Source organism: Pithys albifrons, chromosome 14 (genome assembly GCF_047495875.1).
Source record: "Pithys albifrons albifrons isolate INPA30051 chromosome 14, PitAlb_v1, whole genome shotgun sequence".
NCBI lineage: Eukaryota > Metazoa > Chordata > Aves > Passeriformes > Thamnophilidae > Pithys > Pithys albifrons.
In genome coordinates this window covers 8535640-8657535 of record NC_092471.1, presented here as the reverse complement: position 1 = coordinate 8657535, position 121896 = coordinate 8535640, and the positions used below count along the sequence as shown (strand labels likewise).

The window sequence follows — 121896 nt, the reverse complement described above, 5'->3', positions numbered from 1 at the left end:
AGAAACACTGCCCCAAATACACATGTGGGTGCTCACTGCATGTGAACTGCAGCTCCTCACAGGCTCAAATTAAGTTCACCAGTAACTATCTGCAAAACTACAAATAGTGACTCAACATTGTCACAAGCAATCGAAACTTAATAGAGCTTAGTTCCTCCTCTACCCAAGTTCTGTGTTCTGCTCTGTAACAGATTGTGTTACAATTTATGACAAATGCTCAGAGTGAATTGTTTTGAGCTCAAGTGGTGGTGGGAATGTGTTTTCTTTCCAGATTAAATCAAGTTGTAAAAATCCTGAATAGGAAATATTGTTGTTTAATGGATATTGTTTTCTCTTTCTGATCTGTAATATCAATGCAAAATGATTATGAGGTGGATATAAATCCGCTCTGTCAGAACTGGTAACTGTTCTTTCTTTATACTGCTCTTAGATGAAGGAAACATATTGCCACACCAAATGATGTTCAGTATAATTATCAAATGTCAGATTTGTCAGTGTAAATGTTCTTTTGAAAGGAACTATTCTCTAAGTAGACTTTAATAAGAAATGTTTGTGAATGCAGCCTTGCTGTAAAGTTATGTATAAAAACTTACTTTGTAAATGGCTTTGTATTAGTAATTTTGTGTATTTGTGCTGTGTTTATACTTTGAGATGCCTGACAGAGAGATTACAGCAAATTTCAGGTGGATTTCTTGCAGAGAAATACATAACAGACATCAAAGCTTTGTAGAAAAATATTCTTAGAACAATTTTATTAGTGATAAATAACATTTGAGCATCTCTAGTACATGTATTTTCAATGAGAAATCCTTAATGACAAAGCCTAGGTCTGCTGAACAGAGTTCGGCAGCCTTTCCTTGCACAGCTGGATGTATCTCCTGGGGGATTCCAGAGGCACCCTGTGGGCTTTGGGGCTGACAGCTCCCAGGTAAAGCCTGGGAAAACTTACCTGGTTTTCAAAGTGGAAGCATTGGAAGAACACCAGAGAACTATGAGCACTTGATTTGTTTGCCAAGTCCTCAATAACAAAGTGGGGATATTCAACTGTGAATGTCATGAAACCTGGGCTATAAAAAATCACTTTCTGCCATGTAAATAAGCAAAAAGAATCAGAAAGTTTCTGTGTAGCTTGAAGTGTGAGTTTGAATCTTGGGTAAGAACTCATGTTAAATGTGCTTTGGAGACATTACCCTGCCTTGGGAGAACAAGGAGCAATGTCTGGAGGGTCATATGCTTTATAGCTGCAGTCTATTTAAATGGCAACTTTCACTTCTTTTCTAATGGAAAGAAAGAAACAAAAAGATGAAAAACTCACTGTTGTGACCTGCCTTTTGTAAAACATTGTGACTGAACCCATTCCAATCCTGCAGAAATTCTATTTGGGAACATTTGTGAAATATCCAGCGTGTCACTATGTCTATATCTCGTCTCAGTGGAGGTGTGTTCCTTCCAAAGTTTTGTAAAGATAAGTCGAGACTGGTGCTGGTTTATGCAAGAGGTCACTTTCAAGGACAGACACAGGAAAAATACACAAAAAATGCTTTCTTTGCAAGCAAGATGTTGATTTTCTTGTCAGCTTGAGTGTAGAGGTGAGTTGGTTCCCTGAGTCTGAATTTGCTTCTTTTGCTGTTAATGATGTGAAGAGAACAGAAGTGAACCCAAAACTGCCCATAGCAAAATCTGTTAGAGTTACTCCAGCCAGGATATTTCACTCTGAGATAGATGCTGCACTGGCTTTGGTAAGCAGTGTAAAAAAATATCCAGATAGAAGCAAGCAACTCTAACAGTGTGGTATGGTCTCAAAGGTTGTTCAACCTTTCCTTTAGGGTTAAAGCTGGAATCCTTCAAGCCAAGGATGCTTACCAAGCTGAAGTTACAGGGCTGTGATGAGAAGCTGGTTGCAGTCTTGTCTGGAAGGCTACCTGTGGCTTCATAATTAGTTTTGCATCAAGATCTGCCCTCAATTGCATTGCTGGAATTCCTATAATTTCATTAGGGTTGACTGGGTTTAACTAAGGCATTATTTACCCTAAGATTACCTACAGTCAAAAATTTGCTGAATGTTGGGGGTTCAGTGATTAAAGATGTGTTGAAGGAAACAATACAGGCAGAACGGCAGAAGAACAGCAGTTCCCAAATCAAAGGTGCTGCCACATGAAAGAGACTGTGAAGAAACTTCAGGGTTACCATCCAACAGCATTATGGGAGCAGGTGAAACTAATCTGAGCTTTCCAGCAGCAAACACTGTGGTCAGGAGAGCAGCTTGGGCTCACCTTTCACTTGGTCATACTGCTGATCCCAAAGGATGTAGCAGTGGAGAACACAAGATGTTTATGTACACCTATCACTTGCATTCTCCAAGTCGCCAAGGACTTAGATAGCAGCTTTCCAGTATCTGGAGGGGGACTACAAGGAAGCTGGAGAGGGGCTCTTCATCAGGAACTGTAGTGATAGGACAATAGAGAATGGCTTCAAAGACAGTAAGTTTAGATTAGATGTTAAAAAATTCTCCCCTGAGAGGGTGGGAAGACCTTGGCATGGGTTGCTCAGAGAAGCTGTGGCTGCTGCATCCCTGGAAGTGTTCAAGGCCAGGCTGGACAAGGGGTCTAGTGGGGGGTGTCTCTGCACATGGCAGGGGCGTTCGAGAGATCATCCTTATGGTCCTTCCAACCCAAACCATTCCTTACTTCTGTGACTCAGTGACTGTTGCTGCCCTTTGCTTTCCCCACTGCTCTTCCGGCTGCTCTCCTGAAGCACCGCGCTGCACTGCCAGAGCTCCTGTCCCAGAGCACCACGACCCCTCCAGCCTTTCTCCATCTCCATCCATCCCTGCGTCTCTCCCTCCATCCAGGCGCGCTCAGACCACGCCCCCTTCCCACGCGGCCCCGCCCCCTCGCCCCCGCCGCCCCGCCCCCGCCGCGCGCGCACGCGCAGTGCACGCGCGCGGCCGCGGCGGTGACGCGGGTCCGGGCGGGGCGGGCGCGGGTCGCGGGGCCGCGCGCGGCTCTTCGGGGACGCTCCGGAGCGGGGCCCGCGCCGGGCCGGGCCGTGCGGCCGCTGCCCGCAGGTGAGGGCGGCCCGCGGGGACCCGCGCCCGGGTCTGCCCCGCCAGGGGGCCCGGCGGGGCCGGGGGGCGCCGCGTCCTGCGGGGCCTGTGCGGCCGCGCTCGGCGGGTTTTGCTGGGTGGGCGCGTTCGGCCGCGGGGGCTGCCCCGGCGGGATGGAGGGGCGGGCGGCGCGGGGTCCCTGGTGCGGGACGGGAGCGGGGCGTTACCGCGGCACTCCGTGGGGTGAGCTCCGTGCGGGACACTCCGCTCGTGGGGAGGCAGCGGCGCTGCCCCCGCGGCCGTCGGGGCGCCCCGGGGCTGCGCTGGCCGGGGCAGAGCGGGAGGGCTCGGGGTGCCCCGCTGGGGCAGGGGAGGCTGGCGAGGCAGGGACGGGGGTCCGGCAAGACGGGACTCCGGGTGGGAATGGCTGGGAGCGCAGCGGGGCTGCCCTGGCCGGCCGGACCGCGCTGCTCGGTTTGTGCCGCGCTGCCAAAGTGTCTGTAACTCTCCTTTTCCAGGCTTTGTTGTGCAGCCATTGTAAGCGTTCTCTTTCTTCCCCCGGCCCGTTCTGCTCGTCAGAGCTCATTGTTCCCGTGGTCTTTAAATAGGCTGGATGAGCTCTGGCTGCGGGAGGGAGTTTTGGGGGTTAGTTCTGAGATGCGGCCATTAGACATGGGGATGTAGCTGTGGCTTGTAATTAACTGGCTGGTTTCCTCTTCTCCCTGTTCGCGTAAAATATAGGCCAAGCTCTGTTTTTAGTAGGTACTGTTCGGGACATTTCGCCTCCGTATGAAAAGTGCAATGTTAACTTGAGAACCCTCGGAGCCCTGGCTCGGGTCCTTTGTATAATTCAGGAGATGGAAGGTGCACATCGCTCTCAGTTTTGTGTGGCAAAGGGCTCTTCAGCTTGGATGTTCTGAGTGTTAATGAAACTGATGCTGACTTGGACCAGCTGTGAAGTCTGCATGAGAAATATCTCCCTTACCCATTTTAAATATGCCTCATACATTTGAATAGAATGCCACGGAGAAGTCTTCCTTATTCTTTCCCCAGTGAGCTACACATAGAGATAATGCTAATGAGTAACCTTCAGGGCACTCTTCCCACTTCTCTGATTTCATGGTAAAGCCTGTTCTGCAGTCCTGTTTAATACTAGAATATGCTGCGGAGTGTTGATAGTAAAAGAAGTTTGGGTAGTAACTAGGATTAAGTGCTATCTTGAATGCATTTCTTGTGATCTCTTTGATTCTGTGATTTTCAAAATTGTGCTTCTAAACATTTCCCTTCACTTCTGAAGTTCAAAAAATTGTAGTGAGCTGCCAGCACAAATTAGCATGCTGCTCTGCTTCAAAGAAGCCAGACTGCTTCTAGTGAGCCTTGGCTTGACACTAGGTGTCAAAAATGAATTAAAGTGACTTTGCCTCTGCCAGCTTTTCTTTTATTATTGCTTTAAAGAATTTCTTCTGCTCTTCTGTAAAAGATTCACTAAACTGAAAGTCATCTGAGGCCGTAGTTCAACTGTACCTAATCTGTAGCAGTAGTAGTGGCTTGGAGACTTCTGCAATTTATGTTATCATTGACACAACTTCTGGTGATGCATGAAGCAGATCAGCAAACGTACCCAGCCAGAAAAAAAGGGTCATGCCCAGATTCCCTGATCTAGTTTGTACTGGAGTCCTACAAATTACAGCAAAGCTTGTCTGTGGAGTTGTGATGAGCACTGGGATCGCCTCAAAAAGCCTGTGAGGATTTGGGTTGCTCAAGACAGGACTGAGTGGAAGCAAAGGGAGTATATTCAGCTGGTATCGGTACCGAGGCAGCGTGTGGGGCTCAAGGGGGAAGTGAGATGGAGCTGCTGCAGGAAGGGTTCTTGTACTGGCACGTGAACTGTCCAGAAGCAGAGTGGGATTGAGCATACAAAGTAAAGCCTTGCTGTTTCCCCCCTGAATTTGAAGCCAGGTTGGATGGGGCATTAGGCAACCTGATCTTCAGGGAGGTGCCCCTGCCCATGCCAGATGATCTTTAAGGTCCCTTTGAACCCAAATCATTCTATGAGGTCTAGTAACAAGTGTAGTTTTTAATTTATTTTGTTTTCCAACAGACTGAGAAAAATGTTGGAGTTCTTGAAAAAAGAAATCAAAAAGCTACCTCATGTTGAGTGTATCTCAGTATAATATGATACTTGTATATGTTTCTTTGACAGGGGTGATCAGGCCCAGAATGTCTGGATCTTAAAGTGTCTGTTGGCTGAAATAAGAGATAAATGATCTTACCTCCAGGGCTGTATGTTCTTAGTGTGGTCCAGCTGTTAGAAAGGCATAATTAGTGCACACTACAGAGAAATGTGTTGGTAGAGACTCCAAAGGAATCTGCAATGTGTTGTGCTGAAGTGTTTCTGCTCGCACTACTCTTTAACCTCCACAAATACCACAAGCAAAGCTGTCAAGCATGCTTGGCTTTTTCATGGTTGTTACATTGCTGAAGTAGCTGTGATGCTTAGTATCAGTTTGGGTTTGGTTTTTTTTCTTTACACTCTTAGATGATATGTCTGTTGCTGGCCAAACTTTCTGTGAAACTGCTGTGGCAAAAGTTGAACGATTATGAAGCATTTAAGAGCTGCATCCTCAGAACGTATTTTGTGTTTGGCTGTTTCACTGTATCAGTAGTGCAAAACTTTTCTAATTACTCTTAATAGCTTATCAAAGTTTATTTTGGCAGCCTGGGGCTGGGTTCACAGGGATAGATGCCTTTATCACAGATCTGGCATAGTGTGTATGGATGTCAGTGTGAGTGGGAGGTAAAAGCTTAAATAGATGGGGCAACGTATGTTCTGCTTGCCTTTCAGGGTTCTCTCAGATTTTTTTTTAATTCTCACAGATGTATTGCATTATCAGAATACTGACTGGAAACTTTTTTATGGTTTTCTTTTTAAGTATTTGGGATGAAACAGGTTAATTAAAATTGGGAGATTAGAGCTTCATGGATAAATCAAACCCGCTACAGTGGAAGAAATTTTTCTGGGTACATTTCCTATCCCTAAGCAAAGTGTCTTTGAAAAACTATGAAGCAGTTAAGCAGTGTTAGACTGTAATCCCTGGAAGCAAAGGCAGGCTTTCAGTGGGCATTCAAGAGAATTGATAAATTTTCCAGTTTCATCTGAATTATTTTTGTAAAGCTTTGCCTCTGAGGGCTTTACAGAGTAGTAGATGTTTCGTGGGAAAAGCGTGGCTGTGTCATGTAGTGTGGACAGCCTGTATCCTGTGTCAGGAGGTTGTGACAAGGGAACTGGGCTGGAAGTGTGTTGGGATGGGAGATACAGGGAGTTGGAATGTGTGACTTGGTGTTGGTGACAGGAGTGTTTCAGAAGTGGATTTCCTGAAGATACTTTTTGGATTGTGGGGTAGTAGGGGATCTGTTTGAACCCAAAAGGAGCTTGCAAGCTGGGACAAGATTTAGATCTGGCTCCTCTAATTGGCCTATGTATTTCAGAAGACTAACAGTAAGAAAATTTGAGTGATTTTTCCATGTTCATTGTCCTGTAATGAATTTGCTGTCTTCAATGCCTGCTTTGAGAAGCTGTTCTAAAGTGAATCTGCTGTACTGCTTTTTGAAGAATGCACCAGCTACTGATTTGTGTTATCAATGTTTTTGTTTTAAACTTGCAGTAGGAAATATGTAATTTTGTTTCCTTTTGTGGACACGGTGCTTTGTTAATGTTAATGACAGTGGTCATATGATTCCTTTGGGCTTTTGTTTTACCTTCTTTGTGATTGATGCAGCTGCTTGATGGTGTATTCTGTAGTTGTGAAATGTGAGATTTGTTTGGCAATGCCCACACACTCTCCTTTTTTTAACCTATTCTGCTTAGTTACTTTAATGTGAAATATTTTAAAATATGAGAAAGCTTCTGCACAGGTGAAAGTAGAAATGAAAATAGATTGTCAACAGAAGTTTTACTTTCAAAGAAGTTCTCAGACCTTTTGCCCTGACTTCTGGTTGCTTAAATTTTGGGGAAAACTTAAAACCTTCTCCATTTCCGTATTTAAAGCATCAGTCTTACCAGGTGCCCCATGGCTGCTTGGACTGCCAAGTTGTGCATTTTGCTCTCCCTTTCCAAGGGCCCCTGCTCTGGAGGTTGCCCAGACAGTGATGCACGTGGAAGGCTCTCAACAGGGCAAAACTGCTGGTGTTTTTTGTGCAGCTCCGTTTCTGTCATACATGATTAGTGTATGTTTTATACATATTTAAATAATTCTATAAGAAATAAATGTTAAACTTCTTCATAAACTTGTCATGGATTGAAAATTAACCAAAAGATTCACACTTGGAGGGCAAACTGTGGTGCTGGAGGCTTTGGAGACAGTTTGGTGCTGCAGGTACCTCATCAGAGACACCTCTGGTGGTCCTGCCTTGTCCCCTCATCTGCTGCAGCTCTGTTGGCAGAGCTAATGGTTGTGTGATTGCAGGGTGATTTCTTTTATGCTGCTTATCTCATGGGAAATTTACCCACTCAGTGATGTTTTTATCAGTTTGCTAACTCACCCCTTGGCTACACCTTGCTCTGACAGGTAGAAGCAGGAACGAAGGACAGGCAGTACAGCTTCTCCCAGCACACACCGGGGATGGAGCATCACTGAACTCAGCAAGGGCAGTGCTCCCACTTCAAACCTGTCACGTTTCCAGATACCTTTAAAGAGCTGTTCCTGGGACTGCTGTTTTCCAACCTGTTTTTCATCTGTGAGGGAGCTGAATGATTCACATAACGTATAAAGTAATGTTTTCAGGTAAATGTTTACATTAAAGTGTGCATTATGCACTACATTAGGGCAGGGGGAAAACTTTTGTCTCCGCTCTGGAGTATTCAAACACTGCCCTGCATCCTGCTCACAGATGTTATCTGGTTCTTGAAGGAAGCAGAGAGAAATAAATGGGGTTGCTCTTCTGCCTTGTCAAATTCTGGCTTCTCAGTGCCTGGCTCTCCAGCAGCCTTAGTGTTACGAAACACACATGATTCTGGGCAATTTTATGGCTGCCCACAGATTGTGAATAGAACAGAGGAAGTGAGTGGTACATCCGTTATTTAAAGACAGCCGTGAATGGCACTAGGATCCTACAGATGCTGGCATGTATTCTATGTATATATATGTTTTTTTAGAAGCTGATTTTTTATCATGGTGCCAGAGTTGTAGAAGGCTTCTGTTAATAGTTATCCCTACCACTCACATTCCTGGTCGTCTTTCATCTGGGAGAAACTTTTTAAGTAGTAGCAACTAGAAGTTACAAAATGTGTGTGAGGTTGACTCTTATTAACACCTATAGTCCATTGCCTGTTTATGTTGGAAGCTTTTAACAGGAGCAGAATGTTACCAGCTTGATTTTCATTAATGTTGAATTTATAATATAGCAATGATTTTACAGCTAGAAATTTAATCTGGGCTCTTTTTTGGGGGGGATTGCTGTTCTAAGCTTGTTTTTATATAGTGAAGTTAAAGTATTTCCATCAGGGTGTATGTCCTATGAGAGATATAAACTAAAGAGTTTGCAAGCTTACACATTCAAACTGGAAATTAGGACAAAAGAACTGAAGGAGAAATATAGATAATTCAGCAATATTGCATTTACTGGATTGCTTGAGCTGCCTTACACTGATTCCTTGGTGGTTGTAGGACCAGTCTCTTATGGTTGCTCACATTTGTAGTGAGGGAGTAACAGTAACTGTGACAGCATTCAATGTTGCTGTTCTTCATCAGGCTTGGACAGTATCAAACACTGACATCTTTAATGGCAGAAGGACCAGTGTGAGGGGTTCTGTGATCCAAGTGAGACTTTGTACCATGTTTTACCCTTGAGTCTGAAAAATCTTGCCTTTAATGTCCAAAAGGGGGGTTTATATTGTTATATAAAGAGTTGGTGGAAGTGTCAGTAACTCAATCACTTATCTCAGTGATGCTGGTGGTGGCACTTTCTACAAGAGAGCCTGGCCTCTGTCTTTGCTGATCTTTCTTAGGAATGGTTTAGTAGCTTATCTTAATGTAAAAATCAGTGTTTGGAGGAGTTTGCCATGAGGCTCTAAATGGACCATGTTACAACTCCCCTGGCATCTGTTTTTAGCAAGAAGATAGTAACCCTGACCTTTTGTGTTCCTACCACAATTCCTTATTTAATTTTTTTAAAATGTTCTAGCTTATGTGTATACCTGATGGTATTTAGGAGCCACAGTGATGCACCAAGACTTTGGTATGATAGTGCCTCACAAGTGCAGAATGAAAAGGCAGTTTCTGTTCCCAAATCATGCTGTGGTACTGTAGACTTTCTGGGGTTTGTGGTGGCGACGGGTGGGGTGGGTACAACTGAATAAAAGAACTGTTAATGTTGTTGGTAACTTCTTAGTAAGCTGTAGTCTAACTCTAGCCTGTGGTGGTAGCATTTTTCTCTTTCAAAAGTTGTAGCCCTAAGGCAACTTTATGGACTTTACCAGCATCTTCCTTCCTTTACCAGCCTTCCTGCAAGGGCAGAGGCTTCTGTGCAGTGTTATTATAGGTGCTCCCATGGCTGTACTGGCTCATGGAGCTCAGAGTTCTGTGTCCTCTGAGAGCTGGGTGAAATTACTTCCCTGGAAAGGGCTGAGCAGATGTAAGACTTTCCTTCCTCTTAAAATTGATTTCTTGGGTGAAGATGAGTGTGCCAGCAGCCCTAGTTTCTTTTGGGATGACAGCAAGGATTTCTTGTCTGCTGTTGGCTTTCTTTGCTGTTGGCTATCATTCCCAGTTTGTAGAAGTAGAAAATATTTCAGTAAGGGGGTTGGTTGTAAACCTTACCTCTGGCAGCTTAGACATTTATGTGAGCTCTTCTGCAGAATGCCAGCCAAAATAAGCTGGAGTGGTTTAAACAGCCTAAATAATCACTCTTTGTATCAGTTGATCCTGAGTAAATAGGTTAGAAAGTACTTAAGAGCAGCTCAGCTGGAGCCTCCTGGTAGAGAGCAGTGACAGCAGCTGAGGGTGCTGAGCACTTCCCTGGCACAGCTGTACCCAGAGGAGGAGATCCAGAGCAGAGGTTCATGAGTTAAAGGGCTGCTCGGTGGGCAGGAATGTGGCTTCTCCCTGCAAATAACCCCATGACTACAACGGAAGTAAGAAAATCCAATTCATCATCCTCGTAGGGAATGAGTGTATTTTCTGGTTAATCTGCAGTGATCTGCTGGTGTGGAGTAAAAGAAGTGATTAAATCTAGACATGTTTTGTGGGGATGCAGGGGATGGCAGAGCTGCCAGGTGCTGTACAGCACTGTCCTGTCTTCCCCACGTGCTTACGGAAAAGTCCATGTTGTGGTTGTAACCAGCTCCCCCTACTAGTTCAGACTGTTTATTCATTAGTAAAATTAATGGTAGGATGGAGTTGGGCCGGAAAACGCGAATGTGCAAGATAAAGAGGTTGCATGGCAACGCTTTACAGTCCTGAACAAGGAGTCAAGCATAAATAATGGTGGAAAAAGAAATGGGAGGAGGAAAAAATGAGTGGGTTGGAGGAAAAAAACGCTATCTTTGTGTTGGCTTTATTGTTTCAGTGCCATCCCAGATGTGTGTAACAAGTCTGACATTGTTTGAGATATTCATTACTGAGAGCCTTTCATAAGGCCCTCCACTGTAATGCCCGTGTGTGTCACTGGGGCAGCCTGACACGGCTTTGCCGAGATGCAGGTTATGCAAAATGCTCTCAGGGGATGGTGGGAAGCCTGGATCTTAGTCCAGTTTTAGGGGGCTTCTTGTCACCAGAAAGTACTTTTCTAACTTCTTGTCTTTCTGGCTTTCTTCACCAAACCAACCTGTGTAAGAGGCTTCCTGATGAATTGTGTGTGTCATTCCTGACACAGTGATATTTTAATTCTGGAACATGGATATTTCTGATTGCTGCCATGCATAGATGTGCATATATAAAAAGTGAAGTAATTTGACACATTTTAAGGAGGAGTATCAAAAAGAATGAAATCTTCATGACATAAGCCTTGCAATAGCCCCTAATGTTCAGATAAACCTTTTGTTTTGGTTAAGAAGTTTGAATGTCTCATAGTGCTTCTAATGTGTTACTATTGGTTAACCTGTGCTTTCCTATGTGATTTTGTTGTTAGTATTATTTTATTGTTTTAACTGGGTGAATAATTTCAGGTTGGCAAAAACCTTTAATGGAAAAAATACTGTTTGTTCATTGAATGAGAGAAGTGACCCTCACTTATTGGTAATGACTGAATGTGAGAATGAGTTGCCAAGTGTAATGCTTCAGTTTTTTTCTTTTCTGAGGGGAAATGCAGAGGAAACAAGAGCTCACAGCATTATTGCCAGTGTTTCCTCAGCTTTATGTTAGAATGAATTAAAACAACTGCCATTGCAAATGGCTCCTTGTGTTTTGGGGTAGCTGCTTGCTGTTTTCCTTTGCAATTGGACATGATGTCTTTTCAGCTTTAAAAACAAATGCAGTGTCTCCTCCTAAATCCCTCTGTCCCATTGTTCTATGGTTGTTAAGATGACTTTTCACTGTGACTTTGTGCTCTTTCAACTCCACTGTGACTGGTGCTCCCTTTGCAAGTCCAGCCAGAGCTTCCTGCTGTGGTAGCAGCAGTGGGGGGAATTTATGAAAAGCATGCTTGGCTTAGGATCATGATGCAAGGTATGAATTCTGTACCTTCTGTAACTTGTTTGCATTTACTGATTTACATAAAATGGTGGCTGTACTTCTGAGAGAGTGACTGACTGCCTGAGTAGCTTCAAAGCAAAAATTAACTCAGACTTACTTTCTTATGCAGTTGTTGAAATTGGTTTTATGTTGATCTGTGATCTTGTGGAATTCTGTATGAAATACTCCATATATGTGGAAAAAAGCAGGATGCCACAGATTTTTAGTGAGTTATGTGAACTTTTCCTTCAGGCAAGAAGTGGGGCTATCCAATTTTCCACTCACGCTGGAGACAGAGCTCAAAGAGCTTCAGAATGCAGTGGTTAACTCTGTTGGGGATGCTCTACCCTGCAGTTCTTAAAAGTAACATCTACAGTGAATAATAGTGTGCAAATGTGTGTGACTATATTTTTTTCTTTTCCCAAACTTTGTTCTAGATGTCAAAATTTACCTGGACTCCTTGGGAATGGCGAAACATAGCCCTGGGATCCTGCCATGAACAGTAAGAAAGTTGAGATGCTTTATGTATGCAAATAATAATTTTCTTTTAATGACTAAACCTCAATGAAACTGTTCCTGTTCAATTAACACAACTAGGCAACACATTGTGTAGCTTTTCATGCAGTACAGAAGGTCGGAGGGGTGGATCAGCAGGGGAGCTTTCTTGGGAAACAGTAGTGGGGAAGTCTCTGAAGTCCCAAAGCCGCTGGAGTTGAGAGCTGCTGTGGGTGGTGCCTTAGGAAATGATGGAGGTGGTAGCTGAGGGATGCTTTCCTGCAATGTGTAATTATATTGTGAGACTCCACTGTTACCTCGTGTATAATTATATTGAGATTCCATTATCGTGGGATATCTTGAATGGAAATTAGATTGAAATGTGATTAGACAAATTAGTGGAAGAAAAAAGTGAATTGTGAAGTGCTAAAGCCTGAATTCTGGATGCAGTTTGTGGGAAGAAGTCCCTAAAATGCTGTCTGAGGGAAGCTGCCAGAGTGCAGTGTGGTTTCACTCTCACTGCTCCTGAATGGTCTGCTGGTAGACAGGGAGCTTGGCTAATTAGGGCTTCAGTCCGAGCCTTCATGTCTGACTTGTGTGGTGCTTTTTTTTATATGAAACTTAGTGTTCAATAGATGTTGATCAAACAGTTCGTGTAGCCAAGAAAGCAGACAGCTTCAAAGATATTCTTGAGTATTGATCAAAACATTCAGATGTTTTTGTGTTGTTGGTAGCCTGAGGTTTTCTAGTTTGAAGGATACATAAATATTTATATATGTACATGTGCTGTATTCTTTATAAAGCCTTTTCCAGATGTTGCAGTAGACATCCTTAAATTGATGTATTGAAAATTATTCTGATTAATTTTCCCATTACAAAACAGATGACTTATGAGAGACTGTGTGGGTGAGTAACATGTTTGTAACGTGTCAACAGTGTCTGCTGAAAATTTACACTATTTGTCAGCATTCATTGGGACAGAAATTAGAAGGCTTTTGTATTGTTACACATAATGATTTGGATATAGACAATTGGAAATGTACATCTCTTGAAGACTCTTGTATCTAAACTCTTCACAGCAATTTAAATACTTAATGTGTAAATGTTCAGAGGAAAAAACATTTTGTTTTCTTTTGTAAAACTCTGACCGTGTCATGTTTAATTCTACCATGGAAGGAGTGTTTTTCTTAGGGCTTTCCAAAGTTGTTTATATACTTGAGATGTTAAGCACTGCTAATATCTTGAAAATCTCAGCACTCTCCTTTTGTGAAAATACTGTAATTGTTAAATTGTTGTAGATCAAATTAGATAGCCTTATGTAATTTATTAGAACAGCTGATAAAGACATAGGAAGCTTAGTTCTTTGTACAGAGTAGTACAAGGAGACTCTGGCAAGACTGATTGCCTTTGACTTTTTGAGAAGTTTGTTCAGCTTACCTGAGAAAGATAAATGTATATATTTGTAGATTATTAAGTAGTGTTGAAATCTTACCAGAATGCAGCTAAAGCTTCAGTTTACTTTTTCTGATCATGGATTGACTGAGCTAACAATTTAAGCTGTGCTACTCGAAGGTAAAACATTCCTTTTCTTTTGAACCTAATGTCCTATTTAGCAAATTCACAGTTTGAAAGGTAAGACAAAGAACTTTGCTTTTCACAGGTTTGCTCTGACAAAACCTTGTAATTTCTTGTGGAGTTGAGAACAAATGTATGCAGTGTCAGAGAATAATCACTTATTAGAGGTTATTAAGAAAGGGAAATTTTAAGGGTGGAAATGATTCTTGGTACAAGCTGGGACATCTAGAATGATCCTGTTTTTTTGTTCCCTGACAATGTTATCTGAAAGTTGTGTGACTTCTCTTGTTTTTCTTTTGATGTGATTATTGGAGCCAAAAAAGCTGGACTGTTGCTGTACTGGTGTTTAAGATCTTGTCTTTGTGAGGTTCTTAATGTCCATTTCTAGGACAAGTAGCATCAGAAATCCAAATCTCATTTTGCTATTAAAGCTGTCATGTTAGAAAACATCCACTTGCCACTACCTAAAGCTAAATGTGAAATGAATCATGTTCAGCTGTCACGTCATTTGCGTGGCTTATAATAGGGCAGTGAGTGATGGGAGCTGTGCTGTGCTCTGGATACATTTCTGTCCTACAGTGTCCTGAATTGTCAGTTCAGTGGTTGTGTCTTTGTAGGGTCTCCTCAAAATACCCTCAGAAAATAAAGGAAAACTAATGCCTTTAAGTTGATCTGCAGTCTGGTGTTCCCTTAGCTTCAACTTTCACCCATAAAAGCACCCCAAAATTAGTAAGCTTGCTGATGGTGTTTGGTGTTTGAGATCATGCTGACTAACTTGATCTAGGAGCATTTTTCCCAGGTCTTTATTTGCATATGTAGATTTTTGTTCTCCCAATGATGTAGTTTAGGTGAAGCCTGCAGGTAAAGGATGTTTTTGATGATGAGAATCACGGCAGGTGGGAAGGCATGGAATTTAGTGGAAAGTGATTCCAAAGTAGCTTGTCACATGGATCTGTGAACCGTAGCAATAAGGAAATACTAAGGATTCAATTTCTCAGTGACACAGGCGATTCTGATACCCTGTTGGTGTGTGATATTGGAGAGGGTATCAAAAGGTTTCCCAGCAGAAAATGAGAAAGTGGGCTTTAACATTTTGGGCTTTTTTGCTTTTATTGTCAGACAACATTTGCTGGAATAATCCAGGAGTCACTTCTGAAGAGTGGAAAATTTCAGTCTGCAGAAGTGGACATTGTTTTATTAGGAAGCTTCATGAGATTTTGCCTCCTGTTTTTATCACTTTTCAATCTGATGCCAACTGGCCTTCTCATTAACTCTTCCAGAGCAGTTTGGTTGATGCCTCTGGATCTGTGTCATCACTGCCCAGAATGGAGCTTCTGGCAAATGGAAGCAGTCTGTGTAGGCTGAGTGTCCTAACTTTGTACTTCCAGTGCTCTTGAGAGAAAGTGATTAAAAACCTTCCTCCAGTCAAAACCACAGAGGCTGAACCCACATTGCCTTTAGCAGAGGAGTAGCAAGGAATATACTGTGTTCTCTGGACACAGACAAACAGGAGTCTGGGCGTTGTCATTGGTGGGGCCTGTCATTGTGGGTGGAGGAGTGGCATAGGATGACAACAGCATTTTGGACAGCTGCCACTGCCAGACCATCTGGGTGCTCTGCACATTTCTGAATGATGTTTGGAGCTGCAGCTGGGAATGATGAGATAGTGCAGATGTTTGAGCCAGGGGAAGAAGAGACAGAGCAGTGCTGCTGTCCAAGGAGCTGAGCTGATGTGAACTGGGGGGAGTAATTAACCTGTCAGGTCTTTGTGGCTCTGACAGGGAGCTGACTTGCCTTGCTTGTGCTTTCCTGTGTTTTGGGACACTGATCCCTTCTGTATCCTTGTCCCCTCCCCGTGCTGACATCTTAAACTCTCTGTCACTGTGGTGTGTCATCTGCAGCCTCTTCCTTGTCCCCATCTCCTTTGGTCCCTGGCTGGGATCGCTGTGTGTGCAGATGATTTTTTAGGGGTCAGCCTAATGGGACAGAACTCCATTTATTCCTTGTGGTTGAAATATGCTATGCTGTAATTGCTGAAGCTCCTAAAGTTGAGAGCATAATATAGGACCATTGTTAGGTTTAGCATAGCTATCCAATATAGCATTTTCCTCTTGCCTGTGATACCATTTTAAACTGCAGGTGTTTTACTTGGGTGTGATTTATTAGTGGTGTATTAGTGGCTCCATCTGCTTCAGGGAGCTGTTTTCTTTTGCTGTGTGAGTGAAATAATATACTAAGAACTTGATTTTTTTTTTATACATGAAATATTCCTGAAGACTTCTAAGGTTGTGTGAACATGCTCAGCTTGTTTTATTTTGTGTTCCTAGAACAAATCGATTAAAATTTTTATTGAACGTATTTTTAAAGTACATTAACAAAGGCCATTCTGTAATTGCAGTTAGCAAGCACTGCTTTGGGTGTGTAACAGTTCTTTACTTAATACAGTTACTAAATTTCCTTTAGGATAAGATCTGTTCTGCTACCTAGAATATCATTTCAACAGTTCGTTGGCTTTGTTGTGACACTGAGTTTTTCAAAATGCAATGCCTTGGCTGACTGAAGCAAATTGTAGCGTAAGTTGTATTTTCTATAGTCTATAATATGGGGTTTCTTTTGTGTCTGAATTTGATTTTTATTGAAAATGTTTAAATACTTATATACTTTTCATTTATGTGTGGAAATTTCTGCTTGTTAATTATTGATTATCAGGTGATATTTGATACAGGTTAATGCTTCTCTTGGGTAGTGCAACTCTGATGCCTGTTATAAAAACTGGGAGGCTGTGCTGGCCTCCAGAAATGTGTACAAAGTACACCTGAAAAGTGCCTGCACAGACTGGTCTACATCTGACTTTTAAGATGATAATGCTTTTTTAGGCATATACTTCTCAGTATTTAGAGGGAGATTTTCTTATAATTACTTATTTGGAGATTAAAGCAGTTCTTTAAGAGTGTAGTTTAATGTCAGATTTAACCAGTGCTGCTTTCTCTGCCCTTTGCAGAGCAGGTGCTGGGGATGTGTGGCCGCACCAGGACAGGAATCTCGGTGCTCCTGGGATGGAGTCAGTGCTGGCTGTGCTGGGCTCTGCCTGCTCTCCGACAGCTGTTTGCTGCTGGAATGTGCAGCTGGGTGGTTGGTGGGCTTCATTCAGCACAATGTAGGCAAGTGACAGGTCAAACCAGGTGTAACATGGGACTGTGTCCTTCACTGGTGTTCCCAGGCTAGAATTTCACTTCTTGCTCCCTGTGGATTTAGTGACCAGTCTGTTTTTCAGCAGTTGTCTTCTGTTATGTTTTTAATTCACGTTGACTGCTGTGCTGGAGGAAGGACCGTGTTACCATTGTAGTTTGGGCTTGATCCCAGCATCTGCCAGCTTTGTGATTTCTGGGCATCATTTGGAAACAACTTCCCTGCTGTAGGAAGGACGTGTTTGCTGAGGTCTGTCCTCTGACGTGACGAGTGTTTCTCATGTTCCCTGTGTGTTCACGTTTGCCCCTGAGGATGAGTGGGTTTATTCATTTGATGGCTTCCTAGACTGTGCCCTGCACACTTTATTCTGCACTCCTCAGCATGTCTTGTGTCACTAATTTGCTGGTGTTTCTCAAGAGCTGAGTGTAACTGATACAAGTAACCTACATAGGCTGTGTGCGCTTTCAAGCCTAAATAATCCAGAACTTTCTGACTGATGAAACATAGACAAAAAAAACCCCAAACGTTTCCACAGGGTATCCACTATGTGAGTTGTGTTCAGTGGCATATGACCAACGGATGTAGTGTTGTTATTTTATGGAGCTGGAATCAGAAGTAGTTTAGCTTCTCTGAAATGCTCAACAATTTTATTTGGGTTTTAACCACAATTCTTTTAAACTATCTTCCTGAATTCAGGCTGAAGATTGTTAAAACAAATGTGGTGGTTTATATAGGAAATGAATCATTATTCATAAATACTTGTATTTCTTTTGGCATTTCTGAAAGAATGATGGCAAAATATAACAGCAGCAGCAGCTACAAGAGCAAACACTGCAAACCAGATATCTGAGGAACTTGCACAGCAGTGTGAAATTCAGCCCGCAGCTCCTGGCAGGGGGATGCAAGGTCCTGCCAGTGATCAGATTTGTCCTTTTTGTGGCCATAGTGAGCAGGTGTAGAGTTGGAAGTGGAGATGATGATTTCTCATGTTTGTATGCTGGGAGTGTAGAATCAGTGGTGAGGTGATAGAAGCTCTGTTGTTAAAGGTGAATGTTAATTAAAACTTTCCCAAGTATGAAAAATTCTATTTTAACATGGAATTTTTTGATCCCTTTATACTGTTGTGTAATATATTAGAGAAGCCTCTGCAATGCTTACAGGATGGTAAATCAAGGACTGAGACTGCAGTGTCCATCCTAACTGCATTAACCACACTGCACATCCTGTAGGACTTCACAAATTACTGAGTATGATGATAGGAAAGCAATTCAGGTGTATGTGGTACTATTTGAGTGTGTTGGTTTTATGATTGAGGATAGATAAAACATACTCTGTTTACTGAGCAGACTTCTTTAACAGAGGAAAACCTGAAGTTTATTTGAAAGAAGGATGTTCTGAGGTGCCACACCAGGAGTTCAGAAACCACTTTATTCTACCAGCTGCTGTAGCACCAGTGGGAGGGAGTGGGCAAGTTGGATGCTGTTAAACAATTCTGTTTGATGCTGTCTCAGTTGTGGCATGTTTAAAGTATTGCAAAGCATGCAGTGAATTTATAATTCATGCTTACAAATACTGTGTGTGATTTCTTTCCACTAAATGTCTAAATTTGCTTTAGTGAAATAAGATTTTAGACAGACTCTTAAATTAGGGGTACTTTTTTCTTACTCTCAAGTCAAAATTTCATTTTTCATGGTACAGAGCAATTGAAGGGGAGAGGATGATTTGCAGAAGCTTCTGGGTTTTGTTATATATAAACTGACCTGTTATTTCAAGTCTCTTACATAGATTTACTCTTTTGTGACAGTATCTAAAAATACAAGTTTTCCTTCATATGTTCAAATTATTGAGTAAGAAATAGGAATTTCTGCTTTGGGCTGTGAATTAATAGCAAATTGCTTTAAAGAAATATCAAATTCACACAGCTACTAAGTTTTCATCATTCACTTATGTTTATAAATGTAATATATATAAAAGACTAAAAATCTGAAGTGTGGCTCTCTTCATGAGTATTGCATAACTTATATTTTTAAATGCTTGCTGATAAATAATATCAGCAAATTGAAATGTTGCAACTTTTTCACTGTCCCTCCAAGTGGAAGTAGGAGTGTACAAACCAGAATATAGTCTGTAATCTTTCATTTTGGTCAAAGGCTGTAAGATATACTCTTGAGACAGAAAAAATGAACAAGAAGTTTGTTTATCAACGTTACTGGATCTTAAAAATGGAACTCATTAAGATTTTGGCCTCTTCTGTGCAAATTAATGTCATTACATCTTGCACATAAATAGTTTGAGCTGTTTTTCTCCCTCTTAAAAGGTGGCTTTAATGAGTCACGGCATCCATTTTAGTAAATTGTTCATGGGTTAGGCAGGCTCAGGAATAACTGGGTTAAACCATGAGATTATTTGAAAAATCTAGGGCATGTGCTCTCTCTGTTCACTTGATTAGTTTTCATAATTCATCCTTGTTTCCACAGCAAAGAACAGCGTAAGGCGTGTTAACAAGAAGCAGTTTTCTTGCTTTTGTGCTCCTTTATCTCTGTAATTTTACCAGAGCAAGTTAATGAAATGTGGAGAAAGAAATATTGTGTGTGAATATTTGGAACAAATCCTGGTTTGTTTTGTGAAAACCCACAGGATCTGAGAGGCAGGTGCTATTGGGGATGTCTGTCTGTGACTTTGCTTCAGTTCTTTTCTGTTTGACTACAGGTGCATGAAGAACAGAGGAGGTATTTCCGCTTATCAGAGATGATGTGGAGAGACACTTTGTGAGTAACTGACATGTGTTTTTTAAAAAGCCCAAAATGCTAATGTGGAATTGTTTTATTTTTTTTTAAATTCTGTAACTTAGAATAACTGTGCCATTTGTCTAACAGTTTCTTTTGGGTCTGGAAAGCTGTGAATGTAGAACCCTTCATGGAACCCATGAACAAAGCTGATTGTTGAAATAAAGAGCTGGAAGACACAGCAACAGAGTTTGTTTGGTTTCATGAGTGATGTCTGTAATGGTCAGTCTACTAAAGACTTTTACTGTTCACTGCTGGAAGTGTTCTAGATAGCAGTAAAACCCCCTGATATTGTGCATATGGGGAACCCTCAGTAGGGTTTACTTGGTACTTACAGAGGCTTATTCTGCATGTGAGGTTATTAACACTGTATTTTCCAATTTTGATTGCAAGTCTGATATGTTTGCCATAAAGATGATGGGAATAGTAGTTGTGAGTAGAAGCTTTCCTGGAAGTTTTCAGTTCTTGTCTTATGGAACACAACAATATCCTGGGATCATAAAGATGAACTAGGCTCCCAAATTATTGCAGGAAAGGAACAACCTCTATGATGAAATATAACTGTACCTAAATAAGTACCTAAAGGATTTGCTTTTGTGGAAACCGGATCATTTTTGGAGATCACAGTTAGGTAATGCAATGTCTTACTTTTCAAATGGATTCCATAAATACGCTGTTTTTCTAGTGTTGGACACTGACCAGTCAGCTCATTCCTTCAAGGTAATTAGTCCTAGTGCTTCCTTTTTTTTTTGCCACTTTTCCAGTAAGAGTTGTGAATTAAAACATGTTATTTTATGATTTTCCATGATAGTCTTTGTGCTTCTGTTTTTTTTGTTTATTTGTGTAAGTAAAATACGAGTTTTGTGCTCTTGAATGCTTTCTTTTAAATCATAAGCTTTGATATTCTGGAGCTACTGCTTTGTTCTAATGATAATTATTTTAGGAGAATGGTGCCTTTGTGGGCAACATCAGTGCTTTTCTTGGCACAGAAGAGCTCAAGACAGAAGAACTGCTCTTACCTCAGGCACCTTGATTTCTAAGTTTTTCTACATTTGTAGCATTAAAGCTACACAATAAAATTTTTTTTCTTAAATTAGAAAAAAATCCTCTTATTATAACAGTCTAGTGATTGCCTAAAGTCCTAGGTAGGAACCAATTTGAGTTTTCACCTGGGATTTGCCTTTTTTATAACTTCTATCTAAGAAAAAGATTTTTAAATGGTTTTGAGGCTTTTCTCCTTCTGGAGCCCTATGCAAATTTTTATAGATATGGTTTTGTGATTTGTTTAGTAACTACTTTAAAAAAAGAAAATGTCATTAATTCTTTATTTGCTCATTCTGGTTTGGTGTGTGCAAGAAGTGCCTAATTTAAAAGTCTGTCCTGCTTTCAGTCGAGAAAATCTACTCCAAGATAATGTTGGCTTGTTGTCATCTTTCCTTTGGCTTCTTTCAGGCTCTGCTTGCCAGTTCAGGAAGGCTGCGTGAGGATTTCTTGCTAACAGTCCCCTGGCCAGATGCTGGATTCTTTATGAAGAATCCTGGTGCTGATCCAGCTGCCTCACCCAGGAGATAGTGTTGATTTGATTTACTCTCTGACGTTGAGATCACTTTTTTTTTGTGGATAAAGTCCATGAAGGCTTTGCTGCAGCTGGCTGAGTAGCAACAATAATATGGAATATTATTTAGTTAATTATTTTTTAAAATAAGAAATCTACATTATTATCCGCTTAATAAAATTGGAAATTGATTGGTTTTTTCTTTGTTTTAAGCAAGAAGCACATTCAGATATAAATGTTCCAAGTATCAATCTACATACCTTGAAATATTCTCCTAGTGATGCCACAGTTAGTGATTATGCATACATTTTTGTTTGAGCTTATTTACAGATGTTGACATTATTTTAGTGTGGTGATTTTCAGAAAAGGCTCTGTGTAAAACAGCAGTTACTTTGTAGGGCTAGCAGTGAATTTGTACAGATGGTTGCTGTTAAGGCCTTTTAGTTGCATAGCAGTCAGCTTTTCAATCTTCATCTGGGTCAGGTTGTGCTCTGACACTTCAGAGAAGGGATAAGGCTCTCAGCCAGTGACACCCACTGGGAACAGTGTTTTGGAATTTGCCTGCATTGAGGCTCCTCTGTGTCAGCATCAGTAGCTGCAATAACAGGTAGTTTCTCTGGGCAGTTCCACTAGTTCCCATGGGATATTGCAAGGCTGAATGTGTGCAAGATGTAATGGGGTGAGGTGTGAGCAGAATAGCGTTTAGTGCTTCTTTCAGGGTGCATGTGCAGGAACTGATTCTTTTTCCCAGTTCTACTTGATCATAAGCTTGACTTTAACCTGCTGCAATATATTTCTCTTTGAGGTGTATTTATGTAGTTTGTGGGGTGTATAAAGGAAATTGCTATTTGCTTGTTGCTGTTCTTTTTGTGGTTATTACTGTGCACTTGATGTGTAATATTTCTGGTGGAAAATGGAAAATATTTCACCTTCTGAATGCTCAAGCAGCAAGCTTTGAAGGGCTTAAAACACACAATGCAACTTGGTCCATTAAGTTATAAAGTAGCTTTGCTAATAAAGAGCAATTGTGCAATAAAAGCTTCTTAATTTTTATGTAGTATTGAGTCCTACATTGATAAACTTCAGAAATATTAATTTCTAAGTATACTGGATAAATTTAACTTCAACCAAAACAGATTCATGCACACTCATTCCCAATGATGATTTTTTTCCAGACAGGCTGAATGAGGGTGCCTTGTTCTACTTGACATCTGCCCATATCTGACTAAGTCTAATTTGTACTATAGTAATAGTACTTGAGCTGTGCCCTTGGTAGTCAGTAGATTAGGGGTGTGTGTGACAAGTTGGACACTGAAGGGACATGCTGTATCTGAGCTATTCAGTTTCCTCATGAATGGACTAATGTGTTCCATTGGCTGTCCCTGATCTCAGTAACCACATAAAGCTTTATGCTCTTAAAGTAACTGACAGTCAGCAGCTGTTTTTTTATCAGGATTTTTTTTTTCACTTAATAGTGAGCAGAAATTGGGATCCAAATGTCATTCATGAGTCCTGTTGTCTTTGTGGAAACAATAGAGGTTTTGCATTTACTTGTATTGGCTGCATTGCTTCTGTGTGCCTTTTTCCTTACGTGCAGTGCTTATATAATCAACCCTGTCTCAGCGGAGTATTTCACCAGTGTGGGTTTATGAAGTATAGGTGGTGATGAATGAGCTTTAATGTGCTGAAGTTGTAGTCACAGGTGACTTACATTGGTGAAAGGCTTTATGAGGGATGGAAACTGCAGGTGAAATGCAAACCTTTCACAGAACACTGAAGAGATGGTAGATCTGGAAGGACACGAACTTTATAAGAACTTCTAACATCAACTTGTTTAGAGGCTTTTGGGCCAATTAATAAGCTTCAGAGTACTTTGGTTTTTCTCACTGTAGATGTGAGTTTGCATTTGGTTCATTATGCAAATCCAGGTGTGAAAGTTGATCATCTGACTTAAAATTCAGAAGAATATTTTATTTAAAACAATGTTTTGATACACACACCTAAGCATTGTAAAAATTCTGCTTTCTGCTACTTTTTGTTCAATAAAATAAGGGCATTGAAGAATGGAAGGGAAGGGGGCAAGGGAGGACCTTTTTGCCACCTGTAAGGCATGTGAGGTGCATGGGACTCACTGGCCTGGTTCTTCCCACCCCTCAGTCTGGAGGGTCATGTCTCTGGGGTTGACTGCAGGTGAGGTGTTAGAGGGGAGGAGGTCACTGTCCCTGCCCTGGGTGAAGCTGTTGGCTACAAACTGCAGCAGGCAGGCTGAGCTGTTCAGGCACGAGGTACAGATTGGAGGCAGTGTCCTCTTCAAGGTCATTGATATGGACAGAGGGGCCCATTTGGAACAGATAAACTTCAGAAATAAGGTACAAAGAGAGGAGGGACCTCTGATGGCTTGTGGCAGACACAGACTAGTGGATTAGAGCTTCAGTAAAAGTCTGCTCCAGCTGTGTACTGTCCTACCTCTCCCTTAATAAGTGTGTTCTCAGACAGGTCTGTTTTTAAACCTTAATTACGTAAATCTTTGTGTGAAATGCCACTCTAGTTGCTTTGAAATTTAACCATGACTGTGGTATTGTCAGACTTGTCACTCTGGAGTTCAGGTGAGGAAGCCCAAAACTGCCAACACACATATTGACTTGAGAGCCAAGATCTCTTAGGGCACAGTTGCTGGTGTACTTGGGAAACAAAATAATCCCATTTTAGCTTGGGAACACAGAAGCACAATTGTGTTCCTGCAAATGTTATGCAGAGGTTGAAATTGCTGAGTGATTTTAAGATCATAGGTTTGGTTGCATTAAGACTGTATAAAGGTTTTCCTTTCTCCATGTAACAGCATAAGAGGTTTATTTTGCTGCTGTACAAAGCCTTATTAAAGGTTGCAGTGGCTATGCAGTGAAGCAGTTTGTATTCTGCTTTGGTACAGACATCCTTCTGGGCCCTTTTGGGACATGTTTTGGGGTGATGAGGGCAAAGCAATAGGTCTTTTGGAGCTTTATGCTCTGCATGTTGATAATGTGTCCATTATGAGGTTGCATTCTGCATGTTAAGAGTGTTTTTTTCACAAGCCAAATGTGTACACTGCTTTAGTAGTGCTCTGTGTGCTATAGAAGCTAGCTTTGCAATTGAAGGGTTTGCATAAAACAAGAATTACTTGCACTGATTTTAAATACAGTTTTATATTATGGAGTTTAATGTAGTGAATCCTGTTCTATTAAATAGTCTCACTTCCTTTTCAGTGTATGTGGCTTACCTGAAATTGCACTGCTTGTAAATGGCATTTCAGGAAGTCTGAACTGATGTGTGTTGGTTTTTTATTAACAAAGCTTCCTGAAAATGTTGTCTTTTGACTGGTTTCACACACCTTATGTTTTTAACAATTGCTTTTTCTTCAAGGCGCCAAACTGAATAGTTTGTTGCTGATTGGTTGTTTTTTTTTTTGTAATAAGGAACTGTTGTAAGCTTTTCAGTTAAAGAGACAAACTCATGAAGAATATTTTTTAAAGACATTATCTGATGCCCTCTTTAATCCTTGATCCTAAGCAGCCCTAGCTCAAGAGATGTTGCATGTGGGTGTTTGCAGCTGGATCAGGAGAGCCTCTGGTGGGAAGGCTGAGTCTGCTGTTCCTGTGCCTGCAGAGGGCTCTGCAGTCAGCTTGCACCTCTTGCCGTGTTAGTTTTGGTGGCTTTTGATCAGAGAGAACCAACTCTTTGTGTTGGGATTGCAGGAGGCGAAATGATACCTTAACAATTGCAGCTTATTTGCACTTGTAATGCTTAAGCTGTGCTGTGCCAGCCTTGAACTCCCAGTTCCTGCTGTAAGAGCTCATGGATAGTCTGAGGATCTGTGGGAAACCAAATGAGTATGTAGGAGGCCATAGTTGCTGTCTATCATCACTCTGACTGCTGAGTGCCAGTGCCATTTCTGACTTGGTGTTTTTATTTTAAGAAATTGCTGCTTCTTTTCAAGGCACCTTTGCGCATAAGGGGTCACATGGAAGACAACACAGAGGTGCTTGTTGGATGGTTTGACAAAGGTTGATCTGGTCAAGGAGAACAAATGTTGCAAAGACAGCAAAGCTGAACCCTGAAGGGCATTAGAAAGCAACTTTTCATGCTTGATGTGGTGAGAGAATCAGGAGTATTGGATGGATGCACCATAAATTAAATGTGTAAACTAATGTGACTGAAGGGACACAGCGGGAAGATATTTTGGGAATTCCAAAGGTTAAGAAATGTGGAGCTTGTCTGAAGCCAGAATAATTTAATTTTGTGAAAGATGGATTTTACCTGAGTAGATGAGAAGGGAGAAAAAGTTGCATCTTGCAGATACTGTAGAATATTCTTGGAAAACAGTTCAACAGTAACTGTTCATACAGGGAGCATGTACTTGTGGGAGATGGCTTTTTCCCAATTTATCCTAATTGATGGAATAAATTTATAAAAGTCATTTAGCAGCATAACTACGTGTTTTTAAGGCTCTTGCTGGTCTGAATGTGCAAGTTTTTAGAGAAACAGCACCCTTCATCTTTCCTATGTCTTTACTCTCTTGCCAAAGGAAAAGATCCTGCAAACAAAATGCTCTTTCTTCACTCCTCCTGGAAAACAAATTACCAGTCACTAATGATGTTTTACTGCAGGCAAGATGAAAAGCATAAATATTGATCTGTCCAAAACTCAAAGTAGTATGTAGGTAGAAAAGAAGAAATGAAAAGATTATTTTGATATAAATACTGTCACGTTCACACAAGGCTTTATAATATTAAAATACTCAAGACATTGTTCAACTTTGAATTTCGTTTTAATTCTTGATGCTTTGTTGTTGAAAAGAACAACTATTAAAGGTCAATAGGTTTGGGGTTTTTTAAACTCTTTTGTGTAATACAGATTATTTTCATTGTCTGGAATGCTTTGTGGTGACAACAGTCACTTAGTATTGATCTTCACTTGAAAGTAATTCAGTTTTTAACACATTTTCAAGAGAGATTTTTGTTGAAAAAGAATACAGGTGTATCCTAGTGTAAAGGGCAATGCCCATCTTCTCTACAACTACATTTTAGATATTGGAAACATGATTCGATCCCTCTGAACCTTTTCTTCAACGATAAGTAATTAAGAGAACAATTCAGTTTTCTCATTTCATTTATTTTTTGTGCTTCAAGTTAGACCTGGTTCTGCTGTCATTCCTGTTCAGTCTTTTAACAGATAAGCAGCAGAACTTTGGTGCACTGAGGCTTTAGTCCTTGTGTTGAAATGGAATACAATCATTATATTTCCTTGTGGGTAGAGGATAAATCAGCTCCCCCATGGACCTCCCTGGACTGCAGGGGCACAGCTGCCTCACTGTGGGCTGCACCTCGGGCTGCAGGGGAATCTCTGCTCCAGCACCTGGAGAACCTCCTCGCCCTCCTGCTGCACTGACCTGGGTGTCTGTGGAGTTGTTTCTCTCACACATTCTCACTTCTCTGTTGGCTACAGGTTTTTTCTCCTCCCCTCCCCTCCCTCCTTGTTAAATACATTGTCCCAGCAGTGCTGACATTGTTGCTGATGGGCTCAGTTGGCCCCCGGTGGGTCTGTCTTGGTGCCAACTGGCATTGGCTCTGTCAGGCATGGGGGAAGCCCCCCTGTTACCTAAACCTTGCCATGCAAATACAATACAAGTTAATTAGAAATTACCATCCTGGTTTAGCTCCTGCATTTGCAAGCTGAAAGAAGACTAATTGAAGTTTATGGTAGCCAAGGGAGTAGCAGCAACAGGCAACACAGCTGAGCAGTAGGGAGGAAATTAATGCAGAAAGAGTTTGTGTACACCAACTGTGGGGAAGATTTGGATAAAGGCTTTTCATTGAGACTGGTACTTCTTATAATGTCACAATTTTTGTCCTTTTTTGACTTCAGACTTTTCAGTTGATGAGATTTATTCCTGAGTCGATTTTCTTTCTGCCGCTGTTAATGGTCTTGGCATATTTCTGTGAAAACCCCACGAGTCAGTTTGGAGATGGATAGCACGTTTCCTTTGTCCTGCCATGCTGAGCAGAGTTCAGTGTGGCCACTGTCATCTAAAATGACAGATTGTTTTACCTCCTTTGGTCAACAGCAAAGTTACTAAGCCAGGTGGCGTTGGATCATTCTGTGCTCAGAGTGGAGGTGGCAGCAGCGCTGCTTGACAGGTGTGTTGCCAGTGCCTGAACTCCTGCAGAGATCTCGGTGGGATTTTTCAGGCTGGCAGCCTGGAAACCCATTTTTTCCCATCTGGAAAACCGAGAAATTCTGCACCAGCTAATTAAGAAGTAACTTCAGAACTGAAAGTTAGTTAGTTAGTTGTTAGCTAATTTGTTCCTCACATAATGGACTACATGATTTTTAAAATCAAGCATGAAGAACACCCAGGCTTAGTCTTGAACAGTTCTCTAATCCAAGGTTTCTGTGTGTTTTTCTGCTTTTGTTGATCCAGCTGCCCTTGCATCTGCTTTTAGGTATCCGAAGGCCAATTTTAGAACAAGGAGGCAGTAACAGTTGCTTATCTTCTGATAGAGCTGAAAAGGGATTTGTGTCCTAAACTATACTGAAGTTAACGATTCTGTCTCGGTTGTGCTATGCCTGCTGTTTAATGTTTTTGTGCTTATTCTTTTTTTTATAAAGAGAAAAGATAGATTTAAAACATAATGTTTCTTTCTTAATGTGAACATGGAAACTATAAAACTTTTACTATTGTTTTGTGCTGTACTTTGCACACCTGTAATGGTAGTTTGGTTGATCTGGTTAATTTATGTTGGAGTGCCTGGGCTTGTTTTTCAAAGAAATTAGAAAAATCATTATTTTTGTAGTGCAGTATGTTTCTGCAGAAGGTATTTGAACTACATGCTCTATCTTGATTAGTTTTCATACTTTTTGCAATTGAGTAGGGACATAATTGGAAAAAATAATGTAAGATTAGGTGTCTTAGGTTTGTAATGAAATAGCTGTTGGCACAAAAGTTTCTGACACTCTTTGTAACAGCTTCACCCTGCCAGGAATGATAGTTTTGATTTGATGTTTGTCTGAGAAAGTGACAGGGATGTACCATGTGTGTTTCTTCAGCCCTAGATGAAACACAGCAGCCTGACTATGAGTGTCTCAGTATGTTGGTAGGATTTATTTTCCTTTATAGGTGGTTGAAAATATTAGCGCATTAATTAACATAGTTCATAACTAGGATTTTCTGTTAATGCCATTTAAGAATTCCACATTTTTAATTTTGATTGCTAATGCCACTTAAACCTTTACTTTGATTGAATTAGTATATTTAAAGAACTGTTTTTGAGCATTCGTTTTAAGAATAAATAATCAATTATTTCTGTTCCAAGGCTTATATTGACATTAAACAACCTTCTTTTAGCAAGTTTAGACTAAAGAAATCTAATAAAGTAGTTTCTGTAGTTTCATTGACTGATTTTGTGTACTTTTGTTTCAGTCTAAACAGATAATTCATGGAACAAAAGTTTAAGTTATTGAAGTTATGTCTTGGCAGTAGCTAAATCATTCTTTAGGAATGACCAAACTCTTCAGTATGCTGCTCTCTGCTTCCGGGGGGGATTTTTCCCTACATGTTTGATCCTGGATTAGAAGCAACAGATTTTCTGCCTTTTTTTTTTTCTAAACAGATGCACAAGTGCCTCTTGTCTGCTGGATGCACTTATGGTGACTTGAGCATATTTAGTCTCAAGTTTCACTTTTCAGACTTGTGCCTGGGTGGAATTCCTGCATCCTTCTGTCACTCCTCTGTTGTGTGCACACAACCTCTTACCAGTGTTTTGGTCAGTCACATTCCTGCTTAGCATAAAAAATGGCTCTTTAATTAATAATGCTCTGAAACTTTGAAGAAAAAATTATAAAAGCTTTCCTTAGAGCAGAGTTACTATGTATATATTCTCTCCATCTTTAAAAGCTTCCAGTCTCCAGTGATCTCAAACAGTACTTCCTCAGTCCTATTTCCCTCTAGTTATTCTTTTGTACTTCACTTTATTTAGCAGTTGTGCATCTCTCTGTCCGTAGCAGTGACATTACAAGTGTTTTCTCTCCTTTTCATTAGGTCCATGAATTTATGTCCTTCATTTCCAGACATGTGCACTTGAATACATTGAGGTACGTTTCCATTCAAAATGGGAATGTTGACACTGTCATGTGAAGCCTTTTGAATATATTCATGTAAGTGTTAAAATTGGAAGATGAAGAACTAGAAAAAAAATTCAGTGCATTTTTTTTTGTGTGATGCAGGCTAGGCTGGCTGGAAGGTCTGGCTGGTTTGTAGGATGTTCAGTACTGTGTAAGCAGTTTATTTTCTGAAATAACTGTAAAGTTCTCCACCTGGTGACATTGTTAGGTGTGCAATGTTGTCTCATGCTGATTGTCACTTTCCCTTTTGTGATGGGTGTAGGGTTATGAGTTATTGTTTCCCTGCTCCGTTTGCTGTTTATTTGAATGCATCAAGTTAAAACGAGGAGCTTTAACCAAAGCTGCTTTGTGCTTATGGTAAGATGCTGTAAAGTCTTAAATCTAAAATAGTCTACTCACATAGTGTGTACGGCACTGTCCCGTTGAGGGAGTATGGCACTTGTTTTTCTGCATGGAATTTATCCACTGTGACCCTGTATTTTAACTGGATGTATGACTTTGGGGTACAGACTGGCATAGTTCTTAAATTGATAATGCACAAAACATTCAAAAACTTGAACTCCTGTTGTTTGAAAAAAATGGATAATTTTAATACGCGATTTCATCTAGTTTAGCCAGTAGCTAATCATTTAAATGAACACTTTTGACATAGAAGTTGTAATCTTGAAAAGCAACAATGCTTTTTTTAAATTCCTTACTCCCAGAAAATTCTTTTGGTGCTAATATTCAGCTAGAATCAATGATCAGTGTCCTTCCATATAGTCAGATGTGGAGGGATTAAACCTGCAATTCATAAAGGGAAGGGGAAAATAAATAGAACATTTTTTGTGGGCGTGTTTGATCTGTTTTATTCAATTTTTCTGTTAAGAGGTGACCTAATTTTGAAAAGGGAACTGTCCCTTTCTTCATGGGTGCTAAGTAGTTTGGTACTTCCTACATTTAAAAAAAAAGTTACATGCCCACCTCCTCACCTCAAAACAACTGAAGGATGCGTATTTTTGTGCCTTATTTGAACAGAAAAAAAAACCTGGACACCAAAAAAACTTGCATTATAAAATCCAACGAATCAACCCTCCCTAAAACTTGTGTATTCAATTTTTTTTAATGCTGGAGGTGTTCTGCCTGTGTATGTTCCTATGTGCAGCTTGGTAATACACTTTTGATTATTCTATTGCATTGGATATCTGGGATGTGTCTGAATCAGTTTTAGTTCACCTGGATGCAAAATCAGGCATATCTTGGAAAGCAATTGCACAGTGGTGGAGCCTGCTGGAAAAACAGGATACTGAGTCTTGCTTGGGTGTTTGCTGTATGGGGAGATCAGCAGGGGTTTTGCATCTAAATCTGATTTGTTTTAAAAGCTGCACTTCGAGCTTGCTAATGTTGTTAATGTCATCTTGTAAAGGTGAGAGGCCTTGGGTTGTATTTTCATTAATGTCCTGCCCTGGACAGTGAAAGTTGAAGCAACTGTTAAGTTTTCACGTCATCTTCAGAGGTGTTACACAAGTATCCTTTGGGGCCGTGAATGCTGTTCGGGGAAACAGCTCAGCTTTTCAAACAGTGTGTGCTCCTACAACCTGGTGACTACCAATCCCACAAACAGATGCACTCTGAAATCCAAACTCAGTATGGTTCCCACAGATAACAGCAGCGAACTTAAGAACTGAAGATAAGTGCAGTGTTACAATGGAGAAGTCTGTCACAGGAAACCTTCAGCTGTAACTACTGCTGTTCTGCTGTGTCACAATATTGCATGTTTGTGCCTGACCTTCCTGTGACATTTCTGAAACTTGAGCTTCTTGCTAATCTCCTTCCATCTTCCCAAGCTGTGTTACCACATCCAGTTCTATCATGTTGGATTCCAAATGTTTTCTGCATGCAATTGCCCTGTTCCCAATTCCAGACTTCTGGTTTCATTCTTCTACTCCAGCTCACATGTTACAGGGTAGTTGAATCCAAGCTGACAGCTAGGTAGTGGAGGTGCATCAACCAAGGGTCTGGGAGGAAAATTAATTTGAAGTGAGTGTATTTAATCTTCAGACAGTCTTGATTTGCTCTGTTGCACAGAGGACATGTGTGAACAAATCAGCAAGTCCCTCAGAACCCCAGCTGGACTAGGAGAGCAAAGCCATGTTTGCAGTTGCTTAAATGTGAATTGATGTGATTTGAATGAGTAAGAACAATGTGGGAGTGAAGCAGAACATGAGAACGGAAGCAGAGGAATTCACCGGCTTTGTAAAGCTGTTCTCTCCTGCCTAGAGGAGCATCTTTGACTGTTGTCTGGGTTCCTCTTTGCTCTCACAGCGAGGTTTTGTCCTCTCTTGTTCTGTCCTCTCAGTAATTAGAGAACCAATGTGACTGTGTTCAGTTCTGTTTTCAGATAATTAGAGCTGGGCTCATATAGCAAAATACATGGTTGTCTGTCTCGGGTTTTGCTCAGGGCCTTTGCCAGGACATCACTGGTCTGTCATTGGGAACCGGAAATCCTTCTCATTGCTGCTCTTCAGTGGGCTGTGACAAAGACTTTGGCTGATGAGGAGTAATTACATGGTGCCTGCTGGCTTGGTGTGCAGTTGGGCCAGCCATCCATCTGCTCTGCATGCTTCAGGAGTAATGAGGAGTGATGCTGGAGAACAGGAATGGCCTTGTTCTCTGGACAGTTAAGGTACTGGGTTAGAAGACCAGTGCAGAACTTCGGGACCAAAGGGTGGAAGGAAGGTAAATTAACTGAATCACATTGGTGGAATTTGCTTTTAAAAAGAATTTATGCATTCAACACCGGAAAGCTAAAGCTCAGTAATTTTAGTTAATTTTACTTTTGCCCTTTGGTTTCTGAGTACTGTCATCAGATTAGAGCAATGAAGTAAAAGCTTAGTCATACTGTGCCTTGTGCGTTGTTCTGGGGTGTTGATTAAAGATAATCATAAATAGGCTGCTTATCTACACAAACTATATTTAGTTATTTTACATCAAGGTCCCTGATACAATGACTGGGAATCCTGGACAACTTCTTAAGTGTTTATTGAATGTCATTATTTAAAGTACTTGGGAGTCTTCATATAGATTTTTCTGTTTAATAAATCAGTCTTTGGTGTTCATATTGCTTATTTGCCATCTGCCCAACCTCCCCCCCAAATAAAAAAAAAGTCCCTGAATGCATATTTCAGGATCCAGCAAAATGTTGTCATGTTTTAGAAGTTTCTCCCCAGAGGCTGTTTTTTGTGCAGCAATGTTGGTAGTTTGCTTATGTTTTGACTTCAGTGAAAGAATAGAACAGAAGAAGATGTTATGTTTGTGCATGTTGTTGCTTGACTCGGGATATGAGCCAGAACATAAGTTTGCAGAAATCTGATGAGCAGCACTCAAGAAAGAACAACCTTCTGTAACAGTGTTTATGTAAAACTCCTGTGGTCCAGTAGTGGCTGTAACTGTTGGTTTCCCTGTGTAAGTTTATTGTTCATTGGACAGTTTTTATTTCAGTGTGTACAGAGACTCTTGTGGCACACATTTATCTTATCTTGAGCTACCAACTGCATTTTGCTTTGAGTTCCGTACTGACCCTATTGAATAAATATCTGGCTTACTGCCCTGCCTTCCTCCCTTCCTAATCTGAGTTCTGTATCCTGTGCTTTTGGATTTGGAATAAAATATGGCTGGCTCAGCAGAGATTTCCCAGGTGTCCTCAGAATTAATCTTGCCTTCTTTTCATGTTCCCAGGATATGCTGCTCAAAGGCCCAAAAGCTTCAGCCTTCAAGGATTTTAGTGTCATGGAAGTACTGAGTTTCTTTGAGATTGCCTTTGAATTGCAAGACACCAACACTGCTTTCAGTCTAAGGTTTGAAATTTAGAATCAGTGTTCCATGTGAGTGAAGAAATGCTTTGCTGAACTGCAGAAATCTATTCAGTTCCACTTCTAAATGTCTGTAAACACATGGGCAGGCAGGAGCAGTTCAGGCATGACTGATGTCAGTGCACGACTTTTTTTTATTTTTTTAAACAGTTGGTTATGTGGGGTTATAGCATTGCATTTTCCAGGCAATGCTTTGTGCATTATGCAGCAAGACTTTGTTCAGCTGGTCACAGTCACATTCTGTCTGATCTGAGTTGCTATCATGAATCTCCTGAAGTAGTATTGTTCAACTTTGCTGTTGTATTTGTTATTTCTGAGGTTCTTGGAAAATCCTTCAGGCAAATTAGGTGGTGTTGCAGCACGACTTATGGTGTTGCTTGTGAATGAAAGTAATATCTTGTATTTATTGTAATGTGTGTATACCCTCCTGCATATTATCATTCTGCCTTAAGTAGGGAAAGTCATAATTACAGCATCTCCAGAAAACAAACTGCTGAACGAGTGAAATATACCTTAATTGTAAGAATAAAGGCTTTGTTTGACAGAAGTTTTGATTTGTTTAGAGATTCAGAAAATGATTATATATATATATATAATATATATATAATGTGTATATATATATATATACACACACTGCAGAGAGTTGAGTATCCATAGCTGAATGAATATGCAAAGGCTTGTGGGAAGGTGTGATGAGCAGGTGGGGATACATATGGATGTCCTTGTATTTCAGCTGTCTTATGTTGGTTCTGCTACTTGTACACAAGTACCTTGGCATGGTCTTGGGTTTGTCTGATACCTACGCCAAACTTCCTAATTGCATTTTAAATTCATATAGTTAAACTTTGTAGTTCAAAGTTACAGTGGAAAATTATAGCCATAAATACCTACTTTCTCCATCATAGATTGTCTATGATTGGAGAATCACTGGATATATGTCTTGGGAGGAATAGTGAAGCATCAGAGTTGACACACTTTGGAGTTAGTTATTCACATAATTTGTTAATGTTAGTTCGTACCTAATTTTGTGTCTTCTTCCTTCAGTGAAGCTTCTTGTGTGTGAGAAATTGTCAGTGGAAATTTGACATCTAGAAACAGTTTTATATTGAAGGTTTGGGTTGGAAAAGATAAAAAATTCTTGAAGTGTAAGTTTAAATTCATCCTTCCTTGTGTGCTGAGCAGTACATATTATATTGCATAGGTCCAGGCATAATACAGAGGGAAGGGGCTTTATAGTTGTTCTTACATATTCACGTGTGTGTCTCACAACAATATTAAGGATGCTTTTATAGTGAGAGGTAGGGTGAAGTTTGTTTGCTGGCCTTGTATGTGACTGCTGGAGTCACCTTATGGAGCCTCCCTGTGCAAAGCACTTTTTTTTTAAACTGTTTTTCTCAGTTGCTTCTGTGAATCTGTGTCATAATAAGAAATGGTTACTGAAAAGCTGAGAGCGGGAGAGCGGAAACATGTTATGTGAGTAAGGTTCCTCTGGGGCTTTTTTAGTGTGTGGTATTTTTGTTTTGGTTTTTTAGTTTTCCACCAAACATCTGCTAGTTCTGTGTGAAACTTTCTCTTTGCTGTGTTGAACAGCTGGTGAATAATGAACCCACCTTTACAGTGCTTTTTGTGACACCATGGACTCTTAATGTGTTTTGTCTCCCTGTCTGCCTTCCCTGCTAAGTGCTCTGTGAAAGCTGATCCTTGTACAGAAGCCATTTCATAAGTTTTGTCATCCTTTTCACTCTCTGCCTTTCCCAGTTCCTTTGCTGTACCTGGTGACATGGAGCAGAGCCCCAGGGTATCTCAAAACAGGGAATGTGGGGAAATGGTGCTAATTTGTCAGCAGGTATCAGAATATCCTGAGCTGAAAGTGATCCCCAAGGATCATGAAGTCCAACTCCTGGGCTTAGGAACTTTGAGGCTGGCACAAGCTGGTCCAACCAGCTAGTCCTGGCTATGATGTTGCACAGATCAACAAAAGTTTAAGAAAGTAATTTTTTGCATCCATTTCATATATGAACTAATGTTTCTGTTTGTATGTTGGGGGTTTTTCCCATTTAAAATGGGAGTGTATTAAAATATTTATCTTGTAGAGTAGTTCTTGTGAATACCAGAAGGTGGCACAACAGATTTTCCTAAAAGTGTTTCGATTGCAAGAAATGCACAGGATGCTCCTACACTTACTTAAAGCTGTTGGTGAAATTTTGATCTAAGGGAAATTGCATCAGCTTGGACCTTAACATTTAAAGGTATATCCATTCTGCTTTTTTTTCAAAATATGAAACCTCTGCTGGGATTCATGCTGGCTATTATAGGTTAAGTTTTTGAAGTTGGAAATAGTTTACTTGAGAGTGCAGGGAGGGAAGGAAGGGGTTGTCCATCACGTGTGTCAGTGCAATTCTTTCCTGAGGTGTTTTACAGAATCCCAGTTTCCCACTGTTTGGATATTTTGCTTTACCAATTTGCCAAATGACACCAATTCCTGTTTTTTTTAAGCTCTTCATTTTAACTGGTACTAGAAAGAATAAATTATGAGTATATTAATTTATAAATTACAGTTTTGTGCTGTAGCAACTAACCAAATGCAGATTTGTAGGTGTACCAATGTTGTGTTAGAAGCAGTAGGTAAAAAAATTGTGCAAAAAAACCCAGTATGCCTTTGTCACAGTCTATTTTCAGATAATATGTATTTTGTTCTGACAAACTGGAAACTTAGTCTTTGTGCAGTGTTGCCTGCATTTCATGACAAGCTGAGGTAATAAGGTATTAGATCTCATCTCATGTGATGCTTTTCTTATTGAGCTGTCTCTGGGACAGTCATGTCCACTGTAGTCTTGATCAAAAAGTACTTAAATGTACTTTAAAAGTAAGTATTGTTTTCATTCCAGGGTCTAGAGGTACTTACTCAGATAGAGAGTGCATTGGGTGTGGTTGGCAAGGGTTTGGCAGTGTCTGTGCAGGGGTGCCCTGTGAGGGACGAGGCTGTGACTGACCCGTGCCAGACACTGCTGGGGTTCATTTTGCATTAAAATAGTGGGTTTTTTCCAAGTAGTTAAATTAATTGGTGTAGGACAACCCTGAAACTTTGGAAGGAATGAGATACATGGGATTGTTTTCTCTTTCCTTCAGCTCCCTCTGGCAGACAAACACCTGAATTACAACTGCTTTACTTCCAACTCTTTCAGACAAAGGCTTGTCCCAGCTCGAAGTTATCCCAGGTGCCTGATGTTCTGTCTGACTGTTGTGCTGCTTCTCTGCCTGTCCCAGCTGTGCAATGCTGTTTCACCCCAAGGACTTCTACACCACACTCATATTTTTGATTTTTTTCTATTTTTTTCCTTCCTCTTATGTGGTCTACCCTAAGCCTGCTGTGATTCATTAGAGCAGCACAGATGAGAAGGATATGACTGTTTTGCATGGGAGCCTTGAGTTTTTGCAGCATTTCGAGCCTTTCCTTTGCTGACCAAGGCCCTGGGAGGTGGGTGGGAGGAAGTGGTCCAGCTCCAGTGGCTGTGGCTGTCGCTGGGCTGAGCCTCTCACCCACCTCTGCAGAGCTCTCTTCCTTTGTGCTTCAACGATTGGTTTTCAGTTCTGTGTTTCTGGAGGGGGCTTACCTGGGTGAAGGGATGTGGTCACATGTACAACGCTGTGAAAAGGTAGAAAACTGCCAGGAGTCTGTGGAGTTCTGTGGTTCAATTTCTCAGCAGCGAGACCTTCAGTAGCTGCTGCGTGGCCATTGCTGAAAGCACAGAACTTCTGCTTTGTGTTCAAAGTGTTATGAAATAAAGGTTTATAATCAGGAGACTTTATTTGATTTAAATATTTCATAGTTGTTAAAAATGCAAATAACGTTGCTTTTCTTTCAGTGGGCCTTTCTAAAAACATCTTGCACTTAGACTTTTCTAGGTATGTACAATTATTTTATGCAAAGCAGCATGTCCTGATTTGATCCTAAATTATCCAGATAGTTACATTGTCACTAAATAGGGGTATGCAATTGCCAAGTTCTTCCAATCTGCTAAGTGAATATCTTAAAACTGTCACTTTAAATCTGCTTTTGGAAATGAATTAATAGCTTGCCCACCATAGCAAAATTGAAATAACTTGCATCGTTTGAAACTTGGCCTAGGAAATGCAGAGTTTGCTTTAAATTTATGTTCTCATAACTGCTAGAGATGAAAGTACTTTGTAATTTTCTTTCTATAATTTAATTATTACACAGGAATTTTGGCATTTGTTGATTTAGAATTAGAATATAGTGGTTTTTGATCATGATTTTTTTTTCTTTTGTGAAAATCTACATGTAACCAAGGTATGCATTTTGAAAGTCTCATGTATTATTTTAAATGTTGATGACCACTAATATTGTGCTAATTCTGTGGCATGAACACACTCATGGGTTGAACACCCTCCATTCAGCTCCATGTGAAAGGCTGTGACCTTGGATCATTCTAATAACAACACTCACCCATGGGAACTTGCAGAAAACCTCTTTTTGCCATGGAAGATGACAAGATGTTTTCTGAAGAGGTGGTATCCAGTTCTGCAGAAATCCTGAAATTAAAGCTGTTCCTCACACTCAGGACTGCAGTGGTGGTTACAGATATCCATGAGGTGTCAGTCATCACTGAGCTGCAAACACGCATCTTCCTGGCCCCTGCCAAGAGAAACAAGCTGTGAAAACTGTTCATTTTTGTCAGTTTGCACTGCTGCTGTTGGGTGTGGAAGTCCACCCAAACAAGAGATCTGGCTACTTGATTTTGCTTTCTTTTTGGGAACAGGTGCTGTGGAGGTTATCAGAGGCTTGATTTGCTGAGGAAGGGAGGATCCTGAGTAAACAAACCAGGGAGTTCTCCCATGTTGTCATTTGAGAAAGAGTCTTTGGACTACACCTGCCTTTGTCAGATGGTAGGAGTTGATTCCTATTTGGCTCTGGCTCATGGGCAAAAGAAAAAATTTAAAGAATGGGGGTTTAGTATGCATGGCCTCTTCTTTGGTTCTAACTCTGCCTACTCTCACAGCATTTAGTTGGAATGATCTGTGGACTTGAAACTCCTTTTCTAGTGTAGAGAAACAACTTTTTTTTTCCTTACACTGCATGTGGGAAATTAACACTAGGGATAAACAATTAACATTAGTGATAAATTTGCAATGGAAATTTTTGCTGTGTAAGCCTTTTCCACATATCCCTGGTGTGAAGGCAAGCTGACCTCTAAGGTTGAGTTGCTATTTCATAAAAATTTGTATCCAACATGCTGATGGCAGATAATTAAATTGAGTGCATCTATCTAAGTGTCTGTTGTGATTCCTGTAAGGAATGCAGCTGCATTGCAGTGGCCATGGGGACAAGGTGCAGCAGCTTCAAGTCTTCCAGGAGAAGATGCATTCCTGCTGGTTTTTTTGTCTCCTAGGTGGCACACAGTGATTTCTGACAACGTGGACCTGAAGTATCAGCATCTTTCTCAAAACCTTTTCAATTTCATTCTCTGTCAGTCTTCCCAAGAGACTCTGCCCTGAGTGCCCACAGTGGAGATTCTGTGGATTTGGGTTAGCAGAGATCAAGTGACAGTTCAGTGAGAATTCCTGTGCTCAGGAAAAGTTAACTTTTTTGTCTTTCAATTAAATGGAGTCAGTACAGAAGCACACAAGAGCTTTAGTCTTGCTTTCCTGTGCCTGCTCTTTTCATCAGGGACACTTGGTGTAGATGTGAAGGAACACAAAAACTCACTCCAGTGGATAAAGACAGTAAGGCTTAGAGAATGCAAAATGATTGTGTGTAAATAATGGAAGGATGAAAGAAAAAGCCCACAGACTTTCATTTTAAGAATATTTTCAAAAAACTTTACCCAACTCATGACTCAGGTCATGTGTTTGCTGTCTGTGGTGTGGGAAATACTGAAGTTGTTAGTGTCTGGTGCTCAATCCTAGCTTCTGTTTAATTACTAAATTGTTTAATATGTTTACATCATTTGAGTCAGATATGTAAATGTGTTTAGGCATACTTTACTAAAATAAATCGTGCAGCCAACAGACCATAACAGCTGTGGAGAACCTGTTTAGAAATAAATTCTTTGTAGTTTGCAGTTTGACCTAATAAAAATAACTGTTGTTTCAGACAATTATCTTCAGCAGGGTCAGTCTGGCTGCTGTGACTGTGCACTCAGCTTTCTGTGTTGATTTATTAAATATAATCACCTAGGGAAGATGAGCAAAGTTCTCTGAATAAATTGGTGTTAATTCAAAAGCATTTCTTCTTAGGAGTGTGTTGTCAGCAGAGTACATTGGCTTAGATCAAAATTGGAAATCTTCATTAACTCACTTTGGTTTTACCTCCTACTAAGTGTTTTAAGACCTTATTTTACCTAATACCTTTTATGTAGGAGTAATTTGCCCAAGCAAAGCTGGGGGGTTTTGTTGTTGTTTGGGGGGGGGGGGGGGGGGGGTTCTGTGGGTTTTTGTTTGGTTTGAGGTTTTTTGCATATTATAACCTGTAGCTTGTAATTAAGTTAGCAGTGCATCTTGACTCTTGAAAGTGGTTTCTTGCTAGAAATCTTAACTCAATTTTAGAAAAATCCCTTTTCAAGAATACACACAAGAAAATGCAGGGCATCCATAAGTTGTGTAAAATAATGGTGTGGGGTTTTTTTAACTGTTTGATGTTGCTGAATAATTTCAGAAATTTCATACTCAGACTATCAAGTGGTTTTTTTCTTATTATTAATAAATGATGCAAAGACCAGGGTTGTGGGGTTTTGAAGAATTTATGAAATGGAGAAACTAATTTCTCAGCATGATTCCTTCTCAAGCAGCTGCTGCCTCTCTGGTTTGTTGAAGAACATACATTTTGCTGGTCTCAAAATCATGTGAGAATTTGAATCTTTACTGACTGAAGTGTCTGGGAGGGAAGGGGAAGTGGCTGTATCAGATGCAGGGTAATATGTATGTGTCAAATATAGATAGAAATAATGTGTGTATATATATATAGAATGTGTATATATACACATGCTATATACACAATCACATATATATATAGTATGCATATGTATACTTATGTATAAAAATAATTTTCACTGAAATGATGCATCCTAAAACGTTACTGCAGCAATTTCCTCATTTATATAGGAAAAAATGCTGAGTGGGTGGATGGAAAACTGCAGCACTTTTTGTTAAACACATGGTACATGCCCTGACTGCTTAATATTTAAAGATTTGGGGATTTTTTCTTCTGTTTTAGAATGGCCCTACAAATAGCACTATAGAGATGGGAACCTGCACTGCTTGCAGCATTTTGGCAGCAGCAGGGGTTGGCTGCAAACAGAGTTTATCTCACTTCTTTATGTTTTGTGATTATTCCTTGTTCCTTGAGCTGTCAAACCAGTTTAAAAGAAGTAAATATATTCGATAGTAACTACTTTGTGAGCATCTCTGCTTCATTTATGACGCCATGTGCATCTTGAAGTCTACAGTACAACTACAGTAGATCAAAAGATGCTGTATTTATATCTGGTGTCTGAGGGCTTTTTAACCTCCGTTTGTAAAAAGAATTTCTTCGGGACACCATAGTGGACAGTAAGTCAAAGTACATGTGTCATTCTCAGAACTGTCTTCAGCTGTTTTAAAGCTTATTTCTTAATGAAATTTAAAAAGAAATAATTGAAAGAGTGTTTTGTAGCAAGACAGATCTTTGTCACTTCTACAAAAGTGGCAGTTTCAGTGAAAGAATTGGCAGGTGCATATTGCCAAATTTTTTCTGTACTTCAATATTTGTGGAATCTTATGGTGTCACTGTGAGGGGACTGCAACAGTGATTACACTGGTTTCCTTTAGATTCCTTCTTAGGCAGAGATTTGTTTTCCTTTCATACAAATTTTGGTGTGAATATTTTGACAATATATTGCCAAAGAAATGGTATTAATTAACTGACTCATATATGGGGCAGTACTGTCAACACCATCTTTTAATTATTCTCTTCCAGTAATTGGAACAGCTGCAGTTTAATAGACTGAAAATCCAGAGATAGAGGCATGAGAAGCATCCATGTGATGGGTAAGAGCAGAATAAGGAACCCAATTAAACTCACACGGTCAGTGTTTTAGGGAACCTGAAGGGAAATTTTATGCATCCTTATTTGTTCAGTTTCTGGACTTGTGCCTTTACAGCCATATTTAAACTGTTGAAACGATTTGATATTGAAATTAATTATTGAAATTTATTGTAGTTTTGGTGTTCTTTATTTTATTCTGTATCAAAAGGGTCTTGTGTAGTAGGATGCATCAACTCATCAGGCTGTTAGTTTGAAGATATGGAAAAGGTGAGAGCAGTTCCTCCCAATGTGAAACTGATTTTCTGCCTTCAGTCTGAAGTGAGCTTTGCTAATGCTAATAACAAATATCTGTTTTACAATGGAAACATGGCTTTGTATCAATGAATATAGGTTTGGGGAAAAGAATCTCAAAAGTTGTTTACTGGCCTTACCACCATATTAAGGTATTTTTTCTGTATGTCTGGGTCTGGTGCCTTGTTATACAAGCACTTTATTAATAGGAAATAGTCAAATATTAGAAAACGTAATATTTGTGATGCAAATACTTTGACCTTTCTGTTGTCTAAATTTCTAAATGAAAATGGGAGTTGTAAATCACACTGTCACTGTAACTTAGACTATTTTTCTTTCTGTAAAGCTAAAAGAAGCTTGAGGTTCTGGAAGTGAGAAGACTTTTCAGGTCATGCTTGAAAGGGTTTGCAAGACTTGAGAAAATTTCTATATAGCATAACCCTATTTTCATCTAGTGCTTTCAGTTTCTCTGATACTTAATAGATGAATAAAAGGAGAGAAATAAGTATCTTGTTAGAGTGGAACAGTGAATTTTTTAAACTGCAACAAAACACTTGACTGAGCAAATTTTATTTTGTTTTGTTTTTAACAGACTGAGGAGAGAAAGTTAAACTCAATCTGTGCAAACTGATGAAAATCCAGCTGCATTTCCAGAAGTTGACTTCCATTATGCATAGTTTTCCTACAAAAAATCCTGTGGCATTCCAAGGCTAAGAATACTTATTTTCACACCTGTATAGTTTTATGTTGCCTGGGCTCTGATATGTCTTTCTGCCTGTGCCTTTTTCTTCTTTGAACAACTATGAAGGGAAGTCTTGTGGGAAATGCAGAGATGGTTTAAAAGTTTTCTTGGAAGTACACATGCTCCAGAAATGTAAATGTGGTGGGTTGTAAGAGGACAGTGTTTATTTTACAATGCTGGTAAAAAGCAGCAAAGGTGCACATGTTGACAGTCAGTACGTACAAAGCACTGTGGTGGCAGCTTAGCCTTCGAGTTGCACAAAGAAAGGAAGAGGATATCCCAAGGAAAGGGGGAGTCACAGGGTCATGGTTTTAGCTCTGTTCCTGCCCTGATGGTCAGGGAGGGCTTGCAGAAGGAAAGGTGCTGAGATCAGCCTGGCAGGGAGTGGGTCTGTGTGTGACTTGGTCATGTGCTTGCTGAGTGTGGTGCTGAGCGCCTGCTCCTCTCATTTGGGGCCAAATCTTGGTTCTTGGGCAATAGTGAAGCAGGATTTGGGGTGTGGGGGTGGAGAAAGAGGGTTAAGAAATGCTTTGTTCATTAATATCAGCACTCTCCAGTGTTCCTTCTCATGTGGGATCAGAACTTCACTGCTGTGCCGCCCAAATCAGCAGCTTCTGGCCTTGCTTGACATCTCAGGTCTGTAAAATGACATCTTGGGATCTTACCTTTGGTGGTCTTTTTTGTTTATTTATTTTTCTTCTTATGCACCTGTTCCTTAACGGAGGAATTTTCTGCAGAAGTGCTTGACACTGTCAGTTACTTTGCTGTCTGTCTGTCAGTGCAGCTGTGGATACAAAAGCATGGAAATGGTTGCTTAAAACCCAAAGGCTTTCTCATCTTTTGTACACCGACTGAAGGATAGATAACAGATTCAGATAATAAGTATGTTACTTGAAGCAAGATATAAATGCTTTTGAGTGTGAACTTGCTTGTGAGAAAACCACAGAAAACAAGTCCCTTGTATGGTCCCAAATGCTGTGTAATCTCTGCCATTATCATCATGGGACTTCAACATTTAAGGGTTTTAAACGTAAAGCGAATCTCTAATTTGTGTGTCAGTTTGGTGTGTTTTCAGAGCAGTTGTCTGGAAATAACTGTTTTCTCAGCCAGTAGGATTCTGTCCAGGGCTGTGATGCTGCTTTTGGCCCTCAGAACCAGTTCATTTGAGGATGAGTGGCAGAGCAATGTAACATGAGAACAGAAAATTTCTATTCAGTGGGTGCAATGCACACCAGGAGATTGGATTACTTTTCCTGTATTTTTACATGTGTAACTAAACTCTTATTCTCAAGTCTTAATTAAAATATCAGAATAATATGCTGTGATTTTCTGTTGTTGCAGGAATACTTTATGTAAAGCGTAAAATATGTTATAATAGTATTTTCCCTGTGAATACACAACTGTTCTCTGACTGTCAGGAAGAAAATGAGATTTATGGTTTTTCTCCTTATGTGAAGATAGGTGATTCATTTCTCACATGGTTGTTCTTCAGCAAGTGGAAAGCATTTCCCTATTTTTAGAGTACCAAGTTTTGCTACTTTCTTCAATTCTGCATTTTGTACCTGGTCTGTTTGAGTAGTGTGTACTGGACATTGGGAGGAGATTTGGTTGGGCAGTGCTTGGGATTCATGTGTTTTCAAAAAATTGTTTACAGCTAGTGGATTTTCCTGTAAAGTTTTGGGGGTTTTTTGTTACTTGTTGATTAATTGGAAAAATAAATGGGACCAGAAGCACCCAAAGGGGAGAGCAGGTTTTTGAGGACTCATTTTGCCTTGTAGGGTGAATGATCTTGTTGGGGTCAAAAATGAGAGGTAACTGATTTCTGGATGTGCTTTGGTTGACTTAAATGCCAGTCAATGCTTGACAGTGACTTTGTGTCTTGAGTTGGCTTTTATTTTACTGGTCAAAAGGGTACTTAAAGAGTTACTTTTGGAGAAACAGTCCATTGATTGTCTTTAGCCTCATTCTTTTATATTAGTAATGTCGCCGTATAAATAAAATGTGGTCATCTCCTTGGGGTTGGCTGAGCAGAGAGACAGAGACTTCACAGGCAGTTCCCAGTTGGTTGCACTGGCTGCACTCAGTGTAACGACGGGAGTAACAGCACTTGCTTATTTTATTTTAAGACAATTTCTCCATGATGGTGAATGCAAAATTGGGATTTTTTTCTTTATAATAGCTGCTGTCTATCATCTTTCAACTTGACTTCCAGGCCTTCTGGCATTATCTGGTATGAGACTGCACGCAGTGTTTACCATGTGTGCAGCCAAGTGTGCCTGTTGGCATGTAAATGCATGAATTCTTTTGCTAAAAGTATGACTTTTTATGCTAATACTTCATACTCATTCTCTGCAGGACTAGTGTTTCTTAAGAGTTACAGCATATGAGCACTGTTATCCTCCACAGTAATGTCTGTTCAGCATCCCAGGTACCAGTTCCTGTGAAATTTGTTGTCTGGGTTAATGCTGCTCATTTGTAATTTAGAACTTCTTCAAAGAAGTGTGAGAGAGTTCCTCAATTGTTTGTCCAAGAGCTGCATCTGCTTTTGAATGAGTCCTTGACTCTGGGCATTCTGGGTTGTTTTAGTTCTTTGCCTGTGGTTGTGGTAACAGTTTCAAATGCCCCAAGCTATTTTGGGCAAATGTTTTCAATAATGGTGCTCAGGAGCAGCAATTGTTCCCTGGTGATTTCATCCCAAAATTAAACGTAATGCTGTAGGCTTCACTGTTACGACAAAGTGATCAGGGTGTTATTAAATGTTATTAGAATGATTAAATTTATAGAAATTTATAAAAATAGCTCCTGGTTTGATTCTTTATTACTAAGTAGCGTGACAGGGTATTGGCTTTTTAGTGACAGGATTGAGCTGTGCTGATGAACAGAAAAATTGTCATGCTGTACAAAGACTATTCTGAAATCTGTAGATTAAACATCTTAGTGCTGATTTGGTTGACTGTGGCAATACATTAAAAGTAATTTTTTTTTCTTGTAATCAATATAGCTGTAGCTTTACCTTCTTTTCCCTAGAAACCTGTTCTGCTTATGCGTAATACGCTATTAAATCTACATTCCCTTTTTAATAGTTTCCCTTCTCTGCTCCCTGCTGTCATCAGCCCCGGGAGGTCAGCAGGCAGAGCCCTGAGTTGCAGAGTGGTCCCTGATGGGGACCTGCGTGACCATCTGCTTTGTCAGTTCTTCAGGCAATTTGTGAGCTGCTGGGGGGGGCGTTGAGAATTAGATTGTTGATAGCGTTCCTACAAGGACTGCTATTAACAGCCTGCTAGTCTCTGCTTCTCTGCTGCAGAAGACAGAGTGGTATTTGTGTTCTCATAGCATGTTGTAAAATGCATGAGATATTGCTCATCCTCCTTGGAAATGAGAATAGGAAAATGAGAGCATCCTGAACCAGAAGCTATTAGAAGAACATGCAGAAACCTGCAGCGATTTGTGCTTTATTTTGTCTTCCTAGCTATGGATTAGAAGGACTGATTTTTGCAATGGGCTTTTTCCATAATGGCATTCTTGTATTGTTTGGTCAGAGCTTGCACAGGAGGAAAACAGGCTGCTGAATTTAGTCACTGATCTCTATTAGCCGTGGCCTAAGGCTATGCTGAGATTTATATCCCATTTGTATTGTTGCAGCTCAAAAGAAGAATGTTCAGAGGATGACAAGTGTATTCTGAGTAGGTATGTTGTTTCATTTTCATATGAAACCCGTTTTTTTTTCTGCTTCCATTGGTCAGAAATGAGGTTAATAGGAAGAGAATATAGTACAGTGATGCAGTGTCCCTGTTAAGGTAGAACAATAGCATCAGAAACAGCTCTTTAAAAATTAGCTTCTTTTATTAAATAAAGCTGCATTGTGCTGGTGTGCACAGTGCAGTCTTTCTTTTTTTTCTAAAGCATATACTGCAGTCAGTGCTTCCCTAACGAGGTGGCACTATTGTTGAGTTAGAAGGATAGAATCATCATATTGCTTTAGGGGACAGCAGGATTTAAAAGGAGATGCCTTGCAGCCCTATTTTACAGATTGGAAGCATCGGTTTAAGGGCATTGGCAGAATCATTTCCTTGTTCTTAGCAGCAGCCACTGCTGTGTCAGTAGTGTGTGGAATGGAAGTCCTAGTTGGTAGTCTGTTATGGAAACGCTGTTTACTGTTATTGTAGTACCGTGGTGACAACATGCCATTGAAATGGAAAACGAGCTCTCCTGCTATCTGGAAATTCCCAGTTCCTGTGCTTAAAACATCCAGGTCATCGCCACTTTCTCCAGCATACATGTAAGTGAGAGAAATGAGGATAATAAGGTGGGAATTTTTTTCGTGAGACTACCCTGTGGCAAAATACCCTGTTATATATTAAATGACATTGGCACTCAGAATTTTATCTTGTTTGCTGTGTAGACCCCCCAGAGTTTATCCTGGATGTTTCATGATGGATGTTGTGTCGAGTCTTTCCCTTTTTGTTGAAACGTAGAGAAATTGTGCAGATTAAGCCATATTCATAATAATATTGTATATGTTCATTTGAAAAGTTTGTGTTCCTGTTAATTTGTAGAGCTGATGTTGAATTGACAAGTTCAGCTTTGAGGCTGGCAGGATTTCTTTATAGTGTATGTGCTAACATTTCCTCCTCCTGACTATTACACTTGGAAATTGAGCTTGAAATCACCTGCTGTATTGTACTGCACTTTTGTTTGTGTGAGCTCTTGTATAGAAGAAATCATCTTGTTTGGTCTTGTTTTATTCTTTAAAGTCTTAGCCTTAATACAAATTGCAAGTTGCAATAAAAGCTTAAAATCATAAATATATGTCATTCATATCTGAATCCTTTTACAGTTTACACAGGTCATCCATGTAAAGTAGCTTCACATAAAGGAGTATTTTAATACTCAGGGCAACAATCTGCCTTTGTCTTGCCAGATCTTGATGCAGCTTTTGTTCACCTTTTGTTGCTGCGAGTTCTGTGTTAGCATATACAGGTGGCTTTTTTTTTTCCTTCTGTGAAATAAAACTACTAAGCACAGGGTACTGAATTGCTTCTGCTTTTATTTAAGGAAGCATCTGTTTCAAAATGAGGAAGAGTTGCTATAAATTGCACAAATAGCAGTATAGGTGACTTTCCTATCTGGAAATTAAATTAATGTAAAGGTTAGTATTTTCCAATAGTATTCCAATCTAATACTTACAATATTAGTACTTTTAAGCCTGTATCTGCTTGCAGATAGGCTTTTGCTTCAGGGACATGCTGTAAGAGAGAGGTACACAGGTCCTCTAAGTGTCTTTTTTCATTGTTGCTGAGACCTGCATTGATAACAGTGGGGCTGAAACAATCCAGTGCCGTGTGTGTGGTCACTATTGTTCTCAGTCAGAAAGGCTGAGGCTGAGGGAGATAACCTGTCTGTGGAGAACCTGTGCTGTGCCCGCTCCAATTTAAGAATAATTTTCATGGAAGTGCTTTAGCCTTTTTACTGGAAGCATCAAATATGTTTAAGGCCACCAGAAGACAAGCTATTTCCATTAAACTGCTACCTGCTCAGAGTATTTTAAAAATATGACTTACATGCAAAGACAGTCACGGTGTTAGAAGAGTTGTGAGGCATTTGAACCTCTTTAATGGAAAGACTGCCTTTAGTGTTGTATGTTATGATTTTGGTGTTTAAACTGTAGTACTTTTAAATGCAAGAAAAATCAGAAATAGCCCAACCTGATCTATCTGCTGCTGAAACTGAGTGTTCCTTTTGTGCCTTGCCTTTAAATTGCTAATCTTAGCTCTGTGCATGCTCCAGCTTTTGTGATGGGAACATGTAGCTGATTATCTCAGTGTGTTGCAAGTATGAACAGGTTTAGTGATCATGCTTAGCTATATGATACTGAGTTTATCTGGAGCATGAGAAATATGTGATCAGCAGCCCTAATCATCTCTTTATAATGAGTTAATGTATCTCAATATTTATAAAGACATTTCTTTACTGGCACACAGACCTGACATTAGCAGGACTTGTAAATCTAATGTTAAAATTATTCATATACTTTATTATAAAGAATGAGAAACATTACCAAATGGCATCTATTTGATTAGGCAATATATCAAGTGATTAAATAACCCCTTATAATATAGGTTGACCAGTAAAATAGATGATAGAATAAATTGCCTTACTTGCAGAGACTACAGTAAATTTTCTACTGTTTTATGATCCGGTATTTTTCACATTCATATTTATAAGTTTTCTGTCATAAGTACTATTCTGCACACTGGCAAAGAGCTTATGTTTTGAGTGAGAGATTGAGGAATAAGTGGCATGTGAAACGGTATGTGTATTGATGTAAAATAAATGACCATAAAACTCTAGAATTCACAGGTGAACAGGTGTATATTTGGTATTTTGGTTCTAGGGTACACAAAGGTATGATTGAGCTTTTAATCCCTTTAATACTTGACATCTTAATCTTACAAAATAGGGGGTTTGGTGTGGTTTGGAATGTAAAGTAGGGAGGTCTCAAAGGTGATGGTTTTTTCCCTGTGTTTAAAATGAAATTCCAATTTTTCAGGTTTCTGTGGTAAAGCTGACCTGAACTTTAAAAACTTCATCCTGCCAATGAGTTACAAGTAACTTATCTAGAGGTTAAACTTATGATCAGGACACATTACTAGTTTTACCTGGTCTGGGTACCCAGTACCTGAACCCTGCCTTAGTTTCTGTGTCCACTTGCCGAGACTGGTGGTTGTGAGCATGTTTGGTTTCTTGGATGAAGTGTGTTCTTAGATGAAGCAGCATCTGTGTACAAAGTACCACTGAAACATTTGCTGTCCTGCACAGTCTGTGCAGCTGGAGAGGTTTAGCTCAGTGTCTGCCTGAAAAGTTTGTGCCAGTTCCTGAGGTGGTGAATAAGTATGAGGGGCTTGTCTTGGAGAGTTCTGTGCTGCAGGAAACTTGTGGATGGGCAGTACATGACATGAAGGACCTGCAGAACTGGAGCTGATGAGTTTGTGGACAAGGATGTGGTTCTGTTACTTGGAAGTCTGTTGGTTTTGCTGGGTCTGGCATTGCTTTCCTGGCAATGGGAAGGAGCAGCAGTGACTCGCTGCCTCTTGGCTGGGGGCTTTGTTTACCACCAGTCATTTATTAGGGATGTTTTCAGGACATCCTGACTGCAAAAGGTAACTCCTGACATTATACAAAGCACAAAGGGGTCCCTCTGATGGGGAATGCAGACATTCCCTGTCTTCTGGTGGAACGGGTCCAGAATTGCTTGAACTTTATGCCAAGGTACAGAGATCCAGTGACATTGCATATGGAAAATCAGGGACTATCAGTATTGGAGTGCTGGAATATGCCAGTATATGTAGGTGTAGTGCAGCTGGTTTAGTGCACGAGGTAGGAATGAGCAGCTATGGGTGCCTGCACATATTTTTGTCAGGCTGCTTTGCATTTTCTTTCATGACACTTACATTGCTGGGATTTAGAATACAGATTCCTTTTGTAAAAGTGTGGAAGCTGTTAGAGCAAGTTTATGCACCACTACTCAAATCATATTCATATTTGTGGTTGTGTTGAACTACGTGGGCAGAGACCTGGGTGACTTAATGTATTATGTGGGCAGTTTCAGCAAGTGAATCAGAGGAAAGGACAAAATGAATAATACAGAGTTGAAAAAGTGGCATTCTGTAGCATCTTAGCTGTCATTTAACATGACTGCCACGTGTTAAAAGAAATAAACCCAATGACTGACCTAAGTAGAGGTTAAGGATTAAAGCACTACTACAGAGAGGGTGAGGAGCAGTTCTGCACTTGGTTGTTTAGAACAGCTTTGAGGTATAAAGGAACATGAATCCCAATTATTGTTCGTGGGTCCCATCATCTCATACCTTAAGAACCAAGAGAACTCTTTCTTATTTACACTAGCAATGTTAGATTGTTTTTCAAAGTTGTGCACATCTTCCATTAGCATGAATGGAAGAAATGTTTGTGGAAACTCAGGAATTTAAAGTACTATTATGGAAAACTGCAAAGAATTCAATAATGCAAAAATACTATTTCAATAATAGTATTGCAGAGGATTGTTCGATAAGGCTGTGCCATGTGAGAATATTCTCTGCTGTTTTCTGAAAAGTAAAATGCTCAGTTAATTGTTTTTAGTTGCCTACATGCCATTTTCAAAAATAAATAAAATGAAAAAGTTCTTAGTTCAGAATAAGCCGTTTGTAATCTTAATGCCTTCTATCCTTTTACATGGAATAGTATGTTGATATTTGAAATTACAACTATCCTTTGCGTGTATTTTCATAAGTAACTGACTGATGTTAGGAGAAATAAGCAAATGTGGTATTCCAAATATATTACTATCAAAAGATTTGCAACACAGTCTGTCTGTCCTGAGTCATGTGGCTGTGAAATTTGTCTGATAGGAAATGTTTTGCAGTAATGGAAATCAGTTACTGTGCAGAAAAGTAGAATAAATTCTTAATACTCTGGAGTAAGCAGCGCTGGGTTTAGCTGCTTATATTGGTTATATAGGTTATATAGGTTAATGCTTTTGTGTTGTCTTTCAAATATCTGATTTGCACTACAATAAGCTGTTTGAATTTATGTTATAGAGGGATATATACTTAAATGGGGAAAGCTGTGTGTGCATAATTCATCAGACCACCTGTATTAGTTCTCTTTTGTGAGACCACCCCATGTGTGTCTGATTCCTTTGTTGGTCATTTTTAGTAAATGAACTTTTTATTGAGCTCCTGAGCTTTGACAGACTACACGATCTTCACACGGAGAGACACTCACCTGCCTTTTCCATTTTAAGACACTGCTTCCTAGATATTTCAAATTTCAATTCTTTTGAAATGTGAGATTTCATTGCAGTAATAAACTGGTAAAAACGAGGGGAAAAACCCCAACCTGTTTGCCATGAAGTTCCCTGGCACTGATGTTTTTTTCAGGGGAAACCTTTATAGATGATGCTGTGGCTTACAAGTCCTCAAAATTCCATATGTCTCCTTATATAGCACATTGACATTCTGTTGTGACAGGCTAAAGCATCTTTATTGAATTATCTAGAATATGTTACTCAGCCTGCTCTCTGTTCTGCCAGCATGTCAGTTCTGCCAGTTTGTCATTTTTGCCATTATTTCCTTGTTAATGTGGAAAAATCTTGTTGTCCAATCACATTCTACTCACTGACTTTTCTAGTGTTGGTGAATATTTGGTGTTTAAAATAATAGTCCCTTGTTCTAAATGGTAATAGTGAGAATTGTAGTGTAATACTGTGGAGCTATAACACTTAAGTGCAAATACACATCTATATTATTGCTGTAATATTTTGTCCAGCAATGACTGAGATTGTTTCAGTGTCTAAATGGCAAAAATGTTTTTTTCCCATGGGATGAATAAGTCACCCATATCTTTTATCTGGCATGCTTAGATCTAAATGCTTTATCATGTAGGCAGACAAATATTTTACAATTTAAAATTTAAATGTCCCTCTGCATTCTCACCAGGAGGTTGTAATGAAGGCAAAACAAAACAACTGGGAGAAGTGACAGAGCAAGAGGAATGGTAGAGAAAAACCCAAATCCTAATATCAGAATCTTACTTAGTTTTTTTGCTGGCTTTTAAGGTATCAGAATTATTCTGTACAGTATATAGGGGAAAAAAACCCCATCACTCTGGAAAGGAGTTGTTCCTGATTCTGTTACAGGAATACAGTGGGATGTGTGTTCTATGACTAAATCTTGAAGGTGTAGGTGCCACCTTAGACTTTGAGGAACAATTTATTCTGCAAGTGTACCAATTTCTATGTATGAGAACTAAAGACACATCAGGTGGAACTGTAATCTGGTGGTGCATGCAGAATGGTTGTCTGAAGTGTTTTGTAGTGCACAGGAGGTATTAAGCTGCCTTGCCAAAATTATGACTTAACTTTTGAACACTTAACACCAAATGTAAAAGGCAGGAAGTAAGTGCAGTGTTAGTCCAGCATAAACTGTGACACCTCTGACTGTTGAATTTTACCTATTTCAACACAGAGGGAATAAAATAGCTCTGATTCTGTAGAAAAGCCACAAAGTTATGTGTATTTGCCTTGCTTTTTCAGTTTCTAATAGTAGTAATCAATAGCAAACACCAACTGTCCAAAAAGTCATTAGAGAACTGTTTCTAATTTAGAATCATTAAACAATCTGAGTCTGCAAATTTAAGCTACAAATGGCTCAATGAATGTAAACCTTTTGTCAAATAGATAAATGTGGATGTGATACTAAGGCTCCCAGAGAGACTAAATGCTGTAAGGAACAAAAGCTTTATAGCACCGACTGAGCCAAATATTGCTTTGTTTCTGTGGAAAACAAATTTGAATTAACCAGCAGGCTGTAATTATGCTGCAAACAGCTTGAGACTTGTGATCGTTTAGTTGTTTTAGAAGGAATTTTTGAAGAGAATATTTTCTGTGTACACATCCTTGGGAAGTCTATTGAAGCAGTGGATGATGTTGCTCAGTTCTCCTCTGCTGGCTTTGCAGGAACTGGTTTTGTGCTGGCTTTGGTCACAGTGTGGCCTTGCTAAGAAGTGATACAGAAATGTTCAAGTGATGTTGGGAGTATCTTTGTTTCTGTGTTGTCCTACTTTCCATCCTTAGCTATTGGTGTTGGGAACAGTGATATCTTCAATCACCTGAATATTTCTAGCAGCCATCATAATTTTTAGTGATGTCCTGAGCTTGTGTGCTCAGGCAGAAACTTTCTCTTGATATGGTTGTTGTATGTTGAAGTCCAAAGAGACTTGACTATATTAAAAAAATAATAAAAAGAAAGGTTAAGACTTGACATTTAAGTACTAATTTCCAAAACTTTGCTTCTAGCATGGCTTGAGTCGGTTACCTGGAGCCTGACTTGATATGAACATGGTTCAGTGTCCTACCCTTCAAGTGAGGTGGTATTTGTTGTTCCCCTCATGGCCTTTGCTGCCTTGGGGATCATCCTTGCAGATCAGACTGTGTTACTTCTCTGCTGGATTTCCCTTTTCAGCTGGTCACTGCAAGGAGCATCTCGTGCTGTAGCTGTGTCTGAACAGCAGGTAAAGGTGCACTCCCTGCCTGTTACCAGGTCCCCAAAAATGACCTTTGTCCTTCTCTGCTGATGGGATGTGGAAGTCCTGTCTCCTCATCTCCTCCTGCCCTTGGCCAGAGCCTTGTAAAAATATAAAGCCACTTCTCACTGCTTTGCTCTACTGTATAGAGCCTGATTTTCTGTTCTCCTTTAACAGAACACTTTTAGTTTAGAGGAAAGGTGGAAAATGGAACATCAATTTGCTTTTCAATTTAAGAAACAGGAAGCTTTACTTTATGCATTTCTCCTGGCGTGGAGATTTAGAAGATCTCTGTATGAAGTACTAAACAAACGTTTAAATGTTCTGCTGTTACTGCTGCCCTTCTAATCTATAAACAAAGTCAGGCGTAAAAAGTGAGATATTCAAATATAAACATCAGAGCATTGCCCAAGGTGAGCAGTATTCAGCAAGAGCTGCTGTAGTTATTTTAGAAAATTGCATTCACAGTAGTTATGGTGCAGTTAATTCACTTGAAGTAAAAGGTTTGTAAACTTCTGGTTGTGATGGCCCCTTTCAAGTGAACAGCATTAAATGACATTTTTAAGGAATTCAGTAACCTGATAAATGCAAAGTGTTTTTAATTACATTTGCAACCTCCAGTTCATCTATTAAAAATATGGTCTTTAAACTGTCCAGTAAAAACAGTGACATCTGAAGCTGATAGCATGGGTCAGCTGGTCATAATAATAAAGGGGGGAAAAAAGGCTTGATTCCCACTCCTGGTGTGCTGTGTGTGGGATCCCATAGAGGGGATCCATGCTGAGAGGTTTAGGTCCTGCCTTCCAGTGCTGTTCTATTTCATCCTGCACTCAGATCTGGGGCGTCAGTCTGTGTTGGTACCTGTGTGACCCCACAGCAAGAACTGGAGTTTGAACGTACTGGTTGGACTGTTGGGAGGAATTAACTTGCTCTGTCAACCTATTGGAACAAAAATGACCTTTTCTCTTTGTTTTCTCTTCTAACTGGCGTTATGTATCTCTTATAAAATTTAAAATTGCTTTACCTATAGACCTTTCTGCTGTATTTTTGTAATAAGTCATTAACAAATGATAAAACTGGTTTAGTTTTACTGGGTTGATGATACCATAGAAGAATTAAGTTAGAAACTTCTGTTAAAAGATAGTAATAAAAGGAAGAGATGTTATTTCAGGGGAGGACAAGTGTAAAAGTAACTTCCTTGCCAGAATAAAGGATTTCCTGAAATTTTATAAGTAGAAGATACAGAATGGAAGAAATTTGAAATACTGCAATAGTGTAATTTGTTTATATACATTATATTAATATTTGAATTTCTTAATAGAACTATAATGAGATTTTCTTTTTTAAAGTGCTGCCATATCAGTTGTGCTTATTGAGCTCCAAGGTGGCTCCAGTGTAATTTGTTGGGGAATTCCTAAATTCATTACTCACAAAGTTGGAACATCTGTTCATAATTGGAAGACAGTAAAATAGTCAATACTTACTTTTTGGCAGACTAAACTTACTAACATACTCTTTGGCAGATTATGCATACAAATAAAAAATTATCCTATATTTAAGAGTAAATGAAAGGGGTTTTGTATTTTACTGGCCTTTTCATTAATAGGTTCATTAGCAAATTACATGCATAGCTGCATGTAAGGGAAAGCCCTGTAATGTACCAGATATTTTGGATAAGTCATAAAATCATAAAGATTTGGCTTGTAATAAGAATATCTTAATATAAAATTGAAATCTTGTTCTTTGTTACCTGATAAATACCAGAGTCCTGGTGCATGCCAGGGGTAATTGCTGAAGAAGCCCTTTACCAGTGACCAGAACACTTGTGGTCATGGTTCATTGAACAGTAATTTGAGAGGAAAAATAAGGTTATAGTTCTTTCAAAAATGAGCTGTTGAGGTTCCTCAAATTAAGAATTCACTGTCTGGCCAATATGGCTTTGGCAAGCTTTTACTGAGTTATGTAAAGACTGTGGGTTTTAAATAAATGGAGAACATGCACTCTAAAATATCTGTAGCTGTAGGCTGATCTCCTTACTTTATTTTCAAAGACCCTGTGTAACAGTTGAATACTTTACTAATGTAAATGAACAAATCCTTAATAATATTCTTAGTTGCCTTCTTTCTGCTGCATCAGAATAAGCTCAACTACTTCTGAACAAAACATCGTAACAGAATATTGTTTTATTTCATTTATGCCACTGAGCTCTATATAAAATGGCAACTCCATAATATGAATATTCTAGTTGAGAATAACATTTGTCACAGTTTCCACAGATTTTTTCTTATCATGGGTCACCTGGATGCCTCTGAACGGTTTTAACAGGTTAATATTTGCTAAATGCTTTAGAAAGCAATTTGCCATTTTGAATCATGTTGTAACTCCAGACAGTTAAATTTATCAGTATTTGCTGGAAAGTTAAAGCATAATAATATCCATATAATGCACACTCCATATTTCATTGCTGCAAAAGTACTAGTTGGAAGTACTTGGAGGATTAACTTAGAGTTGTGTGAAGAGCACGTTGGTTACAGCCTTAAGGGAAAAACTGTGCTGTTCTTGAAAGAATCAACATAAGGTTAGAAAGAAAATTCTGATTCAACTTACTTGTGATGGCAAGTAATTAACCTCTGGTGCCTTTCTCTGAACTGTGAGCTGCTGCTTCCCAGAGGTTGCAGCTCCTCTGCCCTCCTGTTGCTGTGTTAATATTCATTTCACACTCAACTCCAACATGCCCTTGTTCCTACCACTATAATGTTCAACCTCTCCAGACCAAGCCTGTCTGTTGAAGGTGGTGATAATTTCCACATTCAGAGCAGCTCGTTGCGAATTCCCACTACATGTTACTGTAGTTTTAACTTAGTTTTTTTTTTTTTAACTCTGGTTACTGCTGCACTTCTTGTTTAATGATTCCTATTGATCAGAACAATAGAATTAATTAGAAAGTGAATTAACTTTAGGTAGTATGCTTAATTGTGATACACTATACCTACAATAAAGTAAAAAATCAATATGTTTACATTAATTATTATTGAGTTAATTATCGTGCTTGGCAGACCTATGTTAATGAATGTAAATAATGCCTTTGGTAAGTGTCCAAAGAAGATAGATGTACTTACTGTGGTTTTGTTGGGAATTTGGTTGGACATTAGGTGTGTTTCCTGGCTGTTCTGGCTATGAATGGCAGAGTTATTTCTGAATATTCACTTTATAGACCATCCCCCAGCAGAAATTATTTTCTGAATACTTTGAAATTTTTTTGCAGGGTAATTTTAAATTATAGTGTATCATACAGTGCTTGGGTTCTACTCTCCATGTGTTTCTGTTAGTATAGAGTCTAAGAGCTGTTGCAGTTGCACTTTGTAAGACAAAGAAAGGAAAGTTCCTCTTGTTGTGTAAAGATAAATGCTGCAGCTGGTGCAGAGCCAGTGATAAAGTCATAATTGCTGGTTGCTCTGGGAGTGCTCTGTCCCTCTTGGTGAATGCCACAGAACTGCAGTTCAGGGGATCAGGGCGCTGTCACCAGGTCTTGTTGCTGATTTGTGTTGGAACTTCTGCCAGACGCAGCTCCTGAATGTCACTTTCTGCAAAAGGGGAGAAGGTACTTGACCCTCCAAAACTGTTAAGCTGTAGGTAAAAAAGTGGGTTTTTTAGCAACGACAAAACAAACAAATATACTCAAAGCCCCACAAACAAACACATCACAATTTTTTTGTCAGTTTTTTAGATATTAAGCCAAAAAACAGTATAGGATTAATATAATCTGCTGATCTGCTGGTTTTTTCTCGCAGAGTCATACAAAGCCAAGTTAATGCTTGAGACTAGAACTGTAACATTTATACTCTGGTGGATTTTTATAGAGTGGAATTTTCAGTCTAATTCATATCTGCAAGTTCCTGTCCATGTGTAACAGGAAATGTGGAAAAGAAATAGTGAATATCTCTTCTACAGAATAGCTCCAAGTTGTGAGCTGCTGGGCTGATATACATGATTTAGGTATTACACAACTAGTTGTTATCTATTGCAAATCAGGTAGGGGAATTAATTGCTTAGAGCCACCCCTGGCATGTCCAATGTGTACTTTAAAGTATTGTGAGTATTTTAAAATATATTATATCCTCTCTGTTGGCTGTGCAGTTGTAACAAGGCATTGTCTGCTGTAGAGACCAACCTCTTATGGCAGAGCTTGGGATGTTGTGTGTAATGTGCCCTGTTCAGAAGAATGTTTCCATGATCCCTGCCATTCCTGGAATAAATGGATCATGGTCAAGGTCTTTGCCTTCATTTGTAAAACTTGTGAATTATGCTGGCTGTCAGGAAATCAAGTAGTGTTGTGGCAAACATGGTAAAAATCCCACTGCAAGCAGCCAAGAAGGTTGGCTTATTTGTGTATGTATTTTCCTAATGATTTTAACTGATGTGTACATCTTCTGTTTTCTTTTGAGTTTAGGGGAAGTCTTTTAAAAGCTCCTTCATGTGACATCTATCTGATCTGACAGTTCGGGAAGATGCTTCAAGAGCAAATAGTCAGATTGGAGCTTGTTGAATCTGTTGTTCCTTCCCACCCACGCTTACAAGTCTCCCCACATTATTTTATATTTCTTCTTAGAAAGACATGTACAAATTTGGAGACTGGGTGTCCTTTGAAATTATGTAAGGCTCTTGCCTTGATGTGAATGTATTAAAACGAAAACAAACAAAACCCACCAAACCTAAAACACCCTAGAACAAAGAGAACAGAAATATTTTGGGTCATGAGCTACAAACTCCTTTGCTGCCGTGTTACAGTGTTGTGTTTGTTGGATGCCAAAGATAGTTTGGAGAGCACTTTTCTGAAGTACACCTGTAAACTTATTTTAATGATTCTGGATTTGTTTTATAAAATAGAGATAATTCTGTTTCAAAAATAGCACAAATCTTGCATGCTGCACTTTATTAGTTTATTCAGCTGTCTGAATACATTAGAAGTCACAGCTATTTTAGACATACCCTTGTTCCTACAATGTTATGTCTGTGTGCATAAAATCTCACTGTTTCAAACCCATGTACTCTGTTGAATGGTGAATTTGTTCTGAATATGTTTTCGTAGCTGACCTTTTGTACTCATGGGTTTGAACAAGGCACAGCAGTAGGGTAACGTGTGAGTTTCAGAAACTGCTCTACATGGTCTTTGTACCCAAAGAAGGTGGGGAAAATATTTTTTTAAACAAGGAAATAATGAAAATTACTTCTCTTTCAGAAATTCCAAATTTGTCCTTACACAGTGAACATAATCAAAATTGGGGAAGATGAGGGGAATTCAAGCACATTCTTGTCGCTTATTTAAAGTAATTTCTGAAACTAGCTTGGAGGCCAATGTTTTAACTTGCACATTTGGAATACTTCTTCTGTCTGAGTTTGGCAGCAATTATGACAAATGAGTCTTTTGTGAGATGTGGGATCTTTATTAATAATGAAGATGCCTTCATCTGTAGATTAATAGATTATGTTTGCTAATTAAAATCATTTATATATGCATTATACTGCAGTGCATGCTCATAGGTAGCACATTAGATCATGGAAATTACAGGAGCTAGTTATTGTTAATATTTCTGGAGATGAAATTAATTTGCATTGTATAATAATTACAGGTTAGGATAGTTAGACTCTCATATGTATGTCTCTTTATGTAAACCTAATTTACATCTGAAGATTAAAATAGAGGGCTAATAATAGAGCAGTAATTCTTTAACAGTTCTACCTAAAATTAGCCTTCCTATCTAGATTTGGACAGTAATTGCTGGGAATCAAATCTGAAATTAAAATTATGAAGTGGTTGCCTGCAGTAGCAAAATACTGGATTATCATGTCCTCAAGAAGTTCTAGTTGTGTGTTTCTAAAGGCAACTTAAAGTTACAGCTTGAAACTCTACACTGTATATTTTCTATTATGATTTTCATGCATGGGCAAGAAAATGCAGGCCATAAGAATGAAAATGCTTAATTTATTATTACACTCAGAGTTTCAATATTTCACCAGTTTGCCAAGGAAAAGCAAAGATACTTGATTTTGGAAACCAGATGAAACCCCTGCAAGCATCCTACAACTGGAAGCCCACATAGAAATAACACAGTGTCCAAGTGTCTGACTCAGGGAGAGTAGAAGGAAAAACTTACTAGCCAAAATTAGCTGAGGGGAATCACTAAGGGCTGATTCTGTTGCCTGCTGATTTTTTTTTCCCTCTAGCCTCTGTGCTGTTACATTTCATCCCAGAAGACTTTGGGTTTAGAACAAAAGATCACTGAGTGGAAATGAGTTTGGTCTTAAGGTTTCTCTCTTCCAATTTTCTTAGATCTCTGGTGGAAGAGGAGGATCCTCATATGAAAGTATCTCTTGGTAGCAGCGATATGGGCGTCTCTGCCCATCTACAGTCTTCGAAGACAGGAACCACAAGATTTTTCACCAGCAATACTCACAGTTCTGTGGTATTACAGGTAATTTAATATTCTGATGTCTGTATTGATCTGTACTGACAATTTTGGCTGCTCTAAACAATGCTTCCACTCAATGCCCTTTTTAAGTCTAGTACTTCCTAAAAAAGCCTCAACCCCCCCATGTTACTGTGCTGTCCTGGCACTGCCCACAAGCAGGTGGAGCTTGTGACTTTATCTCCTCTGAGTTAAAGATCTGACTTTTAGCAACAGCATGTGAAAAAATACCTGGCCTTTTCCTTGGGTCGTATCCCTGCCCACTCTCAATTTCTAAGAGGTTACATTGTTTAAATTATGAAGTGACAGCAATATCAAAGAATCTCATTTAAATATAATCACGATTATGTTAGGCAAACACTTGTATTATGTCCTGTGTGAAAGCTGCTGTGGGATGTGACGAGGAGAGCTCTGTGCTCCGTGTTCACATCCCTAAGCTGGCAGAGCCCTGCCAAGTTTGGTGTAACACCCTGTGCTGGGTCTGACTCTGGCACTGCTGGTGGTAGAACATTCCTCTAATGGATAAAAATGATCCTTGCTGAAGCTTTAAGAATTTAGGAGTATAGTAGTTTTATCTTCTTGTTTCTTCTGGAGCTTTTACATGCCATACAGTCAATCCAGCAGCTTTGTAGCTTTTGGTTTGCAATGAGGTCTTTCTCAGGAGTGCAGATGAGTTTTGTATGGTGTGACTCCTTTGAGAGCTGTCATTTTTTTTATTTGCTGCCTAAATAGATTGCATAAGTTTGGGGACAAAAATTTGATTTTTAGTTCCCAGAAACTGGTGATTTCTTTTGTTTAGCTTCTAAGACTTCCATGTCTGTGCACAGTTCTCTCTTGTTTGAACACTGGGCAGAGTGTTTAGAGCTCATTTTCTCCTCATTAATCTTTTTTTCTTCCAAATTTGAGCAGTTGGTGAACTGCTAGTTGTAAAGCCTTGTTTGTAGGAACTACAGGCAAATTGTTTGACTAACTGAACTACATTGGTTTTATATAATTCTGTCTTTGGCTTCCAATTTATTGAAGCCCATACTCATTTTTTCATTTGCACTCTGTTCTTTTCTGTGTAACAAATTTGAATGCTCATTTCTACTTACTTTTGAAGTTTTAAACATACAACCTTGCTTTAAGATACCTCAAATTTTAAAGTACGAGGGCTGATGCCAAGACTTCTTTAAGTGTTAAAACGCTAAAGACAATATTTGTGTTCTTGCCAGTATTAGAAAAACACCAGGTTGAAGGAAAATGTTTTATGTTTGAGCTTCTGTTCTGCAGTACGTAAAGGAGACTATTTCACCTATTGTCCAGTATCCTCAACTTTAGAGGAAAATCTTACTTTGGGATGGTTTAGATGACTTTATTTTTTATTACAGTTAGCCATTATATGTAATTCAGAGAAGAGCAGATGTATAATGGAACCTTATTTTGCAGTTCTTGCCATGCCACCTTTGGTAACAAATTTGATGATCATGGAACCATGTGACAGCTTTCCTTTCAGGCTGCAGACTTTTGCAGCCACTTAGGCTGTGGAACAGAATTATATCTAGAGTGCATATGTGTCCAGAAAAGGTAGGTCCAAAAAAGGCATCAATCCCTGCCTGAAAAAACTGCTTTTGTGAAAGCTTACCAAAGAAATGCCTTCCTGAAAATAACAATCTGAATAAAGCTACTTTCTAAGGCGCAGTGTACTTTGCATTCTTCAGCCATATCTGGAAAATAGTGATTATTCTCCTTGTTTTTTATGAACAATAATAATTGAATATATTAGAGATAATGGTTTTAAGATGACAAATTATTTCTTTGTCACTTTTTGGAACTACAGGACATATGTACATAAAAGTAAATAAGTATTTACATGAGGGAAGTTAAAGATTCCTCCTGTCCTCTCAGACCAACTGGATGCTTTGCACTGTGCTGTTCTTGCAGGGTTTTGACCAGCTGCGAGTGGAAGGTTTGCTCTGTGATGTGACGCTTGTTCCCGGAGATGGTGACGAGGTGTTTCCTGTTCACAGAGCCATGATGGCTTCTGCCAGTGATTACTTCAAGGCAATGTTCACAGGTGGGGGTTTTTTAGAGCTGCTGTCTCCAAACTGCTGCCATTTAGACACTCAGACACAGGTTCACTGCTGTGTGTGATTCAGCCCAGGACTGCAAACAACATTTGGGACTAAACAACTCTCTCTACTGTTGTAAATGGATTTTTAAATTAAAATTTAAAATTATGTTTTCATTTTGTACAAGTTTGTGAAATTATTTCAACCCCGTCAAAATGATCGCATAAATTTACCTGCATATTTTTTTCAGGAGGAATGAAGGAACAAGATTTAATGTGCATTAAGCTTCATGGTGTGAACAAAATAGGCCTGAAGAAGATCATTGATTTCATCTATACTGCAAAACTTTCCCTTAATATGGACAACCTTCAGGACACTCTGGAAGCTGCCAGTTTTTTGCAGATTTTACCTGTTTTGGACTTCTGTAAAGTGTTTCTTATCTCTGGGGTAAGACTACTTGTTTCCCATTTACAATGATTAATGCCTTGGTATGTGTTGTTTTTTTTTATAATGACAATGACTATTTTAACAGTCAAAGTTAAGTCTCAAACTTGCCATTCTTGATAATTTGGATTCAGAGAGAACAAGTTTGGTGTGTATTTTTCTTGAAAATCTTTTTTCTTCTGAGTGTTATGTATAGTGTGAGTTTTACCACATTAAAATTTTTTACTTACATCTCCTATATTAGATGTTTCAGGATCAGACTGCATGACTACACTCATTCTGGGGTTGGTCTGCTTGCTGCATTCATTAGGTAATGCTTCAGTTACATTCACTTTATTCCTGTAGATAGAAGAGTTCCATCTCAGAATGTGGGTGCAATTACCTTTTTTCTAACTTAGACACAACATATGAGCAGTACCCACATATGATCCTGCAGTACCTTTCCTAGTTCTTGCCATCCTGTCCTGCAATCCATAAGGAGCATCTACTCCGTGGGTTGTACAACCACAACACTGCGAGAGTTGTGCTGTCAAAGCAGTTCTGTCTGGAGACACACTTTGGTGTTATTTTTAATGTTTCCTGGAGCCTTTCTAATGTCAACGTTGATTGCTTATGTACCTTACTAGAAATCTCACTTTACCTGTAGCAGAGAGATTGGTGTGTTCCACATGAATTAATATTATTTGGAATTCAGCTTTCTCATAGTCTGCAATGAGAAATAACGAGGTATTCCTACTGTTCTGCAGAGTACAGGCTTAGAAATGTGGTTTACCTAATCAACATGTATCAGGATTTATGCAAACAAGAGGACTCCAAGCTGGTAATAACAGCAATCTGTTTCATAAAGGAAGAGCTAGACACATTCAGCTCTGTAATACATTGTTTTACTTGTAATTTGAGAATATTTTCTAACTGGCCACTTCTCTGAGATTGTTGCAATAATGTTTCATTAATCTTAATACTCTTCAATCGTACACCACCTGTTTTATGTTGCTCATTGGTTTTTAACCTTCCAGAATGATGCAGTGTGCATTTCCAGGCTTGACATTATTATAAATACCAAGCTGGAAAAAGGTCTTATTGGTGTTTTGACTCAGGGATTTGGAGCAGCCTCTTTTTGATGGGAGATGTGCCCCAGGGACATCATGTTGCCCTTTCCCCTTTCTGGGTAGGGCAGCTGCTTGTTTATTTTGCTTTCTTGGGGAAAGAGCTTTTTATCATATTAAAAATTGTTATTTGGAATAATTTTTTTCATTGTTTAAAATGCTTGTTCTATGAAGGTGCCTTCACTTCTGATATTCTGTTCTTGTTCCGAGTAAGAATTGGTAAGACTATTAATTCTCCTTATTTTTTGTTTCTTTTTCTGGAATGCTTTCATTTACAGCAATGTCTGAGGGGATGTAATTTCACTCATGGTGTAGCTCTAGAGGAATTACAGAGTTGAAGTTGTGCTGTTGGCCTCGTTATGTCCTCAGCATCCTTGTATGAAGAATTTTTAAATAAACTTTTGAGTTTGTTGGAACAACAGTTGGTTCACATTTTTTGCGTTTTTAATTTTCTTATCTTAGCTTTACAAAGATTACTCCCCAGTTTCACACCATTTCTTGAAGGAGCATTTCTGTAATTTTAATGAATATTCTGAGCAAGTCTTGAGCTGATTTCTATTGAAGGTGTCTGATTTGAGAGCAGCATCCAAGAGCTGATGTAGCCATTCACAGACAAATGCTTATTTGTCTTGGAATTGTCTAGGGAGTCCATTATTAAAGAGATTATAGAAGTCAGTTTATGTAAGGCATAATGTAATTGTCTTAATTCATAAGAGGGTTTTGGAAATATTTACATAGAAAAACAGAAGCTTAAGGTAACAGCTTAATTTATGTAACAAAAACAGTGAGACCTTCAAAGTATGGTCTCTGTTGTAGCTGACTTGAAAGTGTTCTTTTATTTGCTCTGCTCTTACACCCCTCCTGTCAAGTAGCCCATTGTTCTGAAAATCTTTGCTCTGGAGCCAAACAGACTCTAAGAAACACTGAAATAGTTCCTAAGATGTTTTCAGTCTTACTGTTACTCTTGGTTTTAAATATTTATAGCTGTACAGTAAACTGGGACTACTCACATATTCACATCTAAATGAGCCATTAAAATTAATAAAAAAGCCATGGAAATGTTTTCAAAGTAGTGAGTGCTAGAGAACACACAGCAGTGATTTTGCAAAAGTAAGAGCAGTGTAAAAGTGGAGAAAGATGAGAAACCTGTCCAAGTAAATTACAGAGCTCAGGGGAAAATCACTGGGAAATGGGAGAGGGGGTGTTATGCTGTAATTAAAGACAACATTCCAAAACATTGAAAATTAATGTTTTGGCTGTATTTGCATAAGTGAATGTTATTCCTTTCATAATTCTGTGCTTTACAGTTGTGCAACAACTAGCAAACTGTGCAGTATTGGGGGCTTAATATTTGGAAGTCCTTTCTTGTCAAAAGAACTTGGTTATCTGAGAATGGAGCAAGTTAATCTGTTTTGCGGGAGCATGGGACTTAACACTGGGACCAGCTCTGCCAGCCACCAGAAATTTGCTTATGTTATGTAGGGGTGGTCAAATTTCTGTTTTTTCTGGGCTTTTCTGTATGGGAGCCCACAGAAAAATTGAGGGTTTCAGGGATAAGTGAGCTCTTTTAAACTTCAACCTCTGAAACACTGTGTTAAGTGCTTCAATGTCCAGCAGTCACTGAAACAAAACAAGATTCGGAACCTAAATGCTTTGTGGTACTGGGCTTCAGGGCTGCTATTCTGTGCATGTTATTTCTCCTGAGTTGTTCTCCAAGGTTCTTATGCTTGCAATCATTTTGCTGTGTCCAGTTCTGTAGTATTTTATAGTCCATTAAGTTTTTATGGGAGCTTGGATAGTCATTGCTTCAAAATTCCAAAGAATTAACTGAACTACTTTCTCAAGAAAGTACTTTGGCTTTTGCATTGGGATTTTCAGGCTGTAGTAAGTGCTGTACTTGACCTTCCTTTTTTGAAAAGCTTTTTAGTGTTTTCTGCAACTTCTGCTTTGTAATGAACAATTGCAATGAGTTTTATGAATGAAATTCTCAGCTCCTTTTGGAGCTGCTTAGCTGTTGGACTGTTTATGGCTTTTAGCTCTTTCCATGTGAGTATTTTTGCTAGTTACTGAATACACTGTACACCCAGTCTTATATCTTCATCTGGTATTTCCATTCCTCAGTTTGCTTCAGTGGGATTTCCAGAAGTTACAGTTCCTTCTGTTTATTGATGAGCTCCTGACTGACTACTTCCATATAGAACCATTTCCATGCCTCTCCTAAGTACCATAGCATAAGTCAAACTTTTTTTTTTAAATCAACATTGGAGTAACTTAAATACTTATATGTTTAAATCGCATTATTGTACTTACACGCTGTCCAGTTTTGCATATTTAGGTAAAAGTAGCTATTGCATTTCATTCTGTTGAAGGATATTATTTTATTTTTTTGGCTCAGGATATAAGAATATCTAGAATATATATTTTTTATGACTGTTAATTCTTTGCAATATAATTTAGCTTGGTATACCGATTATTATCCTAGGTCATGGTATAGAGGTTAAGAGTAATATTGCCAAAGAAAGTAACCTTTAAGAAAATATTTAATATTACAGCCTAATATGAGGTGAGTGGTGGAATTTGTTGGTGAGCCAAATTCAGTGCACAATTTCGTAAGCATAATGGGAAGTTCTTGCAATCATATATGAAAAAACTCAACCCTGAGTGCAGTGCAGTTCCAGTGGATTAATGAAGGCAGTATAAGGTAAATTTTCCGAGAATTAGGGGGTGACTGGAAACTGCTGGTGTCACATTCCTCGGTCATTAACAGTGTGTAAGGTCAATGCATTTCTCAGATGTAAGAATTCCAGGAATATCATCAATTGCACAGATTTACAGTGTTACATAATTATGACAGTATATTATTCCATGCACGTTGGGCACTTGGTAAGTGGCAGAGTGTCTGCAATGACTCCAAATACTTAATTGCAACCTGAGCATCATGTACCAATGGTACAGAACCTGTGTGGGTTTTGCTTTGATCTTTTAACTTCAGGCATGCCTTTTCTGTGTGCAGCATCTGCCTGCTTACCTTGGTATTGAGGAAGTGCTGCATCTCTGTATTTTGATGCCAGTAAATGTATTCCGAAGGGATTTTTAAGTACAGTAACTGTATACCCAGAATTAAGATTTGTGCTATGCTGCCAGTAAGCTGTTTGTGATTTTTTCCATTGCTTTATTTTTTTATATGACTTGAAAAAATTTTAGAAGTAAGAATGTTCTGTTTGATTTACTTAATTTATGATGTGCTGTTACTTCCATTGTGCTATTAATTTATGTAAATTAAACATCTAGGATTCATCCTTAAGAAATATTCAGAAATTAGAATCATAGAATAGCCTGGGTTGGAAGGGAGCTTAAAGATTATCTAGTTCCAACCCCCTTGCTATGAGCAGGGACACCTTCCACTGAACCAGGTTGCTCAGAGCCCCATCCAGCCTGGCCTTGAACACTTCCAGGGATGGAGAATCCACACCTTCTCTGGACAACCTATTTCATACTGACTCAAAAAAACAGTCAGAGAATGTTTTATACGTCATTACTAGTTGGTGTGATTATATTTTGCTGTGAACAATGTGGTCTGTCTTGTAATAAAAAAAATATTTTCCAGGTATACATTGCACAGACAGTTTCATAATAGAACTCCTGGCAGTCTGCTGCACATTCATCTTATAGATAGGACTTGATTACAGGATTAGTGTTCCTGGACATAAAGAGTAAGGTTTGGAACTTGTGAGGCATTTCAAGATGTGTGAATGAAGACTTTGGATGAGCACAGATCTTAACTCTAGGGCAAGTTAGATCATTTTCTAGTGAATTAAGAAGATCTCCTGTTTCAGTACTCATTAGACATTTGAATTGTCTGGTATTAAAGGGCAATGATCAGATTGAGTTATTCAGCATTAAAATCTTGTAATCTCTCTCATGACCAGAAGGTCATTTGAAGCATTTTGAATTCTTAGGTTGCAGTCAGGTCATAGTCCTCAATCTTTATAATCTTTTTCAAAATAACCATGAGATTCAGAAGCTTAAATTCTTTTGGCATTACAAGTATAATGAGAATCACAAAGTCATGGAAATGGTTGGCATTGAGTAGGACTGACAGGCACAGAGACTAGAAAGCATGTGTAAATAAAGCTTGGATTGCAATAAGGTTAGAATGCCATAAAAGCTGCAATTCTCAGCAAGAAACATTTGATTGACTTGCTTTGCATACGTTCCACAGAGCTTTCTGAAATTAATTGTCTGGGTTCACTGAAACCCCACTTTGTTACGCTCCATACTTGACGTATTTCTTCCTCCCTCTGGTTTGGATCCCAAGTGACATCAAATATAGTAGAAAGGTAGATGCAGGAAAAGTGTGAAATGGATGTTTACCAAGATAGGGTCACTGAAGTATTGAATTGAATTTGGCAGTGATCCGTAATGCTGAAGCATTTAATGTGTTGTGTAATTTTGGGGCCAATCCTACTAGGGTCATTCTTTTTTTAAAAAAAGAAAAGTAAAAATAAAATCATTTCCTTTGTCTTATTTTTGATGTGTGTTTAATTTTGAACATAGTCTGTACAAGCACAGCCTGGATTTATTAAAGATCCATTTTTGTTTGTTTTGAAGGAATGTATTAATGGGATTGAACACTGTAAATAAATTGTCTGAAATGTGTGGCATGAGAGGAGTAGCTGTGCTGTTCTCTTTGGTTTGCCAGTACAATTTTAATTCTGTTAAAAAATGTCTAATGGTGAGGCTTCTGCATTGCTCTCTGTAGCCTTGGTCTGATCACCTCTCCATTGACTGTATTTTCCACATGTCTTTCTTACAAAGATGTTTTCAGAGTTTCTCAAGGATGAAATGCTGTATAATTGCTATGCATTGTCATTGTATAATGCATTTGACATAAAATATGCCATCTGCTTGTTACTTGTCTCATTTCTTTCTTCAAAATAAGAAATAAATTGGGTTTCCCCTTGCAGTCATGAATATATACATCACATTGAATATTTATATGCTCATCTGTAAATCACCCTGAGCATTGTGAAACGAAATATTGCTGATTCTACAGTATTCATTAAATTTTACATTATCATTTAGACACCAAATTAAGAAATTGTTTTGATTCCTTTTTCTGTTTATTTAATAGGTTTCGTTGGAAAACTGTGTTGAGGTTGGGCGAATTGCCAACACATACAATCTCACAGAAGTGGATAAATATGTTAATAATTTCATCCTGAAGAACTTCCCTGCATTATTAAGTACTGGTGAATTTGTGAAACTCCCCTTTGAACGTCTTGCCTTTGTGCTTTCAAGTAATAGCCTTAAGCACTGCACTGAACTTGAACTCTTCAAGGCGGCGTGTCGCTGGCTGCGCTACGAGGAGCCCCGGATGGAGTACGCTGCAAAGCTAATGAAGAACATCAGGTTCCCACTTATGACACCCAATGATCTCATTAACTATGTTCAAACAGTGGACTTCATGAGAACTGACAACACCTGTGTCAACTTGCTTTTGGAAGCCAGCAATTACCAGATGATGCCGTACATGCAGCCGGTCATGCAGTCGGAGCGAACGGCCATCCGGTCGGACAGCACACACCTGGTGACCCTGGGGGGAGTGCTGAGGCAGCAGCTGGTTGTCAGCAAGGAATTACGGATGTACGACGAGAAGGCCCACGAGTGGAAGTCCTTGGCTCCCATGGATGCACCGAGGTACCAGCACGGCATCGCCGTCATCGGAAACTTCCTTTACGTGGTTGGGGGCCAGAGCAATTACGACACGAAAGGAAAGACAGCGGTTGACACGGTGTTTAGGTTTGATCCTCGCTACAACAAGTGGATGCAAGTCGCATCTTTAAATGAGAAGCGAACCTTCTTCCACCTAAGTGCCCTCAAAGGACATTTGTATGCGGTTGGTGGTCGAAATGCAGCTGGTGAATTAGGTGAGTTTTGGAGCCTCTTGCTCTGTGTTTTAGGCTTTGAAATACTGTACTGCCCTGGGAATGGGTGGAGAGGAAGCAAGTTGAAGTCACTGGCTTGCTGCTTCTTTCTGGAAATGCTGCAAATGCAGTGGGAAATTTGTCTGGATAGTATTAGAAGTTAAGTTGAGAAGGGATTCCAACAAAAAATCCAAATTGCATTTATCTTGTGTACTGGTGCATCACATCCAATGTCTTTGCCCTTACCGTCAGATGTGCAGTAAGCACATATGTGTGTGTGGGGATATGTAAATGCAAGTACAAAAAAAAAAATCATGATTACTTCAGCTGATAAACAAAAGCCGTCGTTAAGGGATACATGACTAACTGAAACTCGGTATTGAATGAAGATTACATTTTAAAAGACACAAATTTGCTGCAATAGTATTGAAATGTTAACAGGTTTTTTGCTGCTGTTTTTTTTAAGTGAACTAATGGTAGTGATTTATTTCACTCACAGATCAATAAGATTCATTTATTCTGACGTTCTGGGCTTTTTAATTATTCAATATCTTATATTTTCTGAGTACATAGTTAACTTACTTGTATGAATGGCTCTCCTGTGCCTTCTCTTTTTCTTTCCCCTTGCAAATGATAATTCATTTAACTTGACTTAGAAAAAAACCAATTTACAGGAAATGAGATGGTTGCAAACAAAGAACAAATACATGGTAACTTTTAATTTAGTGAAAGTCTGCAGAGGGTGACCTGTATTAATCCACTGCATTGTGCAAAGCCATAGTGGTTAGTTAGCCAAGTCTGGGGGAGAACACTCAATTGTACATTTGTCTGTGCTTTAAAATTGAAATGTTGCAGTGATTATGCTTGGAATAATTTAGCATAATATGTATCTCAACCAGATATAACATTTCATTATTTTGTTTGCTGCTTTCAGTCCAATATTCTGTGTCTTGTCAAGTCTTTCTGGCAGTATCTCTTGCTGATAAGATTTGCTTTTTGGAAATGCAGAGATATCTTTATGTTCAATAAGAAACATTTTTAATTTAAACAATACCAAACCTAATTTCTACTGCAGGATCTGTGATTTTTTTTTAATTAATGCATCTCAGTTATTTACATACACACATTTTTTTTATGATAATATTGCAAGCTTTCTTAGGAAACGTTTAGTGCATTGCTTCCACCATATAAAACTGGGCTGGCTTCACTAGAAGTTTAAAATCCATTCTATTATTTGATGAAACGGAACATTCAAAAATGCCTCCTTTTTCCAGAAAAGATGGGAAACTGTTTTGCAGTAACTTGTTTTCCCTAGACAGCCATTTTCTGATGCAGATCCTGAGGCTCTCAGAGTTTTGCCTACAAGTCACTCTGTTTATCTGAAAATACATTCTAAACAAGCTTAATGTCCTATAAAAGACCAAACGTACAAACTAACATGTATTGACATTTATCTTGAGTATCAGAAAAACTGATAAATAGCTTTGATGAGCTATTTTCTAGTGGTGTGAATTAATAGCAGATAATCAGATTGCTGACCTTGTGCACTGTACCGTCTCAACAGAGCAGGGTTATAAGAAAGTCAGGGTAAAAGTTGCAAGTCAAACCAAATCAATATGAAATAATGCTGTCACTAAGCCAGTGCAACCTGTGTGTGCAGCTACCTTTAAGTGCAGCGTTCCCTTAAATTAGATCAAGCAGTACCATTCTGCTGACCTCAACTCTTCCACAGCTTTAATTAAAATACAAAATTTATCATCTATCTAAAATTCTTCTGTAAAGATATCATTAAAATGCTGCAGTGATTTCTACACAGACCTGAAAAATGTCATTGGATCATTCTGGAGGAAGAGCACTCTAAATGCTAAATATTATAGCTGTCTGATGCTTTGATTTGGGGCTTCAGTTTCTTTTCTTGTTAATTGTGAGGCAAGTCACTTTTCATTTTCATGTTTCTTTCATGACAGCTGAAAGATGAAATCCAGCTTAAACTTCCCATTCTCTTCAGATGAGAAAAACTCTCAGGCATTTCATAGAAGAAGGTCAAACGTGTGTTGGACAGGTATTAAAGGAGTTGCCCCTGGGTTCAAACTAATTTCAATCTGTTGTTAGAGACGAAAAATTCCAAAAACCAGAATTCAGCTTTCTGGAGGATCAGCTCTTATGGAAAAAGGCCAAAGGATTAAAGTTGCTAAAATGAATTTCTTTTTTTTTTCCCTGACATTCACTGGAATAAAAAGTCTACTTTTTGAGGCTTTCTCTCAAGCCTTGTCAAAACAGTTTTCAGATGTTTCATCTTCCTAGAACCTTGTAAATGCCACTTTTTACCTCAACAGTACACACCTCAGTGTTTGACCAGTGCATGTCACTGAGAAAGGTTTGGTTCATTGGTAAGGACAATTGAATGTCCATGTATGTGGTATGTGCTTTGGAATGGGGTAAATGTATCCTTGAAACTTCCTGAATGACAATTCCTATTTTTCAGCCCTGTGACAACTTAGGGCTGTGCAGAAGCGTGCACTGCTCCTGGCAGGATTGTATGTAATTCTGGATGGTTCTCCTTAAATGGCCAAGCAGGCACCTGCTAAAGGTACTCCCAGAAGGGAGGGAGAACAACACTCTGGCAGGAGGGGGAGCCCAGCCTGGAGAAGGCAGGTGTGCAAAAGACAAGACCTTTTGGAAAAGGAGACAAAGGGAAAGCCAGGTGTGGCTCACTGAGGTACTCATGAATCAGAGCACATTGGTAATTTCCAGCTGGGCTGTTGTGTAGAGCAGTGGAGACTGTTTTCTCAGACAGTAGATTTTTGTAGCTCATTTTAAGAGTTCAGTTGTGGTGCTTGATGGCAGAAGCTATGCCTGTAAGGACTAGAAAACTTCAGTCATTTAGGTATTTTCCAGATGTTTCAAGCTCTGCTGTTGATAGGCTTGAATGGAGTCTGAGATTTTTATGTATCGGCTTTGACTAAGCACCTTTAGGGGATGTTGAATTGTGACTAATCCACAAATTCATTGATACTGTCATCATCATGCTGCAGTGAAGACAGAAAGAGAAGACTTTTAGTCCAGGGCAGGATAGTTACATGTTCTTCTGACCCTCTGCCCGTCAAGTTGGAAGGCATTTATTTTCTAGGTGCCCTCTGTGATACTGAACCCTCTTTGTTTATGTAAAAACTTCTCCTGTAAATCTATATTTTATATATATAAATATATTTTAAATGTTATTGATTAAGAATATGTGAATCATTACCCAGTTGGGCTGTTACTGAGTAGTACTGTGAATACCAGACCAAAAGGTAAACTGGAGGACCTCTCATTCAGGGGCTTATATTGAAGTGGTTCCTTTCTATATTGGGGAAAAAATTAGTCAGGACTCTTTAACCAAATCAGCTTTGAGTTGTACAGAAACCAGCTGTATTATAGAAATTATGTAACAAAATTAAGATCCTGGGTTTTGGGACATCACACAGTTGCTAAGTGCTGCTGTAATAAACCTCAAGACACGTTAGAAGCTACTGACAGAGAAGTGCTAAATATCTGTATACTTCTCAAATAGCATCACAGATGGCACTATAAAATGAGTGCGGGCTGAGCATCCCTTGGGACTGCCAAAGCTTTGTGTCTTCTTGAGATTGCTTAATTCTATTAAAACGAGGCCTGTCTTGCCTGGATTATGGTAATGAACACATCAGAACTTCTACTGTTAAACATAAATAAAGCCTAGTTTGAATCATTCATGGTGTTGAAAGAATGAATCCATCAGTCTCATGCTTTATAGGATATATACTTAGGTTCAGTAAAGTAGCAGCTTTTTAGTGTTTTGTGAACTGTGCTCTGTCTGGAGACTTTGTAGAGAACATCCTGATGCCTCTCTTAAATTGATGGACACCTTTAATAGCTGGAATTTTGAATGCTTTTTCTTTTCAGCACAGAGAGGTATCTTTTCAGTGCAGAGAAATGGAATGACCTTGCAAGGTGACAGGGAAACAACTACACCAATCAATCAAACAAGAGTAGGGTTTTTCAGCTGGAAAGTGATTAACTTTGTTCTAGAGCACAGTAAATGTGAGATTTGAGTTGGAGTAGTTTGTCTGAAATACCATCAAACAGTTCTTTTAGCTGTACTGGGAATGTTTGAGAGAATTTTGAAGCCACATCAGGAAGTGAGGGATCTTGGACTGAACATCATCCCTTTTCAGGTAATTAATAACTTTACAATGTGGTGATAGTGATGGCAGTAATGTGTACCAATTTCTGCATGTTTTATCTTCTCTTGCTAACGTGATCTTTTGGCTTTGGCTTCTCTCTTAAATGCAGTCCATAGTGCAGAGTGAGGTAAAACTGTCCAGTGCTGAATGTCACATTCATCTGAGTGCCACTTGCTTTGTGATTCCCTTGCACATACTCTGCTCTCCCTGTCCTTGTGTGTTAGAAATACAAGTTCCTCACCTCAGCACAGAGTGGAAGTGCTGTAGAAAAAAGGATGCCTTTGTTTTTCCTGTGAAAGCAAATAGGATGATGAACAGCAGGTCGGGTCTACTGTCAAGGTGGAACTGGGACAACCGTAATTACTTGCACATCAAATCTGTTTTTTTCTGGTTTTGAAATTTCCACACATCTTTCCTTCTGATTGCTAAATAGAGCAGAGTAGAAAGGAGCTTTCCTTTTTAGAAAAGAATATTGGAATGGGTGAATATGTTTTTACTAGAGCAAGGATGGATTTATTTGGAGATTGGGCAAATACTGCAAGTGGTGTCAAGGTGGCAGTAGACTTATCTTTTACAGTAGAACTTCTGATATGTTCATTATCATAATCCAGGCAAAGGATCTTTTTAGGACAGCTTGGAGTTAGGGTGAGGTGCCTTTTAATCGTTGTGTAAGTGCTCCTGTTTGGTGCTCTTTACTGGCCTGGCCAGTACTGCTAATTCTGCAGGCTCAGACTAACAGTAACTGGATTCTGCCTTTAAAATGGTAAGTTTCTCAGGTTCTAAATTTTTTTTGTTTCTTTCAGTTGATGTGTAATCCTAAACTATTAAATTACCATCACTGATTCCATAGGGCTGGCTCAGATTTTCTACCCTTGATTCAATAAAAGCCATGTTCTAGAGCAAATAAAAAGCCACATTTGAAGACAGATTGAATTTTTGTGTGAATTGTTCATTAAAATCTCTCTTAAATCTCTGAAAATCTTTCAGAGATTAAGCATTCTGAAACAAGCATTAGAATCTCTTAATTTTAATTATTTAAAATGAGATTTAATTTGTCTTTAAGATAACTTAGTTATTGAGAATTGCTCTGTGCATCATAAGGTCATTATATTACAGAACTTTTGAGGATCTCATGCCCCTCCTGATCATACTGTACTATTCAAGCTGCCAATCCCTACAGCTTGCCCGTATCCATTATTGAATCTGTTTTCTATTTGTATTCTCTGTTCTTATTGCACAGCCTTCTTCCTGCAGCCTGCATCTCTCCCATCCTACTTGGAAAAGAGGATTCCTTCTCAGCAATGCATTCTGCAAGGACTCCTGGGCACTGGGTTTCTTTTTAACTTAGTACTGTCCTCTGTAATTTCTGGTCTGATAATTCCTTTGATCATTTGAACATTCCAATTCACAAAGAAAACTGCATAAACAGAGCTGTGTATTGACATAGGCATTGCTTCTTTCCTTTCCAGATTCAGGGATGTTTCATCTTGTGATTTTTTAAAGCTTGGCTTTTGTAAATTGTTTGATTTAGTGACTTCCATATGCTGTGCTGTATGTTGCTGTGCAAGTACTCAATAAAACATTGCAAGACAATAGAAAATTAGTCAACAAGGGACAGAGTGTACTCTCAGCAAGTTTGCTGATGGTACAAACCTGAGGAGTGACTGGTACACTTACGGAATGTGCTGACATTCAGCAAGGCCAGCACAGGCTGTAGAGGAGCCTAATGAAGTTCAGCAAAAGCAACTACAGGGTCCTGCAGCTGGAAAGGAATAACCCCAGACACCAGCACAGACTGGGGACTGATCTGCTGGAAAACAGGTCTCTGGAGAAGGACCTGAGGGTCCCTGATGGACAAAAAGGTGTCCATGAGCCAGCAGTGTGCCCTGGGGGACAAGAATGCCATTGGTATCCTGGAGTGGATTAAGAAGGGTGTGAATTCTTCATCAGGTTGAGGGAGGTGATCCTGCTCCTCTACTCAGCCCCGGTGAGGCCACACCTGGAGTGCTGTGTCCATTTCTGGGCCCTGCAGTACAAGAATGACAAGGAACTCCAGGAGAGGGTCTGTCAGAGGGCTGTAAAGTTGAGTGGACTGGAACATCTCTCTTACAAGGAAAGGCTGAGAGAGCTGGGCCTGTTCAGCCCAGAGGAGAGAAGACTGAAAGGGATCTTACTAATGCACATAAATACCTGAAGGACACGTATCAAGAGAATGGGAGCAGATTCTTTTCAATGGTGCACAATGACAGGACAAGGGGCAGTGGGCACGAACTGTTACACAGAAAGTTCCATCTGAATAGAAGGCAAAAGTTCTTTACTGTGAGGGTGACAGAGCACTGGAAAAGGCTGCCCAGAGATGATGTGGAATCTCCTTCTCTGGAAATGTTCAAAGCCCAGCTGGGCACGATCTTGTGCAGCCTGGTCTGAGTGACCCTGTTTTAGCAGGGGGTTGGACTGGATGTTCTCCAGAGATCCCTTCCAACCCCAACCATTCTGTGATTCTCTGATAAAGCTCAATAATTCCCTTGAGACTTTCTCAGCTGGACAGTGTTTCTTGTTGGTTTAGACTTTCTGCCACTGCACTGTACTCAACACCAAAATACCACGCTGGCCTCAACACTTTTATGTTCTCGTTTGTTTCCAACAGCCACTGTGGAATGTTACAATCCCAGAATGAATGAATGGAGCTATGTCGCAAAAATGAATGAACCCCACTATGGTCATGCTGGAACCGTGTATGGGGGATTAATGTATATTTCAGGTAAATAATTCCTATGATATCTCTGATAAAATTGTGTATCTAACTTTTTCTGTTTCAGTGGGAGACAGTAAAAATTAGTCTGTGGTTGCAGTAGGTTTGCTGTGGTATAAGAGAGTCAAATAACATGTATTGCAGGCTGTGACAAAATCAGTGTAGATGATAATATGCATTTACTTAGTAACTGACAGTTCTGAATTCCAAACCATTTATGCACTTTAATTATCAGAATACAGTTTTTCATAGCAACACCACATATACACTTTTATTTAGTAAAATAATTAAATACGATATTATTGTAATATTATATCTATTATATATAATAATCCTATAATGCAGCAATGTAATTGAACACATCCTCTGTACACTTTGGAAAGCATTGAAAATTTTACTACTTTAAAGAAGAACATTTACTTCATAGAGCTAATGGAAAATAATTTCTCATGTTAATCACAGTATGTGGATGATGCCTGTGCTTTCACTGATCTTTGATTTGGAATATGCTCAGTCCTATATGTCAGGTTATGGTTTCATTCCATTTTTTCCCAAACTGGGGCAATAGGTTGTCTGATGATATGGTACCTGCTCAATTTCTAAAGAAGAATCTATCAGTCAGTGATCACTACAGAGACCACAGACTTATGTATATTGTCCTACTGAAATTTTAGGGTATATTCTCATAAGAGCAAAGCTGAAATTCAAGGCAGGAGGTGGGACAAGGTTGCTTAGCTGACAAGAACTGTTGGGGGAATGTGTTGTGGAATGTATTGGAGCAGCTTGGTCCTTTGGATATCTTGAATTAGGGGGCCTTGTGCCTGTAGACTGGGAGGGATTTATTGTAAAATTTACTGTAAAGTACAACTTCTTCTTTTCTATGAGCACTCCAATTAAGCCTCTAATTGCAGTGCTGCTATCAGTACTTCTTCACCTGTTTTGCTTGTTTTACTGAAGGTGACACATGTATATGTTCTCTGCTGTGTATTTCTCACAGATCTTTCTTTTCTTTTTGTTGTCTACAAACACTTGGGGTTGAAAATGTGAAGATTGCTTTCCTTGTCATTAGAGCCTGTTCTTTTTGACAAACTCCCACTGCTAAAGGTGTCATTAGGGATCAGGGCTGGATAGTCTTATTTTTTCTGTATTTAGTTCTTACCATCCAGCTGAATAATTAAGTACTGTAGACACCATACCATCTCTGTCTGCTAATAATCCAGGTGTGATAACTCCATGTGATATGGTTAGCCCAGCAAAAGGTTGCTCAGTAGCATTGTGTTCTCTGTGTATTTTTTAGACATCATATACAGTTGCATTATGGTTTTAAACCATATCTAATACACCTACAGTGTCTGAAATTGGTGTGACTGCTTTGTGACCTGGCTAATGACCTTGTGGAAAGGTGAGATGTTTCATCCAGTAACAGGAAATTATCTTGTGACTCTCCCTGAAGTTTTTCTCCACATGCTTTTGCAGAGAACTGTGGAGGATGTAAATGTAGAGGGAATCACAGACATCTGTTAACAGAAAGCATATTTGAAATCTACATCCTCTTTCTCTTTGCTTGATGTTGATGAAAAAGATATTTTCTGATGAAATTTCTGCTAAAATTACTAAAATTTGAAAGGGAAATGATTTGCTGTTTTCTTGATGATGAGAAACGGCAAACTGAATGAATGTAAGCAAAGATAATTTTGCCAAACAGAAGCATAGGTAACAATTTTTTGTTCTTTAATCTGCCAGTATCAATCATGTGTAAGAAAGTGCTGAGACTTGGCTTCTGCCTGTGTTCACTTTTAAAGGAACAAATGTCATTTGGAATGGAGTAAATCTGTGATAGTAATTAAGCTAGAGTGAAGAAGTGTTAAGGAAGATGGAATTATTTCAGTAATTTTTTGTTATTTAATGCTTATTAAGGTGAGCACTATTCTAACATGTGTTTTGTTTCTCTAGGGGGAATTACCCATGATACTTTCCAAAAGGAACTTATGTGTTTTGACCCTGACACAGACAAATGGACTCAGAAAGCTCCAATGACGACAGTCAGAGGTCTGCATTGCATGTGTACTGTAGGAGACAAGCTGTATGTTATTGGTGGAAATCACTTTAGAGGAACAAGTGATTATGACGATGTTCTAAGCTGTGAATATTACTCACCAACTCTAGACCAGTGGACTCCAATTGCCGCCATGTTACGTGGGCAAAGTGATGTTGGGGTTGCTGTCTTTGAAAATAAAATCTATGTTGTTGGAGGATATTCTTGGAATAATCGGTGCATGGTGGAAATAGTTCAGAAATATGATCCAGAAAAAGATGAGTGGCATAAAGTATTTGACCTTCCAGAATCCCTTGGTGGCATTCGAGCCTGCACTCTCACTGTTTTCCCACCGGAGGACAATACGGGGTCACCGTCTAGAGAATCTCCTCTTTCAGCACCTTAGAACCATCCCTTGACTTATGATGTTGTAGTAACACCTTTGCACTGCATCATGGAGTCTGTTATTTTTCCTCAGTAGTTTCTGTTAGGCTTAGCCTACAGCATTTCATACAATTACTGGAAAAAATGACATTATTTGTGCTGTTTGTTTGGCCTAGAATGTTTGTCAAGTGGTTAACAAAAAAGATGTACTCGCCCGAGCCAAATGTTTAACAAATGAGAGGGTATTGTCTATAAAATGTATGAACTAGGTACGTTATTAATGTTGTGTATTGGGTGTGAGGTACCTTATAGCTTACATTTGGGAGCCCAATGAGTCAAATTTGAAGATTTTTGTATTGAACATCTCCTTTCACTAAATTTCATAGTTGAAATCCTTTTTCTGTTCATTTTTGACTGCAGATTACCACGGGAGGTAGACCACATCAATGTGAACTGTCTGAAGGCTGCCAAGGGGCCTGAGCTACCTCCCTCTTTTCACAGAGTATTTCTGACATATCTGGTTACCCACCTGACTTTGTGGGTGCTTTCAGAGCATATGAAGTTTCTTAGGCAGAGGGGAAAAATAAAATAATTTAAAAATATTAAGCACTGTACAAGAAGCAGACCTTGTAGAGGCTGGGAGTTTTTTATAACATATATCGAGTGTTTTTCCTGAGTCAGTTGAATGATGCTTCAAATAAAACATTTTAAATATCTTTGCATTTTTTAATTTGGGTTTTTTTCAGGAATTGGCTTCCGCTTGCATGGAAGCAAACACTATTAACAAACGGGAGTTCAGTGCAGTTGTGTACTCTGTTGTATTCCTGTACTGAATATAGCTGGTTAAGGGCTAGAAACAGTAACATAAGCCACTGAATTTGACCAAATTGTTCCATCAGATCAAGTTTATTCTACCTTTTCTCCTTTGCTGTTGAGATAACTTGCATAATGTGTCCTCTGTATAGTCTCAGTTAATAAGGTTATTTAGCACAAAATGCAGCTTCAGCGAGACAGCTGCTTTTGCTCAGTGAACTTGGACTACCACGTTTGACCTTCTTTTGTTCAATAAAACTTTTAACTGCAGTTACCCAGTCTAAGCTACCTCATTAATGTATTTGGTTTTCTTCCTCTGCCTCACTGTCTCCAGGATACGCATTACGTATATCCGTGTGGGTAGATGAATTTGCTAGGAAACCAATGCAGAAGTGATCATGAATGGGTATTTTTGACCTACTTTTAAGAAACTATTTTGGTCTGATGTGTTCATTTTATTGTTAAGGACTGATGAAAAACCAGTCTTAATGTTTTTTTCCTTGGAGAACTACTGCTTATGTGTGCAGCTGTGCAAATATACAGAAATCTTTATCTGCTCCAAAATACAATGCACTGCTCACAAATTGCAGCTCTGATTATACCATCCTGCTTGTTCTGAGCTTCCCATCATATGTTACAAGTGGTTTTGCTAATGAACACAGTCACAGGGATATTCTCTCGGGAAAACTGTTTAAATCAGCTTATTCTATTGTGTTACCTATTAACAATAAGAAAGTAAAGCTTAATAAACTTCTGTTGGGAGTTTGCCATTTGTATTTTGTCCCTGCTTGATGCATCAAGCAGCAGCATTACTATGGTGTCAGTTTTGGAGGTACTGATATTTATTCTTCATGCAGTTTACTAGTTATGATTACTGCAAAAATCTACATGTAAGCTTTAGGTTTCATAATTGTTTCGGTTAAAATCAAAATAAATTCTTTTTAAAATAATAAAATCTTAATTCTATGTGGCTGTGCAAGGTTGTACAGGTAGAATAGTGGCACTAGTAGATACTCTTGGAAAGTAGCCAGTGAAGATGAATTGGCTCCACCTAAAGAATACTCTTCTAATGCTGTGCAAAGCACTAGATAGGAAAATGTTGCTCTGTTGTTTGAGTATGTCAGTCATTTAAGTGTCATGTGCTACTAATTTTTTTCCCATCGGAGAGACCAGATTTTAAACCCTGCTTGAGCTTAAATCCTCTGAAATCCATATTCAGTTTCTCTTTTATTAATTAAACTGAAAAGTACTTGAAGGAGTTGCAATTCCTTTTGGATAATGTAAATATATCCTGCTGTTTGTATGCTGGGGATAAGGAGACACACTTTAGAAGTGGGTATCTTCCTTGGTATTCCCTCTTTGGAAGAAGCTTAGGGTGTGTTCTCACCATTCTGAGATGGTCTGAAGTCAGGATGTCAGTTTTGTGTCTGAGCCTTGAATAGCCAGGAGCTGGTATATGGCCACAGTGCAGAGAGACTTTTTTTTCAAGAGACCCCTTATCTGTTCCATGTAAAGTGGAAGAATTATTTTTGAACATCATTTTGTCATCAGTGTTGGACACGGCACAGTGGATTAAATGTAGTGCTTCAGTCAAATTAATCTTTGAAGGGTTTTTTTAATATCTCCCTCTGGATTAAAGTGTTCATAATGATATTAGTTAACATTTACTCACCAGGACTGCAAAGCAAACATCAAAGATTTGCCAAATGCTGCAAGCTGGTTTTTTCTGTACTGTAGTATAAAATGGCCTGATGCTCATTACATCTTTCTTAACCACAGCATAAGAAACCCTTTCCATCTCTGAATCCACAGTTGTAGGCGTTCCTATGGATACAGCAGATATTCCATATCTATTATCAGTAAGGCTGTCTGTACCAAGAGTGAGCCCATTGTGGTGACTAGAGCCAACAGAGTCCACATAGTGACCAGCTGCCTCTCTTTTCATAAATCTTGAATTCTTTCATTTTGCATTTGTAGTACCTAAGTGAGAAAAGCATCTGGATAAAAAGCAATTAGTAGATATTTGACTTGAATGCAATTAAGACTACATTGTGTGCCAGTTGGGAGAGCCACAGGAGCTGTCTGCCCTCCCCTGATGATGGCACTGCAATCAAAAAATTTGTTCAGACTTTGCCTTTTTGGTGCCCAATTAGCACCAAATGCCAAAAGTGCTTACTTCCATATACGACTCAGCAAAAGGCCCTGGAAAACACAACACTCTCACTTGAGACATCTGCAGCGAACCTTCACTTGTGCTGTGTTTTGAGATAGGACAAGAGTGATGGGGAAGAAGACCTGGGAAAATGCAGGTTGTGTTTCTTTGTCCTGTTCATATCAAAGAGTTGACCATGTGCAGATACCCAGTTTTCTGTTGTTCGCCTTCTCTTAGAAAGTTGTAGACCCCAAGCACCTGGCCCAGGGAAAGCAGTTCATGGCAGGACTCAGCCTATCTTGGGGCTTTTGCAATCTTTGCATTCTTGGGATAGTGGAGTTGTGCTGAAGGAGTGAGCACATAGCAGAAGGTGCCTGTCTCATGGGCTGGCTGTAACTTTAGAGGTCCCTTGTGGAGAAGAATCACTTTACCTGTTCTCAGGAGAAAAGTGAGTTGTTTGCTCTTAAACAGTGCTCTTTTTAAATTACCAATTCTGTTTCTGAGGGGTGGAATCTTCAAGGAGTAGCATTTTAGTAACAGCTCAAACCAATAGTCTGATTCTTTAATGGAATAATGGAAATCTTGGACTAGGGCAGTTTGCATACAGATAAATAGCATTTTCCCAGAAGGCTTACAGAGTTAATCTGATTGGCTGGCTGGATGTAAAAAAATAATTTGATGCCACAGTAATAAGTGCAATAAAAATGTCTGGAGAAGTTTATTACCAAATGTAATGGAGTTGAGGATTATCTGATCTGGAAAGATCATAACTTTTGGGTTTGGTTTGTTTGTTGGGTTTTTTTGCAAAGTTTACTCTGCCTACTGGAATTGTTGTTCCTTCTTAATTCCCCTTCAGCTAGTAATTACCTTTACACTGATGTCTGACTCTGCTGGTCACTAGTTTTTTAATCCCTCAGTTTTGTAGCTGACATCTCTGTTAATTCCTCTGCTCCGAGTCAGAATCGATAAAGCTGAAGCTTTTCTAGTGGCACAGTCCTTATGTCAAGGGAGAAAATCGCCCACAGCTGGTATGTAATGTACTTTTGATAAAGATATTCATAATTCAGCTTGTGGTGACCTGGAAATGTAGAGGTAGTTTTAACGCAGTAAAAGGTCTGTGCGTGTTGGAGTAACACATGTCCTGTTTCCTCCTGGCTTGCACCTTACCTGGTGTGTTGGGCTGTGCATAGTGACAGGTTGCCCAGAGATCTGGAGGGTGAGTCAAGCTCTCATGTAGCACTTTATGCTTTCCATGCTCTGTGAAAGTCTTCTGTACTTGCACACCGTAAGTAGCTTATTAGGTGGTTCTTTTTCTTTTGTATTTTGGTTTACATGCAAATAATAGTTCTTTGTGAACAAATGTGGTCAGAAGAAAAGAAGTCTTAAAGTGCAGAGTTATGTATGCTTTGCTTAATGATAATGGTTTTGGTCCTGTGAGTATTGCAGGACCCATTCAGCTGTGAAGAAGTGATTGCAGTGTTGAGAGCAAGCTAGGAAATTAAGACGGATTTTCTGCCTGTCACCAGTTCATATGTTCTTGTTGCCAGTCTTTTGCCTGTCATTAAATGAACTTCTTTTCTCGGTCCATAGGCTCCATATTTTGATGTCCAGCTCTGTTGGACCTGTTGATTACCCACTCTGGGGAAGATGTGGTGGAATTTGTTCCACCCACCACATCTTCCCCTGAAGATAGTTCTAGTCAGGAATTCCATCATCAGTGACACACAGGAGTCTTCCAGAGTTATTTAATGACCAGGTGATTTGTATAGAAGATGTAGCCCAGATAATCTGGGAGTGGTGCTATAGTGGAAGCCATGAGTGGTTGACATTCTGGAAAGGATGGTCTCCTCCTCTGTGTATTATTTTGGCTCAAGTGCTTGTTTTTTCCCCTTCTTTGGGAGTATTTATTGCTGCTGTTTGAGTTTTTAACTTTTTATTCATGAAACAAGTAATGCCTCTCTCAGTCTGTCGTGGGAGCGAAAGGTTCACATGGTTCTTCCAGAGCTTTGTGCTATCAGGCTATCCACATAGTTGAAAAAAATTCTATTTGGAGCTCTGTTTCCTAAGTATTTAGAAAGAGTCAGTTTGCAGTGTGAAAATGTCTCAGATGAAAATGTGTTTGGACTGGAAGAGTTTGTTGGCATGATTCAGAGGTTAGTTTGGATATTGAGTCCCACAGACTGTGTAGAGTGATTGGGGTTTTTTTTATTTTTTTAAAGTTATTTATAGTTGGCTTAGGTGAAGCAAAGCTAAGTTGTTTGTACTTGCTTGCACTCTTGGCTCCTGTTGTTGTGTTCTCCCCTAGACTGCAGCATTCTGTGCTGTCTGGCATTTGTTTCCTCTGTGTAAGAGCATCTCCCGTCTTCCATGCTGCCTGTTGATTGAGTTCCAAAATAAATCTGAGCTTGGATTGTTATATCTGAAGTACCTGTGGAGCTAAAGATCATGTGGAGTTGTGGAATGAGGGCCATGGCTTTGACATTTAATTCCCCACCAGCCTCTTGCTGCTTTGCAAGATGTTCCCAAACCCAGCTCAAATCTGTGTGCAGGAGGCAAATCTCTCAGGCTGAAAATTTTAGTAACCTTGGCATCTGAAGACCACCAGAGTCTCCTTGTTCTCTTCTTTAAGGAGTGTTGTGTACCTAAGCTGCTGAGTCCTCTGGAAGGGAACAGATGCAGTAACTCTTTGGTTAACCATTCATTTTCTTGGCCTCTGATTCTGCCTTTTCTTTTGTGCCCAGATGGAGATTGTGGGAGGGAAGGTCAGGGCTTGGTCACGCTTTCCAGCTCTCAGTAGAGAGTAAGATTGTTTACTCTCATCTGTCTGCACAGCAGTGCAGAAAAAAGAACTGTAGGAACATTTCAGATTTTAAACATTATCTCACAAAACAGTATCAATTAATAAAGGAAAACAATTAAAATTCATCTTTTTTAACCTGTGTTCCTCATAACCAGGATTGTTCCAAAATACTTGGTTTCTGTTGTATTAACAACTTTGCCTTTACCTCCCTTGTTCAACGTTACTGTAAAACAATTGCTTGGTTTCTCTTCCATTTGGTTTTCACTGCTTGTAACCTTCTCTTAGAAATGTGGAAATAATTTTCCTTATGTGTTTTATGCACCGAAATAAACACACCAATGATCACCTGAGTCCCCTCCCCATGTTTCTTACTTAGTTCCTGCCAGTGTATCTTCCCGTATTTTTACCCAAATGCCTGACAGCTGTCAGTAAATGCTATTGCAGAGCCCTGTAACTCCTGCTGATGGGGGCAGGCTCCTCTGCTGCATTGTTAGTTGTGGTAAAGGGGTCCATCTTTTAAATACTTCTGGATAAAACTTGCTTTGAAGAACAGGCCTGCTCTGTATTGTACATTTAAATGCAGATTGTTTTGGCCTGTGGTTGTTAACTTTAGTTTTGAGTATATGACTCTTTCAGATAACATGATTTCAAGTAGTGCCTACGTATGTGTTACTGAGAGTGTGTATTCCCTGCTGGTAGGCAGGTGAAGCACTGGCTTCTGAAATTTCCTTGGCCACTCCCTGTGAGGTTCCTGTTCTACCCAGAAGGACTCGTTGAGAACAATCAGAGGAGCAACCCCTTGTGTAACTAAAGAACCTGCACCAGGGACAGCAGAAGTGAACTTGGATGGAAAAATCAAAGCAGCTTCTTAATTGCAGTTGAAGAACAGTCAATGACCAAGGTTCTAGAAAGAGGAGGGAGAGCTGCTGTCCCTTAGGCATGTTTTGTCAGGAGTTGAGGGTATTAGCAATGAAAGGATTGTTGCTGAAATGAAGACGATTAAATAAATCCCCAAGTCTGTCTCTGAAACAGAGAAAGATTGTTGATAAGCCACACTATTAACATATGACTTTGTGTATGTCTGGATGTCTCAAGTGCTCATATCACATGAGTTGTTCCCATGAGTCAGTGTTTTCTATATAGTCAATTCTGAATAATGTTTTAAAATTATATAGAATAACTTTTGGGGTGGGTTTTTTTTCATAACCCCTTTTTAAATCCAGTTTATGTATCGAGATGTTTTAGCATTATTACATTTAGCCAAATTCAGCTAACATGAAATGTCAGATTTTTGTTCATCATTCGGTTGGTTTGGAATTGCTGCTGCTGCTTTTCACTGTACAGAATTTTAAGGAGGGGATGTTTCTTCCTGTGGAAAGAAGAAACAAAGAAAAGGAAACATCAGATGCCAACTGGTCTGTAGTGAGTGTATGCTGTCAGCAACTCTGCCATTTGGGACAATTTTATGATTTACAGTCCTGTCAAATTTATCTTGTGTAATAACCCAGGGGAATTTCATTCGGCCTGCAGTGACACAGTGCTGGGAAAGGAAAAAATCAAACATCTTTACATTATCCCCCAATCTGTGGCTTTTGTCAGGCTCACCTGCTTGGAGACACTGAGCCTCAACTCCCATCTCTGTGCCTGCCTGAGGGACAGGTCACTCCCTGCTGTGAGAGCAGCTGCCCAGAGCCAGGGGCCATCACGGGGCCACCTCTGGCCCAGCTGGGCTCCAGGCTCTGGTGCTGGGAAGCTGATGGTTGGGAAGTGAGCATGAGTTTGGGAACGAAGTCACATTCTGCTCTGCCTGTCTGACCACAAGGCTCATAGCAGGGCTCCTCTGTGGACAGCGGGACCATGAAAATGCAGCATGGAGGAAAGATATTTTTTTTTATCCTTGATTGTTCATCAGAATGCTTTGAATCTTGGCTCTCCAAAGCATAGGGCAAATTTGAGTTGCAATCATTGCATGTAAAGGTCACTAAGAGTATGTCTAGGTGAGATCACTCACTTTTAACACTCATCAGTGACTGATTTTGAAGAGGGTCAGGATTTTTTCCTGCCCTAATTTTCGGCCAAGTCCTTAAATATTTCTGACATTTTGTTTGTCTGATTCCAGGCAGGTTAGCCATGCAGAGGGTAAGCAGTTAGGGGTGTGACTCTGACCTCTTCATGTCACCAAGCAAATGTCCTGTACTTAGGGATGCTGATCAAAAAGCTGTGACCCTGTTTGCTTTCCCCCTCTTTACTTCCTTTCCAAAGAAAACCCATCCTAGCTATAAACTAACATTTCATTAGACCAGGCATTAGATTTGGAGTTTTAAAAAGTTGCCTCACATTCTCCATCTCACTCCTCATTTTTGCTGTCTATTCCGAATTAAGACGATTTTTTTTGTTTTCTGTTAGCACCATATGGAATGATATTTGATAAACATCTGATAAACAGCTGCAGCTTTAGGGTTCCTCCAGAAAATACAGTTCTTAAGGAATCACATTTCATTTTCCTCTTTCATATTTATACATTTATAAGTGTGGACTTTCTGGAATTTAGATAACTTGATAGAGATGACATGTACCATATGGTCTTCAGTACAAATTTCAGCTTTGTTAACAGTTCACTGGCTGAAGAAAATAGAGATGCTCTTTTGAGTAGTATAAAATTAGCTTATCAATTAGAAAACAAATGAAAAATTGAAGGAGTTACATAGATCTGACTTTGCAGTATCAAACCATTAGACCTTGTGTTCATCATTACTGCTTGGCCACTTGGAAATGGGTTAGGGTTAAGCAGAGGAATGATCAATGTCTGTGATGCAAATACGAAAGCCAATAGCCAAGTGAAGCCTCTGTATTGCTAAATCTTAAGGCACAAAGTTTGCTGAGAGTGGAGGGAGGGACTTGCTGGAAAAAGCCTTGAATGTTGTAACTGGTGAGCAAAACCAGTGCCCTGAGAGCAGGAGCATCACAAACCTCCAGTGAGAGGTGATCTCCAGCTCTGTGGCTCCTCAGCTTCACAGTAACCAGCACTGCTGTTTGTCCAGATTCTGTGAGCAAGTTCTGGATGGAGATCTGGGAGGGGCACGCTTGGGCTGACCTGTTCAGGAGCAGGATCTTAGTCAGAGGATGTGATACGTCTTTATTTTCCTAATTTTGTTTGCTGAAGGAAGACCCTTCTCTTTCCTATTTCTTTTTTAAGTCACGTGGAAAGCCCATATTCCCTTGTATGTGCTCCTCAGTTTTTTCTCCTTCCTCCCAGTCCTGACCCCTTTGCTTGGAAAATACACAGATGACTTCATGTCTGACAGCTCTGAATACTGGAGGGGAGGGCTTCCCCATAGGCACCTCTGCTTCTGCAGGTCAGAGCAGGTGTGGTGCTCTGCAGTGCCTGTCCTGCAGCCTCCTGTTACCATAGCACTGCAGAGGTGACACCAAGGAGGTCACCAGCACAAAGCTGAACTGCAGTAACTATTTCAGTAACTCTGCTAATGATAGTGGAACTGAGCTGGAAATCCTCCTGTCTGAAGGAGTTGAGCCAGAGAAAACCACTTACTTTTTCTATGTAATTCAACAGAAACTCTGTTTGCTCCTAAATGCAGCAAATTTTGAAACCAAACCTTGTCTGGAGTTGCAGGGGTTAATGCCCATCTCTCCTTCCAAGGCTGGTAGGTATGTTGGAGAATGCAAAGGAGCTCGCAGTCCCTTGCGTGTTGTCTGCTGTGCTGTCTGCTCTGTATTTAGGCTGTCTTGTCTTTCTAATCACATCACATCTGTCAGCTCTCTGTAGCTAGAAACTAATTGTAAACAACATGTCAAGGTGGAGTGGGATGAATTGTTTAAAAAAAGAAGGGGCAAAAAAGCAAACCACCTTGAATGGCTAAATAAAAAATCTGAGTAGGTAATTAGCAGCTGAACATTCTTTCAATTTTAGTGATTGTTTCATCATAGCTAATGGATGATGAAACTCATGGATGAAGCTTCTCAGGGCTTGTGCTGCATCCTGCAGGATGATGGTACAGCATGGAGAAATTCAACAAGCAACTGCCTGTAATTTGGGGCCAACTTCTTGTAATGAAGAGGCATTGGAAAACTGTGACTTAAGAAACTAAACTGAGCCTGACATGGGTGTAGAGCTCTGCAGTGAGGGGGTGTTTCCAGCTGGCACAACCCTGCCAGGTTGGTATGGCTCATATCAAGGACCTCCAAGAGGTGCCATAAGGGAAGGAAGGCGCATGGCAGTGGGTACAATGCGTGGTCTGACCACAGGGGCCTAATTTATACGTGAATGAGATTATTGTTAACTTTTGCATGTAGTGGTCTGGTGGGTTTTTATATTCTCACAAGAAAATAACTGATTGCTTTGACTATTTTTACCCCTGAGAAAGGCATAAAGCCATCATTTAGTTTCTTTGATGTATTTTTCATGTATATTAGTTTGTGCTGTTGTATTAGATAAGAGTAACCATGATTTGCTAATGAGAATCACTGCATTCCCAGAGACAATCCAAGTGTATTTTTAGCCAGGGGATAGACTAATGAGGTCACTGAGAGGATACATGGTCACACTCAATATTGCTGTTTAATATACAGACATTTTGAAAAGGATTAGACATTGTAAATCCAGTGGCCTTCCCAAGTAGGATAACTATCACTTTGAAATTATATTTAATTGTCTACTCTTGACTTTTATGTCATTTAATGTGTCTAGCCATGCTATTAGTGCCTTACGTTAGGGAAAACCTGCTGTGACCTTACAATACACAAACCTCTAGACAGTTCCTCTTCATCCTTCTCTCAGGGCAGTCTGTTGTTCAGGAATAAAAGCTTGGCATAAAGGAAAATAAAATTCAGCTTTACCAACAGAGGGAGGGGGAAAAAAAGAAGGCTATTTTTATGTGTGAAAGAGCTCTTGAGGCTGATGGTCTTGGGAAACTTGGATGTGTTTGATGGCTTGGAGCCCCTTGAGCTCCAGGTCCAACCTACCTCAGAGAAGATTCTGAAGTTGCCATTGTAGAAATGAACCTGCTTTAAAGCCAAGAGATCTCTGGGAAAAGAAAAACAGGAGTGGGGATTAAAATACTTTCTTAAAAATAATTAAACCCAGAGGTTTAGCAGTAACTGCAAAATGGGTTAATTCCCAATTGGAGTTGCTTCTCACTAAGCATCTGATGGCGTGAGAGCCGACATGCAGCACTCCCGTTGAACTACACTAAATGAACTCTCCTTGTAGCTTTTCTCCTCCAGCAGGATTAAAGCTGCCTTTCCCAAATTAAAGCTGCCTTTTCCATGTAAGGAGTGCAGCAGCAAAACTTGCAAGCTGATCAGATGACTAATCGCCCTCGTTGATGGAATTGATCCTTGAGGGCTGGTTGCAAATGCTCAGCAATGACAAGTGGATCCACCTGAAGTAAAATGACCACTGAAGCCTTGCAGCTCTGTTGCCCAGCATTCCAGAGAGTGAGCCCTCAGGATCACAGCTGGGCCCTGGGGAAGAACAGCTTTGCCCTCTGAGGCCCCTTTCTGAGGGAAGATGCTGCAATTAAAGCTGACTGCTAAGGCAGGTAGGTTTTGCAGCTCTCAACACTTATCTGGGTGCATAACACCTATCAGTGAGCAAGGGAGTTGCTGGTGGCCAGCACAGTGCCACTGCCTCTGGCTCAGTAACTGGTCTCTCAGACAGCAGCACCTGCCCACCTGGCATTTGCTGCTACCTGGGCTCTGTGTGCAGGGGCACAGCCTGCACCTGCCTGTACACGGGTGTCTCCAGCCTTGGCCCTGTGTCACTGAGTTTGCATGTGCAGTGAGGTCTTCATGCACAGTGACCCCTCTGTGTGTGTGTCCCTGATGATGGCAGGACTGAACCAATGTGTGAGCAGAAATCCCCTCCCTTGTGTGCAGGGGAAAAGCCCACGTTGGTTCTCCATAGAGAGTTTTAGCTTCTCAAGATGGGATACCTGCCTCTGTGGTCTTTAGGCTGCTCATCTTCCCCTGTGCCCCATGTCACAGCTGCCAACCTCTCTGGCTGTGGCAAAGTTTCCCATCCTGAGACAGCAGCTGGCAGGAAATCCAAGGGCCATTTACCCACACTGGGGCTGTGAGGGCATTGCTTTTGTGGTTGCTGGCAGAGCAGTCCCTCATGGCTCCCTCCTGCTCTACAGAACATGGGTGTGGGGCAGGCACCTGGCCAAAGGAGGTGTTTCCAGTAGGATCAGTGCCCAGCACAGCCCAGCAGGTTATGCCATATGGGAGAAAGCAGCTGCTCTTGAGGGTTTAGAACTGAGTGACAGTGCAGAAGTTGTTTCAGGAGCTGCAGACCTAAAGGGTGGAGAGCGGAGCACCCAGCCCTGTCCATGGGGAGCAAGATCCCAGCTCTGGGAGCAAGGAGAGTGAAAATCACTGGCCTGGCAGACTCCAGGCAGTGATTCACTGCAGCCTTCATTGTGATGGCCATGAGTAAAGGGAGCAAAGTCATTGGGAACACAAGTTTTAAATAATGTCAATATGTTCTCAAGATGAGAGTTTGCTTTACATAATTGCTGGTAAATACCAGCATTGTGATGTTTCTTTGTGTCTACACAGGCACAGGCTGCTCCTCTGCAGCTGGTGACTTGGATGGAGCCTGGGGTGTCAGAAGGAAAATTAATGAAAGGATCTGCACTGCCCAAACTGCTCTTTGGGAAGCTCATGGGTACACATTAAAACATGAAAAGCCAAGCAAGCTGCCAGCTCAAGCAATGCCTGTGGGATCTCTAGGGGAAAGTGCAGTGGTCAGTCATCCATTGTTGGGTAGGGGATTGCTAAAATAATTTGAATTCCCCTCCCTCAGGTGAGAAGACCAGAGTTTGTGGGAGGGACAGTGTGAGCAGGGTCACTTCCTGCCTGTAGCGGGGAGAGCTGACCCAGCTGCACAGCTCAGCAGTGGGAGGGAAGACTGAGGCTAGTTTGTTGGGAAGACAAAAACAATATGGGAGAGATCTAAAAAAATGAAGAAAAAAAGGAGAGCAGTAACAGGAGAAAGGGAGCATTTGACAAAAGGGAAGGATGTGCAGGAGAAAAGGTTCTGTTGTATCTTTCCAGGAATATATCAGGTATCTGACACAACAAATGCCATGCCCTCTGCCCCTATGGCATGAGACCAGCTCCCAGATCATGTTTTGTGGAGTCTCAATGGCCTAGGATTTCTGATCTGTGTGTTGCCAATGCTTGGTAGGACAAGTACGGTCAGCACACAGTGGGCAAGCTGCATCTTCCAAGTGGTGGAACTGAGAGCAGAGCTGAACCCTCTGATTTTCTCTGGTCTCTGCACTTGGTGTAGTTGTGAATCTCAAACTTCAGGTCATAAGGACATTGTCATGTACAACAAAAAGTGTTATTAAAGAAAATTAATCTATGTCAAAATCCATGTAAAAACCCCATGGTTTTCGTTACCCATATGCAGCATGACACCCCAGAATCGTAATTTCCAATTACACCTTCTCTGGCTGACCACAGATATGAACAGATTCAAATAGCAAGGAAGGAATTGTTAATTTAATAAAAAGGAAAGACTACTAAGGATTTAAATTAGATTCTTAAATTAAATATAAACCTGTAAAAAGACTTTCTGAGTGTTCCCAGCCTCTCTCCTTGATAATTCTCTGCAGCAATAAAACAAAATGGTATTGAGTGTCTGGCAAAGTGCCAAGGCACTACCCCCATACAGCAGGACAGGAGATGGCCCGAGCTGGGAAAAGCTGAAACTGGCAGGACTTGGTGGGTTCAAGGCATGGCCTGGGCTGAGCATCATCCTTCATCATCCACGAGGGCTGTACTTGGCAGGAAGGGATCGAGGCTGGCGTATCGAATTTTAAATAGGGCTTTAAAAGCCCTTTCTCTAATGGAGTATCCGATTGTGCTCCGTAATTAAAGATCGCGGTCCCGGCGGCTCTGCCCGTGGAGAGGGAGCAGACCCTGCGCCGCTGCTTGCTGCTCTCTTATCTGCCTGGCGTGGCTGAGGAGCCTTCAGAGACCTGTCACAGCAGAGATAAGGACAGAAGCAAATTAAGATTTAGGAATTTCTTCTGGGACTTTTCTAGGCAAAAAGAGGTTTTTAATTGGTTTTCAATTCTGCGGCAGCCAAAGGTCTTTAATTAGGTTTTACATCATCCTCTGTTATCGCTCTTCTTTTCTGTGTTCAGCCCACCGTGATTTGGGCTTATTTAAACAGATAAAAATTCACTATTTGTCTTTGTTTACAAAAATCAAGGTGCTGAGTGATTTCATGTAAATGCTAAAGAGCAAATGAATTGTTGAAACTTAAGCCTGCTAAAGGCAATGCTTTAGTCTGATGCTGGTATATTTAGCTTGTCTGATAAATGTAGTATTAAAGACCTGATAACTTTATTTTTAGTTATGCTCCTTTTCTTTGCACTATTTGGCTGGTGAACTGGCTTTAAAGTTTTTACCTGAAACTCCCCTTTTTTAAAACTCACTTTCACAATTTTTTAAAAAAATCTTTAAAACAGCCTTCAAATATCCTGCCTTGCAGACTTCTGCTGTGGCATTGATGGTTTACAGAGTTAATTCCAGCAAACATAAGAAAAAAGAAATATATGTTTGCATAATCATTAATCAATTGGGGTTTTTAAGTGGAGCTCCTGCTCTACAGAGTGATAGCTGGGACTGGTGGGGGCTGACATTCCCCCAGGCTGCTGTGTGGACCAGCTCCAAATCCCCTTCCCTCCACCTGCTGCCTGGGGCAGTGCAGCCTCCAGGAGGGAAACTCTGACCAACACCTTCCAAAGGCAGTAAAAATGGTACTTCTGTCCTAAGCAGATTTAGGATTGGACCAAAAATCCATCAATTCTCTGCTAAGAATCCAGGTGGTGGATTATTAATCAACTCCAGACAATATATTTGTTAAAATCCAACAAACCTGCAAAGTGCAGAACCACACTGTCACTGATCCTGTCTGGCTAAATATGAATTAACTCTAGGGACTAAATTATATTCTGGCTGTTTCCATTGATTTAACTGGAACTACTAAGACTGAATGCTGCTTTGCTGTACTGCATGTTGTCAGGAAAGAAACTTAATAATAGATGGTGAGGTTTGTCTCTGTATACTTATTTACTCTATCCCCAAAAATGTCTTTATGCCTAAAATCTGCAGTGGTTTTGGAAGTTGCTCTCTCCCCTATGTTCAAATCTGCATCTGAATAATAAGGTGATGTGTTTTAGTGGTGCAGTTTTTCTCAATCATGGAACAGGCCAAAAGCATGGATAAATGTGTGGGTGGTGACAAGCCTGGGACTGCTCCAAGGGACAAATGCAAGCTGATCCCAGTGTATCATGCCCTGCTCAGGGGAGCATCTTGTCTTCAGTCAGAAGGTGCAGCACCAACCTGGGGTGAAACTGCAGCTGCCAGCACCTCTTCAGCACCCTCCATGGACACTGTTGATGCTGTTTTTCTCCCCGTGACCAGCACTGCCATTTTGATAACACTTCCAGTGCCCACAGCTTACACAAAACCCTGAATACTTTGGGAATGGGTCCCCTGCGCTGCACCTATGTCCCCTGTGTCCAATTCCCCACAGTGCAAAGCAGGAGGTTAATCCCAGTTACAATAAGGGCTTATGTTAATAAATAAATGATAATATAAGAGCTTTATCCAGGAGAGGAAAAAATCCAAACCTGTGGTCAAATCACATTAGTTCCACTATTTAAAAAATATTACTTTTATTAATACTCTGTTGCATGGGAGAGGATGCTGTTCTTGCTGGTAATTCCCATGAAGAAAAACCTTTTCATGTGTTCCTGGATGCTGCAGGATCTGAAGGGAGACACTGTTGCCACTGGCTTGTGGAATGGCCTTCTACTTTAACACTAGATCATTATTAGTTAGATAATAAGCCTCTGTTCATTAGTCAGCAGAGACGACCATTAGTTTGTTCTACCTTCTCTCAAGGGTGTTGCTCTCCATGCTCTCTGCTGGATTTTCATTCAGGGTAGCCCTAGTTCAGTGCAGCTGCCTGCAATACTGAACACCTCTGGGCAACAGGAAAAAGTTCTCCAAACTTCTGCCACTCTGTTTGACTCCTGTCTCTTGTTTCAAGGAGGAGTTCAGCTCCCATCAGGGGTCTCAGAGAGGGTCCAGTGCTCCCCAACACCTTGCGAGTGGCTTCATTGCTGCCTCCCTCCTTTGCCTATATTTCAGCCCCACATTACTGCTTAGGGACTGCAGGGAGGCTCAACATTAAAATGGCTAAAAAAATGTGCATTTGCCAAAGAAAAGGCTCTGGCAGGCCCTGGGCACTCTATTGTACACACACTGTGTTGCATGTACACCGTGTTGTATGTACACTCTAATGCAGCCCAAGCAAGGACTGATCAGCTACCAAAGTGTCCACAGAGCTGCTGGTCTTCCTTAGGACTGCTCTGTCTGAACCATGAAGGGATCAGTTTGGAGGGTAGATTTCCTTGAACAAAATTAGCAAATTGAGTGTGCTGAGAAGTCTGGGAGTTTTGCTTTCTATCCTGGGAAATGTTTCCAGAGGAGCGGATGCTCAGCAAAATCTGTTGCTTGATGCTGACTCCACAGCTGATCCAAAATAGCAGTAATCTTTTTACAGATATTTATAAAGGGGTTTTTATGTTTAGAAATCCTGTGGAAATACTTCTATTAATTTCTGTTTATGCTCTGTCTTGTAATTTTTTTGTTCTTTTTGGCCTTCTTTGAAAATCATGGTTTTCTCAGTTTAAAAATTCAGTGGTAAAGAGTGAAATATGCCACCTGCTTTGCTTTTTTTCCCCCCCAGTGAAAACTGCAGTTTCTGATGAGCAGATGTTCTCTACTAGATGAGAGAGGCTGGGTGGCTCTGCTGGCCCATGGAAGAGCCCAGGACTGTGCCTGTGCCCAGCCCCAGCATGCTGCAGCTTGGGATCCTGCTCAGATCCATCAGACCCCTTGAAGCTGAAGAAGGATTGAGGTGGTTTTGAATGAAAAATCATCAACTCCCCTGAGATGAGCGTTAACCCTGCCTTGGCGAAGTTCAACAGTGAGCAAGGTGCCTGCCCACCCTTCCCTGCATCCCCCATGCTGTCCCTGGGTCGCAGTGAGCTCCTGTCTGAGCTTTGGTCCCTCAGCCTGGGGCTTCTGGGAGTGTAGAGATGCTGCTGCTTTAGGAATAAGCTGCTGTTTGTCTCAGCAGACACTGTCAGGTAAATGGAGTGCAAAAGCATAATGACTCTGGCATAAATGGGAGAGTGTTAAAATTCATGCAGTTTGTTCATGTAATTGGTAGCTCATTAGGGCGAGTGCTCAGCTTGCTTCACCATGATACTCTGGTCCAGAAGCTGCTCAAGCCAAGTCTGCCTGTGCTTGGGCAGGACTATCAGCCTCGGCCCCAGGTGCCTGTCCTGTCAGCTGGCTATGCCACTGTTCCTGCTCGCCACTGTCCCTTCAGGTCCTGACTGAGCTGAGGAAATCCTGCAAACTTCCAAAGGTTTGGTGACCACAGGCAGGTCACTGCAAGGCCTCTTGGTTTGGTGCAGGAATTGCTGTCACCCCTATGTGGATTAAACCCTTTACACCAGCTGAGCCTTTGCTGGTGTGCCCTGTAGGGCAGAGCTCTTGCAGACATAGGCTTCAGTATATGGCATTATAAAGCCTCTTCTTCTTCCACTGCTTGAATATTTAGACATGAAGTTTTTCTGGGAGGTAAATGAGATCATCTCATACTTCATGTCCTGCACATCTCCTTGCATAGAGAAACCCGAATGTCACCTGGTCCCCAGGCTCAGTGCAGCAGCAGTGGCAGCAGCAATGCACAGACTGTGTGAGGCTGGTTAGTCTGGCACCAGCCTGGGCAACGAATGAATGCTAAGTCAAATGTGCTGATGACACTTTAGCAGCTATTCTGATGGCTGTTCAAGAGGGATGGTTCTCGTGGAAAGGCTTTTGATTTCCTGGCCCATATGTCTGTCTTCTTCAACATGGTGGAAGAAATTGCTTCATTATAAACTATTTCACAGCAGCAGACCCCAAAAGTTTCTGTGTTAGAATCAAATTGCATTGTTGATTACTTTTTTCCCCCTGGATCTTTATTCTTCAGGAACTCTGATTCCTTCCTTCCCAGGGACCTGGGTCAGTGATTACCCCTGCAATGTGGGGCAGAGCTGAGCTGTGTCTCTTTGCAGTACATTCTGCTTTTTATCTGTATCAGTCCCTCTGATGTCACCACCTTTTCTCTGACTCTCAACCTGACCCTTTCAAGGTTTTCGAATAAGGAAAAGCCTGGCAATACAGAGCAGTTTTACACAGGCTTGATGTTACGTCTTCCTCTGTAAGACAACTTGAACATGGGCCTGGCATTTCCTTAATGACCACCATAAATAGGATTGTCATAACTGATAATGTCCTTGCTCTGAGAAGTTCCCTTTCAGCACAGCCTGCTGGTAATCCCAATGGGTCTGATTCCTGCTGTTAATTCCCAGCAACTCCACCTTCAAGCAGTAACTCATCCAGGTAGATTTCATTGACTGCTGTGCTCTGGATAGATGAGGACAAATGTGTTTCCCCAGTCCAATATGGAAGTTTTCTTATAAGGAATGATGTACTGTCGGTCAGGCATGATTTCCCATGGATGAAAACACATAGCATTTTATTCTGTTTTCTACTTGTTTTTATCCTGTTGTCTTACAGCTGATCATTGCATTCTGCTGGAACAACAGAAGTGCTATTCTTAATCAGATTTATCACAAATGTCCAGCCTTCCCAGTATTGACAATTAACAGGTGTTCTTTAGAGGAGGGTGGTTGTCCAATATGGGAGCATCAATAAAACAGCAAAAATGTATGGATAACTCTGAATCTGTCTTACCTGGGTCTTCACAGAGCAAGTAAGCAAATAAGGAGGTTAGCCAGAGGACAGATTCATCACCACCATGAAACCAAATTGGCTTTTATAGGATCGTGCGTTGAAAAGATTCTTGTGGGCTGGTCTGGCTGGAGGCCAATGAGATGTGACTGAAGGTATTGAGAACTGCATCTGCCTCCCTGTAGCCTTCAATAATCACTTGGAGCAGAAGGCTAGTCAATACTTGCACACACCTGATGTTCATGTTGTCTGCAATTCATCTAATCTCATAAAGTACATCTTTTCAAGACTATTTTTCAGTTCTCTGCACTGTGGTGGAAGAAAAACAGGAAAAAAAAGTATGCCTTAATAGGAGTTTGCATTCATTCTTGCACTAGAGAACTGCTGAGGTAACGGCAGGCTGTGCTGTGCAAGCACTGCTGTCTATGAAGAGCAGTCTGAACTGTTTGGGGCATGGGATATTGGTCAGCAATAGGAAAAGGATCACAAGTAGGCCTGGATTAATACTTCTCCCCAGATAAAGCTAAGAACTGTACTTAACCATTGTGAAATTTCACAGTCAGTCTTGCAATTTTGCCTTGTTATTGGTTACTTTGTGTGATACTGTACCAGGTATCCTTGTCCTCCAGAGAGCTGGGCATTTTCCCTTAGAACCTGTCACTTATCTGCACCTCCCTGTTTCAAATGTGTTTCTGGATCTGACCACCTATCTCTGACCATTTTGTGTATTTCAGTCCATAAGATTTCCTAGATAACTTCCTGGCACAAATGAGAAGTCTGAAGACCAGACTATGTGATCTGTCTGATCCAAATCTTTCTCACTCTGAAAATCAGAGAGGTGATTTCTGGTATCAGCTAATTGTTGCTGTTGTCTGTGTCTTGTTTTGTTTCTTGACAAATGCTGGAAAGTGGGTTGCTATTGTCTTAGGCTGTTTTTGGGAAATATCAGTTCCATAACTAATTATGTATGAAATCAGACTGGTTTTTTAGATACTTTGAAGTTTTTACAAGCGTGACATAGAGTAAGAATAGCACGGAAATAGACCAGTATTTCCCCTTACTTTGAAGTTATTAAACACACATCTAATTACAAAATGATTAAGACTGAGTCACCACAATGAGCCCCTTCTGAACATAGTTTTCAAGCTGTATAAATACTCTTAAATATATTTTTTTAAAATCACAAATAGGAGTGCAGGAGTTGTGAAGTTATGCTCTTTGTGCAGCCTGAATTCTGTACTGAACTTCAAGTTGCCTTTCAGTGAGAGACAGCATTACATAAAACATCAAAGCCATTCTGTGTGCTGAGTGGAAAAAAGACCTACCTGCTTTAAAAAGCAAAATCAATGATGGAAGACATTGCTTAGTTGTCTGTTTCTACAACTTTTCCTAGTCTTTTTTGAATAATCATTTATTTATAAATTGTAGGATTAATGCCTGAGCTGCTTTAAAATGAAGACCCGGGGATACTCCAAGGTTAACAATCATACTTTTTTGATTTTTGTGGTGTTCTATTTCAGTTATTAAAAGTTATTGCACCCAGTGATAACAGTTACCCAGAACAACAGATAATTGAATAGGTTTAATGGAGCTTTGATTTCAAAATAGTTGCTTTGAATGACAATATGCAAAGTTAAATAAATGATGGATGAGCAAGATTAAATGGAACAGAACTCTAATCTGCCTTACATAATATAGGAGACATTAGTATAAGTCTGAAATACCTGTAGCTAAAGGCTATGAATGTCACAGTCAAGGTGAACAGGGATGCTGCTAGCAAATGTTATACTCATGGTCTGGGCACAGTTTTCCATGATCATGAGCCCCTGAGCAAGCTGTACTTGAAAGCTGAATGCCTAAATGCATCCATAGGAAAGCAGACTTGTTCTGACTTGATGGTAGTGGCAGCTCATGGAGCTGTGGATGAGTTTTTGGTTAACACCCAGGATTCATTGGGTTGCTCTGGATTTCTCTGCCCTCCAGTCCACTGGGCACTCTGTGTTACAGAATTTGTGTCCTTCCAGTTTTGAAAGATGGATGAGATTTCTGAAGAAATCCTTAAACTACCTTTTTAAAGCCCTTCAGGTGTGAAGAGAGCAGCTGGGACAATGTGCTTTTAGCCCACTACCAATTTAAGCAAATGCTCTCAGTATCATTTTGGAAATGATGTAAGCCTGGTGAACCTGGCAGTGCTTCAAAATCATTTTAAAGAGACACATGAAGGTCATTTAGGGATTTATAAACCTAAGAAATGCTAGTTAAGACTTCCTGTGTGTGTACAAGCACAGTCAAGGGAAGAAGCCTGCTGACCACAGCTCTCCAACAAAGCAATCTCCAGTGCTGTCTGAAGAGACCAATTTGTCCTGCATTAGTATTATCTCAGGGAGGTATTTTCCTTCTATCTCTTCCAGAGGTACTATAGAAAAACAGGCAATGTCTTCGTATCAAATTTATTCTTTCTGTTGGACAGTGAACCAGTGCTTAGCAGGTACAATTAAAGAAATTAGCAGAGTAACATGGGGTTAGAAAGGCATTCCTATTATCCAACAATCTAGAAGAAAATAGTATCAAAATATGATACAGTTAATTAAAAGAAGTCACAAGTCTGCTCTCATCTGATTATGCACTGTTAAAAAGTACAAAGGCACTGAGATATTGAGTGCAGTCACTTCCCAACATTTTTAAACAGGAACCCTCAAATAAGCATGGAGTTAGGAGTGAAGCCAGAAGTGCTGGGGATGCAGGGCCTTTAGAAAGGGAATGATATTGGCAGGCAGCATGCTGTGTGATCTAAACCCTAGGGAGGTGCCACAGCTTTGTGCATTTGGAGCTGTGTTTGGCCACGATGTGGAGATGATGCTTGCAGGTAGCTTGTTTTGTTATCCTGGCCTGGCAGACTCTCCATGTGTTGCTCTGCATGAGCATCATGAGCTCGGTGTGATCTGGGGATACTGATGGATCAACACCTTCTAGTACTTTTGCCTTTTTTAGCATTCCCAGTTTGTATAAGATTAACAATAAGCAGAAAAGGAAATCTATCCTGTATGTCCATCCCATTGGCACAGCCTTTCTCCTAAGCACAACAGGGACATCCATGCTCAAACACAGCTGGGACAATTTCTTTCAGGCCACCTTGTTACGGATTCAGTTCAAAGACATATTGCTTCTGTTCTGAGTCATCTGGATCAAGAAAACGACTATTTTCAGCCACCAGACTAGGATGATAATCAAGTCTCATCAGACATCATCCGGGGCATGGGTTAATAAGACCGTGAATCTAAGGGTAATTTCTCTGGAAGCCGCAATGAAGTCATAGTCTTCAGCACAAAATGTCAGCTGCATCGTTCCAACATTATTTATCTGAGAAGAGCAGTTATAGGTAATTTGTGAATTGTGCAAAAACACAAACTCATGCGCAATAATCTTAATGGCCCTTGTTTTCATCTTCTTCTTATGCATAATTAGCAAAACATATGATCCGAGTTGTTCTCCTCATTTAGAGCCCTGTTTTGGCTGGTTGAGATAGCAGAGTTGGTGTTGCCAAGAGCTATACTGGGTAATGTTTTCTGATAGATTTAGTGTGTGATGTCTGTGCGCAGCAGTGGTGTCTGTAAATTTACGACAAAAAGATCAAGGCCATCATAAACAGTAATATCTGCTGGAAACGAGGGCTGCAGTTCCAGCACTGGCATTTCCTCTGTGCCCTGCTCAAGCAAGTGTCATCAGCTGTGTCTCATATAAAAGCCTAATGTCGAGTGACTGATTATATCACAGCCTTGAGATTGTGCCTTCTAATTAGATATGCAGAGTGAATAATTTTAGTTCAATTAGGTGCTTCTGGCTGGACAACCAATAGTGTAATGCATTTCTACACTAAGTGTTGTTATTAAACTATTTTATGTCCTTGGTTACTGACACTTGGGTACTGGAAATCGGTATTTTGGGTTGGTTTGCTTTTTGATTTTTTCCTACTTTGGCATTATTTTACAGCACGCAGCTAAATCTGCTGTTTATTTAAATAGATGTTATTTAGCATCTTTCTGCACAGTTTATAGGAAAGCCAGCATTGTTTGTATCTCTGTAGTTGTTATACTAGTTCTGAGGCTCATCAAATGTTTGTGGCCAATTAGGATTTGGTGAACTTTTTACCTTTTCTTCCTGCTTTCAAGCCAGTTGTGACTCATGCAGATGTAATAAGTTTGTGAGAAGTTGTTTATGTAGCCTGCTCCAAGCCTGCTTTATTTGCAGATGGATCTCAATGAGTTACCTTTCTCCCCTATTCACTCTTCATCATGTTGTGATGTGTAATTTTCTTGCTAATTGCATTGTTTGCTCCCTTCTTGGATTTATGAAACTCTTTTAAAAATCAGTAGGTTTGAATAACATGGGTGGATGGGCTCTCTCACAAAGCCCCTGTGAGTAGTCTACTCTCTCCACAGCCATCCCTGGTGCAGGTACCTGTCTCCTGCTCAGAGCCCCCTTCATCCTATCCTACCCCTTCTGCTGCCTCCGCGCAACCCTGGGCAGGGCTCTCATGCTCCTGCCTTCCTTTCATTGCCTCCATTTTGCTTGAAGAAGAGCCAGAGGCTGTCCTCCCTGAGCACCTGGCACAGCCTCCCTGCCTCACCAGGCATTTCAGTTCCATTTTGTCTTGCTTCAGATTGTTGTTCTTGTGATTTCCCTGTTCCCTGCTATAAAGGGTAGAAGAAAGAAGGAGTTTTGGGCATCAGATATTTGACTGTTGTTGAAATTGCTGCTGGAAGTTGAAAATGTAGCAGCAAAATCCTGCACAGACTAGATGAACAGAGTGCTGCTGAAAGGAGGGAGAAGATCAAATTTCACAGCACCAGGACCACCCTGATCAAATCCCTGTACTCAGTCAAGGCAGCTGCAGCCTCTTCTGCTGCCTGGAGCCAGCAAGCATCTTCCATGGTCAGGCAGAGCTGAGCAAGGGAATTGGAAGTCCTGGGTTCTAGCTGCTCTCTCTCTTCCTCATTACCTTCTCTGGTAACTTTCATTTTGGCTGCTGTACAGGACACACTGTGGTAGCCTTAATGTGAGAGTACCCTGCTTCCAAAGAGAAGGCAACTGTGCTTCTCCCTAACACCTCTTTGTGTTTTCACTTTTCTCTCCTTTGACTTTGATGCTTCAAATAATGACTACTCATTAGCATAGCAGAGCCAGGCTTTAAATTCCCCAAGTCAAAAGTTCTGCAGTGTGTGTGATCTGTCCAGAAGGTGCACCTGCTTGAGCAGGAGAGAACAGGTACACCTTACCTGTAGCAGTGCTTAGTGTGTGTTGGCAGAGAAACTACTTATCGTCTCTTCGGTATAAATGAGGTTTTGCAAGTAGCTAGTGAGCTCAGCAGGGACTCTTTCTGATACTCAGTCTCAGCTGAAACCTGTCACTTTTGGAGCTTGCTGGTCCCACTGAGCCTTAGTGATGATATCCTGTAGTATCTGCAGCACAGCATGTTCTCACCCTGCTGCTCTGCTTCAGGTACTGCTTGGAGCAGCTGTCTGAACCTTGCAGATGGGCTCTGTAGCATCCTGCATGCTGTGGCGTTTTGGTACCTTATTAGTTCCTAAAAGAAATGAACATTTCCCTTGGTATTTCAGATATAGGGACAAGATTTTGCCAGTGAGATGCAGTTCAGTTAGGGATGCTCTGACATTACTGCATTGTTACTGTTCATGGGGGTGGAATTCTGCTGATTGCTTATGCTGCAGTGCAATGGCACAAAACTTGTCTTGGCTCTTCTCCTCTTGGCACATCTCTAGGACATGAATATGTGGTGCTGCTCCAGAACTGTCCCACTTCAGCCACCCCTGTGTCTATCCACCAGCTCCACTTCCCTGGGCAGCACCACAATTACTGGGGAATGATGCCCCTGGAGCCTGAAGGCAAGTCTTCTGGAGCAGAACATGTGATGGGGAGTACAGTGTGGGCTTTTCATTCAGACATACTGGGGGAGGACAAGGTTGCCCCCAGCATGGGCCCATCAATACTATTCCTCTGTGTTACCACCCTGCTCCCTCCTAAAATTGCCTGAGTCCAATCCTGCAGAGTATTTCAGGAGATGCCAGGCTGTTTCTTTGTCGTTGTTTGTGGCTTCAAATGTTTTTCCTTCAGTACATACTTCAGATGCAATAAAAGGGAAATGAAGGGGCCATTAAAGGAAAATGCTCTTCCCTGGCAGTTGTTTACTCTGTGGGGTGTTACACTCAGAATTGCTCCTGAGCTGTACCCCTGCACCAGTTACCTTGCTCCTTATCACACTTTTCTGTGCTGGCTTTCCACTTCTCCAGCCTGCTGGGCAGTGCACTGGAGTTCTGCCTGAAGGCTGGACTGGAGTGCAAAAAGAGGAGATGCTGGAGCTTGTGGCTGGGGTCAGCTGCAGCCAAAGCACAGCTGGTGCTTTGGGCACTTCTGCATCCTTTTTGTGCCAGGTCAGTTGGTCTCAGCCCTTGCTGAAAAGCTTGGCAAGGTGCTGCTCATTCCTTAGCTTTCCATGTTGCTAAGGATGGGATACTTTAGGAAGCAGGATGCAGGTCTGACTTTACCCTTATGGTTTATGAATACAGCTCCCTCTCTCTGCATGAATCATGAGCCAGGCCTGCACAGCATGTCCTGATGGTTGTGCCTAAGTCTGGGAATCTGAGGGAGAAAAGTAGTGTGAATCATGTAATTAAGATTGATTTGACCCATTGCATGGAGCATCTGTTGGAGTGCAGGTTTTCTGCATACATTCCCATTGGTCTTAGGGAAATTCTGGGCTGAGTCTGATCACTTGTCAGAGGGATGCAAAAGGCACAATCCCAGCAGTAGTGCCCTTCCCCTGACAATCCTCATGAACCAGCTCCAAAGACATTAAATAAAAGCAGTTGGGGACTTTAGTAGGTGAAGTGACGTATCTTCCCCTTCTTTGGTCTTAGAAACAACTGTGCACATTGGATATTTCCAGGACAACTTTAGTGGGATGTGGCCATTCTCCATGGAGGCCATGAACAAGGAGCATCAAACTGGAATATGATTACCCTCAGCACCAGCAAACAGAGACCCCTCTTTTTCTTTTTGTCATTGATGTAGGAGGCAACAAATTATGAGACTGCTATTGATTTTATAATTACAGCTCTTGCCTTGTAACTTCTGCCATCTGCTAGGGGTAAAGGTACCTTGAAGGCATCTTTAGTTTAAATCCTACTTCATAACAAATAAAATATTAAAGGAGGGCAAGGTATCCTTGTCAGACAAATTTCATACTGGTTTTCTAATTTTCTTCATAACAAGTTTATAACAAGCTTGATTTATTAAGGTAAAAGGATTATAGGAGAAATTCTCCCAACCTTGTGAATCTTTTCTACTTTGAAAATAACATCATGAAGAATTTATAATCGTCAGCAGTATAATTTACAGTCAGCACTGGACTGGTGTAGAATAAGCTGATTTTAATGCAGCTAAATGCAAGGTGAGGTACAAGGCAAAATAAATTTGGGCTGTGTAGGAAAGGTAGTGAATTTTTTGCTTTAACAGAGTGTTTCAGAGGAAAATTTATGGCTTACAGTTGCCAGATGCTTTAGTGTTTGCAATGGCCTTGGGTCTCTAACTTGGGGGCCTGGTGTCTGCTCAGTTAGAGCCAAAAAACTGAGCTGATCTCTGTCATCTGTGCTGCAGAAGTGAGAGGTGGCTGAACAGCTCTTGGCACCATTGCTGCTCCCACAGCATCATCCTGCACCTCCTCTGTCGCTTACAGATGCAACAGCTTCATCCTTGGCTCTTTCTTTGCCCAAAGGTCACTGTCACCATGTGTTGTTTTTCTTTTCAATCTAGCAAAGTCTTACAAAGCCTTATGCTGGCAGGAACAGCTCTCTTTGTGTTAGTGCTTGGAACTGTCAGTGGGGACTTAATTTGTCTTTTACAATTTGCACCTCTCTGTGGTCTCACTGCTCCACACATCACCCTGTCTCAGTGGCAGTCAATACTTTTGGTGGGTGGAATTGGCAGTGGTCTTGCATAGGCAAGGAAAAATCTGTCTCTGTACTAAACAGGTAACTAAAAGTGTTCATCCATGTCAGCTTCCTCAAGGTCTGCCTCCCTGGTATTTAACTTGCCTTTTTTTTTTCCTATTTGCTGGAAGTCAGATATTCATTCCAGTGCTTCTCCCAAGATGATGCCAAGATCATCTGAGATGAACCCCTGAATTCATGAGCACAGAATCACTGCTGATATTATTTCCTTGCTTTGCACTTCTAGTTCCTGCACTGAAGTGGTTGATTTTCAAGCTGGTGCTTGTGGGATAAGTGGAAAAAGAGGCCAGCATCATCCATGGCTGGTGCCCACTGCAGGAATTTCTGCTTTCATTCCTTCCCCTTCAACACCTTCAGCTCATCTTAAAAGCTGACAGTGGTGGCTGTGCTGCTGCTCCAAGCGGTGTTTGTGGCTGCCACCATGGCACTTCACAGGACCAATATGCGAGAAGTCACAGCTAGGAAGTGACGCGGTGATCCCAAATTGCCCCATTCTCACCCCGTCTGCAGCTACAGAGAAACAAGGAAAACGAGGCTCTAATCACTTCAGGCAACAGGCGTTCAGACCTCAGCAGCTTCGAGCACAGGCTGTTATATCACAGGATAAAATAAGAGTCTGACCTTGAAACCTATATGTGGCAGAGCTGGAGCTGGAGCCTTGAAGCCACCCACATCCCATGTAATTCTGGGGAAATTATGCACTTTGAAAATGCCTGTCTTTCATTCTGGCAAGCTTAAATCTTTTCTTATGGCACAAAGTGCTCCTGCCTTCTTTTCCAGACTTTGTCTCCCTCATTCTCTCTCCACTGTGCACCGTGCTTAGAACATTTTCTCCTAAAGCATCTTCACAAAAAAAAAAAATTAAAAAAAATCCTTTTTATCATGCATACAGCGTGAGAGGGCTGTGCCAAGCCTCAGCTCTGCTCAGGAGTTATTGCCGCTGATATATTTGTCTCCTCAGTCTCAGCTTCCCCTGGCAGTCCATTCGGGGGAAAAAAACCCAGAAACAGCCCTCCTCCCCCTCCCCCCCCCAAAAAAAAAAACCAAACAACAAAACCAAAACAAAAACCCAAGACGAAAACAAGACTGAAGCCTTGACTGTAAATAGGTTTTGTGGAGTGACAGTATTATCGGCTTAAGAAGCAAGCAAACAAACAGCAATGCACACAAAGAAAGCCTGTCTCTCCTTTTGTCCTCTGGATGTTGCCTTGCTGCTCTTGGTATGAGGGTAGAAATGAGCAGACCACAACATAATAAAAAAGATTAAGTGATAATGAATGTTTTGGTACATGTGTTTAGAGACAATGTGACTGCCCCTTCGTTAACAATAGGTGTGTTTGCAGTTCAGTGGAAGTATAATAAATCTATAGCAAGTCTGAGTAGATCCCACTGATTTCCACTTCAGTGGAAACAGATAAAAAAGTCAGGGCTTTTATGACACCTAATCAATGACAAACCACTCAGTAACACATATGCCCCAGAAATACTAGAAACTCCAATAGCCCCCGTGAACCTGAAACAGTTTGGTTGGGGTTCATTCAGTCTAGCAGGAGTTACTACCTGCTGTAACTTAGTTTTATGCCAAATATAATGTGCACGAAGCAACAGGTTAATACACTAAATCAGGGTAGGACTGTGCTTTCTCAATTGTCTTTGCATTTGCAAATTTTTTATCAGCAGTTATGATTAAAAAAATTAAGTTTTAAAAATCAAATTTGAAAAATAACTGTAAAAAGCATATTCTTACAACAGTTTTCTTAATTTTTCCCTGAGGTTTTTATGAAGATGCATATAGGAACTACTTAGATCTATTGTTTGATAGAAATATTAATCTACATATGACACATTAAAAAAATGCCAATTTCTTGTGAGTCTTGGAAGTTCAAAACCCATTTCTGAAACATTTACATTTAAAGCTCAAGGTAATAAGAACAAGGCCTGCATATTTAAAAAGAAAGAATTTGGTATCAGTGGAACCTTTTGATTGTTACTGCTTGTGAAGAGCAAGCTTTTAGTTAAAGTTTGGTCTCTCCAGTGGATGTAACACTGTAAAATAATGTTAATACAATGTCATAGTATCAGCATGTCAATCCATTTCTCTCTTTCTTCCTTAGTGAATATTATGTTGCTGACAAGCAGTCTTAGTAATATAGAGTATTTCTGCAGTTGCTGGAGGTGGGGACTCTGTCTCAGTCATAGACCACAAGATAAGAGGGAACAAGAGACTTGAATGAGGATGGGAAATATTTGCTCTTGCAGTGAAATGATTAAAATAATCTCACCATATATAATACATAATAAAAGTGTAGGTACCCTCCTGAGACAGCAGAGAAGCTCTTTAATAATGAAACACTGCACCTCTGACAACGATGGGTCTTTTGAATTACTAGGTCTTGGAAGAAATAATTTCTGGTTTGATTGGAAAGATCTGATTTACGCACAGATAAACTCTGGGCCACACTGAAAATGTATCTTTGCTAGCTGGGAATTTTTTGTACTGTCCTGCACAGAAACACAGGAGAGGAAATGGCTGTGCTTAAAGGTGTTTTGGTGTCTCTTGTCGTGCACAATAACTTGGAGAGACTTCTCAAAGTTCATTAGAGGATATGTTTCCACTCTCACTTTCTCTCTCTCTTGATCTCATGATCTCTTCTTGTCTATTCTCTTTTCTTTCATTAGCACTTTATACCATTTGACACTTCATCAGGATGATGGCCTGTTTACTGTATGCAAATAATTCCTGAATTATGCATGAATAATTATGAATTTGCGTATTGGTTTCCTGAACTGGCATATTGCCATGTAAAATTAGCTTCACTTCAACGTGAGCACAGAAACATGCCGACACAGTCAAATTAGACTTGAAGGAAGAGCTCACCTTGAAGGGAATACAAAGTATTGAGCCTCTACTGGAAAACAGCAAAGTACAGCTGGAGCCTGATCTGAGGACTTGCCAAAGAAGTGGGGCATTGGAGTGCAGTGGAATGGGACCTTTTTGCACTGCAACACCTCTTCTGGGTCAAAGAGACTTTCCAAACATCATCTTCACATATGACAACTCCTGGCTTGACTCATTCATCTGTGCCAGTGAAGTGATTTCATGCAATAGCAGAGGTCAGAGCTGGGCTGTAAGACTCAACCTGCCCATGCACAGCCCTTGTGAGTGGCCTGTGGTGTTCAGGCTGCGAGCTGGGAAAGAGTCACATTAAAGATTTGAACCCTTTTGCATTTTCCTGAGGTTTTTGTCCTGACAGGACTGTGTCCCAGTTCAGTCTCTGGAGGTGTCTGGGGCCAGGGTGGGCACTCCTGAGGTCACACATGTCTGTCTCTGGAGTGCCAATGTACACTCTGGCCCAGCCTGGCAGAGCTGTGGATGAATTGCCCCAGAGAATTGTAAATCAATTAGTTAAACTGAAATGGGACATTTAAATTGTATTTTTCTGCCTATAGTCATTTACAAAATCCTGAGTAGCTAACCTGCCTCTGATCAGATGAACTGACCTGCTTAAAAGGAGACTTCAAAAGCTGCAGGCATGTTGTTTTCTCTTGCTACCAAGCAAAGGCCAGGGGTGAGCACACTGCACTCATGCTCTGGCATCATCATCTTAAGAAGTTTTGCTATGCAAACCCCCTCAGCAGAGTCACTGTGTAGCAAATCTAAGAAGGGAGATGGAGGTGGTAGCAGCCCTTTCACAAGAAAGAGTACAAGTACTGAAGATCTTTTTTCCTTTCTAGTATTTCTCCTACACGAAATATATTTAGAGAAGGGCTGAAGACAGACATTCAGTGGGGACAGAGAAACCACTGAAGAACTGTTCTCACCTGGCAGTAATTCTGGTTTGAACCTGTGTTTCCCCTTCTAGTAACCTCTTCATTAGGTTTGTGTTTACTAGTTAGGAGCCCATGTCTGCATAAATGTTCTCCACTGAATTTCCTGCCAGGACAGAGCTGTTGGTTGAACCTGCATGAGCAAATTTTAAAACATCTGCACCAGTCTTGGTGTTATGGTGCTTTGTTCTGTGGTGTTTGACAAGGTTTAATTAAAGCAATTTTTATTATTTATACTATCTGAAATATTATTTAAAGACTGTCTGAAATGTTTCTCATGTATTGCAGTGCAGGAATACCAGGAAGCCCAGGACAGAGGCGTTGCTGCCGTGTAATTGTAGATGTCCTTGGCTCTGCTCCATGTTTGATGAGTGTTACTTTGGATCAAAGTTTGCTTTTTTGTATGAATCTGTCTAAACTTATGACTGCAGTGAGCAAAAGGACCAGTTAACAAAAAACCCCGTGTCCCTTTGCTTAAAATCTAATCAGTCAACACACTATTCTCCAATAAGTCTGTAATTCAACAGAAACAGTTCATTAAAGTAACTTCTTTTTCTACTAAAAAGAGAACCATTAAACAAATCATTATATTTTTATTACTTTTTAGTGTGAATCTGATTTCTTAGCAAATGGAGACATAGTAATTTCTTTGTTTGCCTTGCCTTCTTAGCACAGTTTCATGAGGCCAAAAACTCAGTACTAACTACAGAAAGGTGAGTTGCTGCTCCTTGCTCTGTCCAGCAAGTGACAAAGATGACCAAATGAATCCAAGCAAATCCCTCTCTGTGGACCAAGTCAAAGGAGAATTTAATGACTAATTTTGAAGAATCAGCAGAGGTAAGGTTCCTATATGATATTTTCCTTGTCCAGTATCACATTTCCATCAGATTCAGAAAGCTGAATGATTCCAGAGTGCTTCCTCTCATCTTCCTCATTTTTTAACCAGACTCCTGTATTGGGGTTCAGGACAGGGACCATCTTTGGCTGCCTACACATGGATCATCCTGCATAAATGACCTATGAATGCTACTGGGATGCTCTGGCCGAGTTTCCCTGGTATCTTGTGCTGTGGTGTGTGCTGGAGTCTTTCCAGCTTCCCCTCTTTAAATCCACTCCTTGCTCTCTGCCTGGGGAGGGCTTGGAGGATGCCAACTGATGATGGCCCTTTCCATAGCACTGAATTGTGCTGGTTTCCTGATCTATGTTCCTCACCTGGCAGCTCCACAGGCATTGCACAGGGCTGGTGTTATGCTGCCAGAAGCAGACAGAAGTGCATCTGCACTGGGACAGGCGTGAAGAACATGCTGGGGATCTGGCAGGTCTGCTCTGAAATGCACCTGGGGAATGGGTCTGAACTGGTAACAGACAGCAATGTGGGTGCTGAGACTGCAGCTCATTTTCATAGCATCATTTTTACCTCTATGGTTATTTATCTCTTCAGTGGTGAATACCCTTTTGGTTCCAGCTGAAAAAGTGATTACAGGGATCTGTGATCAAGTTGCCATTTTTGCTCACCTTTTCCTCTCTGTCTCCTAATAACCCTGATGGCTGAGCCTCTTGGAGCTGGAGCAGGGCTGAGGGTTTAGGAGTGTGGGTGCCTCTGGCACCCACCTGGTCCTGGCTCACCCACCCCATCCACTGCCTCCCTTCTCACCTATTCATGGCTCACTTCTGCCAAATTCTGTGAGTGCTCTGGGCCCAGTGTTGCAAACCTGTCTCCTGATCTTTGTGATAATTTCATTAACAGAAATGTGAGATGATCCTCTCGGTGCAGATGTGCCTCATCTGGCTGGGGATTTGAACCGGAGAAATACAGACATCTGGCACCAGGTCCAACCCACAAAGCTGAGTGAGTCCTGAGAGGGAGATAGCAGAGAAAGGAAAAGGAATTTCTGGTCCCACCATTTAAGGATGGAGGAAATAGGCTGTGAGCATCTTCCTCCACCAGTGCAAATGGGCACAGCTGATGGAGGGCTGAGTTTTCACCTGCTGACTGTCTGCCCCTCTCTGCCAAAGCAAAAGGATGTTTAATTGATATGGAAATGAGCCAGCAACATCCTACATCTTCTTTTCTCTTCCTGGAAGCTCGCAGGGAGGGTGAATGGGGATTTGGGCTTTGCAGAGATCTGAGATATTTTTTCCCCAAACACACATTTTCAGCCTTCTCTGCTCATGTTCCATCTTTTTGTATTTTCCCTGGTTTTCATCTGCTTACCATGTTTTTCTTATCATGACAATGGTGGGAAAGATAAACACTGCAGCCAACAACACTGTTTTAATAAAGCTGCAGTTAAAATAGTGAAGATAATGCAAATTTAATACCATAACCATTTAGAAACTGTAGTTTCTATTAAATATAAGTACTTTCCATCTCAGCTGTAGAACGTGGGTGGATTCTATTAAATATAATTATTTTCCTGGAGGGAAAATATATGCTGGATGGTTCATAGATGATTTTTGATCATGAAGGTGATTTTTAAAAACAGCACAGAAAGATGCAATTGTTAAATATATGGATGATAAAGATGCTCTGTTATTGACTCAACCTTTCCTTTCTCTTTTCAAGTCTGCTTTCTTCTGATGTTGCATCTCTCCAGGGCTCCAAGAATGAATCTTTCAGAAATATTAATTATATATATATATAAATATAAACAGCAGTAAAGTTTGCTCCTTAATGCATTGGAGTGAGCTTTCCTTTTGGCTTCAGTCAGAGTGGATCCAGGAGCTGAGCCTTTGGGCTTGAGTTCAGTGCTGACATTCAGCTCTTTGCTCAGCTGCTGTCTGTCTCCAGTGGCACTACCAGGCTGGAGATACAACATTTTTCATTATTTGCTGTTTGCACCTGGACATGTGAATGCTGCAGCCAACAGGAGACATCTGCTTTTCCTCCACATCCTTGCAGGGAGCTCCTGTGTGTAACCACAAAGCCATTGCAGAAACCATCCTGTGGCAACCTCTTCTCCTCATGTAATGTTATTGTGGTCCAGTACTCCAACTCTTCTATGGATCTGGACTTTGGTGGCCATTTCCCAGGTAATTACAACTCCCTGGGAAACATTGCCATCCTTCTTAGCTCATTGCTAAATGCCATTACAGGAATATTGAGCAAAACTGACTTCCTGCAGTTTTGTGAGTGTGGCTGAAGGCTGACTGCAGTACACCACAGCTCTGTGCTGCCTTCCAGTTGGTGGTTGGCTCTTCCAGAACCATTCTTTTTTGGCTATTTCTATTGTTGCTTTATTCCTCTGGAGGACTTGTGAAGCTCTAGGACTGTAACAACCTGATTTTGCCAAAAGCTCTGATGTTCCTGTAGTTTTTACCTGCCAGGGCATGTAAATCACCTCTTCTGTTTCATTGGTTCTGAATTTCCCTTCTGAGAAAAAACTGAGGACCTGGAAAAGGAGATGGCTGAGGGAATGCCCTTGCCTTTCCCACTGGCTGGCTCAGTGAGCAGTGTGTGCTGCTCTCATGAAGATGGGTTATAGCCAAGATCTCAGTGCTCATCCATTTAGGGCTCAGGGATTGCTTCAGTGCCAGGAATGGCTGCACTCCAGAAATGGCCAAGCTGAGCTTGGGATTGCTGTAAAGCCTCTTGTTTTGCAAGCATTTGGTGCAGTGTGGGAAGGCACAGCATCACCTGCTTGGAAGCAGCAGCACAACAGGATCAAAAGGCACCACAGCGTGACATTTGCCATAGAAACCTGTCTCCAGCCAGAAATGCTCTTAAGAAAAAAAATCTACCATGCTGGATGGTGCAATTAAATTAGGCAGGATAAGGAAAAGAAAAGAAAAGAAAATTTTAAAAGTCCCTCTCCCAGTCCTCAGTCCATCTGCTCTGCTGCTCAGCAGCACATGCTGAAAACACCATGAGTCCTTTATCCATGGTGCTTTTGGGGGCATAAGGAGTTTAGAATATCTGCTAGTTTTCTGATTGTAAATACCTGCTGGTGCTCAAGTTTGGGAAGATTCCTGAATAACTTGTACACATATTCCAAACCAAGGCCCAACTCCACGGCCCACTTTGATTTGGTCCATAGTCCTGTACAGAGAAATTACATCCATGTTCTTTCCCAGATGTGTTTACATGAAGGACAGCAACTTTGCTGACATCAAGCCTGAGATAAACATGGACATGTGAGAAGAAAATTAGCTTCCATATTATTTCATTCCCTATGAGCAAAACAGCAAGAAAGCCTGAGGATATTTTTCACTGTTTTATGGTGAAAATAGAGTGAGAAATCAGCTACTGGGAACTGTCACTGCTAAACCTCATCGTCTGTGTATGTGAAAATTGGACAGTAGCTGTTAGTAGATCTTTCAAGGTTAATGTAACTGATCTTATTTTGTTGATTGAATAAATGATTATTTCCAGAGGAATTAGTTATAATCCAGAAGTTAACATGTCATTTCGCCTTTGATCGTGCTTCTGCAAATCTTTCATACAACCTCTCAGGCAGACAGCCCTGCTAGTTCAGCACTTTTTACAGAGGGATTTGTTGCAAATTAAACTATTGTGGTGTATCTTTGTATTGGAGCTGAAGAGGAATATACTGATGATGCACTTTCTCCCTTGAAAATGCCAATTCATTGGAAATGAAATGTTTCACAGAACTTTAGCCAAGATGTATGACTCGTCCTTATTGCTTTCCCAGTTGTCAGGCTGAGAGTCCTGGGTTTCTACACCCACTTTCCTTGGAATCCTGGCTTGCATGTATCCTTTTAGATATCTGTAGGAGGTGGTAAAGGGCAAATTCCATAAACTTGGTGCTGAAAAGTCCCTCCGTGGGACTTTGTGCATACACAAACATGACTTAGCATGTGTAACGGGTGCAAAGTGGCGGCTGGAAGGGAAGGAAGATCTGGGGTAGCTGAATGTGCATCTTCTCCAGAAGCCTGTTGTTCTATCAGCCCACTTATTTCTCTGGATCTCAGCTGGAATATGCTGCAAAGTACAGTCACCTTTGGCTCTATCACAGGGACAAGGAAAATATTTTCAAAGCAAGGCATCTTTCCAAGCCTAATCAGCCCAAACATTTTTAAGCCTTACCAATCCAGCTTGCACAGCTTTTTAAATTTAATTGGTACTATTAAGTTTGTAAGAAGGAGAAAAATACACAATAATACAAGTGTGGACATAGAGATAGCTTCAAAATATTTAGAAGTACATCAATTTGCCTCTGAATGAGATGTATTAGTGAAAGAATATGACCTGCATAATGCAAAATCTTTGCTTTCTCACCAGGCTCTGCAAGAGGAATCACAAACACTAGAGAAGCTTAGGAAGTCACACATCATTTTCATCTTTGCAAAAGTCTATGCACTCTAGTGTTGCACTGTTCACTTTCTACAAAATCAAATCACTACTTTATTTTGTTAATGCTATAACACCTTGAAGAGATAGTGAATAGGTCTTGTTTTTTGAGTGTTGTGGTCTGGGAAGGGTGTGTGATCCAGGTGGATTTGCTTTTGTGTTCATCTTGGCACAAGAGCAACAGTGCAGAGCTGATGCACAAGCTCAAAGGGACCAGGGGGTGCTCAGCACTCAGGGCTGGGCTGCAACGTACACTGGAACTCTTGTCCCAAATAATTTGCCATGGATGGCATATCCTGAGAGGCTGCTGAGGTGTGTTCTAGGCATTTATAAGCTCCAGGCCCTCCCGTTCATGCCTCCATAGTAGCAGGTTTTGCCTCTGACTGCTGATAAATTATCATTCTGAGTACTTCTACCCTTGCATCTGCCTTGCTGTGCATGCCTCCCCAAGCTACCAGCAGCATCCCCTCCATCCCTGAAAAACATTTATCTGGCAAATGTATTCCTTCCCTCATTCCCTATGGGGATGCTGCCTTTGCTGTCACCCCTATTCACATCTCAGACATCTTCCCGTGGAGGGTGAGTTGGGGAATCTGCTTGTTCATGGCTGGGACTCCTCTGTTGCAGTATAGATCAGGCAGGAATCCATAAAAAGCAGTGCAGCAGACATGAGGCAGAGGAGCAAAGTGTTGCTAGTTCAATGCCCATGGAGAAATGAGACCCTCAGGTGGGTTTGTTACTGCAGCAGGATCATCTGACTGAAGGGGTGGGATGTGCTGCTGGGCTCCATCCCCTCATCCTGCCCATCCCTCCCTCTGCAAGGTGCCTGCTGAAACTGTTGGCACAGGCAGGATCCATCTGCATCTGCTGGGGCTCTCTGGGGGTGCTGAGGGCTGGCTTTAGACTGCAGTCATGGATTTAATCACTGTTTTGACAGTCTACAAAAAAATATTGCTGTTGGCACCAGGAGCAGAAGGAACATGAGCAGCTGCAAAAGAATGAACTGAAGAAAATGAGCTTGTTTAGCTGGGGGCTTTTCTCCCCTCTGAATTTCAGTGTCTGACAGCAAGTGGCAGAGGTGTGGGACCTTCTCGAAAATAGGTGACAGCCATAATTTCTAACAGAAAGTATTAGGCAAACTCCAGAAATGGGTTCCAGGGAAAGGTGAATGCTCTGAGCTGGTTTGCTTTCAAACACAGTGCCCATAAATAACATCTTCCAGGCATTAGGTGGGGTAATGATTCCAGTGTTCCTGTCAGAGACTAAATGAGCTGAGACCCTGTAAGCTTCACTCCCTAGACTTGCATATGTAATATTTTGTAAGATCTGAAGTTTTCCCCAGCTCTTTCTATTTACTTGTGCACATAAATAAGAAATTATATTGAACCTACTGTATCTGTCAAGATGTGGTCCTTGTGGGGAAGATCTCTGCATGTGTGTGAAGATGCACTAAAGGAAAGGGAGAAATTCCCAACCAGTGTTAGCTTGCTACTTCTTATTTTCATTGCAGAAATTTAATATTTTTATACTAAAATTTCTCTTTACTGTTCTGGGATATCTACCTAAACAAATCTGTGCATCTGCAATGCAGAAAAGAGTGGAAGCTATACTCACTTCTGCATCCAGCAATATGTTGTACAGGATTTTCCATAATTAGCTGCCTTCAGCTGTAGTTTTTCCTGGCAGTTTTCTGTCATCCAAATGGTATGAAAGTGTCTTAACATTACTGTAGGTTAACAGATATTTTTATAACAGTGGTACAAATTCAAATCTGTAATTGTGCCTGTAGATCCTCTACTATGATGTATTCATTTCTAATACCTGTCACTGAATCCATATGTCGAGAAATAGGTATTACAGATTAGTTCTATTACCCACAGATGAATACATTGTACATTGGGGGGTGTGTGTTCCACTTTTCTTAGCAAACTTGCAGGCAGTTTTGTTTAGAGATCTATCTCTCATCACTTGCCTGATATGCATAAAAGTGGGTGATGTTAAAAAGCCTAGCATTTTAAGATCAACAGGTTTTAAAATTTTGCTGTTGGTTTTCCAAAAGAAGGTGATGCTAGAAAAAAGCAAGGAACCTTTAAAAATTCTTCCTGTGAGATGATCAATCTATCTCAAATAGAATTGTGACCCCTGGCATGCTTAAATTACTATTGATTCTATGGTAAAAAATACATTTTTATGAGTTTTTGTTCTATTTGGCCTTTGCTCTCAGATCCCTCAAAACCATAAGTATTTATACAAACAATTTATGGTCATATAATAAATAGTGTTCACAATTTAATTAAAAAGTCAAGCAGCATAACTATTTTTCAAGCCCAGTGAGTAAAGATCCTGCCATTTTTGTGCCATAAATCAGGATACAGAGTGTCAGTTTAATCATCTCTGTTTTCAGCTGATGCACCCATGGCATAATATTGTCTTGATATGAGCACTTGAGCATTTTCTAAAATCTACAAAGCTGGCCCAAGAGCTGTAGTAAACCCAGGCTGTGTTTGTATTTCTTATTGCCCTCAGGAGTGGATGATCCCTGCTCTTTGCTGATGTCTTTCTAGGTCGAGCCATATGGAGGCAGGTAATGATGAGCGTCGTGATGTGTGCCTGGAAGGGTCCCTAAATAAACATCTTCTGAATGCCTGTTGGCTCCTGCCATGAGACAGTGACATTTTCTGGATGTGAATGTGTTGTTTAGTGATATGGAAAACCACCGGTGCCTATTGGCATGTTGACATTTTGCTGCTGTAAAACTCCTTATTTAATGCATTCTATCATTTATGGCAGACAAATTGATGGGTCCATTGCCTGTTGCCCATGGAAAGGTCAGTCAGATGTGTCTGCCCCACTAGGGAAGGCTGGTGTGTGGTGAGGAGAGCCCTGGCTCTCTCCTCCTTCTCCCACCACTCATTAGTTTATTACACAAGGTTATAACATTATCTTCTGCTTCAGGCCTCGGCTGGACAGGCTGACCCTTTCTACTGAAATTGGCTGTTAAATGCATCTGTCCTTTTCAAAAGGATCGGCAAAGCTCTGTGTGACCTCCAGAATAGGGGGTTGGAATGCAGCAGTTGTGATGAAGGGTATTAACTGGGACAGAGGAGACATTACAATGTCACCTTTGCTGCAGGTGACATCCTTGACATCCTTGCATCATTTCATCTGTGATGACCAAGCTGAGTGCCCTGCCTGGCTCCCAGCACCGTGGCTTTGCTGGCATGTGCAGATGTTTTGGCATTTCCAGATTCAAGTTCTGTTGCTCTCAGAATAAGTTTCCATTTAAATTACTCCTGATGGCTCTGTGAAAAGACATTTGAAGAAAGACTTGTTGGATGGCCAGTGTTGGCTCAAACTCCCATGCTGCACTCACCTGTGTAAGGTTTCTTTTTAGCTGCAACTTGCCCAAATTGATGCCCAAGTGTCTCTGCACTTATCTGTCCTGTTGTCCTGTTCAACTTAACCATTTGAAAGATTTTAAACTTTCTAAGGTCAGATACCTCATGGTGGGCTGATCACAGCACATGTGGACACCTGCATGTGGGCTCTGGGGTAGCTGCTGGTGTACAGGTACTCATGACTATCTGGATCTAGCTCAGAGGGCTGTGGTTTATAATGGGACCTTCAAGAAATTTCCTAGATTTTTCTTGGACTGCTGGAAAGTACCTCCCCATCCTGACAGACCCTGAGCACAGGATTTAGTCTAGAGAAGAGAAGACTAGCGAGGGATCTCATTAAGACATATAAATATCTCAAAAGGTGGGTGCCAAGAGGATGGTGCCAGACTCTTTTTGGTGATGCCCAGAAACAGGATAAGGAGTAATGGCCATAAACTAAAGAACAAGAAATTTCATGTCAGCATGAGGAAGAACTTCTTTACCTTCAGTGTGGCAGAGCACTGAATCAGCTGCCCAGGGAGGTCTCCCCCTCTGGAGACTTTCCAAACCCACCCGGGCGCATTCCTGTGTAACCTGCTGTAGGTGACCTTGCCGTGGCAGGGAGATTGGGCTCTAAATGATGTGTGAGTGAGTAAGACATGCAAGCCTGATCACGTAGGTAAAGTACTCAACGTGCAGGGAATTGAAATTCAGTTCAAGCAAGGCTGAGTAGGTGTTTGTTCAGCAGCTTGTTTAGACTTAATCATGGTTAAATCTTTTAGTTAGATAATTGTTCTACTAGCTGATAATTTGAATTGTATTGAGGAACAATATGCTAAAACATCTTCGGTGAGAAGTAGCAAAGGAGATGAGTTTGAATTCCTTCCTGTTAATTTCTTACTTATCATCATGTCAGTTCTTATATTTTTGATTAATTTGATTGCCCTTCATGCATTTTCCCCTACAAACACTGACTCCAAATACACATTTACCACCACAGCCTCTGACACTAGAGCTTGGGAAGCCAGGACTCATTACCAAAGGTTGAGGTCTCTGTGTAATTTTCCTTGCATCAGGAGCTCTTGTTAAACTTCCAGCTGTGCTATGGGAATTGGGATAAATTTCCTGGCGGTATATGCCTGAGTTTTCTATTTGTATAGTTTCAGGATTTGGAATCTGTGCTTCTCACAGGCTTTGCTCTACTAAAAGTCAAGTTGCTTGGTGGTTTCAAAGTCCTTGAAATAAAACTATATACCCTTTTTTCGTGTGGAAATTAATTTAAGCTGTGCTTTGGGCTATGTTTTCTTTGCTTTATGGCATTGCTGTGTCCTGGGCCAAGGAGAATTACAAGTATAATGGTTTTTGAGTTGTCTTTCTGTGTGACACAAGCCATCACAGAAGGCTGTGTCCCCCCAAATGCTGTTCAGTGCATAGCAGTGAGCCTTGACCTGTGCTGGGCTGGAGGTGCTTGGATGCTCTTGGCAGTTGGAGGCATAATGGTTTCCAGTCAGTTCCCTGCAGGTCCCTGGGCTGATGCTACAGTGAGGAAATCTGTGCACACTGCAAGTCATGAGATGTACCAAGTTCTCCGTGTTGCCAAGGAAACATCCAGTTTTAGACACAGCCCTAAATGTGCTTTTTACTCTGTTTGCTCAGTCCCACGTACCTCATGGACTGCCAGTCTGGCTGCTGCTGGTGGAAACTGGGAATGCCGGAAAATCTGAGAGGGAAAGCTGACTTTGGAGACATTTGCAAAGAAGACTTGTACAAAGGAAATGGGAAACAAAAAAGGAAAAAGTTATGCATTTTAGGTTTTTTCCATCTGAAAAAGAAGGAGCTTTTTTTTTGGTTTGGTTAGTTGTGCATTTGGAGGTTTGCTGTGCAGGTGCCAAAAAATGGTGCGTTCCCAGGCAGGGGATTGCAGGGACTCTGTGTCCTTCATCCAAGGCCTAGTAAGACCTCTTGGAGACCCCATGAGAGGGGAATGAACTGGTCCAGGCAGTGCTGAGCATCAGGATAAAGGGCCAGTGGCCTCTGATGTGGGTTTACATGTGGCACAGTCCTCAACCTGCCCTGGGCACAGCTTTAGAGCCCAGGTGTGTGGGGCTGTTACAGGGATCCCAGCCTGTGGCACAGTGGCTTTGGGGAATTAAAACAAGCTTCATATTGAGCTGACAGCTGGGTCCTGCTGCCAACAAAGCCAGTAGCAAAGCACTGACTTTTTTTCAGGAGTAGACAGGCTGAGCCAAAATTTGCTGCTGCTATATCTCATTTGCATGGAAGTTACTTACCTGTACCTTATGGAAGTTACTTATCTTTATGGAGATGGGCATTGAGTCTGGCCCCTGCTGGTATCTCAGTCTGCTTTGGACTGGTTTCCACAGCCTCTGAGGCAAGACCCATTTCAGGTGCATTTTTTCTCATCTCTGCAGAAAGAGTCTCAGTTGGTGACAGTCATGTTGTTGTCCCTGCTTTATTATTCAACCTGTATGGAAATTTGCTCAGAACACAGTAGTGAGGTGGAAAATCTGTTTGGACAGGTAATGCATCTGCCAGATATGAAGCTTGTAAATGGCTGTCTGAAAGCAGCTGCAAACAGGGTTTCCAATGGAAGTGTCCTGTCTGAGCAGGCAACCCCAGGAACCTTGTCTGACCCTGACTTTGGTCCCGCTTGAGCAGGGGCTGGACTAGAGAACTCCAGAAATACCTTCCAGTCTAAGCTATTATTGCAATCCATATTATAATACCACAAATTTGAACTAGTAATAGTGGTAAGACATTCATCAGCTCTGGGTGAATGTAACTGGAATATACTCTGTGGCATCCTCATTCTTTCTATCCTGAGCAAAGCAAGATGATGAAAGTTTGTGTGTACTATTGGAAAATACATGTACAGATTAAAGAAACTAGATAAGAGTGGTAAAAAAGCTAGGGAAGCAGCTCCAACGTTTTTATTTACAGAGGAAAATATCTGGGGTGAAAAGGATCAGCATTCCCTGAGTTGCTGTAGGACAAGGGGGGCAGAAGTTCGTGTTTAATCCTGTAGACAAAGGAACGCTGGTGAAACAAAGAGCCCACAGAGTGAAAGGTGTACAATAAAAATTCAGAAGGAAAAGGGTAATATGGGGGGGAAACACTCTTAAACCTGTTCTGGATTACCCTAGGCTAACTTGTACCAAATGCTCTTATTTCCCCTCCTTTTTCTGGCTATTACTAAATTCTATCTATTTCAAGGTTTAAAAAATGTATATCAGTTTCTTTCCTAAGCACAGAAAGTCAAATAGCTGAATTTCAGCTGTTAAGCTAAAGCAGCCTAAATAAATGATTGCTGCTACATCAGGCAGCAAATGTGCACCCATCCATGTGTCCCTGAGAGGGAAAAATTACTTCTGTTTCGTATGATGACTGAATTGATTGAAATATTTATTAGTTCTTTCTGTTCGTGCTTTATCATGAATATTTGCACTCTCACTAAAATGACAGCACAGATTTCCTTCTTGGCACAAAGTTTAAAAATGGCCCCATTCATCATGTGCCTGTTCAATGTGCAGCCTGTGCTGTGTTTGTGGGCAGAGGTTCATGCAGGTGTTTGTGCCTGTCCACTGTTCATTCTGTCTCTACCCTGGAACACGTCTGCATTTCTCAGCTGTCAAAACACAGTGCTCCTGATTGGTTTGGCTTATGTGGCCCTGGTGTCCTGCGTGTTACTGTCTCTACAGGACACCACAGGAGGGGAGAGAAATTTGCCAGAGCAGGGACCAGCACCCTAATGCTGCTACAAGCCCAAAGGGTGGAAGAGTTGGTGTGTGGGATGATGCAGTTGCTGTTGCGGTCAGGGCATCCATCTGTGGTGTTTATCAAGGCTTCACCCTACACCTTCTGC

General features: G+C 40.5%; 1 protein-coding gene across 7 annotated transcripts; it reads left to right on the top strand.

The window, feature by feature from the left end:
* The first annotated feature begins 2963 nt into the window (after positions 1-2963).
* KLHL13 (kelch like family member 13) lies at positions 2964-79936 on the top strand. Of its 7 annotated transcripts, none has more exons than XM_071569113.1 (8): positions 2964-3067; positions 12153-12217; positions 59814-59955; positions 61873-62005; positions 62251-62447; positions 68685-69480; positions 76330-76443; positions 78388-79936. In XM_071569113.1, exons 2-8 carry the CDS (start codon positions 12153-12155, stop codon positions 78873-78875), a joined length of 1935 nt encoding a protein of 644 aa, XP_071425214.1. In that variant the 5' UTR covers positions 2964-3067; the 3' UTR covers positions 78876-79936. The 7 variants fall into 7 exon arrangements, with proteins under 7 accessions (XP_071425214.1, XP_071425216.1, XP_071425212.1 ...); XM_071569115.1 differs by lacking the exon at positions 2964-3067 and adding an exon at positions 19684-19742 and having other exon boundaries at positions 12155-12217; XM_071569111.1 differs by lacking the exons at positions 2964-3067; positions 12153-12217 and adding exons at positions 12222-12240; positions 19684-19742.
* The last annotated feature ends 41960 nt before the right edge of the window (positions 79937-121896 follow it).

Coding starts and splice junctions, on each gene's coding strand:
- KLHL13 (XM_071569110.1), top strand. CDS start 46,582: ATGCCATTGAAATGGAAAACGAGCTCTCCTGCTATCTGGAAATTCCCA. Junction 59,956..61,872: donor ACAGTTCTGTGGTATTACAG/GTAATTTAATAT, acceptor CTGTTCTTGCAG/GGTTTTGACCAGCTGCGAGT. Junction 62,006..62,250: donor CTTCAAGGCAATGTTCACAG/GTGGGGGTTTTT, acceptor TATTTTTTTCAG/GAGGAATGAAGGAACAAGAT.